This window comes from Passer domesticus, chromosome 2 (genome assembly GCF_036417665.1).
Source record: "Passer domesticus isolate bPasDom1 chromosome 2, bPasDom1.hap1, whole genome shotgun sequence".
NCBI lineage: Eukaryota > Metazoa > Chordata > Aves > Passeriformes > Passeridae > Passer > Passer domesticus.
In genome coordinates this window covers 73,841,724-73,985,902 of record NC_087475.1, presented here as the reverse complement: position 1 = coordinate 73,985,902, position 144,179 = coordinate 73,841,724, and the positions used below count along the sequence as shown (strand labels likewise).

The 144,179-nt window shown below is 43.5% G+C and overlaps 2 protein-coding genes and 1 long non-coding RNA gene across 6 annotated transcripts; 2 read left to right on the top strand and 1 right to left on the bottom strand.

Moving 5' to 3' along the window:
* The first annotated feature begins 3,422 nt into the window (after positions 1-3,422).
* FDX1 (ferredoxin 1) lies at positions 3,423-18,703 on the top strand. The gene is made up of 4 exons (XM_064409322.1): positions 3,423-3,709; positions 9,421-9,545; positions 12,288-12,417; positions 15,618-18,703. The coding sequence occupies exons 1-4, from the start codon at positions 3,540-3,542 to the stop codon at positions 15,730-15,732; spliced, it is 540 nt and encodes a 179-aa protein (XP_064265392.1). The 5' UTR covers positions 3,423-3,539; the 3' UTR covers positions 15,733-18,703.
* A 19,240-nt stretch (positions 18,704-37,943) lies between these two features.
* Positions 37,944-95,808, bottom strand: ARHGAP20 (Rho GTPase activating protein 20). 3 transcript variants are annotated; one of them, XM_064409320.1, is made up of 15 exons: positions 95,605-95,808; positions 85,665-85,750; positions 68,323-68,493; positions 63,102-63,251; positions 61,246-61,287; positions 60,209-60,293; positions 57,507-57,584; positions 53,963-54,029; positions 51,865-52,047; positions 47,532-47,710; positions 44,518-44,679; positions 43,435-43,544; positions 43,012-43,201; positions 42,453-42,564; positions 37,944-40,892 (listed from the first exon to the last, which is right to left on the bottom strand). In XM_064409320.1, the coding sequence occupies exons 1-15, from the start codon at positions 95,701-95,703 to the stop codon at positions 39,802-39,804; spliced, it is 2,805 nt and encodes a 934-aa protein (XP_064265390.1). In that variant the 5' UTR covers positions 95,704-95,808; the 3' UTR covers positions 37,944-39,801. The 3 variants fall into 3 exon arrangements, with proteins under 3 accessions (XP_064265390.1, XP_064265391.1, XP_064265389.1); XM_064409321.1 differs by lacking the exons at positions 85,665-85,750; positions 95,605-95,808 and adding an exon at positions 81,330-81,656; XM_064409319.1 differs by lacking the exons at positions 85,665-85,750; positions 95,605-95,808 and adding an exon at positions 80,970-81,320.
* A 209-nt stretch (positions 95,809-96,017) lies between these two features.
* Positions 96,018-117,596, top strand: LOC135294263 (uncharacterized). Of its 2 annotated transcripts, XR_010356397.1 has the most exons (4): positions 96,018-99,977; positions 101,708-101,804; positions 111,391-111,465; positions 116,593-117,596. It is a non-coding gene; the product is annotated as an uncharacterized LOC135294263 (long non-coding RNA). The 2 variants fall into 2 exon arrangements; XR_010356396.1 differs by having other exon boundaries at positions 96,018-101,804.
* Positions 117,597-144,179: the final 26,583 nt, after the last annotated feature.

The following is a 144,179-nucleotide window of genomic DNA, read 5'->3' as shown; positions in this document are numbered from 1 at the left end:
CATCCTAAATCTTGGAATTCTATGAAAAAAAAAAAAAGAAAAAAAAAAGAAGGATATTTCTTTTTTCTTAGCAGCATAAAGCAGCCCAATCTGGGTCTGGGACTGCTTTTCTCCCAGGATACATCTTGTTCAGTGTGTCTCCAGACTGATTGGTGGAAGTGAAATGCCTGGAAACTGCTTGTTTTTTTCTTTTTGCTTTCTGTTGGGTTTTGGTTTTTTTTTCTTGTTAGTTTCTGCAAAAATCACCTGTATGAATCCACTACATATCTGACTCATGAATCCTACAACAGCAAAAGAGAGGGACAGGCAGGGAGAAGAAGGACCATGCCATCTTCAACCCAGATTTCCCAGGTCCAACTCACAAAGCTGGACAAGAAAAGGAATGATGAAGCTGAGGACAGAAGGTTGTATCAATACCCATGCATTAATTCTCTTCCTGAAACTCTTTGCCATCTAGTGGTTTGTTGGCCTCCTATAATCTTAGAAATAGTAAAGACTTGGAGGATATAATTACAAAAAAAAGTTCCCCAAGAACCTATACAAAACCAAAAAAATTACAAGAAATGATGAAGTGCCTCTTGAAAAGTGTTTACCATTAGAATGAATATCCCATAGAGACAAGGAAAAGAAACTGGCACAAAACTGAGATTCAAAGAGACAATAGGTACCCACGGTTTGTAATTTTCCTATTTTATTTCACTCTGCTACTCTTATTTCATTGAGAAGTCCTGACTTAAATTACTCCACCATTTTCTTAAAGCTTGCCCACCCAGAATTGTACATTATATAGAAATTATGAGGAAATTAGGAGGGCTCTGTGTTTAGGGGTGGTGGATGTCAGGGAGCAGCAAGATTTGGCTGCTTTGTAACAGAAGGTGTGCCAGCAACCAAGCACAATCCCAAGGCAGGTGAAAGCAGTAATCAACATCAACAAGGAGCCAGGATGTAGAGCAGCAACCCAGGGCCAAAATTAGGTCGAGAGACAGCGGTCAGGGTCAGACACAGCCCATATGGTCACCCAGCAGGGCTGCAGTGGCAAGGCAGTCCGAGGCCAAGCCAGGATGCCAAGTGAGCAAGTCTGGATGAGAGCCAGAGCCGTGGAGATGCGAGCTGGTGTGAGCAGAGCTGCTGCACGGCTGCCCTGCGGCACAGGTGAGGGCTGGCACAAGCCACAGGTTAAAAGTGGCTCTCGAGGGACAGACAGGCCCTGCTGCTGGCTTTTATCACAGCTGCTCTTATCAGTGGAGGAGCTGACCTTGGACTCTGCCAACTAAAGTTCTGCAGAGGGGTAACGTGCTCGGGGCCACGGCAGTCACAGGGCTGGAACAGAGCTGTGGAACATACACAACACAGGGGAAGCAGGTTCATGGAATTGGCCTTTTTTGTTAAAATGGAACATGAGTGAAAACCCCACATGAAAGTAGACCGAAGCAAAGTTCAAAGACCTTACTCTGTTCAGTTTGGGCAAGCCAAGGACTCTTGCTGTTAATGAGAAGCAGGAAAGGACATCTGGATTATTAACTAACCACACTGATTTAAAGCTCACTGATTTGAGGCTACTGATTTAATTTGTACATGAAAAAAAAGATCAAACACGATCCTGGGATGTATCAGGGTCATATTATCAGAGACACTCAGACTCATTATCTATTGGGGACACCCTATGAGACCTGAAGTGAATGTGCTAACTACTCACTCATGTTTAACAACGGGGAATTCAAACCAATATATGCACAAATGGCTCAGTGGGATAACCAGGAGAACAGTGAGAGTCTCCTGAATTATGGAAGGAGACTACTAACAACAGTGGCTAAAAAAAGGGGCTGGAGGAGGTACAACAAATGATGGGGTGAACGTCACAAAGAACAGAAAGTGTTTTAATTCGTGAGCAGCCCTGCCTGCAGAAAATTGACATAAATATTCTACACTCAGAATTAAATGAATAAATTATTCAAAAATAGATAAATAATTAAGCTTTCTCCACTTGCAAGGAATGAAATTTTGGGACTATTTTTCAGTGCAATTAATATGAGAAAGGAAACTTTAAGAAATGGATAAATACTTCTTTATTTAGTTGCTTGAGTTGAATGTGACAGCAAAGTTTACATTAAAGTTTACATTAGAATGTACAGAGGGTCCCTTTCAGGCTTATTTCCTGCATTAACCTTTAATTTACAATGAGCAGCCATCTGGTTGAAGTCAAGCTAGATTATGTGATGTGCTCTCTTGGCATTACAATACGAGTTGTTCAGCTGGAACTGTACGTCTTTAGCTGCATACTGGTTTAAGATTATGCTTATACAACCCCATGCTATAGTGGCAGCATTGAAATAAACTGCATTATTCACCTTCTTTTGTGATACAAAAGAGGGAAACCCAATGAAAATGAAATCTGTATGGTTTATGGAGCACTTGGTTTATGGACAGACAGTTTGGAAGGTCTTGAAAATTCCGCAGGACATTTCCACCAGAACCTACTCTTCTTAAAGAAAATACAGAAGTTCAAGTTATATAGTATATTATCTCCCTCTTCAATCTTAGTCTGATGCAACAAAACTATAAGGCATCAAAAATAATCTTTGCAACCTCAAGTGTATCAGAGGTATCATTCCCTCCTCTTTTACCCCATTCATTTCCATTCCCATTTGACAGATCTGTTTCAAAGTAATTGTTATATTTCTTCCTTATTCACTCAGAACTCTCCAGTCAGGGTGTGGTAGAATGAAGGGTATCTACACAACCATCTGATCAAAGCTACCAGAGACAAGTTATGCCTGCATGTGCAGTTTGTGATTGCTCAGGGAGTTTCAAAATTTCCTGTGGCACATATTGGTACTTGAGCCATGCACCGTGAATGTTCACCCCCTGCTAGAACCTCTGACAGCAGCGCTGCCGTCCATTTGCTGATGCCCGTGTTTTAGAGGTTGGATCCCCTGTTGTAAGAAACATAATGAGGAACTGGGAATTTCTCCATAGTCCTGCCTGGACAGCAGAGGCGGCCAGCTCAGACTCCCAGTTGCCAGCTCCATTTCCACATTATTATAAGCTGTTTCAAGGGAGTTCCAAAGAGCACCGACCACTTGCCCAGCCTGGAACTGGAGCCCACTCCCTCATGGGACAGGCCTCCCAAAGGAGCATTTAGGAAATAGCGACGACCCTTTGAGTCCAGCGCGTGTCAGCGCCGACTCCTTGCTGGGACAAGAAATCCCTCGTGGACCCAGCCGGGCAGAGGGTCAGCACGTGTTGGGCTCCACGACTCCGCTCTCCCGGGAAGCGGAGCGCCAGCGCTGGGATCCGGGCCGGGGGCGGTGCGGGGCACCTGAGGGCACCTGAGGGCACCGGGGGCGGGCCCTCGCGCCGGCCCCGCCCCTCCGCGCCCTGCCGCGCACTTTGCGTAACCCCGCTGTCACGCCGGCGGGGGTGGGCCGCGCGCTGCGTAAACGGCTGCGAGAATCGCCGCCGCGCGCGCTGCAGGCGTAAGCGGCGGGACTTTGCCCCCGCCCCGCCGCCGCCGAGCTCAGCGCTGCCGTGCCGCCGCCATGGCCGCCCCGGGGCCGGCGCGGCTCTTCCGGGCCGCCGCCGCTTCCTCCCGCCGCTGGCTCCTCTCCTCCACCTCGCCGGCTGCCGGGCCGAGGCCGGGCTGCGGCGGCGCTGCCGCTGCCGGGAGGGCAGCGCGGCCGTTCGGCCTGTCTGCCCGGGCGGTGCTCAGGTAAGGGGGTCACGGCCGTGAGGCGCCGGGCGGGCTCCCCGGGGCGGCTGCCCGGAGGAGCCGGGCCCGGCCGGGTCTCGGCGCTGCGGGCAGCCGGGGCCAGCGGCTGCCCGCGGCACGGGCCGCCCGAGCCGGGCTGGAGCGGGATGACCTTCCCGCCGTGCCCTGACGGTGCCGGCCCCCCGCGCCCCTCACCGGCTGCTCGGCGGTGGCAGCGAGGCGCTCTGGGCGGCCCCTCCGCCCAGCCGTGCCCCGGAGGGCCGTGCCGGCGCTGCGGGTGGCTCGGCCGAGGGCCCGCACCGGCCCCGGCGCGGTGAGGCTCGGGGTCGGTGTGACCTGGAGGCCCGCTGGCACGGCTTGTAACGTTGTGGAACGCTAAACCAGCATTCCCGGTGCTTAGACTGGCTTTCTGAGAGGTTATGGCCTTACTAAAGTTGCACTCGTTTTTATTGTTTTCTGTTGCTTGGTTTTGTTTTGGTTTTTCTTTTTTTTTTTTTCCTCATTAAAGTCTGGCTGGGCTTGTGGTAGAAGTACAGCACATATGAGAGAGGCATGTGGTAGAAGTACAGCAAATATCAGAGAAGTGTCTTCTGCCTTTGGTATAGTTTTTCTGTACTGAAGAGCACTTTTGCATCTTTCTTCATGGGAGGACAGTATGTGACACTTAGTGCCATGATTTAGGTGACATGGTCATGTCTGTAATAGCTTGGACTTGATGATCTCAGAGGTCTTTTCTGACCTGATTGATTCTGTGGTTCGATGTAAATGTGCAGAGCTCCTCCTCTCCTCGCCAGTATGTAAGAGTAGGTATTTCAGAATGCATTTCAGAATATTACACAGTCCACAGCTGTAGTTTTGATGCTTATTACAGGTAGTCACAGGTTGTTTATGCACTGCCCTCTGGCATGTTGTTTGTATATTCAAAGATGGATCAGGTCTACAGCTAACTTTCAGTATTTAACAAGCAGGAGTTTTAAAAGCCTGGTGTACTTGGTTGCCAGAGAAGTTTCCTAGACTTGGAACAGGACTCACAATCAGCAGCCCAGCATCAGGGGTGTAGCCTGGCCTGTTTCCAGAAGATTGAGATTAGTGCCCTCGACATCAAAGCTGTCTCAATATTCTCCTTCTGAACTCTCTTGTAGGTGATCTTTGCCTTTGTTCCAGCAGATACTTTTAATATGGAGAGAGAGACTTAACTTTTCTAGCCTAGGACTACCATGTGAGATGAGTAAGTCACTGGTCAGATCTGTTCTCTGAGGGATCCTGCTGGTGATCAGTTGATTTTGAGGTCCTTAATTTGCAGTTTTTAATTACAAAAATTAAAGATGTGATGTGTTGACGAGTCTTTTTAAAAGGTATTAAAATAATTGGAAAAAGAATCCTATGAAGGGAAGGCATTTCCTTACCCAATAGTAATGTAAGGCCTGTAATCCCCTCGTGTCTTTCACAAACAGGCTGAATACAGAATGGAATTTATTTACATTCATTTAGCAAGCACACCAACAAAAAAGCTTATGCAAACAAATGTTTCCAATGTTGTTTATATTCTCAGTGTCATAACCAAGCAAGCTGGGAGAAAAGGAAAGTTCTTGTATATTATTGTTTTCTCCATTTATGCTTAAGTTACTTTGTCTGGGCAAAGTATTTGAGACCCAGTTCCTGACCTTTATATAATCCGCCAGTGTTATTTCAGTAAAAGCATACATCATTGTTTGTGTGTGTAAAATTAGCCGTGTTTGTGTCTAGAGGATGAAGACATCACTAGTCAAAACTTTACCTGAGGTGGTTCCTGTGAGCAGAGGTTTCCAAGGGTTTCAGTGGAGCATCAGGCATTATGTTTTCATTTCCATTTCCTCCTTTCTCTTGCTCCTTTTTAATTCCTTATTCTTCCTTTCAATTTCATGGTGAACAGTAGTTATTTCAGAAGTATTTTATACCAATATTGTTATCTGTGGAATGTTTTTCGTGCACAGCATAATAATTGCATGCTTTAAAGATTAGTTCAGATTTACACCTTCTGTTGATTGAGGCCTGTGTAATAGCTTAATTAATGGAACTCCTCAGGCAATTAGGGCTGTTGGATTTGCTGTTTATTAAAAGATCTGAGAATAACAGAGCTGGTCTCACCATGTGCAATACCAGGTTAAAGTTATGTTTGTTTGGAGGAATGTAAGAGGTGATTCTTAACTTGGAATTAATAGCTGAAGATTCGAAAGGATAATTCTTTTAAGGGGGAAGAAGTAGTTCTTGAGACTTTTGCAGTATTTACTATTATTTGCACGAGAGGAACAACAAACAGCATTTACAGCTCTCTGGTGCTCCTCTGTGCCTTTGCAGTTTGCCTGATTTAGGGTAACCCTGTGAAGCTTGATAGAACATGTTGATAGGACTGTGGCAACCGTGTGAAGAAATTAATTGTATTTTACATCTGGTGAAAAGCATTTATCTGAGCATGGATTGGGATATTTATGCTTCGTGCAGATAACACAAAATAAATTGTGCTTTTCCTGCTAATCCTGAGGGTGCTCATACTTGCCTGGACCTGGCTCATGTTTCATGTTAATTGCCTGTGACTGGTTGGCAGCATGCTGGTATTTGGATTGTTTGCATCAAAGTAAACAACTATGTCTGAGTGGACAAACCCCATGTCATTGGAAGTTTATGAAGCCTAAACATTGTTTCATATGGGTGAGATTTTTTTGATATTTTTAATGGTATCCCCCAATCATTGAGAAGATTGGCTCAGTGTGTTTTGAATGTCTGACTAGTCTGATTATTGCATACACACACACTTCTGAAAGTATTTTCACCACATAAAGTACCAGAGATGTTTTAAATACTTTGGCTAAGAGAAGAGTGATAGAAGGTGGCAATAGCAAAAAACCAGATCTACTGAAAGACTTAAGAAGGCTATATCTAACTTTATGCAAATAAGTTTTAGTTTCAATGATAAATCAAGGTGGATTAGGTCCCGTTGAAAGATTAATGATTGTGTCAGTTTTTACCAAAAGTCAGTGGCCTGGTGGTGATCCTTCTGTCTGTCCCCTTGCTGCATGCCACACCACGAGGCAGGCACAGCCACAGTGTAGGTCCCCAGCTGGCTGAAGCAAATATCACATTGCTCCTATCCACAAAGGGATCCCATTGCTGTTTCCTTGTTGTTGTTGTGGGCGGTGGCACTCCTGTCAGTTTTCCTTTCTGGTCCAGTTGAGTCTCCTTTGTTTTTGTGGTTGATTTTCATCCACATTAGCAAAAGGAGTTGACTTGTGGTAATAGTGGTGTAAGGATGATGGCAGGGCGATTGGGAGTAGGGATCACCCGAACGCACATTTTTATACTGAAAAGAGATTGTTTATTTGTGGTTTAATCTGATCATGAAACCCAGATTCTGTCATTGCAGCACGAAGCTGCAGTAACAGAGCCATTCTAAACTGGTGTGAATTTCATCGGAGGGTCAGATCTGACTCTGCCGGTTCTGACATCTGTGGGGTTATTGACCTTGGCTTTCAGCCAGCGCATTCCCAAACGGAGGTTACTGCAGGACAGTGTGGGCGCTGGAGAGACGAGGAACAAAGGAGTGGGGGCGGGACTGTTCCTCTGCTGCCACTGTGGTGTTCTAGCAGATTCGAGTGTAACCACAGGTGAAGACAGTTTCGAGTGTGTTTTGAAAACTGGGAGGGAGTTCACTTGTCATTTACAAAAATTGCAGGGGTCTAATGGATGCCCAGACATCTTACTGTTTGGTCCGTGGTACTTGTGAGTGCCTAATCCTACAATAAAGCATATGTTTAGGATATTGGAATAAATATTTAGTACCTGCCATGTCTATACCTTGGCAGAGCATAGCCAGAAATGCAAGTACATATTGGATTGTGTGTCTTGTCAGCATTGTTTTTGTCATGTTGACAGAAATATTTCAGCAAGGGAGAGTGTACTTTGAGCTCTGGAAGGGCTTTTTGAGGCAGTTTAAAATTACACTGTCAGGCATTAGCTTAGGCTCTCAGAATGTGAATCTGTACCTTTCCAGATGCAGTCTAAACCCATCTGTCTTAAACTCCCAAGGAGGTGGTGGATTTTGTGCTAGTTTAGCTAAGTGGGTGCTTGTTTCCTTGGTTCTGCTGTGGGAGGTGTTAACATAGCTGAGGAACAAAATGAAAAGCAGAGTGCTTTCTTAAACCCCCACAGAATGGTTTGCTGATGTCCCTTGGATATCACAGGTGACTGTGCAACGTGAATCCTATTTTGTAAAGATGGATCTTTAAAATTTTTCAAATTTTTGATAGTACATGCTTTAAGTTCATTCTGCAGGTCAGCAAGGTCAACGCTTCACTATCAGTTATAGTTTTGAAATGAATTTATAGTTAATAGTAGCTTGTGGCTGCCTTCTGGAGAGTGGACTGGGGGATGATAGGAGAAGAATTGAACACGACATCATCGTAAATAATCAGGGAGCACACTGATGCCAGTGGAACTTAAGAGTTGTGGCAAGAGTATGAAGTCCATAGCAACAAACATTTGTTGTTGTTTCATAACAAGCCAGGACTCAGATTGCTAAAAACACATTCTTTTACAGCCAGTTAGAAAAATATTTTGTTCACTGATTTTTCAGCATGGCCACTTTCAAATTTTTGGTTTAATATTCAGATGTATAGGTTAGACTTTTCCAGGGCGTGACTTGATTTTTGACATGTCTTATGACATAAATCACTCAAAGCCCACAGTTAAGAAGAGCATGGGTAATATGAAACATGTGGTTCTTAAACATGGATTTCACATGGAGACATACATTTTTGAATTGGCTTTTTAGTTGTTCTATTTTTATCTGTCATCTCTTGGTAGATTTCTTCACTGTCCATCCAACAAGTTTTTGTTTTGCTCACCTACTCTAGGAAAGAAAATAATCTGTTTAAAATACATACTGTTTGTTATTAGTATATTTAAAGCTTTCCTTTAATTTGTGTGTGAAATAAAATAATGTGGAATGCAGAAAATATCTTTTTTTAATGTTAAAAGCGTTAATCTTAAGGTATTTTTGTGCAGAACGCAAATTTTTTTTTTCTTAAATAGTTGTCTGGAAAGGAAAGCCAAAAAAACCTTCTTTTCTTGAAACCAGTGTAAAAACCTTGTACTTCACTCGAATTAATATTTACAAGATGAACTCCTCAGAGAGTCTGTGCCTAAAAACAGCAGAATGTTATTGGACTATTTCCATATGTGAGAAGAGAGAAGAATTTAATTTTGGAACTAATAAAGCGAAATACCTCAAACTCTAAGCAGAAATGGGAAAATTTAGAATTTATCTTAAATGGTAATTTTGTGAAAGACAGAAAATTCATAAATCCAAAGCAAGGGTTCACAGAAAGGTGGTGAGAGAAATATTTAAAATAAGCTCATTTATTTTAAAAATACAAATATTGTGCCTAAAGTAAACTGTCTTTGGTGAAAGGCAAAACATCTGGGTCCCATATAGCTTGTAGTGACAAAATAGACACCAAGGTTTGTTTTTTTCCTTATTTTTAATGGTCTTTGTTCAATGTACAACAGTAAAAGCCTGTATGTGTTAAAGCTTTTAAAAGCCAATAACTTAGATTTCTCTTTTCTTGGAGTTGATAGTAGTAGTATCAACTATTATTTTAGTAGTATTCAATCAATTCTAAAGTGCTGAAAAATTATAGTGTTCTTTAATTGTATTATGTAATTTTATTTTTCAGCTCAGAAGATAAAATAACTGTTCATTTCATAAACCGTGATGGTGACAAACTAACAGCCAAGGGAAAACCTGGGGATTCACTGTTGGATGTTGTTGTTGACAATAATCTAGACATAGATGGTTTTGGTAAGTAGATTCACTGAATATTTTCTTCAGTGTCTAGAAATTTTCTCTTTATGCATAAATATTTATAGTGTAATTTTGATTGCAAAAGACCCTCAAGATCATTGAGTCCAACTGTAAATGAATATTTTATATGTAAAACCTAGCTGTACTTCACTTGGGTTTTCTCCCCTTTTTGTCCTCTGGCTGGTGCATAGAATATTTTGGTTCAAGTTTTAAAAAAATACTTGGGGTGATCTGGGCTTTAGTGGTAAAGAGGGGAATATGCACAGAGTGCTGTCAAAGTGGCATCTGAAACATGCCACCTGCAGACCTCTTGTGGGCTGAAAAGTTCTGTTCTGGAGGCAGCACAGAGCTGGTGCACTTCTAACAGTGCCTGCTTGCTTCTGTAGTGCCAGACTGTCTCAGTTTATTATCAGGCTTCTTGTAGCACCACCACATCTATAGCAGAGGAGTGCAAAGTGAAAGAAACAACCAAATCCATGTCACTTAGCAGGGAAGAGCAAGGAGTTTAATTCTTATTAAAGAACTGGGGTAAAGGAGACCTTGCGAAATTCTGACTTGGTACGACTTCTGTTTAAAATCAAAACAGGAAGAAGTTACAACTTCTCTCTATTTCTTCAAACTTCTGCACTTTTCATAGTTGGACTCATAGGATGGTTTGGGTTGGAAGGGACCTTGAAGATTGTTCAATTCCAAACCCCTCTGCCATGGGCATCTTCCAGCAGCCTTCATTGCTCAAACCACTAGACCACATTGTTCAAAAGTGTTAGGTATTTGCAATTAAATACCTTGGGAAGGTATTTACATGAACATGAGCTGAAAAATTAATAGAACTAAAGCAGAAAGTGGTAGTACATTTTTCAGAACTGAATGCATAATAGGAAGGAATTGGTGGGGAAAAAAAGCAGCAGAATATTGTAGCACAGTTTGAAATTTGATGTGTATTTTAGTTAAATGCAAAGAAATTTTACCGCTTTTATAAGATTTTAAACCGTATATTTAATATCTGAAACATTTTTTATATTTGGGGAAGAAAAACTGTCTCAAAAGTTTGCGTTGCAACTAGCTTTATGTATCACTTATTAAATTACTCATTTAGGCTTATGGCTGGTCTGCTTGTATTCTGCAGTAAATGTTCTCTTGTCAATGTCAGCTGTGTTAGAGCATTGTGGTAAAGTGGGAAAAAGCAAGGCTGTCAATAAAAGGAAGCCAAACTGAAAATTTGGAATACTGTTACAGTCTTTAATTATAATATATGTTAGTCCCATTTCAATAACTGCTTGCTAATGAAATGTTGCACTAGGGCAGAGAAATAATGTAGTAAAAATGTATGTTCTGTGTTAAGAAAAAAGTAATGAGGGAAAAGTAAAATCTAAATTCTGCTTATTCTATCACTAGGGGGCATCCCATGTGCACTAACAATAATAGAAATATATTTGTGTAAAGGCTTACAGATCTATTGAATGATTCAGCTGCACTCAATTTGTTTTATGGTTGTGGAAAGACCTTCCACTGTTCAAAGAGACTGGTCACTGTTCTTTCCTTCCCCCCTCATCCCTTCCCTCACTTCCCCAACATAAACAATCTTTAAGCTGCTGATAGGACAAATTTTATTTGGCATTTTAATTAAGCTCTGCTTTCTCATGTGTATTTGAAGACATGATATAATTCAAAAATCAAATGTATTACAGTGTTGTGCTCACCTTGAATACATGCTTTTGGTTCTGTAGCAGCATGGGGCTTTCTGCTTGGCTCTCATAGTCTAATGATGAGTTCCACTATTTCTTTTCATAGCAGTGGTTATACATACAACCATGCTTCTCATGTTTCCATGATTACAAAGGTGATGTGGCCACAGTAGTTTTGGTTCTGCTCTCCCTAGACACAAGTAAATAAGTGAAGATTGGTTAATGTGTTATCTGATTCTCTTGTATCAATTTGAATTAGAGCCTGAGGTTTATAATCTCCACAGTGTTTAGCTCTCCTGCTCTTCGTGAAGGTGCATGTTTCTTTTTCAGCACTGTGGAGAACTTGGTGCCAGCCCAAGACACAGCCCAGTACAGTGACAAATTTGTTATGGTTCAGACTTTTACTGGGCTGTAGCAGGCAGGTGGAGTTGGTGCTTGTGCTGCTCTGCTCCAGCAACTTGTTAGGTCCTTGACTTGTACTGGAACACCTCGTAATCCATGCAGGCCATCTCTCTCCAGCCTGATTACCTTTGTTGTTGTCAATTAGTATTCTGTTGAGTGAGAAGAAATAGGTATAAAATCCCTCCTCCCTGTACTTCTAAGGAATTGCTTTTGTTTAGCAGGTGTCTGCTGCTGAACTTCTAGAGAAAACCTTCTCAAAACCTTGGGAAAAAGAGAGATAAGAAGGCTCAGTATTGGAAATAAATGAAGTAGTGTTGATGGACAGCATTGTCTGCTTTTGCATTCTTATACTAGAAAGCTATCCTTTCTTTAAATGGTGGGAAGGGAATTAGTTGAGTATTTCAACTAACTCATGTAGCATTTTTTAGCTAATTACTTAGCATTTGAGTAAATTTTAGTACTATAGTAACTGTAGAAATGCTATTAATAGTTGAATGCAGAGTAGGTATATGAATGTGGGAATATACAGAACATTAATTTTGCTAATCAACTGAGACTTCTTGTATGAAACAAACACACACAGGATTTCTTCTGAAATTCAGCTGCAGTTTGAAACTTGGATTTTCTATTATCTTGATTTATTTTTCTTTAGGTGCATGTGAAGGAACGCTAGCCTGTTCAACTTGTCATTTAATATTTGAAGACCACATATTTGAGAAACTAGATGCAATTACTGATGAAGAGATGGACATGCTGGACCTGGCCTATGGCCTCACAGAAACGTAAGGCAACATAACACTTCCCTACGTTACTTCTTCAAAGAATGGGAAGAAAGGTTTGCAGATGGGGCAGTCCAATATTCTTGGAGCACCTTAATCAGCTTTTAAGGAGTAGCTGGATTCCATTACACGGGACTGCCAAGTTTAAGTGTTGTTTGTCTGAATTAGTATTTAGAAGATGTCAGTATTGTTTTTGTGACTGAAAAATATCAGTACTTGGTCTTCAGAGGGGTCTGGTACAGAAATGTTAGCACTAAAGTATGTCTGGAAACCCAGTTCCATCCACGAAAGCTCTGCCACTGCTGTCCTGTGTGTGGATTTTCTTATTCTTGTTTCTCCTCCCTTCTGTTTCCTTTCCCTTGTTAGTCTATAGCTAGTTAATGTATTTTATGAATGTGTTTATGTCAGTGTTTTAGGTTTTGGTCAGATCTTCTTTTCAGACTCACAGAAGGCTTGAGGTTGGAGGGGACCTCTTGAGGTCAACTGGTCCAGCCCACTGTTCAAGCCGGACCACCTAGCACCATGCCCAGCACCATGTCCAGACAGCTTTTGAATATATCCAAGGGTGGAGACCCCACCTTCTCCAGCCTCTCTGGTATTTATGTACCAAGATCCTTCTTGCAAGCCTTCTCTAGGACAAACAGCGTAGAGATATGTCAGTGTACTTACTTGTTATGCTTTGACTCCTATCACAGATTCCCTTTTGGGAGAAACTGATCCTGAAGTGTGCTCTGACTGCTGATAGGCATTAGGATTAGACTAGTGGTACTCTAAACTAATCCTCTGTTCTGCATCACCCCCACCATCACACATCTTGTAGTTAGGGTGTTAATCCTCATCACAGACCCGTTCCTGGTGGGCCCTTGTACTTGCTGGTGCACAAGTAGCCTTTACCTCAGAACATGCTCACACAAACAGTAGGCAGCTGTGTCTTATGAGGTTTCATAAGCCCATTCCTTCATGTTTCAACAGAACTGCTTGTTGAAGTTTTTGATCATCTTTCCAGTTATGTCAGAGGCTTTAAACCTGGTCTGTATGGCATAGAGTTTGTGTCTCTGCAAAGTACTCTGAATTAACTTGTCTGTCTCCTTATATCAGTAAAAGGAATCCTATACTCACCATTTCTACAAGACACTTTCTCACTTCAGCCAAATTTGAACATTTATATGAGGTTGGAAAGGCAAAGAAGTCAAGCTATGAGAAACATGTAGCTTCTTTTGTTTTATCATTTTTCCTGTCTCGCAAAAACCCATTTTCAGTTTTGAGAAAAAAAACATAGGCCCATTAAGCCTGCCATCTACCATAAGAAAGAGTAGCTTTTAGGCTCAGGGCCAGAATAATTCCCGAATAGCTCTGGAGGCATATGATCTAATAAAAAACCTTTTTTCTTTGGCTACCTTTTACGTAAAGGTTAAAAGCAAGGAGATTTTACTGAAGAATTGGAAAACAGTAGCAAACCAGAGCTCTCTGTTTAAGTGTCTAAGTTCTGTCATAGTTATAAGCATAGCAATTTATTCTTGTCAGTGACTCTGTACTTGGGAAAGCTTCAGCCAGCAGCTGCCATGAAAGCTCATGTTTTTTAAAAGGAAGGATTAATTAGGTTAAAATTAAATTGTTTTGATTAACTACAGAACAGTAGAAAGTAGTACAGTGGGGGAGTGCAAACCCTGGCAAGTTAAAATAATAAAGCAAAAAATAAGATGAGAAACAGCTTGCAAAAGTAGGCAAATGTTTTTGTTTCTAACCTATCAGCAACAGGAAACTTTGTCTACATGCCGAGCCAATGGGTGATGTAGAAGGTGCACATAAAATAGAAAAAGGTACCATAAAAGCCAAGTTTCTTCTGCATTGTTATCTCTAGGGGTTTTATGATCTGTACATGTACTGGAAGGTTTCTTTTCACAGGATGTCCTGGTGTATTCTGTGATCTTCTTTCAAACCAATGTGTCCATAAAAGTAGTATTACTCATGCTAACGAAAAACCTAAAAATTACTTCTTCATCTCAGTGACTTATATGAATAATAGAAAGATCTTGCAGTTCATGCAGTTTACTTAGGTCTAGAAATTGTTTACTAAATTTTGAGGTGCAACAGCATAAGAACAGGGGCCCTGTAAAGGCTAAGTAATTGGTTAAACCCCCCACCCCCATCTTTTAACAAGAAGTATTAAGCTGCCTGGTAAGGGTATGTGATCAACAGCATGATGCAAAAGTGATTTGTGCTAGGTTTTAATTAGTGTCAGCATCCTTGTGAAAGACTTAGGAAAACAGTGAGGAGTAAGATTGTTTATGGTGCTGTGGTAATATCACCTGCCTGTGAAAACATGCAAGAGGATTTTATGACATTTGGAATTAAAAGGCAAATTCATATGGATACATACGTATGGAGACATGGATAAAGGAGTGGGAACTTTGCATTCTTGAAACAGTCTGTCAGCTAGTTAGTGTCTTACCAGGGACTGTTGCTATGGAATGTTGCCCATCCTTGCTGATGTCTTTAGTATTCTATACTTAAATACTGAGACATGGACATTGAATTAAAGTTATCTCAGCAATAAAAGCAGCTTGTCTGCAGAGTTATGTTGTGGTATTAAATCTTCTGGTTTTAATTGCTTATGTGCAACATCTGGTTTTCTTGTGCTGAATGATAGGTGTAGAAATGAAGGATGACATCTCTGGTGCCTTGAGTGTATTATCCTTCACCTTCCTATGTTTGTCTTTTCACTCTTACTTTTCTGGCTTACACCCAATCTTCAGTTTTTTAGTTTGAGAACTCTGGATGGAGGGGCTAGGCTTTGTTTTTTCTGAGGCTTTCATTCAGATTCATTGCCTTTATCTCTTCAGAGGTACCAGATGTCCCTTGGGAGATCAAGCATCACTCCCTGCACTGGTCTGACCCATTAGTGACCCACTGAAAAGGGAAGGGTCACCCACGTCCTGCATTGTCTCAGTGAGCAGGAAGTACTCGGCTGCGGGACTTTCCAGTGTGCTGAGCTCTGTTCTGGCTGTAAATCCTGGCTATTGCCACACAAATCCTTGTGCTGATGCACGTGGCTCACTCTGTGCTGGATTAAGGCCCTGCACAAGAGTGGCTGTTCCTAGTTCATGGTCTGTTTGGGATGGCTGAGTGTTGGAGATGTAAGGGGGTAAATGCTGAGATTGCTGGTGGGCTGGAACTAACAAAAATGTCCTGTTTCCCCACAGATCACGTTTAGGCTGCCAAATCTGCTTGAAGAAATCAATGAATGATATGACTGTTCGAGTACCAGAAGCTGTGGCTGATGTTAGACAATCAGTAGATATGAGTAAAAACTCCTAAAAGAAAATATCCTAGGGGTTTTAAAGAAGCTTAATTATTTTTATAACTTATTTTTAAATGTGTAATTAAATATGGAAACTTACATAATTGTGAGTTATTTTATATGACTATCAATATTAGATTAATGCTATTTTAATTTTCTTTATAGAACCTCTTATATTTTTACGCTTAAAATGCAATAATACTTCTTATAAGTAATCATTGGATTATCAACATGAGCAAGTGTATTACAGATTTCATATAACATTATTCTGCCAAGACATTTAAAAACTGGATCACCTGTACAGGGCTTCTCCTAAAACAAACTCTGAGCACTTCTAGGTGTCAGACCTGAATTAGTAAGAGAAAAGAACTTGTAGGACTGCATGGGGTCTTTTTGAAGTGTTGCCATTAAAGATGGTGTGCTCAGAGCTGGTTAAAATTCTCAGTAAATATGATACTTCCTCAGCAAATAGTAGATTTTCAGGATAGGAATTTTCCAGACTTTGGAATCTTAATGAGATGTGGCAAATGTTGTGTTGTGAAAATACTGCTAAACCCATGAGTTCTAGGAGCTGTGTTACGGTTTAACCCAGCAGGCAGCTAAATGCCACACAGCCATTCACTTGCACCCTACCACTGCCCACCCCCCTTCCAAATGGGATGGGGGGGGAAGACTTGGAGGGAAAAAAAGTGACATTGATATGTTGAGATAAAGACAGTTTAATAGGACAGAAACAGAAAGGAAAACAACAGTAATGATGACAAATAAAATACATAAAACTAGTGAGGCACAACACGATTGCCCACCACCTGATGGCTGATGCCCAGCCAGTTTCTGGGCAGTGACCCCAGGCCAGCTTTTGCCCCAGTTGATCTTTTGAGCATGACACCATACAGTGTGGCACCTCCCATTGGTCACTTGGGGTCAGCAGTCCTGGCTTTGTGCACCCCCACAAGGTGAGGTGAGAATCTGAAAAGGCCTTGACTGAGTTGTATCTAAGCCGTTTTTACATTAAAAAACACCAGTGTGTTATCAACATTATTCTGATTCTAAATCCAAAACAGCACTGTACCAGCTACTGGGAATAAAATCAGCTCTCTCCCAGGTGAAACCAGGACAGGCTGATGCAGGATGTTGGCACCTGCAGCTTAACCCTGGCCCAAATAAGATGTCAGTAAACCTCAATAATATTTACATTTGACTACACCACAAATACTGTGGTAGACCAGGTTTAGAAGAATGAATCCTTGGAGCTTGTAATGGGAGAACATACACAATTTACCCATCACAAACTCTTATTCTCTGAATATGGCTGAGTTGGGATTGAACAGGGCAATGTTTGTCAACATCAGATTTGTTCTGAAATCTTTATTCCTTTTTAGTTTTGAGCTTGTGCAGGAAACAGTCTGACATTAGCTAGGGTGTTCAGCTTGAAGAAATTGGTTGATTCTGGGCCTTGCTCACAGGATCATTTCAGTAATGGTTGATGCGAAATTACCGAGTTTATTTGTTTCAAAAAAATGGTCGAGGTTCCCTGGAAGGTACAGGGACACCCCTGTGGTGAGATGTGTCTGCACTGATGATGAAGAGCTTCCAGCTGAATATTGGTTTAGTCTTTCTGAAGTAACCCAAATAAAAGAATGTTTCTGAGACTACTATTATCTCCAACTTTACAGAAATACTTATGTGAACTGGTTATCACCAGTACTTATTAACTTTCGTTTTTTTGGGCATTTATATAAACCATGTTTTTTGCATTTGGATGATCTAGTGCGTTCATTAATGGTTTGAACTGGTAACAATGCCATCTGGACATCTTTTCTTGTATTGTTGTATGTGTGGAGAAGAGAAAAGTTATTTTTCCAGTGTCAAATATTTGGATTATTTTGAGCTTCATAAAGAGGAAAAAAAAATTCCTCTTTGTTATAAGAATGAATATTTTCTAGAACTGTATTGAAAATAGATATGGATTAGATTCTTTTATTCCCTCTCTTAGTTACCTCATTTCCTTCTGTTACCTTCCAACTTTGTCCTAATGCAAGGTATACTAATTGTAGTCTGCTCAAAACTTAATCATGTAGGGGTTTCAGAATACAATCTGATGTAATCTGATTCAAACTAAAACTTCAGAATTAAAATTTCCAGGCTTTTATGAAGGGCAGAGAGAGGAAGGGTGGGCATAAATTGAAGAAATGTTCTGAAGATGCTGCTGTCTTCTTTTTCTGCTGCTGTGACACTAACCATGACTGAGAGGTTGCCCTCACACAGTCAGACATTAAGGTAAATCTTACCTTGTATTGCCTTTGTCCTGAGCTCATTTATGTAGTTTTTACTACTAAATCTTGAGGTTTAGGGGTTTTTTACATGAGACAGCTCATCAGCTTCCAGGAGAGGGAACTTGAGTCATGACCAGAAGTGTTGTGCATTTGTACATCAGAAAGAAACATGAGGTTTCAGTATACCTGTGAGGTTTAGGGGTAGGTGTTGATATTTACTGAGTTTTGGGCTCTTCTTGGTTTTTTGTTTTAGGCTTATGGGGGTTTTTCCCCTTTTGGGTTATTTGGTTTGGTTTGTTTTGGTTTTTTTTTTTTTTTTGTTTTTTTTTTTTTTTTTTTAATACAGCACCAGGTACTTCTTGTGGGAATCTTGAAGTGCTTTACACTGTGTTAAACAAATGTGGAACAGCGCCCAAGTGAGTTTTCTTTCCAAGCCAAGGTGGTTTTGTTGTGTGTTTCGTGTGACAGCTTCTCCTTACAAAGACTTTGACTCTCCTACAGTGTGCCTGTGGAATGAATTACTCATCACAGCAAGGCAAAAAAGGACACTTCGAAGTTCATTTTGAATTCTAGAGGTATCCCATACTGCATGCAAATGGAAATCTCAGAACACAAAGGAACTGACTTGTAGTCCCCAAAATGCACAGCTCAGAGATACTAGTTTATTGTCAAAATTATTTGCAAATAAATCTTATTTTTAACTTCTTTCTGACACGTTTTGTGGAGTTTTCTTTCCTTCTTCTCTAAGCTATTGAATGTATTTTTGAGTGAAAAATGGACCTTACCCATGAATTTTAACGTGTAAGTATGAATTCTTGTGCAGTGACACACAGTTATGGCATCAAAATTAGTTGAATACATGTTTACTTCCCTGTTAAAATAAAGATTACAGGTAATTTGCTTTCTAAAATAATTTCCTTTCTCTGTTAAAAGATGGGGTCAGTGTGTTTCTTCTGTCTCTTCCCCCCTCAAAAATTAGGAGCAAATCAAAACTGTTTCCTTTGTGTTGTAAACTAAACTTCAGAAATCATGCTCAAAAGTCTGGGGCTGGCACAGACCCTTACTTCACAAGCATTGAGGGAGTGGTGGGTTGTAGTGTCTTCTGTTGCTGGTGGGTAAAAAGGTCTTTTGGATTGGGTTGTGTTTGTGAGAAAGGCCAAAACCATCCCTCTCCCTTCAAGAGTGTGGGGGAACTTGTCTGTGGCTCTAGACTGTCCCTTCCTCTACTGCCCTAAACTGCAGTCAGGCCCAAGCCAGCGGACTCTTGACGTTTTGTGGTTTGTTTGTGTGGTGTCTGAAGGGGAAAGAAGCGTGTGCCTTGCATCGTTCCCACGCCACCACATTTCCATCTGTCAGAAGTTCCCATTTTCTGGACTGCAGGCTCTTGCGAGAGTGAAAAAGGCAAGTTCTGTAGGCAGTTTGTGTCTTCTCAGACAACAACTAAATTTGAAAGTTCATTGGTTTTGGCTATGGGGCTCCAGAGGATTTAAGACAGCTGTGTCCAAAGCCAGTTCACATCCCAGTTGGAGGCAAGTTGAAAAGACCGTGTCCAAAAAAGCTGCAGGGAAGAAGCAGTGCTTGCCCTTCTCATAGGTCCAGGCTGGAGTGTGAAGGAGATTTCCTACAGCCTTTGTTTTGTCCTTGCATGGGACAATAAGGTATACAAAGATAGACTATGGAAAAAAATCCTTATTTCTTGGGAAAAAAAAATCTTTAAAGGCGGAGAGGAGATGTTCAAGCTGAGTCAATGAGTTACCAAATAGCAGAAAGCATTGGGAAGAGTGCAGCTGCTTGAGATGATTTCTCCTTAAGAGAGCTGAAAAGATGTGAGAGTGGGAATTTCCTGCATCATGGCCGGGGCTGTGGTCTCTCAGGGTGGCCGTGTAGCCTCGTGTCCTGCTGCGGGCTGCAGTGCCTCGGTGCCTTCTCCCTGTTGTGCTGCCAGGAGAGTGACAAGAGGCACAGTCCGTCCATAAGCAAACAAGCATTAAAGTATAAAGGATGGCATTAAAAATAACCCTGAGATTGACTTTATAATCCACTGGCCACCACTTGCTTTTTATGGAGTTTGAAGCAGAGGTTTTTGAGGTGAAGTAGTCTACATTTCAAAATGTCTTTAAAAAGTCATTTCTAGCCGGCAGTGGTTTAGCATTTGCAGTTTCAACTCTTCATCAAAAAGCTGTTGGCTTATTGTGCTCGTCTCTGGGGCTGCCCTTCACAGTCCTGGGAGCTCCCTTGACCCCAGCCCAGCCAGGAAAAGGCTGCTCCGTGCATTTACACTGCCCCGTGTGCTCAGGTCCAGCCGGCATCGCGTTCCCTGCGCTTACCCAATTCCACAGCGCGGTGCCTCCCCCCGAGCCGGCACTAGGGATCTGCGAGAGATGAGAGTCTAGCACGGTCTGAGCAGGCTGGGTGCCGCCTTCTTTGGGTCCGCTCCCGTTCGTGGCTCACAGAACCTGTATTCCAGGCATTGCCTCGGCTGGTGCTGACCCCAGGCGGTAAATCCCTGCAGCGCAGCGCTCCAGGGATGAAAACCCGCACACGGGAGCGTGCTGGGGCAGCCCCGCTCGGGCACCGCCGCGGCGGGCGCTGCTCGCTCTGCAGCCGGCTCGGGGTCCGGGCAGCGCCGGGAGCGCGGGGCTGGCGCTGGAAAAGCGCTACTGCTGCTTCAGGCCGGGCTGCAGGGCTTGGCGTGTGTGCCAAATCAGCCGCAGCTGACAGTGACACGCAGATTCACGGACACACAGCCATCGGGCACACGCACACGGAACGCCCCAGCCCCGCAGGCACCCGTGCCGCCCTGATTTTTTAAGATTTTCTAAGCCTTCTGGTGTTTACATTCTTGTAACGAACTTTCTCACACACTTTATGTAAATAGCTTATTGTTTTGCATTCTTTTGTGGAGGAGAAGAAATTTGATGGACTGTTGGTTTGTCCAGTGTCATTGGAGAGGTGGCACTTTCACCCTCCAATCCACTGTCACTTTTGGAAATCTATAAATGTTGAGAGTCAGAAAATAAACTTCCCTTTTACCTTGAAAGTAGCAGCATGTCCGCATCGTGTTATTTCGTGTAACACACCTGCACTTTTGGCCGTGAGCCCTGCCGGTGGCCGTGGGACTGGTGGCTTCCCGGGACAGCCCTGGGAGCAGCCCCATCACTGCTCTGGTGCGGCCATGGGGTTCCCTGCTTGTCACCGTGCGTCTGCTGCCATAGCCTGGTGGCAGTGAGCCATCAATCACACAGCCTAACTGTTCAACGTGGGACATTTGTGCTCCTGGTTTCTCCAGCAAGTGGTCACAACCGGGGATGCTGGTGCCACGTTAAGTGACCTCTTCCAGATACTCCAGGGAAGCCTGCAGGCTCCTGTGCAGCTGTACCTGCTCGCAGCTCTGGCTGATTGGGTTCTCCTGTTGGCAGCAAACTGCCACTGGCAGCTGGGGGCTGAAATCTCTGGGTTTGGAGAAGTCTGCCATCTCGCTGAAGGAAATACCAGGCCACGGAGACCATTCCTCCTTCACGTTGATAAAAAATGCCTCTTCTTAAGGATCCAGTTTTGGATCAAACAAATATCCAGGTAAGTTGGATGTTCTTGCTCCATCCAAGTGCATCTGAGCAGACTCAGGGGCAGGTCAGCAACTCATTTTCATTTAATTCTTCTTCAAGGAGCAGCCCTGCTTTGCATAGGTAAGCTAGCACTAGCTTTTGATATGGTGAGTGCTCACAGGCTTTACTGGGATTGGCTTGGAATTAGAAGGGTATTCCTTTTCTAGAGAACTCTGACTGGAGGGGAGAAAGAGAAGGAAACAGGACACAAGATCCCAGTGATGCAGCTGCAGCTGTTCAGATCCAGGAGAGAGGCCGACATGTCCCACCCAGGGAGCAAGAAATGGGTTTTGGCTGCAGATTAAAGGAGAAGGTGTCATTTCAGAGGAATGTTTAGCAACAGATGAAAATAGCTGTAAAAGAAAACAAATGTTGTCACAGAGATGAGGAATATGGTAGCTCAGAGTGACAGGGAAGCTTGTTCAGGCTGTGGTTCAGTTCCAGGGACTGATGATTGTCAGGAGGGAGCACAGCAGGGGATGGCTGGAGCAGGAGAGTCTCTGCTTCAGATTTCAGCACTTTCTAGTTTTTTCTTCCAGCCTAATTGAGTCATTATGATCATCACAGCTTTTGGAATTGCATCAGAAAATCAGGAAAAACATGTTTTGTCCTGGCATGGAGAAATAAAAGCAATCAATGTCCCTTGTCTTGAAGTTTCCTGCCCTTCTGGGGCTGTCCTTCCAGGAGGAGGGCAGCAACAGGAGTCTCTGAGGCAGAGGTCTGGGGGGAAGAGCAGAGCTGCCCTGAGGGTGATTGTTGTCCTGGCAGGGAAGCTCAGGAATCTGGGATCTCCCTCTGCTGAGTGATGTATACAGAAAATGTTTTTCCAGTTTGAAGAGCCTGTGTCTGAGCATTCAATGTGAGCTTCACATTAAACATTACCTTCATTAAAAACCTCATCACTGGTCTTTGTTCTCTACTGTTTTGCCTTTTATCAAATATTTGGTTTAAAAGGTTGGGAAACACCTAGCTTCTGAGTTGCCTGTTATAGCACTTACTTTTGGAGGTAAAAATGCTTAAAGGGGGCACAAGACATCAGAGATCTTTATAGCAGCAGACAGAAATGAAGGGGGAAAGACAATTACTGGGGAACAGGAGTTAATTCTTAGAGTAAAAGTACAGAGTACCAGATATTTGCTGTGGTGTTTCACTGCTTATATAACTGGTTAATCAGTGCTGCCCACTGCCCAGCACTGGGCTGCTCCTGGTTTACCATAAAGCCACCATATATAATACTCTTAATCCATTTCTACTTCCTTCCAGCTGAAAAGTCTCCATAATGGCTCTAATCACAGGAAATTTGTAACATTAACATTCCCCTGAGGGACAGGTACCAGAAGTTCTTACTCTCTGGCAAAATAATTTCCCCAAATCTTTTAGCTAGTGAGTAAAGAATCAGCTCAGCTTGAGCTGCAGGGTAACCTGTGCAAGTGCAACTGACCCAGGACCTGACGTGCTGCCCAATGCAGGCACGGGCAGCAGTTTGTGTTGTCTGCAATGAGATGCTCTTTACCAGACCAATAGGGATTTTTTTAGCTCCTTAAAATCTGGAGTGCACTCAAAAATACATGGAAAGGTTTTTTTGCTGCAAACTCATGTTCACCTTCAAGGCCAGATGGAGATCCATGTTAATTAAGGAGTTCATTCCTGCCAGAAAATTGGATGGATGCTGCTCTGGCAGCATGTGTGAATCTGTAAACACTTGACCCAAATCCACTGAGGGAAGGAAAAGACCTTTTGCCAATCTTTGCCACTTGCTCCTCACGTCTCCAAAATAAACACGCTGGTATATTTTGGTTTAGCAAAAGTGTTTAAACAAATTGCATTTGACAAAAGTCACAGTACTATTTCAAAAGTGAAAACCACAATATTCTTTCAAGAGCACACTGAATATTTGGATATAAAAAAGCCCACATGGCCAGGCCCCATTGGGGCATGCAGTGAGCTCCCAGCGCTCTCTGCTGTTACTTCCTACACTGATTCTGCAGGAGAGCCTGTGATTTATTGACTGTTCCCTCCCACTGCATTGCCTGCAGCTTCTTGTGACTTCCACTCACTCAGAGGGTACATCTGTTTGTCTTCTGCTCAATTTATGTCCTTTTTATGGTGTTCCTTTGTCAGAGAGACATCAGGTATGCTGCAAAAATTTTCTTTATACCACACAAGTCAATATTTGCATTGAAAGCAAGCTCTGCTCTTTCCAATAATGAAAATCCTCAGCTTTATCTGACTTTCCAAGTAAGAGAACCATGATGCCCGGAATCCCAGTGGGGTAAAGTGCTGGTAGAAATACAAGCTCTGCAGGAGCTGCCAGAGGAAACAGGGAAGGGGTGCAGGAGCAGCTCGTGGCTCCAGTGCCACATCACTGGCTGTGTCCCCTATTCCATGCCCAGGAGCTGCAGGAGGAAGCCAGGGTGTGACCCCAGCATGACACTGCTGCACAGCTCAGCACTGGAGGAGCTGCCCAAAGGAATTTGTGGAGCAGACATTCCCAGAGCCACACAAAGCCAGAAAACCTCAGGTCTCTGCTGCGTGGCTCCTGCCAGAGCTCCTGCTGGAAGTGCTGGAGCTGCCTTGGGTGGCTGAGCAGGGAGCAGGAGACAATTTAATTGGTGACTGCACAAAAAAGCCACATCCAAACAGCTCCATCCAGCCCCATGGCCTCTGTGTGCTGCCTCTGCCAGGCACAGCTCTCTGCTCATGCTGCTGGCTTGGATGTGCTCCTTAGAAATATTACCATCAGTTCTTCTGAAAAGATGAAGCAGCAGAAGTCTCATGGAAAATGTAATTAACTTCTGAATTTTTCGAATTTTTTTCCCTTGTGAAAAAAAAGTGTGAAATCTGAATATTTTTCTTTGTGTATTTCTCTTCACACATGCTCTTCAATGAAGCAGTTAATTTAGAATGTGTGTGCAGGAAATCAATTCTGGTTGGCACATGATGCCATTTAATTGTGCTACACATGTTCATAATGTTTTCCAAGTCTGGTAAATACTGAAATTATCTCTCTATAGCACAGGATCTAACAGGTCTTTTCTAATGTTGCATTATTTCTCAAAATGATGGACAGAAGGGTGTAAACCCCAGCAATCTGCCTGGGGAGTGACACAATCTCAGAACAGTTTGGGCTGGAAGGAATGTTCAGAGATCACCAATTTCAACCCGCAGTGCACTTGATGAGGCAACTGCATAAACTTTGTGCATCTGGTAAGTTTGTTGCATAAAATTTGCGGTGTATCTGTTAAGTTTATTGCTGATCTTGTCCTGATTTTTTTGAGGAAGTTGATTACTGAAATTTGGTGTATTTTTACAGACTTTATTAGTTTAATATATTAAATAATTTGTGGCACATTATAAAGCAGTTCTCATTAACAATTTTTTTTTTTTTTTTTTTTACCCCAGGAGGAGTAAAAAAAAAAAAAATACTCCAGGATATCAGGAGTATTACCCAAGACATTTTCTCAATGGGCCTTAAAAGTGGTTTTACTGCTGATTTTTCATAAATACAAATGCCAAGAATAAGGATTCAGTTGAAGAGCTAGTTCAAAGGTTATTCTTAGTGTAGAGCCTCTGGTGAACCCAATGTGTCCTACTCTGGCAATAGCTGAATAATCACCATGGGGATAAGTGGCTTTAGAAGGCAAAACTGTTCTCCTAGAAAAAAAAATCCAGAGAAAGCTCTTCAGAGATCAAGGCTGAGAAGGAAAAATGATAATTGTTAGGAAACCACTCAGCTGGAAAAATAGCCAAGTCCATGGAGTCCATAATTTTTCATATGTGAAGTAATAATGAATTTCTCATTGATGTTTTACCTTTTGAAAGCAGCTGGATCCCTTGAGAATCAGAAGCTGAGAGCCAGAATTGGAGTGCTGTGAATGCACATCTCTTGTGAGTAACTGGGTTCTTCTGGGTCTTTATCAGCTCTCCCAGTTAGTCAGGTTTGGTGACTAATGGTCACTCAGTTTTTACCCAAATAATTTCTAACCTTATGTATCTTGCTTCTGGTGATGAGATTGGAGTGGGTGGGAGGTGCCTGGAGGGCCAGAGAGGTTGTGGGTAAAAAAAAACCAACACAGGTCTAAGAAAAGTTATTTTTAAGTGTGCTCTTCCAACTAGGTTGTAATTATTTAACATTTTTCACGATATACCCAGAAGGAGGAGAAACCTTTATGATCTTGGGTGGATCTTTTTGTTTTTCTGTCAGTCTGCACAGAATATGTAAATTACTATTACTATGTAAATAGATGCTATCATTTGTCTTGGGAAATTAAGGAACTTAGAGTGGGAGGATTAGAGACATTTTAATCACCCCTGGCTCTGCAACCAAGGAGTTTTTTTGTGATTCATCTTCATCATGGGCAAGGAACTGAGGGCTGTGCCTCAGAAGGTGCAAAGCCTTAGGTCCATTTCCCCCTGCTGAAAGGCTGACTTTTAATCTCTCCATTTGTGGATCTTGGGCTGGTTTAGCATGAAGGGGGTTTGATGTGGTGCACCTCTGCTCCCAGGGCTGTGAGCCCACTCCCTGCACTGTCCTGCCTCCTTGTGGGAGCCTGTGGCTCAGGGACCCTGCTAGGGCACACTCACAGCCTGTGACCACCAAGGCAGAGTCCCTAGCAGTGACACAGGGTAAGGGGTGATCTGAGCACTCTTTATGGCTCATTTCTTTCCCATTAATCTCTGCAGGCAGCTTTTTATTTTGGTTTGGGTTTTTTTTAATTGTTTGGGGAGTTTTGATGAAGGTTGGCAGTCACCTTAGTCTAGCCCAGTGCTTCATGGCTTCTTTCTGCTCACTATGTGTTTGCTGTGCCTGTGTGTGGTTTAGGGTGGGTCTACATTTTGTATTTAATGCAGCTCTATGTTCAAAATATTTGCTAATCCCAGTTTTATCAGGGAGTATGCAACCAAGCTGCTTCATGAATCCTCTCTACCGAATCTTTGTTGTTCAAATGGAATTTGAAGCTCAGATTGACTCCTAAACTCTTTTTTTTTACTGTGTGCATTTCCAATTGATCTCTGAGCTGAGTGTGTGTGTGCTGCTTTCTTGTTTTCCAGGTTAGGACAGTCCCCTTCACAACAGAGTACCTTTCTGTCTTAGGAAATGATCTTTGGAAGTGTCCTGAGAGTGTGTAAGTACAATAGTGTTGGAAACAGAAATGTGGCATTTATTTCTTGGGCCAAATATCAAGAGGCAAGCAGGGAGTTAAAAGGATAGTACAGAAACTGTGTTATTTAAATGTATTTAGTGGGTAATGCTGATGAGTGGTGAGGACATTATTGAAAAGCTTTTGTTACAGGGAAGGATAAAAATAGAATTAATATCTCCCACAGGCAATTACTTTTAAAAATCACAGCTTGTTCCCTGTCTCAGGAGCTCGGTGGGATGATGGAGCTCTTGTATGGGAACAGAAAGGACCAACAGGAGAAAACTCAACTCCTGCTTTGTGCCAGATTTCTCTGTGTGAAAATTCCCTCTCCCCACCACGTCTTGCTCTTGCCTTTGCAAGACCAGGAGAAGGCAGCTTGAGGGGTTCCAAGGGCCCATGCACACACAGCAGCCCTGGGCAGCCCAAAGCAGGGGGCACGTGGGGAATGCTGGCTGCTGCTGCCAGAGGGTGGGATGCAGGGCTTCTGCCAAGGCACCTCTGGCTTCAGGCAGCCTCTGGGATGGGCAGTGCACAAACCCCCTCCCACATCACCCCACCACACTGAGGCCATGTCTAGCAGCTTTGTGACTGCCTGTCAGTGCACTCTAGACACTAAAATAGAGGTAACAATGGCTAGAGCTGGTCCTTCTAAATCCCAACTACAATGGGATTTAACCTAAATTCCACCTAAAGGCACCTAAATCCTAGAGAACCACTTAGGCTCCTGCCGAGACCTGTGTGGCATGACCCCTGTGCCACGTCTCTGTCACGGAGTGACCCCAGGCAGCAGCCAAGCCCCACACAGGCACTCACTCACAGCCCCAGCAGTGGGATCAGGGAGAGAATCACGAGGGTGAGAGGTGGAAAAACTCATGGCTTGAGACAAAGACATTTTAATAGGCAAAGCAAAAGCCATGCACACAAGCAAAGCAAAACAAGGAATTCCCTGCTTCCCATGGGCAGGCTGGTGTTCAGCCATCCCCAGGAGAGCAGGGACCCACCACATGTAATAGCAACTTGGGAAGAAAAAAGCCATCACTGCAAATGTTCTCCTCTTCCTCCTTCCCCCCACTTTATGCACAGAGCATGATGTCAGATGGTCTGGAATGTCCTTTGGTCACTTGGGGTCACCTGTCCTGGCTGTGTCCCCTCCCAACCTCACGAGCACCCCCAGCCCCCTCCCCAGCATGGCAGTACAAAAGCAGAAAAGGCCTTGGCTCTGTGTGAGCCCTGCTCAGCAATAACAAAAACATCTCTGTGTTATCAGCCCTCTGCTCAGCACAAATCTAAAACACAGCCCTGTACCAGCCACTGTGGAGGAAATTAATTCTACCCCACGTCCTGCCCTCTGCCAGGGTGTGTCTCCAGCTTCAGCCTGAGCTGGTTGGTGCAGCACTGTCAGATTGCTGGCAGGTCTGTTCCTTGCTCAGCCACCCCACATCCTTCTCCCAGCAGAATGCTTGGGCTGCAAAGCCCTCAAGATTTCTCAGCAAATAAAAAAAGTAGGGGGAAATCACATGGAATCAAATGGAACCTCTAATTCCATTTGAGACTTAATTTTCTGACTTCCTTTCTTGATGTTTCTAAAAGTATGTCATTCCTTGAAGCAAGATCTGACATAGAATTTTGTTTTGCCTTTTTCATCTAAAATCTCAGAGGAAAATCTGGACTTTCATGGATAAAGAGAACAGGGCTTCAGCACTAAACCAGAAAAAATAATTAAAAAATCAATGTGTATTTATGAAATATTCCAATATAACTTAAACCCTTGTCTTCCAACAGAAAAATATTTTGACCAAGAATCTCCACCCAGCCTTTTGTGTGATCTCTGGCATCACCTGCCAAGAGCACAATGTAACAGAGGAAAACAAGCTCTGTAACCACAAGCTGCCTATCTCCCTTTTTGCTTGCAAGGAGCCGCTCTCTAGTCCCTACTGCAGCAGCAATAATAATTGCCAAGAATTTGCATTTCTACTTATCCTAAAGCTTGGTATTTCAAAGCAGACACTTCAGAGAACTAATTAGCACAGCGGTTCATTAAATCTAAAACATGCTCTGGATGGAGCACCCAGACTCTCAACCCATTTCCCAAAGGCAAACGCCTCCCTGCCTCCTTGTGCTGTGTGAATCCCGAGATGCAGGAGCGTGGGGAATGCCGCTTTGTGTCATCCCCCGGGCTTCTGCAGCCGCCTGGGGGACAAGGGGTGGGGCAGGACCCCCAGCACAGCCCCGCAGAGGGGCAGGGACAGGGGCTCGGCTCCTCCATCCCCTGCCTGTGCTCCTGCACAGGGACAGCGCTGCCAAAACCGCCCTGCGGGGCCAAGCGCAGCCTGCAGCCAGCGTGCGTCTGCGGAGAGGACACCGCGGGGAAAGTGCGGCAGCTCTGTGCTCGCATTCTGCTCGTATTCTTTCTCAGAACCTAAGGAAATGGCTGTGGCTTTGTGTGGAAGTTAATTAATGATAGTAAATAATATTCCTTTGTGCTAGGAGTGAATAGCGCCCTTTATTGGGGGCTCTCAGCGTGCCTAATGCTCTGCATTTAATCCAGCTTCCCAGCTAAAGCTAGCTGAATTATTCATTGCAAATAAATTATCTGAAGAATACCGTCCTGTTTTTCGCTGCCTGCGAGCCCAGCCCGCTTTCTTTGATGCCCTTCTCCACAGCCAGCAGTGTCTTGGCAGCAATTTGGGCAAGAGCCCGGCGCTGGGGCTGGCTCACCGCGTGTGGGGCTCAATCCCTCTGCTGCTCCTGCCCTGAGCCAGCCCCGAGGGGCCGAGGGGCAACAGGCAATGCTGGCCGTGCTCCTCCTCTGCCCGCACACATGAGTGCACGCACATGCATATGCATATGGAGCTTTTCTGGCGCTCACCAAGTGCCCAGACTCCAATTAAGACCAATTTCGTATGGTAAATCGGCAAAAAACGGCATCAGACCGCATCCTTCTGGGCCAATTTTTGGTATAACACTTAATGTTGCATACAGAACGCATCCACTCCCTGATATTCCGGCAAATAAAAACCTTCCCCACGCCCTCAACCAGTGAAAAGCTCTGACTGCTCAAAGATGTGAGCTCCCTTGCTCCAGGAAAGCAGCAGGCTTTGTGACCTGACTGCTCGAGGTCCTGCAAGGTCTGGCAGTACGCAGCTTCAGGCCTGGGCACTTTGGGATGCCAGGGCTTTTTGGGTGCCCTGGGCCTGGGAGAGGGCAGGTTGGAAACTTTGGTTGTGGTTTTAGCCAAGCCTTCACCAGCACTTTATTGCAGGTGCAGGTTTGGAACAAAGCCCCAGAGGACCTTTCCCATGCAGGCAGAGCTCAGCCTTGACTCACTGCTACAGCAAGTCCAAGAGGCCTAAATCTGGTGCGGACCCAAAAGCTTTTTGCACCATTTCCCTGCATGGGAACATGCAGGCATCACCTGAGCAAGGAGGCAAAGCCACCACCACAGCTGGTGCTCCTCTCCCCTGTCCTCAGTGCCTGCCCCCAAGGAGGGAGAAGGGGGCAGAGCCAGTGCTGGCACCAGCCCCAGTGCTGCAGGGAGGCTCTTCCCATGTGGATATCCATCACAACATGGAGCAGATGCATGAGGCAGCCCTGTCCTCATCTTCCCACCTCCAGAAGAAGTTGTTGCTCTGGGCAATTTTGTCAAGAGCATTGGCTACTTTAGTATTTAGCGTGTGTGTGAGTGTTCTTGAGCAATGAACCACCCAGATCTGGTGGCCACTGGGGAGCCCCTCCAGGAGGGCTCCCTGTTAGGAGCTGGGCATGGATATTCCCCAGTCAACAGCTGAAACCAAAGTGTCACCTCTAGGTTAAATATCGTGGTAAATAAATATATGACTGAAAAATATGATTTCCAAGCTTTTAACTTAAAAAGATCTGCTTGCTGATTTTTGTTGTTTTGTCTATTTATTTTAAAAAATGAGCTCACCTTGGTGTGAACTTTTTGGATTTTTCTTTAAAAAGATTGTTCTATGCAAATTCTTTTCCTTTGGGAATAGCTAAGCAAAAAAAAAAAAAAAAGGAAAATAAATCATATTTATTTTTATCAGTTCCTTGTAATCAATAACACCCACCTAAAAAAAGCTGAAATCAGCAAGGGAACAGGCTGAATCTGTAATTGTTGGGTTGATATTTTATAATCATATTTACTGACAGGAAAATAAAGTAATCCTGCCTCAAACCTGATGGGTTATTTTGGGTTTGTGGGGTGGTCCCCCAAAGGCCCTCCAAGCACAGCACGAGGAGAGCACTCAGACACCTGGGCTGTGCTCAGTGGGGAGGTGATGCTCAAGGGATGACAAGAGCAAGGATTCTCCATGCCAGGAATGGGCTTCTCGAATGTGCTCCATTCCTGAATTCCCTTTTCAGTTGATCCATGTAGGATTTTGACTTCTAAATGTATGGAAATCCATGGTGAAACAGCTCCTCCTCCCTCCCCAGGTACTCACCTGCTGGAGCTGAACCCTGACCGGCTGGGTCTGATACATTCCGTGTTGGGGACTTCACTTGTTCCAGTGCCACCTGGAGAGGAGATCAAAGAGACTGGCAGAAACAAAGGAGCTGTGGGCTTGTGACAACAGAATGATGGGGAGTTCTTCCAGTGGAAGTGACAAGTGTGTTACTGGAGCCACTTTGTCACTGGGCATGCAAGGAGCATCAGGATCTGGTGGTTTACACTGCTAACTGATGACTGCAGGTGTGATGGACTCTCCTATGAGCTAAATGAGCCATGTCAAGAGTCATCTTTTCTCTTCAAGGATGGGATCTAAGCATTCCTAAAAGAAAGGGAAGTATGGGGATTGTATAAAGGCCATAAATACCTTGGAACAACCCATGGGACAGTGGGACCTGCTCTGCACCCACATTGTGTGGGTCTCCTCACCCTGAGGCAGGGCTGAGATTTTGTTCACTGAGACCTGTTTTCAGAGTTATGGCTTTTATGGCCTTTTTGAATGTGAGGAAAGTGAAGAATTTACACAGTAAAAATTCTTGGCAAAGTCCAAGCCCTCAGTTTCTGTGTAGTAAACCAATTACTGTGTGTGTTGAATTTACATACTTCAGACAAGTCGACAGTAAATTCATATCCCAAGGTAAAAACATGGAAAAAATTCAGACTTTGGCTTTGCCAAACATTTTATTGGACAAATCCTTTTCTTTTTTTCTTTTTTTTTTAAATTTTATTATTATATCTAGACAGAATGCATAAGTATTGAATACTTTTTATTATTTCTTACACCATAAAAGAATATTTTGGAAGTCTCTACTTTATCAAATAATAGATAGACCTCTGTAATATAAATTAAAATTTTTAATGAAATCTTCATAGGAATAATTTTTTTTCAATAAACCAGGAACATCTGGTATGGTTTCTAATTTATTTAGAAAATAGGCACGGCTCCAGCCCAGTAAGGAATTTAAGTGCATAAGCAATTTTATTGGGCTTCTCTGGGACTATTTACACATAGAAGCTAAGCCCAAGCCCAGGAACTCTGCTGAAGGTAATCTTCCAGACTCCTCATCTATCTCTGGATGAAAAGCATGACATCATTTAGATGCTGCACATTTCTGCAAGTATATGGACATTCAGTAGAGGGATGGCAATGCCATGGAAGTGTTCAGTTGGGCCTGAGCAATGAAGACAATCATTCAATGACAGCCATCTGTGGAGACCAAGTCCTTCTTGGAAAGATGACTTTGGGCCATGAACTTCCTTGTCTGCTTGGTCACCTCAGGTTCCTTGAGTCATGAACATCTGTGGACTCAAGTCATGACACTTGTGGTGTCAGATGTCCCTTTCCTGAGCAGTTGTGCCCACAAAACAATTAAGTTTAGCCCTGCCTCCTTTCTGCCACCTCCACATAGTCAGGCCCCACCTCTGCTAAGGGAACTTCCAATGGTGCTTTCTGTGGTGTTTCAGGTAAAAACCATTTCTTCAGGGAAAACATTTAAGTCATAGTATTAACAGAGCTGCTGTTGCCTTCTCAAGGTCAGGCTGCACATGAGCTGCTCCCTGCAGCAAATGGTGACTGAGCCCTGGGTGACTTTGACTGGATTTGGGGAGGGATTTCATCCCTCTCCTGCACTAGGTCCTTTACAAGCAATTTACACTACATCTGTGCAAGCTGTCCATGGAACACTAGACATTTTAAACCCTCGTTCTTGTTCAAATCTGCTCTCTCTGTTGTGGGGCAGGCACTTGCACACAGGGCTGGCACACACGTGAGCAGCTCACGCGGCTGGCACTGCTCCTTCCAGCTCATCAGGAGTGACATCCGCCAGGCACATATGCACACACACATGGAAAATGGTCTCCCCAGTATCTGGCATTGGCTACTCAGTGTGCCCCAGAGCTGGCCCCAGTTCCCCCAGGTGCTGGCACTGGCACCCTCCAGTCTCTGAGGTTTGTGGTCTCATTCCAGCTGCTGGCACTTGGCTCAGTTGCAGCTGCTCATTTGTCCAGCTTGAAGGTTGGCGCTGCTCTCTCACATGGACTCAGAGTAGAGGGTGTGCTCACACAGAAAGGCAACTGAGAGAATGAAACAGCGATTATTATTAGTAATACATAATTAGTTACATCATTACCTCTGAATATCGAGTAAGAGTAGGGCAGGCTGTGGCGATGAGGTACAGAGCTCGGTCAGAGGGTTGTGTTCGACCAGCCAGCTGTCACCCACACTAGCCCCTTTAATCCCTTTCCCCTCTATTTTTTGTTCTGGTTCCTCCCCTGTCCATCTTAATCCCTCCCTGTCCCTGCCTTTGATCCTTACCCTAAACATCCCACAATAAGCCTGTCACAGTGCTACAGCCCACATGGAACACCTCCTAAGAGGTTGTCCATGCAGCATCCTCAAACACTTTTCCCCCACAGCCCCTCATGTTCCTGCAGGGTCCCACTAATGCCTTGGAGGGGTTCACCCAGGAACCCTGAGCTGACTCCTCTCCTCTGACAGCCCAAGAGAAAGGGATGGAGCTGCCTTGGTGTAGGTGGACTGACTGGGGTCCTACAGCCAGCATTGCCCTTTGATTCCTGTGGGGATCCTCTTGAGTGCAGGCTTCAGTCACCAGTGGGTCACTCTCCACTTTCTTTAAAGACAGGTCACTCTGTCTTTATCAGCCCTCACGGTCAGGTCACTGTCTGAACCCTCAGCTGGGATGGTGTAGCCTCAGCTGTGCACCCTGGCAGCACATTCCTGTCCCTTCCCTCCCTGGCTGGCAGACCACCGAGCCCCCCTACCCATCCCAGCCTCTGGGACAGCTGGGAACCCTGTGGAAACTCTAAAAAGCCAAGAGGAGGAGGAGGATGAGAGCCTTGCCTTCAATGGTCATATCAGAATTATTGCCCAGACTGAGAGCAGATTTGTAGTACATTGACAGAAATGGTTTGTGACATGAGAATCAAGTGCAGAGAAATAATTTCTGTACTGGAAACGCCTCTCCCATGCAGGGTCACAGAATGGCTAAATTCTGAAATATTTAACTTAATGAAACTGGCAGCAGCTACCGAGTACTTGTCCTCGAGGAACTGCTGACATTTGCAGTGAAGCCACAATGAAACCGACAAAACAGGGCCTGGAGCAAACCTACTATCAAGGAAAAATGACAGTCCAGACTGCACTGTGCATATTTATGAAACACAAACGATGTCCTAAACCTTTAGGCCTTGTGTGCCAACCATGCTTTAACAGAAATATCCAACACCTTTAACCAAAGAATCTTCCCCTTTGGACACCGGGGGGTCAATCAGTTTAGCTCGACAGTGGCCTCAATGCAGAGATGTTGGTAACAAATCCTGGGAGCGAGTGAAACCATGCGAGCACGTCTGCGGCAGGGAGAGCTGCCTCCCTTCCCCTGACGCTGGTGTGAGGCTCTGCTCAGCCGGCAGACATCACGCTCCAGTGCCTCTCACACTTGGCAGGAGCGAAGGACTCTTCCACGCGGAAGTGGCCGTGCACAAATGCCAAAAATTTGTTTTTTGCAAACCAGCCCCTTGCTCAGCCTCTTCCCACATCAGGCCCTTCCCACACGGCTTTTCCCAGTGCGGCTGGTGCCTTGGGTCACCCTCCAGATGTGAGTGCTTGAGGATGGCCACAGGTGTCTGGACTGAGGCTATGTCCTTAGGCATGGTCAGGTAGTCCAAACACAGGATATGGAGAAATGCTAGATACTGAGGGAAAAGTATCTTAGTCTCTGCTCCAAATATATGTTTATTGGGACAACCTGAAGACTGGATATAAGACCACAGCCTTTTCTGGTTTCTTAGACCTTTTCTGGGTTATTTAAGACATCACCATCAATACTCTTGGGCACATGATGTGAGAAAAGGCAAGTGGTGCAAAACAGGCAGCAGAGGAGGCGAAGAAGTTTGTCCAATATCATAGAGTAGATAATGAGTAGATCTAGAAATGAGATGTCAACTACCAGGTCTGGGGACCACATATGTCCCCAGAAAAAAACAGGGTGTGAAACGGCAGCTATTAACAGAAGTCCAGTGATTCAGAGTTTTGGATAGAGTGACACCTTCAGTTTAAAGGTCATGCTTCATTTCCTAGATCTATAATTTCTTGAGCTCTACAAGCTCCTTTAGACAAGGATTAGATGGTGCATGTCTTCCCTTCTTCTGAATTGGGCTGTGCTAGAAAGATAAAACTTGCAGGGATGAAGCAATAGCATTTATGCGGTTGAAGAAGAATGGAAGACCCCACAAAAAAAACCCAAAAAATCACCAAACCAAAAAATTGAAAAAACTTTCAAAGCAGGCTGAGAACAAACTGATCTAAATTTACATTATAGTAATCTCTGAAATTACCTGAAAGGAATGATGGCTAGTGCTTGTGAAACAGAGGCAGGATGCTCATTAACAATGAGAACATTAACCCCTGTGGGACAGAAAGTCCAAGTAGTGAGGTAATTTGTCAGTTTGCTTCATTTTCTGTCTTTGATAGCAGTAAATGAGAAGTCACAGCTGCTGTTTCTTCCCTAACTCACTCATCTTTTTGTTTTATGTTTTTTTTTTTTCTGTGAGGTTTTGGTACTTCACCAAAGAAGTAAGCATTTGGGAAACATCTCACCTACCATTTTTCACAAAAACTTGAGCAGCTCCCCCAAAGCAGCCACCCTAGTTTATGGAGACAGGCTTACATGGAGTTTATGGGGACAGGTGACCCACAGTGAACAGGGGGGACACTCAGCTGCAGCCAGGGCAGAAGTGGGGGCTCAGTGCTCGGGGCCACCTCCAGCCCACCACCTTCTCACAGAATGCATTGGATGTGCATGGCAGGGGGCTACAGGAGAATGTGGGTGGGGGTGTGTGTGAAATGCTGTCAGAAGCTTCCCTGTATCCAACAGGGCCAATGCCAGCCTGCTCCAAGATGGTCCTGCTGCTGGTCATGGCTGAAGCCAGCAGCTGGGATAACAGGGTTAAAGAAAGGCAAAAAAATGCACATTGGCACTTGGAGAGAGGAGTGAGAATATGTGAAATGGCGCTGCAGACTCCCAGCTCAGTGCAGAGGAGGGCAGGAGGGGCTCCAGGCACTGAGCTGAGATTCCCCTGCAGCCCTTGGAGCAGCCCATGCTGAGGCAGCTGTGCCCCTGCAGCCCATGGAGATCCATGGGGATGCAGAGATCCACCTGGAGCCTGTGTAGGAGACCCACAGCAGAGCCAGGGGAATGCTTACTGCAGTGCTCAGAGCTGCCTCTGACACTCTAAAAACATTCAGTGTGATCCATGTTGGGTCTTAGCAGCATTTAATTCCCTCACTGTATGCTGCAGCCCAGAGGTGCTGCAGGCAGTGATTTTCCCCATTAGTGCTCTTTTTAGTGATTGTCACAGAACACGCCTTGTGCAGCAGCAGGGTATTAGGTTCCGTTTTGTCGGGCCAGGGTTTTATGAGCCTTCAAAAGGGAACCTAATTCACCCAAGGATAGCTTAGCTATTACCTTTGGAGGCAAATAATGAGCAGGATGGCTTCAGCTGCAGTGTTAGAAACAAAGAGGTTTAATAACAGAAGAAATAACAAACAAAATCCGAGCCAGGTACAGAGGTCTGCCCCTGGTACAAACACCTTCACAAAAGCCTCGTGGCTCTTTTGTTTTCTTCTTTTCTACTTGGTGGGCCAGGTGGGACTTATTGGCTTCTATCCAATTAGGTGACCCTAAGGTTTTAGTGAAGTCTCTGGGGTCCTATAAGGTGGCTTTTCACCTGATCGTTGGGAGAAACTTCTGGGCTTCTTTCCTTTTCTGGGGGACAAAGGCTAGCTTTGCCACTCTGTCATTAGGGGGCATTCTCCTACATTCCTACAGCAGGGTGTGTGTCTTATAAGACACAAGTGCATTTCAAATTGTGCTGGGTCTACATCCAGCTTGTCTGCCATACATTTAAAGCTGAAATCACTCCAGCATTAGCTACTGCTCAAAAGCAGACACATAGCTCCCTTTACATCCAAGCACACTCAGATGTACTCTTTTCAGACAGCAGAGATAAATGACTTGTAGGAGGGTACCACGTGCAGGACAGAAAATTTATGTTGCAGAGACTGGAGATTTTCTAAAGCTTTATTATTGATGCAATGAATCAGTATTTGCTACTCGATGCAATCTTGGCAGCATGGCAATATGCTTTTTACTGTTTTGAATAGAAATGGAAATGCAGAGTAGCTGTTTTATTTCAAAATAGCATCACATCAATCAGTCTTTTCTTTGTTTGTTTTGAAGGAGGTGTATATGTAGGGCTGTTAGATGACAGGTCTCAAAATGCATACCAAGTATTTTACCTTTGCAAGGTGACTGCTACAGATCAGATTCTGCATACCACTGTTGTCATTAAAACAGCTGAATATGAAAAAGAAGAACCTGCTAATATTAAAGAATAAATCTTGCTCTCGTTCATTGGTTTACTCCACTCCTTTCCTTGTTCCCAATCCTAACAGGTATTATCCCATGAGATCTCTCTTTACCTCCATATTGTTGACTCAATCCCATTAGTTGAAAACATCCTCCTACCACTAGATGAAGAGACAAAGAGTGGAATTCTTACTTGAGAATTACTGGAATTTACAAAAATGAATGGGATGATGACGCGCAGTAGGAAGGAAAATGCTTCAGTCCTTTCTCACACAAGATTTGCAGTGGTATCATAGGGAATTCTGCTTCAGCAATAGCTTGTAGAACTGACACATAAAAAAAATTCCACAGAATATAAACTGAATTTATGACATAACAAATAATATTTAATATATAGCATTGAATGCATACACATCAATACCAGTGCCATAACAACAAAACAGAACTTGTAAAATTAGCAGCAGTTTTTTGCAAGTACAAAAATACACATTTTTTTCAGAACATATATAATAGCAAAATTTAACAGGATATATTATACAAACTCAAAGCATTTAGATAATGCATTACTCCAATATATTATATGATGTAGGACACAGACAGTGAGACCGAGTGCACCCTCGGCAGGTTGGCAGGTGACAGGATGCTGAGAGGTGCAGTTGACACAACAGAAGGACGGGATGCCACCCAGAGGGACCTGGACAAACTTGAGAAGTGGGCCCATTAGACCGTCAGGAGGCTCAGCAAGTCTAAGTGCAAGGTGCTGCACCTTGCCCTGGGTCAGGACAAGCCCAGATACAGGTACAGACTGGGAGAAGAACTCACTGAGAGCAGCCCTGCCAAGAAGGATTTGCAGGTGCTGGAGGGTGAGAGGCTGGCCACGAGCTGCCAGTGTGCTCTCACAGCCCAGAGAGCCAAACGTGCCCTGGGCTGCATCCAGTGGTGGGCAGCAGGGCCAGGGAGGGGATTCTGCCCCTCTGCTCTGCTCAGAGCCCACCTGCAGGGCTGCTTCAGCTCTGGGCTCCCAGCACAGGGAGCACAGGGACTGCTGGAGGGAGTTCAGAGAAGGACCATAAAGAACATTAGAGGAAAGGAAAACCTCTTCTGCGAGGAAATGTTGAAAGAGTTGGGATTGTTAAGCCTGGAGAAGAGGAGGCTACAGGAAGACATCACTTAGGCCTTCTACTACCTTAAGGGAGCTTCTAAAAAGAAGGGAGGTGACTTTTTATGAGGTCAGATAGCAGCAGGACAAAGGGCAATGTTTTAAATTAAAAGAGAACAGGATTAGATTAGGAAGAAATTCTACTCAGAGAGTGGTGAAGCACTAGAACAGGTTGCCCAAGAAGTTATGGATGCCCCATCCCTGGAAGTATTCAAGGCTGGGTTGGATGGGACTCTGAGCAACTGAGCGAGATACTCTGAGGTATCCCTGTCTCTATGGCAGGAGGTTGGAACTGGATGATCTTTAAGGTCCTTTCCAAACCAATCCATTCTGTGGTTTTATGTTTTAGATGTTGCATAATAAAATTACACGTGTTCTGCTTGCAATAATACATAATGCCATTTACAGCAATGTTAAGAAACTATTCACAACTTAAACATGAACAGAACAGCCAACAAAGCACAATAAATGAAACACAGAGTTGCAAGGTGTTAGTTACAAGATTCAGCGTTTCCCTTTACATATTTTTGGGTTTACTTTTTTCTTTCTTTTGCAGCGTGAAAGAAATAACTACACCTATCAAACATACTGTATAAACATACAGAAAACAACACACTTACTCCTTGGAGGACAATGAAGGTCATATTTATCAGTTTCAGAACAGTAGTATAATACCACAGTTATGGAAGCTATGCTGACTTTGCACGCTACATCAAAAGCACAAAGGACTGGGACTCACATCTCAAGGCTCAACACTCGAGTGGTCAAGGAGAGAGGCCCAGCAGGCAGCCCGCTGCCCTCGCAGGGTCAGGGAACAGGACACTGGCCTTAGTTACCTCCTGGGTCCCTTCCACATTTTCAGGAGATTTCAGCTTGCTTCTCAGCAATTTTTATTATTCCTGCAATGTTCCCTCAAAGCTTTATATTGGAACATTACTCGGTTTCCTAAAAAAAAGAAAACCTGTGAGTCCAGGGACTGCTCAATTAAATTTGAACAATCTGGATGTTAAACTTAAAATGAACACACATCAACACCAAAGGCATTTTCTTTATGGTGTTTATTTTAAGCATTAAGATTCCTCTGCAAAAAGCTTTGGTCAGTCTCTTCAAACTTTGGATTGCTGTAATGCTTTTCTAGACCATCTCTTTGATCGTGAAGTCCGTCTCTCCCAGTGACTTTCAGAGGCAATGGCCAAAGGTCAGGCTTAATGAAACAGCCCTCGACTCCATCAGTAGGTTTCAGGGGTGCTGACCTGCTGCTGGGCCCCACCAAGCCCCTCTCAGCCCCAGTGTCAGTAGGTTGTGGAGATGGTGGCACTGTGGTAGGTGGCAGGAAACAGTCATCAGCCAGAGCAGCAGCAGCAGCGTCCTCGTGTTTCTTTAGCAACTGGAAAGTGCTATCGAAAGGGGAGGAAGTTTCACTTAAGGTAAACAGAGCCTGGTCTGAAAACTGGGAGAAAGCACTGTCCAGGGAGCAAATTGACGACACAGATGGAGATGTCCCAGAGGAAGACTGGCTAAAAGAGCTAAATCCTGAGCAAGTATTTAATCCCTCTGGCGTTGGAGGCAGGAGACAATGAAACAGGTCTTTCCTCTCAACGTTTTTGTTTGTGCTGTCACTTTTACCAACGTCAATCCCTACAAGCAAGCCCTGATTGCCGAGCTTTTGCCTTTCCAGCTGCAAGGACTGGCGCTGGCAGAGACACTCTTCGTCTCCGTGGGACAGCACAACGTCACAGCTGGCTTTGCGCGCGGCCTTCTCGCGCCCGGCCGCGGCGCGGGCCGAGCTGGAGCTCTGCAGGCCGACTGCGGGCTCGGAGCAGCGCCGCTGCCTCCTCACAGTCTTGGGAGCACCCGAGGTAGCCGCTGAGGGGAAACCGCTGGAGTAGGGAGACTCCTTTGAGTTTTCTTGCAAGGAAAACTTCGGGTGCGCGTCGTCAGAAATTTCCAACTGCTTCAGTTTGGTCTGGCTTTGGATTTCATCCACCTCCGTCTGCTCCGAATCGCCATCGCTCAGAGTGAAGACAGACTCCCTGCTTCTGTAATCCTGATCACGGGTTTTAATCCAGTCACTGGAGGAAGAGTCAGCTTCATCATTCGCCTCATTTTCCAGGCTGTCATAGGAAGAGTCATTCTGATGAAGAGAAGCAACATCTGCAAGGACAAACCAAGTGTTAACACATCAGTGACTGAAGCACCCTCTTTACAAGCTGCTGCTTTTTTTTTTTTTTGCCTTTTTTTTTTTTTCTGGAAAGTATCCTTTACTTTCAGGAGCATTTGCCCTTTAAAGATTCTTCAAGCAAAAGTACTAATAATTTCATTAAAAATTACTCTCTTAATATTGAACTGGAGAAGCTCTAGTGGGTACTAAGCTACTGTTCAGTCAAGAAATACAGGATAATGGCACAAGTAAGAGTTAGGGGGTTTTTGTTGTGATTTTGCTTTGGTTTGTTTTTTTAAAGTAGATAGTAGCTAATCCAGCTGCAAACAATAATTTATATACATAGATATATATATATATGATATACATATATTGATAATGTATTTATTTTTTCTTTTCATTACTGAATATTGAAAGCAACGTTTAATCTTTATATCCTTCTTTTAGACAAATGAAGATAACAGGGTATACTTCTTACCTCTACTTCTTCCAGAAAATACAGTATTTTTAAGAGCAACAGTGTGAAGTTTTAGGCTTAAACAGCCACCTCATTTGCACTGAGCACTGCACACCTGGACCCTATCCTGTACCTGCAATAATTGGAATTACATTAAATTTCTTTTGCTCTGGGTTAGGCTAAGCTGCCTTATCTCACATTTGCAGCAGACACAGTTCATGCCCGGGCAGTCACCACGCCTCAGTGCCTGCTCGTTCAGCTGCTGTGACCTGTCGTGGGTCTCAGCTCTCACTGCCAGCACATCCCAGCACAGCAGATCCCGTGTGCTTCCCTCCTGGGGAGGGGGCAGGCCAAATTTCACCCAATCTCTCTGGAGGCAGAGCATGAGGAGTTTGAAATAGCCACACACAGTCAGTCAGACATGCTGACACAAGTGCTATTACCACTTTCAGTGCAGGCCACCTGTGACAAAATTTATTTTACAAAAAATGCTGCTTTAGAAATACTTCAAGGAGAGACACAAAACTCCAGTGAAAATCAGAGGGTTGGAGAGTAAAAAAGCATTAATGATAATCTGGAAAACTCTGTCAGCTAGTCTGTCAAACACTTTCAGTCCCCAGTTCCATGATTTTTCTGTGCTAGCAGCAAAATCTGGATGTCCCATTGAAACTCTGGAGATCTCTCTCTTTTGATAGTGAACAGACACTTTCAACCCTAATGTAATGGTGTGACAGCTGTATTATGACCATTGTTCATGACTGACCTCCTGATATTTTGGGAAAACACAAGCTAGATTTGAGAGGAAACCTTCACTAGATTTTTCTTTTTTTGTTTTCTTTGTTTCCCCTCCCTCCTTTTTTAACCGTAGTGGTTCAGATGACTGGTATAGGAGCAAGAGTCTTTGTGAAAGCATTTTGTGATATGATCCAGGTCTAGGGTAAGTTGACCAATTCTTTGGGGAATTGAATGGAAAGAGAACAGGAGTACCTGGGAACACCACATGAAGAAGGAACAGCCTTCTTCCATGGAATATACTGATCTTTTGCCTGGCTGAGTTTATCTGTCTTAATAGGATCGAAACATCAATCTGCATTACCTGAGCTGTTCTCTCTCTTGCATGTCATCAGTATTTCTCCAAAGAGGGAGGTAATTTCATCTCCAAAAATCCTGCAGCAATTCTCAATGAGGAACTGTACCAGACTAGAAATCTGCAACAAAGCAATGTGAGAGAGATATCAGATCTTCTATTACTCAACTCAGGACAAGCTCACCATACAGATGAGGAACAGGAGCGAAGTGTCATCTATGAAGGCAGCCAGGAACTATTCTCTCAGTCTCCTGGGCCTGATAAACTGTCCTGGTACACATCCTTGTAAACATATTTTCCATTCTACTCTGTTCTGTTCCAAGATCACCACAACCAGAGATCTTGATGAGAGAAGCATTTTGCTGATACACTGGGCATTGCTTTATGACCTCTCTCCCCTTCTTCCAGGAAGGTTATGAGAATGGATTGATGAATGTTGCTGGAGGCCTGATAAGAGGACAAATCCTGATTTGAGGAAGTACTGAGTGTTCTCATGTTTGCAACCAACAGCCTGGTTGAATGGGATGAAGGTTGGTTTGGTTTGGTGCTACACCGAAGTGTTTCTCACCTTTTTAATAAATTCACTTTCTATATCAGGAGTGGAGGATACAGGAGGCCAGAGCAGGCTAGGTGCAATGCAGACAGCTAGATTAAAGGCATTCATCTGGTTCTCCTCAGATCGCATTTCTATTCCATGCAGTACTCCAAAGATGTAACGCAAGAGAACAACATTAGCTCTGGGGAGATGTTCTAATAACCTGAAAACATATAAAAACAGAATTCTTCACTTTAGTGACCACTTTCCATAGATATACACAAGTCAAAATAATGGAAATGCAGAAACAGGGTAACGTGGTCCACTAATTAAACCAGGGAGGGTGTCAAAGAGATGTTCTTGTTCTTGTTAAAAAATATATAATTGCAAGTTGAATACTTGTGATCCTGGGATATACATTTATAGGAAAAGAATGTAGAGAATATAAATAACTACCTTTGGATGCTTTTTATCTTCTCTTCATTGTTTCCTTGATCCAGCACAGAGACCCACTTATCACACAGCTGGGATGATAAAATACTGCCTGGGATGTTGCGAAGAAAATCCTTATCAAGAGAAAAGAAGAACAAAACACGTGAACAGCTGTTCTGGGGCATGTGAGGGAATAGGAATAAGATACACAGATACAAGAGGATGTATCTTGGACAGCGCTCACTGGCAAGTACATTGTTACACATAACCACATAAAACCAGAAGAAAATAATCTAAGATAGAGGCACTTTAGATTATGCTTAAAGTGATTATTTTCTGGCCTTTATCCACCTTTTCCTGTCAAAATAGAGGTATTTGAATGCTTTATCTGATATTGCTGAACTATAATATCTGCAGTGAGACCAGTTATTTTGACGTTGCATAATGTCTGTCTTACCACTTAACTTCATCTGTAGTCCCTGTTTCTCCTTCTCAGCTGACAAGCTCAAATACCTCCAGATTATAAGCACTCCAAGGCATCACTACCCTTCTTCCCCTAATCAATGGAGTACTCAAACTAGTCATTGATAGTCCTGCTATTCCTCTTTCCTAACACTTCAACCATGAGCATGAAAATTGGTGCAGTTTAGGAAGAGGGGCAAATCCTAGCTTCCCAAAATAGCTAGGGTGATGCTTTTTTTGTACAAGGAACATTGGTTTCGACATACAAGACTGCATAATGCATGGAGAAAATAATCAAAATACTTATGGCAACACTATAAACTCACTGGGATTTGCAGTGTAGGGCAGTACTGATGTGTAAGGTCTGCAAACATGCCTTTTAGTATTTCATATGCAGAGAGTAACAGGACCAGGCTGTAGCACAGACCTCAGGAAAGCCATCAGCAAAACAAGCTGGCTACTCCTCTTCCTCATCTTAAATCAGTGGTAGCCTCCTGTGGAGATCCTCACAAGGTTGATGTGTCACCCCCTTCTTGTTAATTCATTCCTCTTTGGGCCTGTCCCTGGAGAAAAGCTCTCCTCGGCTGAGCACAGGATCTGTGCTGCTCTCACCCAAAAAGAGAGACAGGAACATTCTTCACATACCTTAAACAAAGATGCTGTCACAAATATGGATTCACGGGCCAGGTCCACTTCAGTGCCTGAATCAAGCTTCTCCTTTAGCTCTTTGAATGTTTTTGCACTTCCAGAACGTCTGAAAATACCCTTGGTGGAAGGCCCCTCTTGGTAAAGGAGGGAAAGCATGTCCTAAAAAAATTAAAAAGGCAAAGAGGATTTCCCATAAATATATTTTATTGTCCAGTGCCACTAAAATGCAGTTTTGCCATTTTTGCCACAGCTGAAAACTTTTTAGTCCTAAAAAATATCAGAAATCAAGGCTCACTCTCCAAACCATGCCAAACTGCACAGCAAAGCTGTGATTTAGAGCTCTCACTTTGGAAAACATCCCCGCAGAAATACTGTGCTGCCACTGCTGAGCACTTTCTTCATGACCTTCCAGGACCTGTGCAAGTTTCAGCCAAGTCATTTAAACATATAAACGCTGTGGTGTGGGAAAAGGAGAGTGGTCTATCTAATTCAAAGCTTTGCATTTGACAGTGGCCTCAGCCAGACACTGCTTTGCAGAAAGATATGAGACCCTCACTGCTCATCATTGTAGTTAATATTATCACCAACCACAGATAGAATTCTGTTTCACTGTTGATATCTGAAAAAAGGAGATTTTTATCTAAACTAGAAAGTGCTTTGTTTGTTAAGATATATCTGCACTTCTACAGCTGATCAGTCAGGTTTTTACCCCTTTGCTGCTTGTGAGCAATATCAGACTCTGCAAGCAGCTCAGGGCTTTCAGCAGAACCAACTCTGAGGCAAGGTGCTCCTGCTTGAGAGGTCACTCCAAGAGGGATAAAGCTCAGCTTGTGGCTTCCCTGAAGCCAGCGAGGCTGCATAGCATTAAACAAGTAGACAGCTTATTACAGAGAAGGGAAAACAAGCAGATTTCCCATAAGAGGAAAACAAGGAAAAAAAGAAATGCTGAAACTTCTCCTGAGATAACATGTTCAGGATGTCTGCCAGATGCTTAGTTCTCTACAGTCTCCTGAGGGCCATCTCTCAGACATGCAGGTCAACTCTTGCAGGCCTGCTCCAAGCAATGTAGAGTTTGTCATGGTTATCTCTTGGAAAGGGGAAACACGTGCAGACAGCCTCTGGGATTATGTGCATGCACACAGTGGCCTGAGGACCAAGTTATCAAAAATGATGGCAAGACAAGGGACATGGAGGGGGGGTCCTGGGACACTGGTCCATCATCATTAAACTGAATTAGTGAACAGCAATGGATAAGGAATGGAGTTTGGGGACTTTCCTAGTCTGGGCTGTTAGGTAGGTCTTCCTGCCACACAGCAGAGCAAGTAAGTCTAATGGAAGCTATTACTTTTGCTTTTGTTTTTTCATGTTTCTTTCCCACTCTTGCAGAAGTCCAAGATCAAGAATTAATGGAAGTACAGATGCTTTGGAGGAGCACCTTCATGGCAGCAGGACTCATGTCAGCATTTTCATTCTCTTTGCAGGAATTTAGAGCTCTCCCATCAAAACAGGCTGAGTCCCACAGCAGAGGATGTTAGCACACGAACAAACCCTTTCAAAATACGTTTTGAACAAAATACAAGATAAAAATGGGAAGCCCCTATTAAACTAACAAACCCAGATGAAATTTCATGAATGATGCTATGGTGCAAAACAATTCAGTGTGGCAATGGCTAAAAGAGAGCCCTTCAGCTGTGAAAGCAAGCTGGAAGCTCTGAAGCAGTTATCCAGCATGCCTGCAGCATTCATCCCTGCTATTTATTCTCTTGCAGGTAAATCCCATTCAGTTCCCCAGTATTCTATTCTCCAGAGATGCTAAATGAATTCAGAAGTTCTATTTGTGGTATAAACATAATGTTTAAAATTCAAAGCACGAAGTCTACCAAGCCGTAGATTCCATGCTTAGTAACTTCGGGGATTTTTTTCAAATAAAAATTTACTATTATTTCTGTTTTGGAGAAATTTCTGAAATGCAGCATTGGCTCATCTCTTAAACAGAGAGAAGGAGAGATCAGGTGATCATAGCCATACAGAGTCCATCTCTGGAGGGCTTATTTAAACAACCTAAATAATGAAAATGCACACTCCTTCCAAAGAAAACACGACTAAAAGACCTGGAACATCCTGGTATGATTCACTATTCAGGCAGTGATGAAGCAGCACATCAAGCACCTGTCTTAGGAGACAGAACATCTCTTCTTTTACCCTGGTGTGACCCCACTGATTTCAGTGGGGTTCTGGCAGTTCCTCCCAGCCAGAAGTCAGGCTGTTAGGATCAAGGACCCAATCCTGCAGGGCTCATTCCCACTTTCTAAATACTTCATCTGCTGTACTGACAACAGGGCCTTCTAATGACCAAAAATGCCACATATATGCCTCAATTATGCCTAGGAATGGGCTCTAGGACAACATTTTTATTGGTCCCAGGCTGGTTTTGAGAGCACCCACAGCACCAGAGCTCCCTCAAGACAGGATGAAAAGATGCTACTGTAGTCTCCACATTCCCACCTATTTTTTTGCAGTGGTGCTGTCAGACCAAAAATGAGGACTCAGGAGTGCTTGCCTGCCCTGGAATGACTTCAAGAAAGGCTCAGGAATTGCCTAGTTATGGGCAGGCATTTTTATGCATGCGTGGGCTGCCTATATGGGACAGTAGATGAGACATTTATGGATGTGGGGATTTTACAGGGATCTTGGGAGTGGTTTAAAAAGTATGTGTGAATGTGGCATTTATTTACACTGTGTAAGTGAGGATTAGGGAACCAGCCTTATAGCATGGGCTGTAAAGGAGAAATAGCCCAGAGCAGACGACTGATCACATGCATTTCTCAAGCTGTTATTAACTGGGCCTGACCACAAAGTTCTTGCTGGGAATCACAAATGAGGTTTCCCTATGGAAATCTTTCTTGTTTCTTTCCTTGGGTAATTTCAATGTTCCATTTACAAACATATCTTCATTTACTACACAGAGACATTCCACCACTGTAAGACCCAACCCTGAGCCTGGGACTCACCAAGAGGGGTTTGGGCAGGTTGTCATCCTCACAGATGGTTGTTAGTAAGAGGCCAAAGAGCTTCCCAGGAGCAGCAGATGTTGAGGAGAGGGGTGCATTGTCCAAGTGAGTGCCTGGGCCACGCCAAAAAGCCCAATTTATGATAGATCTTTTCCTTTTAAATGACTTTTGGCTTAAGTCTGGGGAAAGAGAAAGGTGTTTATTATGAGAAATGCATTTCAATTCTAGTTCCAGTATTTGGGTTTTGGTGGTTGCTATGGTTTCAAAGGAAAAAATGTCATGAACTCAACCAACTCCTTGCATCCAGCTAAGCCTAATCCACCAAGTACATACCACTGTGTGTGTGTGTTGAATGTGTTGCCTTACTCATGCCCTGAAGAGCACCACCAGGATCTGCCCTGCACTGCTGGAGCAATGTCAGCACTCTCCACCAAGTGCAGGATGGCAAACCTCAGTCTGCTGACTTCACACAGCTGCACTCTGCTAAATAACTCATCTTCCACCCACGGGAGTAAATCCACTGCCCTCACCTCATCATGCTGTCCAGGGTGATCCTAGGTCTCCTGACAATGTGGGAGACTCTTCCCCACAAATACCACCAGAGAATCAACTAATGGGATGGGGCATTTTCCAACCAAGAAAAGTCACTGCCTTTGCTCTCTTCTCCACAATGTAGGAGCATCATCAGTGTCCTCACTCCAAGCATTTGCTGACCATGGCCCAGGGATGGTGCCTGCCCTTTAATCAGTGCCTTCCAGCTGGCATTGCAGCACACTGATGGGCTCTGCTTGTCTCCATTGCAACAAACCTCATCAGACAGCAAGGCAGGCGTGCTAACTGAAACTCCTGTTTGGAGGCTGGAGAGAAGGAAATACTGCTATTGGGACACAAAAAGGGGGTTTTTATATGACCTTTCTCAACATCAGCCACTGTGAAGTCTTCTTAACAGCATGGGTTACTGCTAAAGGGAAAAGGAGTGCAGACTGTTTATGACAGAAGTGCTAACTGGGAAAAACTTATTCTGATAGAATTTTCCTTTTTGAGATGTTTTCAAAGCTAATCAGCATTGATTTAGTTGCTTGCCTACCCCATACACATTTTAATTAGCTGGTTCTTCCAAACATTTTAATTTCTGCTGTTGTGGAGGCCAGAACCAAGTCTTGCAGAATTAAGGATTGTGGTACAATACCAGATTTTTCTCTCCAATACTTTATTCTCGCCTATACTTTATTAGAATTTGGTTTTTAGCTCAAAGAGTGATTTTCATTATAGATCATTCCATTCCAGATCATGCTCCCTCTGGGAATGGGTGGAAGACTTTTCATTAAATGCTTACAGGATGAAAAGTTACAGTTTAACTCAAAATGTGAACATATGAATGTGAAAGCCTGAAGAAAAATTCTTTTCATAAAAAATAATGAGGATATACATTTTAAACAGTCCAAAGCTTCAAGAAATGTAAGTCTGGCAGTGTCTAGGCTTTACTTGACACATCATATTTTGGGAGACCATAACTGACCTGTAACTTTCAGAATTGTATTTTTTTCCTTCAGATGAGCTAGATATTGACACCTGAATAAGGTTTGCTTCACAAATGAAGGTTTGCCAGCGTTCTAGTGACACAATGGCAAATACATACTGGTGGTTTTTTCTGTACACCCTGTAGGTCTCAGTGGAAGAAAAAATCAAGATGCTATTTTGGAGAACAAGGAATAGCAGAAGTGAAGAAAGAAATGAGTTTTAAAATTAGGAACTCTTCTCAGTGTCTTACTGATTGTTCCTCCCTTAAAAGCCATGTCTCAAACTGAGAATGTGAACAAGGGGTCATTGCAACAAACTGCAGCTCTCTCCTGGGACAGGAAGGAAATCTCAGCCAGTGTTCTTCAGCACACCAGGGCAGAAGCCAAAAACTGCTGTGTGGCAATGAATTGCCCTGTCACTTAAAAATTAACATTCACTGAAAAATAGGAAAACTCATCCTTTTCATACCCCTTTTTTAAGGGTGTTCACAAGTCTTAAGCTGAAAAGGAGATGAGAAGAGGTGGGTGTTCACTTTCTTTCCTTGAACTTGTGCAAAGTTATAATACTAGGAAAAGACCAGACTCCTCTCAGCCAAGACAGATGCCAATTATTGCTCTGCAGAAGTACTTCCACACAAAGACCTCATGGCCTTGCTCTGGTGGATTATTCTAAGCCAGAATCAGAAAAAAAGTAATACCAGTTTGTTGGAAAATTTTGGTCAGAGCTCACAGCAGCCACCTCTTCTTGCTCATATTTTACATGAAGGGAATGTCTAGTCATAGTTAATACCCTAGCCATGGAAATGCCATTTCCTCTCCTTGAAACTAATCAGAAACTTCTATATGAATCTTCAGCTCTATTTAACAATGTGCTCAGGAGCATAATTTAATGGCTATGTTTGACTGGTAGGTGACCATTCCTGTTACATGCTGAAAGGCCACAGCAGAGGCCACAGAAACACTCCATTTCTTCCACACAGAAAACTCTCTTGTACTGTTTTAACCATCCTCCAGGACAGCTGATGCAGTTACACCACCACATTTGATGTCCACAGAGCCACTAACTTGTCATGAGGGCCAGCTGTCAGTCATGCCTGCCTGTCAGCACCTACACTGCTGTCCCACCGTGGTGCACGCTGGTGGAGCTGGGCAGCTGCTCCTTGCTGCCTCCAGCAGGGACAGCACAGTGGTATCCCACTGCAGGGAAGTGATGGCAGGCAGGACAGCACAGCATGTGGCAGTGAAGTGTGGAGTTACAGATGCTGAATTTACTCTGTAAATTCTCCCTGTATGTGGCACTGTGCCCAGTGGGTACCCAACCCACATTTTGGCTTGCTGATTTGGAGTTCAAAAGCCAGACCATAGCCTTGGCTTTCATGCAGATAATTTTTGCCATTTTCCAAACCCAAAACAGTCAGGAAAAGCACAAGGAACAGCACTGTATGTGAGGTAACCTGATTTTCAAGCAGTTACACCTACACATCACTTCAACAGGTTTTGTCTGATGAAAGAAGGAAAGGTGAATGGATTAAAAGCCTTTCTCCAATTTAGTGCAGTCCCTGTGCATGACCTGCAGGCTGCCCCAGGCTTCTGCTGCCCCAAGCCAGGCTCACTCCACTCCTGCAGCTTGCACAGCACTGATGATAACACATCTGCATTACAACTCTACAGGCCTGATTTGCATTTCTATTTTCTTTTGCCAGTCAACATCAGCTGCCAAAGCAGGGCCTGTAAACCTAATTACACCCCTTTGCTAGATTGCCTCATTCTTAAAATATGCCATGAAGTAATATATGATACAAATTACTGGGAGGGGGGTGCATGAATGCATGTGGAAAGGAAATTAATTTATATAAAATATAATCAATTTCCAGAATAATTTGTAGTGGACTCTGGTATAGTTTCACTGTATTTAATTTCTAAAACCATAACAAATGGATTCTATTCCTATTCATATATTGTGGTTGATCTTAAGTATCGGGGAGTGCCCAAGATAACAGTGTGGATGTTATTTTTTCTATGATATAGTTATTAATGGTGAAGTAGGGCAGAGTTCCTAATTGAGCTGAGAATGCTAGTGTGTTGAGAACAACAAAAACACACCATGGGATGTATCCTTGCCCTAAGTCTAATTTCCCAATCCTGTCACTATCTCCTCATTTGGTTTATCATGAGTAGAGCGCAGTCATTGTGTCGCTGACAACAGAGCGCAAAACGGAGAGCAGGTGCTCGTATTTTTACAGCACCAAGGGCAAAGGCAGAAGAAAATATTACTTTCTTTATTTTACTCAAAGAGCACTGAAATAAAGTTCTATTTGCTCACCTCATCTAGGTACCCAAGTACCTGCCTAAACTTTGCCACTTGAGAGTCCCAGTGAGGTAGAGTGTAGTCCTAAGTACCTTATTGAGATGAAGGACGCTGCCAAATGTTGCATGGGAATTCTGTGCCAAAGCCTTGACTCTTGAACCATGAAACCACCCTGCCTTGTCACAGAGCACAGCAAGGGCTGCAGAGAGAAGCTCAGCTAACAGACTCACAAAAATTGCAGGGGAGAGATTCTGTCTTTCTTTTGCTGACTTCAGAACAATCACTTGACAGGCAGCTTGTCAAAATGTAACTTACAAAGATGACACATATACAACAGCATGCTCAGATCGGTGAGAGCTACACTGCAAAACCCCCTGAGCAGCTGGAAGATACACCTGCACGCTCCTCTGAGCTTCCCACTGCGCCCCAGCCCGGCACATTTGCCTTCTGCAGCAGAGCCAGGTGGCCAGGCTGGGGAGGGACGTGGGGTGAGAGGACAACGTACCGTTCAGCTGCTGGCACACAGCCACCTGGCTGGGCTTCAGCACAAACTGGCACTGCAGCTCCTGGGGCAGCTGCTCCGTCGAGAAAGGGCCCTGAAGCTGCCTGGGGCAGGCACAGTGCTTTGATCCGTGGGGCATAGCGTCACGAATGTGGCTCATTGTAATTCCAAAGGGATATTCATGTCCTGTTCAAAGAGAAATCGTAATAATCTCTGTTGGATTCACTGCAGACTTGCAAAACTCCATCTGCCCTGGAGGAAAAGCAGATTTTGCTTGCTGGCCCGCAGCACTTTCTCAGAAATCTAAGAATTGCTGCTTTTCTCCATATTTGCACGGGCATAAATCATACACTGGCAGATAGGGAGTTACCGTGTTTGGTGTAGTTAAACAGACGTAAAAGTAAAATAGGATCTATTACAGATGTATCACATAAAAGCCCGTCAGAAAAAACCAGAAGTGACTATTTCTGAATTCAGTGTTTACTCTTTCTACTGCTTTTATTGTGGCACTGAAAGTTTAGGTACTGCTTGCTCACATCATTATGGAGAGAAATGAGATTTTGGGATGAGTCACGTCAAATTTCTGCTGAGCATGCAAAACCAAAATATTCCAGTGTGGAAGTGATCTTCCCTCCCTCAACATGTTAAGTCCAACAGCCATCAACTCAGTCAAATGAGACACAATTATGGCTCCTGTCTGAGGCTGAAACAGGAAGGAAACATTAATCACAGGGCTGATGCAAATGAGCTATGCTTGGCTTTAACCAGCATCTTTGGGGACTACACAGAGGCAATTCATTTCTGGAGCAGCTTTCATGAATGCCACCGGAAAGATGCGTTTGTGACTTGTCTAAAGACCTGGTGGATTAAATACATGAAATGTGGGTGCAATGCTAAGATGTTTTAGTTAGCTTGCAGTTGGACTTGAGCACTAAGAGAACGGAAGAGGTGTTATTTGAGATTACAGTATGAAGCTATGGCACAGTCAAACTCTGCTTCTGACATGCACCTGTAATAAAAGTTTGCCTTATCTAATAAACCTTTGCATAAGTATCAAGAACAGCATCACTTTCACGTCAGAGTCTTCTTTTCCAAGGATTGCAACTTGAATTTGTAGTGAGAGTCAGTCAATTAGAAAGGCCTTTCCCATTTCTGAATTCTCTGGTTTTATGTTTAAAGACATGGATGTAGTTTGATCTGAAGAAGATACACAGTAATGGTCAGAAACCAAAAGTCTGGTATGTTTCAAAGGCAAAACAGTTTGCACTCTCTATAAGGTGCACAAGTTAGACATTTTATAAATATTAATGTTTTCTGACTCCAGTGAAGCATTTGTAGCTAAGGTTACTTTGAGAAGGAATGCTAAGATTTACTGGGATTAGATTTGCAGGAGAAAAACACAGAAAACCCACAAGTCTTTCTTGTTCTAATCATGTGCAAACTCATGCAGCACAAGTAATGCTGGGCTTCTACAGGGAAATGTTCTCACTAATGGAAAGAGATTTGTTCTTAGCGAATCATGGGCCAAAACCAAACCACCCCATCCAATCACTTCTGACCTGTGTGTTAATTCCTGGTCATGAAATGTTTTGAAAAGCATTTTAGAAAGTTAATAAGCACTAATTTGCTCCTAATCAGAGGGGAGTTGTCAGGCAGGATGAGAAATACAGGACTGGAAAGGATTGAATCAGTTAAATTGAGTTGTGGAAGGAAAGATCATTTCTCAAAATTCTGGTGAGTTTTGCTGAGGAGAGGACAATGCTATGGAGGTGTAGGAAGAAATATGGGAAAGCTGGACAACCTCCAGAAGAGGAGGTGACTGGAAAGGCCAACTCTGCAGAAACACTGGGGCTCATGCAACAAAACTGGGGCAGAAATAAATGAACTTCTTCAACCTCTTAGTGACACAAGCAGACAGTTGCTCTTCAAAACAAAGGATCACCATTTCCCTAACTCCCCAGATAGGCAAACTCATGTGATAGGGAAGTAAGAGAAAAAACAGGAAAAACAAAACAAAAGAGGAAACTGAACTTCAGTCTTCTCTCTATTTCTTGCTTCCACTGAGTGAATATTGAAAAACAAAACAATCCAAACAACTTACCAATAAGAGGGTAAGGAGCATGTTCTCTTCCTGAAATCACCCATAGCTTGTAGTCTTTTTCAGAGCCCTTTAAAACCAAAATTAAGAATCAGCCATGAAGGACAGGTTCTCACATAAAGTTTCTCACAATATAATGATAATCTGCACCTTGCCAGCAGAGTCAAAGGAATCCCCTTTACTTTTGTAGTGCACAAGAGTTCCACCAGCAAAATTCCTGCAGTGTGTCTGTCATGTGCAGTGTGGTTTATGTGACCTGGGTTCAGCTCTGAGGAGTGAGAAGTGCTGGAGCCCATCATTTCTGAAGAAAAAGGGGAGATTTGCCCCCAGTTCTTTCCCTCAGACTGGAGTGCCTCCTGGCAGCAGAGGGATGGATGTCAGAGCCCACTTCACTGCTCTGCTCCATCTCTCCACAGCTTTCCTACATCTCTAAGCAAGAGGAGCTCAGGCTGGTGAGCCAACAGCATCCTGTGACTGACACTGGAGCACAAGGCAGGAGCACCTTCACCTGAGACCTGAGCCCACCCTAAAGATGCCGAGGCAAGAATGGCAGCCCCAGGCTCCTGGCACTCAGTGCTGCCCCAAAATCTTGTTGTAGGGCTGCTGTCAGCCTTTTTGTGCAGCCCTTATGTGTGGAAGGGCTTGGGACTGCTGGATGGTGCTCTAAGACTACTGAGCCCTCTTTAAAGTGTACAGCAGAGAGGATAAATTTACATCAAAAGAGACAAATTTCAAAAGACTGGGGAATGTGAGATTTTTGGGAAAAGCTGTGAAAACCTCTGATTTAAATCAAATCAAATTAAAGAGAATTCTAAATATTGCCTTTAGCATAAATGTACAAAATAAAAAGTGGATAAATACACTGCATTAAAAGTGATCTATTTTACCTTAAATCCCTTTTTGGTGACACTACTAAACCAGGATAGTTAAAAATCTTAAAGTTTTCTGGCTATAAAAAGTGATAAATACCTCATGACAGCATTTACTTAGATCAAAGTTAATTCCTACCTCCTTTTAAACAGACTTGCCTACTATTTTGTATTTTCTGGACCTTCACCCAGTGTTCCTAAGGCTTTTGAGACTCTTCCTACTTGCTGCATGCACCTGATATAATGCTGATACACCCAACAAAGCCTTTGCAGTTTGCTCTCTGACTGACAGAGCTTTCTGGCCCATATTAGCACTGCTGTTAAGTCAGCTAGCAGGGGGCAGAAGGAAAATAAATAGGCTTTGGAGACATCTCTGATGCCTCGGGGCAAGCAGCCAGGAGCAAATAAATACAGCTGAAGAGCACAAGAAAGGGTATTTGCTTTTCCTTTCACAGACATATATGAAAGGGTTCGTTGCTGTGAAGGGGAAGCAGGGAAGGGAAGGGCCAGTAAGCGTGGTTCCAGCAGGCAGACTGCTCATCTCTGACTGCAAATGCTGTCCTTTATGGCTTTATGAGGCCATTTGTCAGGATAGATGTGACTGTTCCAGAAAAGTCAGCAAGTGTACTTACAAAGCTGGGAAACCCAAGGCCCTTCCTTCTGCCCCACTTGATAATTTGGAACAGATGATCAATGCCATTTTGCACGAGCTAGCTGTCATTTTATCAGAGAAACCACAGAGGAAAAAACCCTGATGTGTTAAACCAGAGTGAACTCAGCCAAAGTAATAGCCCCATTAATCACACAATATGTGAAATGTAGTTTTTATAAGTGCCATTGAAAAGTCATGGAGCTCCTTTCAAGTGGTTCTCTGTGGACAGAAATAAAAAACCTTGATACAGCATGTAAGGCAGAGCTTCCTTACAGCCAGAACAATCCTACCAGGGGGCTGGGTGTTTGATTGTTATGCAGGCTACAGCTTAATTTATTTATCTTGTTTGATTTTATTGCTAATCTTATGATACGCCTCTAATGAAAAAAAAAAGGCTTTTTGCTATGAAGAAGCAGTAAAAAATGTAGTGTATTAGCTGGGCAAATAATTCTGCAGGCAAGATTTTACATCTTTCATATGGCTTTCATTCTTTTTCTACTTGAAATAAAAATGTAAAGAGGAGGAAAAGGTTGATTGTGATACATACAAAAGAACACAATGCTGAAACAAAACCAGCTCCTTATCCTGCTAATCACAAAATATTCTCTTTAAATATTACCATTTTCCTGGTTTTTCTGTACACAAAGTGAGGAAGCGCAAATGACACCCATAAAATGGGTGAAAATGAAGCACATCACAATAAAGACTTGCAGTTGTAATAGCACTTAGTCTCCTGATTTTTGGTGCAGAGCAGGGGAGACAATCTGCAATTAAAATCCTAATTTTAATTCACCTTTTATCCTTTTCACCTTGCAATCTCTCTATCGACTCTAGAGATTCCTTAATTAAATGGACTACTGGATTCTGAGCCAGGGCCCCAGCCCTGGTGTAAATGAAATGTCTGAGCAATAACAAGATGGGTAGACACAAATTGCTGTGCCTGGGAAATGCCAAGCTAGCAGAACAGACTCCTGCATTAAAAGCTTGTGTAAATTAGGGATAATGGATGCTGGGGAAGGCAAATTCTGAGGTTACTCCAACTTTTGCTGTGAGTCTCCAGAAGCCCCAGGGAAGCATAACAGTGGCACTTTGCTCATCATATTTGACTCTTCACACTCAGGGCTGTGGTAAGGAAAGACCTGTCAGATTCCATGCAATGAGATCCACATATGCATAATGAGTAAAACATTTTAAAAAATCCTGTTACCCAAACAGCAAGCTGATAGACCAGTTAAAAAGCTGTCATCCTGGAGCTTCTGTATGATCAGTGGTACTGGTTGGAGCCACACTGTGAAACACAGTGAGAAGCCAGAATTCTTGTCCCTGGCACTGATCCTCTACCACACCTGAGGCACTACCTAGTCTGGTTTAGGGCAAAGGAAGCCAGCTGAGGCAGTACTTGATCTATCAGGGATCACTGCATCTATCTGGTACACTACCCTGCATTATCATAAATTCTGTAAAAGCCTTTTTCCAGAATAGTTTCAGGACACTGTTTAAATTGGGTGCATTCAGATTCCATGCAATCACCGAGTTACATTAGTGTATCACATAACTCCAAAGGTCCATGGATATTTAGAGTACCTGACTGGGACACTTGAGAGCAGTGCAGCTGATCATGCATGTCTGCACACTCTGAAACCAACTAACAGGCAGACCAGTAGGCTTCTTGTTCACACTGAAGCATGCAAAAGGAGCTCTATCAAACTCTCACTTCTTGTGTCAAGATATCTCCTCTTGTGTCAAGATATGCCCCTCTCAGCAAAGGAGATTTAAAAGCAACTTGAAACATGACTGATCCCTTACAGGGATGAGAGGCTTACTCAAAACTTTTAAGGCACTCGATAATCTTTGGAGGTCTATATGTTAACAAGGCACTTCTGCTGCATTTCAATAACTCTGGACTACTACGTTAAAATATTTAATTAATGTTCATATCCTAAAACTTGGAAAAAGTGCAAGGGAAGATCTGATTGTTAAAAGTAACTACAAAGAAAGACTCATTAAAACTGGTGCAAGGACTTACATTAATTCCCAGCTGCTGCAGGGCCATCAGAATTACATCATTGGCTGTATCAACATTGGTTACACTTAGGGTTTTTGACTGTGAACAGAAAAAAAAGAGAAGGAGAAAGTCGCATTAAAAGTTTGGATTTGCAAAGAGTATCTGAAGTGCAGTAGCTCTATAGAATCCATTGTTAGAAAAAATGAGAATATCCTGTTGAAATTTTACTTGATAAATAAATTATACTACATAGATAAAGGTCCAGCTGTCTGAGACCAAGGTTTGATTCCTCTGCTTTGCCATATACTTTCCGTATTTGCTTCCTGCTTCCCCAACAGCTCAGTCAGAAGAGAGAGTATTACAATTACTGGGACATGACTTCCACGTTAAAATATGCAAGAAGTCAGAACCACTAACTGCACTTTTAGACACTGCATAAGGGAAACATAATGGTTTGATTAATTTTAAAGCATGGAAGTTTCCTTTAAAAAATGAAACATTTCAGGGTGTTTTTTTCAGTGAAACATCAATTGTTAATTTCTGTCCTTTTCAACTGAAGATCTCCGTGGTAAGAAAGAATTGTACACAGGCTGCTCATCCCCATAACCTTTCCCACATTCTACATGGATTTCTCAAAGCTAGATTTGGCTTAGTACCAGAAGCACTTCCTCTTGGTAATGTTCCATCCAGTTCAAACAGACCTTTCCAGCATCCTCCAGAATCTGCTGATAGGCAGTTTGGAAGAGCACAGAGCAGCAGAGACCCCACTTTGTAACCAGCTACGGTGACCAGCACAGAGTGCCAAGCTTTGTGTCAGCCAAAGTGCCACTTTCCACAGCTGTCTTTCCAGAGGGAGATTTCAGCACCTGCTGCCTGGCAGGAGTGCTCCTGTCCTGCTGGGCAGTGCTCTGTACCTCAGCTCCGTGGGTTGCTCCAATGCTTGCAGTACACACCCACGCTTAGAGGCTGGCTTGGCTCTGCCACCAGCACTACACAGGATTGCAGCTGGGTCATGGCCAGACTAAAGCCTTGGCAGAACCAAGGCAAGCCCACTGCAACAAACCACCCAGGCCCACCTTAAAGAAGAGAAGACAGCAGAGCTGGGATCTAGATGTTTACTGCCAGTCCCAAGACAGTCTGCAATACCCCGACACCTTGTGCAGCACGTCAGTTTTATACTGGCCATAGGATGTTCAGGTGAAACAATCCCCTGACATTTTGCATTTAAAAAAGATCTGAGCTGTACCTTTGTGTAAGACTCTGGCAGTAACAAGCTGCCATGGCAATGAAAGGAAAGTAGTGAGAATACTGTGTATCTTGCTTCAGGATAGATCTGAATGCTCATACCATAAAAAATTTAACATTTGCCTGAAGCAATGACATCTGGCTCTCAGGAGTAGGTCAGCATATTTGCATAAGTTTTGCTCTTGGCTAGAATGTAGTTTGTACCTTGTGTTCAGCCTTCCCTACTGTCCAAAAATGAAATAATTCTTGGGTGTCTCCAGCTGCTGTAGCACAGGAACCACAGCACCATAAGAACTATGTGCATCACAAAATTTCCATCTGTTCCTCTACTGTTTTATTACTGATAATATCTAGACTACAGAGTGTCGTTCCTAGGACTGTCAGTATCAAGAGACCATATATGGCACAAGAGCTAATTATAGCTAAGGAGAAAAGACACTGCAGAAAGCCCCAACAAACCCTGGCACGAGACTGCAACACCTGAGTGCATGTATGATTTATAGGCTTTTACACCTGAGCAGACCTTGATCTGCAGTTCTGCATTTAAACTGTCACAATTATTAGTACTGCTTATTAACTTTTGTCTTAGCAACCTGGCAATTCTGTCATTGTTTACCTTAATAATAATTTTCTGGGGAAAAAAAAAGAATAATGCAGACTCCTTTATGCTTACATTTATGCAAATATAGAATTCTAAGCGGAGAATCATTATTGGGCAAAGACTTACAGTGAAATCTAACTTCTGTGAAAATATCTTACGCCCTTGCCCATGCTCCTTAGGATTCTGAGCTTGAAATACAGATGTCACAAGCACAGTTAGAAAGAAATGACAAAAAGCAGAGGAAGAATGGATGGATTATCACTGAATGCTAGGGTATCTCTATGGAACTGGCTACATCCAAGAATTTAGATTAAATAGGTTAAAAATTATATAGTCAAAAAGTAAAATCACACTATGGATGGCCTTTCTTTACCATCTAGTCTTTGCCTATAAATTCACCAACACCAATTATTAGAGAATTAACATGCTTAAGACAATTTCAGAGTGGTCTTATACACTGATTTACTGACTTAACATTATTATAAACAATAAAACAACTGCAACTTTGCAGAATTTAATGAAGGCTGCTCTGGGATTAGATAAGTTTTACAAACAAAAAAAAGAGGAATGTTGTACTGACATTTCTGAAGATGCTTATGCATAAATTCTACTAGAGGTGTTTCCTGGGACTTCACACTGTACAGTCTTTAGTTCATGTGCCAGAACCAGTATTTCTTACCAAGCACACTGCCCTTGAAACAGAAATTGTGTATTAAAGACAGGCAACAAACCTTTCAGGGCTGCCTATGCCAAGACTTTTCAAGGGGCTGAATCCTTAAAGGAGATTGCAAACCAAAGGAAACCTCTCAATATCCAAAGGATTGGCAGGTGAATAGCCATGTGGATTTAGAGCCCTGTTGAGCTGAAGAACACTTACATATGCACAAGTTCCCACGTCCTTTGCAATTATTGTCAGATGAATGCTTTTAGGATTGTCTTTTTCCTTCTCTTCTCTTATCCGACTGACAAAACAAATAAAAAACAAGTAAATTTTTAATATTGCACACATAAATAGCAAGACGTAGATTTATACAGCAATCAAGCAGTAACTTGGTAAGAAGGAGATCATTTGCAGATGTACTGCAGTAAAAGATCTGTGAGGACAAGGAAGAATCCAGCAGTATCTGGAAGGGAGACTGACTGTGGCTGGCCCCCAGTAATGCCCTCTTGCACTGAAGTTCATTGCAGAAATCAGAGTAAGCAGCCAAGAAAGAAATGGAAACAAAATCAAGCTAAAACTACCCATCATTGTGATGCCTGAGTCTGCACTACAGACTCCTACTGGAATCAGTTCCATCAGTAGAGACTAGTTCAAAGGACTGAACAGGGGAACAGTGAACTGAAAATCATCCCAGCAAGGATGATTTAAACAATCAAGGTACTCTGAAGAATCAGGTAAAGACACAAGCCTCAACCAGAAGAACTGGGCAATCAGAAAAGAGAACCATCACTAGTAGTTTTCTGTCCAAACACTGCACAAAATAAGACAGCTCTATTTATGCAAACCCTTCACCTTACCCTCCAGCATGGGGCATGGTTTTTCAGAACAAAATACAGCCAGCCTTGAGCAGCAGACAGGTTAGAACAGAGGTTTCTGAGCTGGGCTTGCTTGAATGCCACCACCATGGAAAGAACTCCGGGCTCAACTCGAGCCACAGTGGCAGAGGCTCCTGCTGCTGTGTTGGGAAGGAACAATGTGTGATAGGAATTGCTGCAGTTTTCTGCTGACCCTCCTTGCACAGGGATTGTTGCATAAAGCACACAACATCTTCTGAGGGAGAAGACATGAGATTTTTTTTTCTTTAATATTTGAAAGAGCTTATCTATCATGATGGCATAAGCACCACAGCTTGGGAATCACTGGTCTAGACCAGGACTCTTTCCAGTGTCTTTAAAGACCATATAATAAAGTACCTTTGCAAAACAGACAGCCATGTTTCCTTTTGTTCTGCAGACCTGAAAGAATTGAAGGAAAAACAGGACAAATCAGTCATCATCCTAATACCAAAACAAACCTTCTACAAACCACAATGGAATGTACCTTTTTTTAGTTGCAATTTCATAAATACATCCAAAACTTAAAAGGTTTATCCAGATTTGAATGAAAAGTCTGCTTCCCTGCAAAGTCAACTGAAAAGCCTGCCAGGGAGATTAAAAGCCCCAATTACCATTTTTGCCACAGAAGGTAAAGCTTCACCACTGAATTTTGTAGCAAATGTAAAGTAATGTCCAAATAGAAGAGCAGGGCACTTAAAAAAAAAAAAGCTCAATTCAAATTTTAAAGGTATTTCCTCAGGTACACAGATTTCTTTCCACTCAAATTCTTATTTATTGTTTTATCAGCACATCACAAAGTACATAAAAGCCCACTGTACTTAGTAGGGTTTAACTTTGGACATTTTGAGGCTTATCTCATTTATCTTTATCTTATGTGTATACTCGGAAGGATAAAAAGGAGTCCAGTAAAATATAGCTAATAATATGACAGTTCAAGGAATCTAACCTCATTTTGCTTCAACTTTCTTGATTTAAATCCTAGCCCAGATGTAACTGCTATTCCCACTGTTGCTTTTGCAAATCAAGTTTTGCAAATTTACACAGCAGGCATTTAGGGAACTAGAAACCTACTCAATGATGCTGTGAGGGAAATGCACTTTATAAATGGTAAAAACATGATTCTGATTTGGTTGTTTCAGTTCTGCTGGACAGACATCTATGCACTCACACATGGCCCTTTAGATTTTTTACCTCCAGACATCAAATAATTTCACTTCTGTAAAATCTCTAGCTGTTTTTGACTGAAGCTATTGCTTTCCTATTCAACTACTTTCAATTATCTACAAAGGATAAAGACATACTGTCTTTAGAGCAGAGCTCCTGAAATTCTGGCAAGATTTCAATTGAAAATCAACAGAAAATTTCATCTGTTTCAGGACCGTTACATGTAAAAAGCAAACAGCTCAGCCAGCTCAGGAGACTGCAATTTGTAGACAACATTGTCCTTAGGTATGGACAATGGGACATAGAAATTAAGCCAGATACTTCAGCTTTTGCTCTGTGTTGATAAAGAAGGAAATGTGATTCCTAAGACTCAGGCAAAGCAGCTGGGATTTCAGGGGGATGGTGCCCTCCCTCTTCCAAAGTGACGAAAGAGCCCTCCTGCTGAGACTAAAATTATCCTAATCACTGAAATTACCTCTACAGCCCTTATGTGTCTTACAGTCAATGCTGCAAAGACAGCCGAATTTTTTTTCTTTATATTAAAATTCAGAGATTCTGCTTTAAGAGGAATTTTGACATTTTCTCTGGCACAATTAAATCAAAAAAGAGAAATAGGACAAAGGTCATTATTTCACTATAATTTTTCTGCTACTTCCAATACATAGCCCTCAGTTTAAAATTGTCTTACAAGAGTGTCTTTGATCCTTTCATTAGCTTGGCTGTTTAATATTTGTAGTTCATCTTATTAATTAGCCAAGGTGTTTGTTGAGTTATACCAAAAAAAAGGTAATTTCCACTAAGCAAGTTTGCAGTACAGAAAGTGCTTTGCCAAATCATGTATTTTCTCATTTTTTAAAATGATAAGTGAGATGGAAGATTAGGTAATGAAGGGCAACTTGCTCAGAGCCATAGAAGGAATTGGTTTGAGAATCAGCAAGTTCCTGCTCCCCACATTCACCGGTGCTGAAATGAATCTGTGACAGTCTCATGATCTGTCAGCCTAGAAACATTTACATAACTTGTTAAATAAAATATATCTCAATTCTTACCTGAAGTTTGCCACACAGTTTGTGGTGGGCCAGCCCAAAACAAAGGACCGGTCTGGGTCTGTGCTGCCTTCACACACTTCTTCTGTACAAAATGCTGTCCACATCTCACAGAGACGTGCTTGGCACTTCAGTTTGAAATGAGAGTGTGACCTGCAGGTGGAAGTTCACAGGTGTGTCACACACATGAAAACACAGACAGCAGATTAAACAACTAGTTTTTTGCCCTTCAGGCACATGTGAGGTTTGTACTGGAGCTGACACAAGAAGCACTTCTGCTTCAGTTAAAGAAAATGTTTTATTGGGTTGCATATAAAAACATACCAATTTTTTATTTAAATGGGATAAACAAATCTCTTATTTGTGGGATAAACAGATTGCTTCTGGCATCCCTGGACATCCCCCTTCTCGGGGGCAAGCTGTCCATGTCTAGAGTTGCCCTCCAAATTTTGTTATGAGGCAAAGGTTGCCACTTGTATTTGACTCTCCTTTCAGTGACTTTAATGCCATTGAGGAGCTCACAATACAGTTCTATTGCTTAGTCTCAGGGTCAAAAATGATGATGAGTTTAAGTAGTGACAACTAGACCAGGGCAAATGAAGAAAACTTGAAGAAAAAACAAGCAGAAAAAATTGCTATTTATGTTAACTACAGCACAGGTCACCACACAGCCTTCACAAACTTTCTACATGGTAGCTTTAGGAACACATCACTTGGAGAATGAGCCAAGAACTTGCACATTCTCAAAATAGAGACATAATTTTCCCAATTTTTAAAAACTTGGCCCTTCCTATGTTTTATGTTACTAAACAACTGAGTAAAGGTCAAATTTACATAATTTCCCATTTGAACTTCAATTATTTTCTTCCAATAGATTTCTCTTTATAAGCGTCCTTCCTCTGTAGGATTAGCGAGTGCTAGTGCTTTGTGAGAATCAAGTAAAAACTCCCAAAGTCAATCCAGCTCTGCAGCAGTGTAGAGACACTCACTTCAAGCCTTGCAGAATTACCTGAGTATGGTTCTCCTGGGCCAGCAGGCAAAGGCTGGAGGAGAAGTGTCCCCTCCCTGAAACCAAGAGCACATCAGCTCCCCACTGTGTTGCAAATGTGGATGGGGACAGAGCTGGGCGCCAGGGTGATTAGCGCTCTATAAATAAATAAGCCAGGTGAGCAGTTTCTTAGGGCTTTGGCACGCATGGACTACCTTCTCTGAGATTAGCCTCTTACAAGGTATTTGGTTTGGGACAGACTGAACTAACACAGAAACATGAAAGCACTTGAACCTCGTGGCTTTAAAGAGGACATAGATGAACCTGGCTGGTCGGAGTTTTCCAGATGACACTGTGCTACAGGTGTGGTGGGATAGCGCAGCACATTCAGAGGAAGGTCAAGAAAGAATCATCAGTACTTATCAAACCTAAGGCTATGGTGTCTCCTGATCAGCTGAACGTTTCACCTCTTTTTATTACATTTTGCTACCCAATTAAAGAGAAACTTTTAGAACAGAAGCATGTTTCAACACGCTTGTTAGCAAATGAGTTTATGATGCAACAAATAAGGTCTGTCAAGAATGCAAAATAATTGCATTCTGACTGACCACTGAATGAACTGTGAAAACGTAGATTTACAAAAAAATACAATTCTAATGTGGATGTTAATAAATGGATGTCTGGTCTGACTCCACCAAATCAATCTGCTGACCCTCCCTTTCTCTTCAACTTCTTTTTGCCATTACCCAGTACATTGAACACTCTACATGTTGTGTCATTTTTTAATATTTACAGTCCATAAAGCCAGATCTCAACAGTGCCAGTAGCAGGTGTCAGCAGGGTGTTGGTAGAAACACAAGGATGTTCTCCAGTCATGCTTGATGTATATTCTTCCCTGTGTGCCATGCCTAGTCACAGCTTTCAGCTATTATCAGTATTCAAGTGGCCTGGTTTCCAGAGGTGCTGAAACAGTAGCCTCCATTAACATCTGAAGAGCCTGAAGCATAATTTTATCCCTATCTGCCATGTCCTTTTGCAATCCATGGCTTCTTAGCATTTGTGAAACATGTGTCTTCTATTTAAATGCCAAAGCACTACCTTTAGAAATGAACATATTGCTGACTAAGGAATAAGCATGACAGAACATTTAAAAAATGGGTACAGTAACAATCTAATGAGTATTGTATACTTTCTAAGGAAGTCTCCTAAAAAATGTTATTGTGAATATCAGGCAAATTCCAAATCAACTAAAATCAACAGAAAAATCATGAAGACCACTGCTGTAGATACTGGCACACCCCAAGTGATGCCACCTCTGCAGAGTACACAGAGTTCCTTTTGCTTACAATTGGATACCTTGCAGTCGATAACAGATGGGAGATTAATTTCTCCCCAGATTTGCTAATCTCCTTAACTGAATTCTCTGACAAAAGCATTTATGGATCTACTGTGAGACTGCTGATGTAATTCCATGTATGAATTCAGCCATTAATTTCTATGTCCAGCCACTTCAGGAAAATACCCTTAAAAGGCACATATATGTATGCACGTGCACATCACAAAGGAGAAAAAGGAAACCATTTCTCTGTGTCTCCCACAAAAAAATGTACGTGAGACACCTTCATCACTGAACTAACAGATCTTTGAAATTTTTATTCTGCCAAATAAAAACATACACTCTCTGCAAGAAATCGAATCAATCCATAAAGAAGAGTATAACATTTTACGTACTTGACCTTGGTTTAGTTAGAAAAACTCTCTCAATAAATTAATTTGTGACTTAAACCTCATATGAAGGTAGTGAAGGATAGGGCAGTAGAGGAGCACAGCACGTGAGTATCATTCTTATTTTTTTATAAACTAGTATAATGCATCATAGGAAACCATAGGAGTTTATATTTCAGGTATTATTAGAAGGCAGCAAAAAAATGAACCCACAGGCCCCTTGTCCAAAGTCATACATGGACCAGTTAATGAGAGGACTTACTCACCCCTCACAAATTCCTATGGGAGCAATGCCAATTTGTTGCCTTTAAGCAGGAGCTCAGTCCTGTGCAAGCAGTTTACTCTGCAAGCTCAGAGGACACAAGATACTTGCTCTCTTTAGCAAAAACTTGTACCCATTTGCTGGTCACACAAAGTCTGATTGTACATGAGCTCCGTTTGAACAGTGGCTGGTCACCTGCAGCTGAGCTCCCACCTGCACAGGGCCCAGCTGGACTGAAGATACCTTAGGGGTTCATAAGCCCCAAGCTGAAAAACTACTTCAGACAGAATTATTCACAAGGAATAATTCTGAAGTTAAGTCAGATTCAAATGTATCACTAATTCTGTCCTAGTCTTACTGCTTTGACTCTGTACCAGCTGTTGAAAAGTCAATAGCAATCAACAGTCACGGCCACATAGCAATACACACACTTGGGTTTTCCTTCTAGGAATCAGCATTGGCATTTTAGTGTGAGACAGCTTTAAAAATGCTGATTTTTAAGTAGTATTCATTAGTGACAGCTCTGATGCTTTAATTGCTGACAGGGCAGCTGTAGAGAGAACATCCCAATTAGTTCTTCAAAATACATGAAGTAAAATCACTCAAAATACTATTTTTGCCATTTCTAGAAAAGACTTGCTCCCCCCCTTTTTTCACATGCAAAAGCACAAATTGTTCTCTTCCACCTTTTTTAACATTGTTTCTCTTCACCACATTAAATCACATGCTGTAGGAGCTGTTATTACTCCCTGGGGACCAGATTTTTGTGCGGTTACACCAACTAGCGCTTTCCTATGCAAATAGTCCCACTGGGACCCAGCCAAACCTGCAGCAATGTGCAGCTCAGGGGCTCTAATACAGCTTGTGCTCAGCAGGCTGACCAGGGAGGGGGGCTTTATCCCTCCTGACTGTACTCTTCCACAATTAAGGAGCTAAGCTAGTGGACCATGCCCACTGAGTAGCCAGTGGAGAGAGAGAGACTCCCAAGAGCATGACTCCCCTCACTATCAATGCTCTTTCAGCACAGGTGACTTTGCCACAGTAAGGAGCTGGTTTTGCCTCAGTGACTGTAAGAGGAACGCAGAAACGTATGTCATTTGCAAGTATTTCACTTTACAGCTGAAATGAGGTGAGGTGAATCCCACCCTAAACCAGCAGCAAACAAAAATCAATACAGTAACAATGCTGTTGCTGCTGGTGCTGGTAGAACACCAAGACTTCCCCTAAACATCCTTATGTTCTCCACCCACCCATAGCGGAACATGTTTTGTGTAAAATATCCTCTGTGTTGTCACACCACATCAAGTGAGGGAGTTCAGCTGGGGGGCTTATGTTTACTATATGTGATTCAAACAGACACAGCTCAGATTTCTATAGAAAACACAGATTTCTTTTGGCTTTTCCCAGAAGCCCCTGAAACAATTGCTTAAGCAAAATGACACATTGCAAAAGCCCAGGACTCACATTGAGACTGCCCACCCTGTGAAACCACAACACAGTGCCTAACAGACAGTGAAGCTACATCAGGATTTTTTATTATTACCTCTCCATAACCCATAACAACAAGTGAAAGCACCCTCTAAAACTGCCTTAAACCACAAATGCCGCATGAAGCTGGCATGCTCGACACAGCTTGTAAATGTGATTTAATTGTGAATGGTAGAGTGAATAATCAGAGCTCAACAGCAAGCCTGATTACACATGAACACTACCCAGACTGCTCAGCATGGCTCCCCTTCCCCATGCTCCTTCTGGCACAGGACAACCTACAGAGACAGACACTGCTGTGCCGCCTGCAATCTCTATTTTAATACAGCTGCTCATCCCTGGTGTGTATCAAAGCAGCTTCCAGGTAAAGGTTAAAACCTCTAATCCCTCTACAACACAACCACTGATGTTATCCAAACCCCACAGGACTAAAGATGACCTATCTAAAACAAGAAGTTGAAGGTAGCACATTGGACACAGCTGAGTGCCAATGAGTCTTTTGTGACACTGCACTCCCAAAGTACAGAAGATGACAGAAAAGAAATATATCAAAGAATATCTGATACTTCCATAAAATGTTACATCCTGAAATTCCTCTATGGCTATGAGGCTTTCAAAGGTCCCTGAAGAGGTCAAAATAAAATGTTTCCTTATGATTTAGGGAAGATTTGCTATTATAAAAGCATTCTGGAAATCCATGCTATGTTCCACTGAAGAAAAGGTCTGCTCTGCAGGATCAGTGCCTGAGGGGCCTTACTCACTTGGACTTGGCAACAACCAGAAGGTCTGTGAAGAGGAAAAGGTGTCGCTCCTGGGTCTGCAGACTCGTCTTCAGCTGCACGTGGCCGTCCAGGATGAGCATGCGGTTGTGGCATATGAAAGACTGCACAAGGGGCCATGACTCTGGGCTGATGGGGGACAAGCAGCCTTCCCTGCAAAAGGACATCAAATAAACAGAATAAAGGAAAGCAAATCAGCTGCTTGCCTGAGAGCGAGAACCAGGCAGTGACTTCCCATACCTGCTGCCAAAAAGTAATTTATTTGACCACATTTCAGTGAAAGTGAGAGGCACTTACAGGATAATTCAGCAGTCAGATTCTGACACAAAATCTGTTAGGAACTGTCCTCACTGAAGCTTTACAGCCCAAGCTGTAAAAGCTGTAGCATTTAGCATGAGTAGCATTTAGCAAAGGACAATAATATAGACACAGCCCTCCCCATTTTTGCTATTTGTATTTGTTTCCCTTTGTATTGAAGTCTTAGAGAAAATACTTCTTCTCCTGTAGTCTCTCCAAATGGAATAAGGGCACATAATGCACGATGAACAGAGAACTGCACACCCACCTTGATCAGAATAGGACTCATACTCAAGGTTAAAAGCCATCTATAGAAATTATTGAGAAACAATGACAAATATAAGGTGTTACTGAACCCTGCCAAAGACACCACATACTAGATGCAACACGAGAAGGCTGCTCAGCCTTTCTCTCTCCCAGCACACAACCCACAAGCACTGAAGCAAGCTCCTGCTGCAGGGTTTGGTTGTGTGGCTGGAGCACAGCTCTCATCTGAGGCTGCAGGGTAATCCAAACATGAGCTTGTGGGGGAAATACCAGGCTCTCTCCTAGAAGACACTGATCTTTTCTAAGGCAGTATTGAATAAGTTGCAGCAAAGGGTGGATATATGATTCTCTCAAACTCTCCTGATCTAACTGTTCTACATAAAGCAGCTGAATAGTTATTGATGCAGAAATAGATTTTCTCTAGCATGATGGTCAGCCTAGTCACCCAGACAGGATATCCCTATTTTCTGAGCCTTGCCGTAACAAATGACCATTTATATGGAGCCAAACAAATGCATGTGAGGATCTGAGAGGAGGGCATTCCTTCTCTAGGGTTCCCTAGAAGCTTGTAGCAGGTCAGGCTCTCCCTTGGAAAGCCAGAGGCATGGCCTCAAGTTCTAACACTGAGCTGAGAGAACTGAACTGGGATCTCCTATACCCTGGTGTACCTTAAATAATGAATTTCTGGATTAAATACAGGTACCATCAGTATCTTTACTCATGATTTTAAAATCAAAATTTGCAATCATTTGCTTTCCCAAGAGATGCCTCCAAATGAACCATTTCTCTCTGGCAAAACAAATCAGTTCAATTTTTATTCAAATATATTTACTTATGTTTTTCTTGTTAAAAAATTAAGCTAACACTTGGCAGGATCAGCTTGGCAAGGTCAGGCTGAAGTGAACGACTCTGCAATGCCAGTTTATTCCTGGTTCCACTGGAATGGATGACAAACACCTAATGAGTTTTCTGGGAGAAGAAATGGAGCTTATGTGGGGAAAGTCACAAAAAAAATGGGAGAAATGAAAGAAAACAAGAGCAAGCACAGGAAACCTTCAAAGAAGGTCATAAACCTCGTACCTCTCTTAGAACCTGGATGACTCATGACCCTCCTCTCCTTGATACTTGTGGCTGGATTATGCAGAAAGTTATTTAGGAAATCCTGACAGCTGGGAGAGAAAGGATAAGCTCTAAGATTGGCCTACATTAGCAGGACACACTTTCACTGATGTATAAGGACCTGCCAAGGATCCCTACCTGCTGGGAAAGGCCTTGGATTCCCCTTTATGGCTGTGAGTCTTCAGTTTTTAAAAGAATTCCTCAATTTATTTTGTCTTAAACTGTGTCTTAATCTTGTGTTTCATTACCTATCCCATCAGGTAAGAGAGGAAGAAGAGGAATGACTTACAGAATGAAGAATGGAAACCTAAGTTATTTGGTCATTCCTATGCAGAAGGGGTGTCCAGGAGTGTGGGGGTTAAAGCAGAGGCAGGAATTTTGGACCAGCGTAACAGGGATACACACTGTGTAGACAGAAACAGGAGCCAGGAGAACAACAAGCATCTCTCCTTCCCTGCCATCCCCATGGGACTAGAAATTGCCACCTCTCCAGTTCATCAATGAGGGTTAGGTAACTGGGACTCCATCCATTAACTCCTGAGCAGCACTTAGCACAGAAACTCAAGCAGAATTCAGGAATGCTGATGAGTCCACCTACCTGAAAGATGCATGGCCTTTACCTCAAAGATTAAATCAGGAATACACTCACCTGTACTTGAACCCAGTAACAACAGGTGTGAGGAAAAGCCTTTTCATGTTACACTGCTGTAAGCATTCTTACAATCACAAGGTCTGGCTTTTATGTCTCCATACAGGCAATTCTGTTTGATTATTCCTATTTGTATGTTTTCTACATCAAGATCCATAAGCCCAGGAGCCTCTCAAATTAAACTAAGCAAAATCTTTGCCATGTTGGTACACAAATGAAGGTGTAGTAGGTTTAGTAATGCCAGAAGGGTCAAGCAAATTGAACTGTCTTTTGAGCCAGTGTCTTTCAAGCACATCTGTCAGCTGAACTCTAATAAGCAGTCTTACATAGACCTTAGACCTTAGACCTTACCTGATAAACCTTATTTAAAAAAAAGTGCCAATATTTTCTTCAAAGTGGAAAAAAAAATCAAAGCCATTAATTTAGCCAGAATATTCTAATGCCCCAGGAACAAGGAACATGGAGGAAATTAATGTCAGCAGTGACAAAAATGTCTTTTGGAAAGCAGGCTTTTGATCCTCTCAATTAATGTTCCTTTGTTACAAGACATGAATGAAACCCAAGTGTTGTTACATTGAAAATGCAGATCAGCAATATCCTCAGGCATAGGGATTTATGTGAGAGAGGTATTTTTGCAGTTCAGTTTTTAATGGCTCAATGATTTTTCTGGACATTAAATGGGTCTAATTCTGAAAAAGTGCTAAGTATGTAAATACGGATTCTTTGAAAATTCCTTTCAATAAAATTAGACAAAACTCAAGTCAACATAATTTCTGATATAAATAAAAAATGCAAGTCAGTGATGTAGGGCTCTCTCTGCCTTTCCTATGTTTCCCTAAAAATCACTTTATGATTAGCACATGCAAAAACCCACACAGTAACATCTTTCTATTTTGGAAGAAAAAAAAAAAGCTGTCATCCAGGTTTGTTAAGAAGGAACTGTGAACTGATTCCTGAAAGATGGGGTTAGATGGGGACCCTGTAGAGCCAGCAATCAGTCATGTTCCATTTTGTGAGGAAGCAAGGCTGACACTGATGTTTTGATGGCATTGCCATTATAAAACTCTAGTCTTAAGTGGACATTTTTTTCTAAAAGTACTATTTTGAAGGGTCTTAAATTTCCATGTGAGATTTTAATTATGGAGAAAATTTTGTAATTGGAGGATATCTACAGAGATATTCTTTAGCTCTTCAGGAAAAGACTAAAATCACTGTGCTGGATGAAATTAGTAGAAAGATAATTGAAGATTTCTCACTGGATGTTTCCAGAACATAAATTTTTATACCTCTTATTTTTAAAATTAATCAAAATAGCGTTTATTCAAAAGATACTATGATTTAAAAGACCGTTTCAATTTTGCAGGTGAAACATATGAGGGTGAAATTTATGAGGTTAGTCAGCCAAACACTGAAAAGCAAATCCTGGCTACATTCAGTGTGAAACCAAACATCAGAGCTCACTTCATTGATCCAGTATTTACCAGAAACCACAGAAGCACAAAAAATACTTCCTCCCCCTGAAGAGCTTCCTTGGGGTTTCCAATAAAGCTGAATGGCATTACCCACAAAATGTTTATTCTTGGTGTTAATGGAGATGTCAGCTTTATTCTCTGTTTATAGCAAAATAATGAAAGAAAATATGTTTTGAAGGAGAGCTGAACAGTCCATGCAAAGTGGTCACCAAATCCATGATCCAAATGTGATTTATTCCAATAGGAAGCTTTCCCCTGACTTCAGCTGATGATGACTTCAGCCTATCATTGGTTTAGATTAAGCTGTAAGCTGCCTCAGAGGAACAACCTGTTCCAAGGTAGCTAAGCTGGAGTGAGCTGCTGCAGGTATCTCAGCTATATGACATCCTTCTCACAGACTGCTCATGCTGCATCCTAAACCTTACTCCATTGTTTTGGTTATTGTTCTCTGCCAGAACTTTCCTCCACTGATGATCTCTCTGCAGCCACAGAAGTTGATTTGCTCTTACAATGCAGCACCAGTGCTCTCTGCATGACTGATACCTACTGAAATAAAATACCATTTCTCTTTTTAACCTCTAAAGTCCTTCTCAAGATGTAGGTGAGAAATTCACCTTTTCATCAGCAGACCAGTCAAATGATAGCTGTTCAAAAGGCTGAAACATGAACCAGCCCAGCCATATGTGAGATTGCACTTGGTCTGTCTAACACATACGTAATACCTTTCCAAATTCCTCTTATAGCGAACAACTTGGCCTACACTCATTTCACAAATATGTACTGCACGTATAATCCTGCATGCCTCCCCTGGTGCTGAAGCTCAAGTAAGGACCAGAGGCACTTTTCAGTTTTCATACAATCACTCAGAGAAACACAGAATATCCTGAGGTGGAAGGAATCCACGAGAATCATTCAATCACAGAGCCTCAGAATAACCTGGGTTGGAAGGGACATGTAAAGGTCTTCAAGTCCAACACCCCTGCAAACAGCAGGGACAGCTTCCTGTACATCAGAGGCCTGACCAACCTGACCTCGAATCTTTCCAGGCATGGGGTATCTCAACACCCCTCAAAGAAAACCTATCTTGCAGGCCACCTTTAGGTACTGGAAAGCTGCTCTAAGGTCTCCACAGAGCTCTTCTCCAGGCTGAACAGTTCCAATTCTGTCAGCCTTTCCTCTTAGGAGAGGTGTTCCATCCTTCTAGTAATCTTCATGGCTTTCCTCTCCTGACTCCAATAGGTTCATGTTCTTTCTGTGCTGAGGACCCCAGAAGTGGACACAGAACTCCAGGTGGGATCTCATCAGAGTGGAGTAGAGGAGGAGAACCCCCTCCCTCAACCTGCTGCCCACGCTGCTTTTGATGCACCCCAGGAGACACTTGGCCCTCCTGGCTGCCAGGGCACTGCTGACTCATATTCAACTTGTCATTGACCAGGACTCCCAGGCCCCTTTCTCCTGGGCTGCTATCCAGTGTCTCTCTTCTCAATGAGTCCCTACACCCACAGCTGCCCCACCCCAGGTGCAGAATCCAGCGCTTGCCCACATTAAACTTCATGCAGCTGGTGATTGTCCATGTCTCTAATCTGCCTACATCTCCCTGAAGGCCTCTCTGCCTTCCAGGGAGGCAACAGCTCCTCCCAGCTTGGTATCATCAGCAAACTGATGTAAGTGTACCTTCAAGTCCTGTGTCCAAGTCATTTATGAAAACAGTGAAGAGAGTCTGCCTATAGGTGTAGAGCTGGCAGCTTGCAGCATAAATCTAACCTTGCTTTGGCTACAGGCTAGAGAAGCCACCAAGCAGAGCACTGGCTAACCTTCCTCACAGTGTTCAGAGACATCAGACCTACTTTGTATATCTCAAAGGCCAGTTTTGCATGGCTCTAAAGAATAAGCAATTTATCCTTTAGGAATAATAAAGCCAATGAACTTTCAACTTCAGTGTCTCTCAACAAAGCACTTACTTTACCATTGCTGCATCACAGCTTTGGGCTAGAGAAGCCCACTGAGAGAATCAGGAGCTACCCTTTCAAGGCTAGTGAAACAGCAGCTATATATGCACCCTAAGAAATGCCTACAGTTCAGCCCACATTATTTATTTTTGCCAAAATGGATTATCAGTCAGGGAAAACATGTCATTTGTGACCAGCAGAGATACCCCCAAAAGCAAGCAAGATCTAGAAGTTCCCCCACATTATTAATTGAGCTTGTATTGGAAATGAGGAAACAGTACTTGCACTTTTTTTCTGTGCTTCCTACTCCAACCCTTAAGCTCCTAAACAGTCCTGTGAGAAAGAACTTCAACGGGAGCTTAATAGATGGTTTCCTTGTTTTTTTGCTAATGAGGCAGGAACTGCTAACTGGAGTTTGGAAGCCAAAATGGTTTACCCCTGGAAATCAGCTAACGTTACCCATCCTGTGGCTAGAGGGTGTTTTGCATTCAAGATAATTAACTTACTAAGGTAGTGAGAACAATTCTTTAAGTAACCAAAAGCAAATAGTTCCAATTTGGTGTGCAAGAGCTCATCAAATAAGGTGAGATAAGGTGGTACAAAAAACTCAACCAAATCTGTAACTCAGCAGTGGGTACTGACTCACCTTATAGTGCTGCAAACGGCAATGTTAAGGTTTCAGAACTTCAAAACACATTGAATTTAATCATAAATGGCAATCTCGATGTGACTTGAACTGTATTATAGTCAACTTGAAAAAATCATCCCAGACTTTGCCAAAATAATCACACAAACCAGATCATTGTTCTGTATGCTAAAGGAGAGGAGTGAAAAACTAAATGAAACAAGAGTTTTTCTTGTACATTGAAAACAACTGCCTATGCTCAGGCCTGAACACAGGGCAATGGAGATAGTCCTGTTCATGCTCCTGATTAATTTAGTCTCTGTCATGCTGGCAACTTATTAAAGCATATGGCTTGAAGAATCACTCCTCAGGCTAGAACGGCCACGAAGAGAATGGAGGCTACAACTGCACTACACCCATTCACAGACCTACCTCCAAAATCTGTCAGCAAGGGGCTTTGTCTTTGAAAAGTTGAGGAACAAGCAAAGCCCTGTGAAAGTTCTTGATCATTCCCTCAAATGTTCTGCAGATGGAAAGTTCTCAATCATTCCCAGCTGTAGATGGAAAAGGGAAGAAATAGGGAGATACAACACGGTACTCCTCAATAATGCTATCTATCTGGAGATGTCCTTTGGACAGATCTGGCTGGGCACAAACTATCTATAGATGGAGAAAGGAGCTGAAAACAGGGAGGTCAACAGCCATGCCCATTTCCCATGGCTTGCTCAGTCCAGCCTGCTCCATCTCCACTGCCTGTACGACCACTCAAAGCCCTGCTGGTCTCGGGGACGAGCATTCACAGCTCCCATTGCCATGAACGAGGTAGCACAGACAAGGCTCACCCACACAGAGAAATCTGCAGCTCAGAGCCCTACTTAGGCAGATATATATAGAGATAGATATATATAGAGATAGAGATATAAAATCCTCTGCATTTTTAAAGGTGCTAACTGCTCCTTTCTGTCACTGCCTCCAAACCACAACCAGTGCCCTCGGTGATTCACCCACGTGCTCAGGATCTGCCCACTTCAAATCTTCATGACCCTGAATATGCACTTCATCTACATTTGTATGGCACTTGATTGTAATAAATAATAATTAGACTTGGAGGGTGAGAGAAAGCACAAAAAATATGAGCTTGGAGGGTAGGAGTGTTTTCCAGGAAGGTGGTAGGTAAGATGTGGGTGAGCACAAAGCTAGTATGCAGCTGTAAACTTACACGGACTATTTATAGAAGGGACTTTAATAAACAAGCATGAAACTCTCTTAATCACATGGGCTGCCAATCCATTTCTGCAAATCTGCTGTCAATTGATCCCTGCTATGCCAAGGGAGCTTCGTTCTGAGGATGCTGGGCATGTTTGCATGCTGTTATCTTTGGTAAATTTTATGCAGTTGAAGCAGCACTTTGTGAAAACAGTGCACATTCCAGAAATAGCAAGTCTATTTTCTGCAGCGCTCCTTTAAAGTCCCTTAGGCCATCACCGTTACGGGTACAGTAGCTTTTGTACCATGAAAAAAGTGAGATCTGCTTGGTTTTTCAAACAGCATTAGTTGCTAAGTTTCACAGTGTTTGATTCTACTTCACAAGTGTTCTTTACTGGTTGCAGCTTCTTTTTTACAAGTAATGTGTTTGAACAAATATGGGGCAGTCACCCCTCACCCCTGCATTTTCCCTTATGGACTGTGCCCCTGGATCTCACAGGGAGTCCTCTGACCTGGAGCAAGTATCAGCCTCAGTTCACAGCCTCCAGCACAGGGCTGTCCTCATTCTACGCAGGCAAGCAGCTGGACCTCAGAAAATTATACCCAAGATCAAGCAGTGAGTCCCAGCAGGGTCACAAAAACTTCCCACCAAAATGTGCTGCAACCCACTCTCCAGCACTGGCAGGGCAAGCACAAGCCTGGACAGTGGCAGGAAGATATATGTTAATTGAGACTGGGAGCAAGTTTTACTCAGATGAATAGACTAATTTACATTTTAGGGCAGAAATCAAGGTTAAAACTAATATTTATGAAACTGGATATCACTCCTCTGCTTCCAACACCCAGTGTGCACATTTGAATGCAACATATATTGAGAAAATATTCCAACTTAAATTATAACAGGATTCTAAAAATTGTCTTGTATCATCTCTGCATGATGTCAAAATCTTATGAAACATTAAAATTATTATAGAGAATAAGGTGCTTTGCACTAAATGTTTCAGGTGCTGAGGCACGTAACAGACTACTTTTCTGTAGTCTGGCAGTAAAATATCACATAGCTGTAGGGTAAAATGCATCATTAAAACAAAATCCTCACACTTTTCAGGATGGAAGCTTGGCAGCTTAACTGTAAACAAAGCTGCACTTAAGTAATTTTTACATAGCCAAAAGGACACAATTCTCTGCAGAGCAAACATGCACTACAGTGTGGAGGCTGGAGACAGGAAACACGCTTGTGGTTTGGTTTGCTTCCAAGGCTTTTTGTTTTATTTTAATAAAACAGCTGCAAGGTGTTTACTCTGAAAATTTAACACAAGGGTAAAATTTTCTATTGGTATAAATTAGCACCACACGTTTTGGTCATATTTTGCCTATTTCCACCAGAAAACAATTTAGGGCAAGTGATGTAAATCCTATTGAAAAGCTCTTGCAGTGTGGGTGTTCTCCAGTCAGCCAGCAAGTTCAAGGGGTTTTGGTCTATGGCCCCCTGAGCAAGGGAGACATTTGGAAGAGGACACATTCACAGGCAGAAGTCAATAAAAGCTTTTTGGCCTTTGGAAGAATCAATCCTCTGTTCCCCACTGCAGTTCTCCCTCACTTTTACTGACTGACATAGCAGCACCACCTTGAGTTACTCTCTCTTCACAGTTGCACCAGGGAAATGCCATTCCAGGCACTGTCTACCCAAACAGAGATTTCATTGTTCAGAACAAAAAAGAAAAGAAAAGAAAAAAAAGGTCACAGAAAAGTGGCCTTTTGGGGAAAAAAGGATAATAAAGAAAACAAAAAAGGAAAAAAAATAGGATGAACTGAGGCAAAAGAAAAGTCCAAAAGCTAACACCCCAGGTCTACAGTTCTGCACCATGGATGTCTGAGTTTTTGGAACTTCTCATGGCCTACAAGAATCCTGGATGCACAGGCTACCTTTGCTACTACCAACCAAGTTTCTTCCTACCCGTTCTGAGGAGGGATACAGAGAAGCACTCTGGGATCTCAGTCCCACTAAGAGATCCAGTGTTATTTCAGTTGGCTGAAGAGATACAGTTTTTGTCCTACCTTAACTTTTTTGAGAAGCAATAATTGCAATTTCGAGAATTAATCCCACTTAATCACAACTGGAACATTTAATAGCCTGGCTCAACTCCGTTGACTTTGACTTACCTCATGGATGAAACTGACCTTTTATTCAAAAGGTGTTTTCATAGATCTTCTTGTAAAGTGTATTACAAGAGTTCAGCACAGGTCATGTAACAGCCAGGAATTCAGGGTTACCAAAACTAGCTAGGACATTCTGCAGATCTCTACAAAAACAGGTAATTTAAAGCTGATGTGCACAAGAGGTAAAAAGACTGGTGTGGACATCTAGAGATCCCTTCTGGACCATCATGAATGGCTGTCAGAGCCTACATGTTTCTGCTGACCCTAACATCTCCAGCTCTATGGCACACAGGCTGCAGATGGGCAAGAGTAAGGCACTGGTGTGACCATGTCCTTTCAACAGGGAAATGGCATTTTCTAGTTGACTGCCTGAGTTTGGTGCCTGTCAGTCACCCCACTCAATCACTGGATAACACCAGTGGGGCTGCTCATGGAATCTCAGAGTTTCACTACCCAAGAGCCCTTTCCCTTTAGGCTCTGATTTTCCCATTATTGAAGAAGCATTTCAGATTTTGATTAGATCTTAGGGAGAATTCTATACTGTGATTGTGGTTAGGCACTGGCACAGGTTGTCCAGAGAAGTTGCAGACACCCCATCCCTGGCAGCGTTCAAGGCCAGGCTGAACACTGAGCAACCTGGTCTAGTGGAAGGTGTCCCTGTCCATGCCAGGGAGTTTAGAAGCAGATGACCTTCAAGGTCTCTTCCAACACAAGCCATCCTATGAGTCTACAAACTGTGAGACACAGGGGGTGAACTCCACAAAGCCCCACCACAGACATGAAGAGAGGATCTGCTCAGCACCTGTATTGGCTGCAGTTTGTCAGAACCACTTCTCTGAGAGAGACAACCAATATGGGTGCCAACACGGAAGACAGCACTGTCACTTCACCTGTCAAGTTGTAACAGGAACAAATCTGGCTTTGCTTTGCCTCCAGGGCTTTGAATTATATTTGATACTTGTACTACAGCACAGGAATTATCCTATTACAGTGAAGAGATTACTTTATATGCCTGCTGCTGCCAGCTATGGCAAGTGTAGTGACCCAGATTCCTTATGAACATGCATGGAGCCACATGCACCTGTTTGCTCTCCCATAACTCACTGCCCACCTATTTATTCAACGAGTTTTTCATGGAACTACCCAGGCAGATTAGTCAGAGGTTCCTACTCCACTAGTGATCTGAGCTGGGGAAAAAAACTGTTAGAGGATCGCCCACATCTCTGTGCCTTTTGATGATAATTACCTGTTCAGTGCTGGCAACAGTTACGCTGTGCAAAAGCAAAACTCCAGGTGTTTGGTAAGCTGTCTGGTCAGCAAGACAGTGTCTAAACAACAGAGGCACTTGAGAGGTCAGGAAGCCTCTGAGATTACATCTTTCTGTTATGGTTTTAGAGTCTTGCCCCTGAGGTTTATTATCCTTTATTTGATCTAGCCCCCATACTCAAACACTAAAGAGTGGGCACAGAAGATACCTAAATACAGACTGTTACTCCCACAGTGTGATTAAAACCCCTCACCAGCAGCTTTGTGCACCACGAGGATGCAGCTGGGCCAGGAGAAGCAATGCCATGGAGAGTCCATGGGTATTTAATGCTGGCCCTTGTCAAAGGTGGGAGCACCAGAGGCTGCACATCAGCCTGCACATCATTAGAGCCCTTCTGCTTGTTTACACAAGATAAATGATCACAAAGCAGACTGCGCAAGTTGGTCTGTGATTTCCTCAGGTATGCTGTTGCCCAAACTGCTTGGCCAGACTGTCACTTGGCAGAGATTTTGTTGTCTAAAATCAGCAATACACAATGGCTGGACAACAGCTGCGTTCTGCCAGACCTCAAGGCTTAATCCAAAAAGTCCTTTAAAAGGGCTGCAGCCAAAAGCACATGTGGACACTGAGACATCTGGACGAGCAGAGCCCTGCACTCACCCTGATGAGCACTGCCCCTCGCTGTCTTCACACTGCCACAATTCTCTCCAAAAGGGAATCAGCTTAAGGCACTGGTGTTAAACTATTAGTCATTTATTGTAAAATTAATCCCTTATTTAAACTCCAATCTCTACAAAACCCTGCTTCCAAGCCTTCCTTCTTACCTCTAGTCCTTTCCTTTTAATAAAAAAGCAGTATATCTCCAAAAGCCGCAGCTCATTTCGATCTCCAGATGTACAAACATTGCTAAAAGCCAATTTGTAGGTCATAAATGAAGAACTGAGGGGTTTTATCAAAAACAAAACACATGCACACATACACTCACACAAAACAAAACAGAAAAAACACAGCAGAGGGCAGGATTGCCAGTCTCTGAGTTAAAAGGCCATCTGAGGCCTCAGAAAGTTCACCTCGTTAACAGCTAATAAAATTTTATCCTCAGCTATTATTATGTAAAAGTAACTTTTGTGTTCAAACACTTGGTTCAAGGAAGCAGTAGTCCAGTGTTATAATTAGCTTCAATCAAGTATGAATTAGATATACTAGAAACTGACAACTTGTAGAATATAAGTTGAATATACAATCACAAGTTGTTTTAAGTATAATCCATTAAAAAGGAAGAGCATTAAATACAAAATAGCAATTTAAAAACAATTATTATTTTTTCCACAAATTCATGTATGTTTACCTTACGTAGGGAAACATGACATATTGAGGGGAGAAATCCAGGGCAGTTCTCATGTAGAGACTTCTGCCTATTCTGATTAAGCACAAAATATTAAAACATCAAAACTTTTCATGAAATAAAAAAACCTCACAAAAAATCCCGATGAAGTTTCTGGAGGCTGAATTAAATCTAAGAATTCGATCCAGAAGCAAAGTCACCTCCGTTTGCTTTGGTGCCTGAGTCTCTAGGAGTAGGATTTTCCCTCCTTCCAGATGCCTAGCGGGATCGTACCTGTCCATGCCAACTCCCGCTCTCCTCGCTGGCGGCGCGCAGCTGCTCCGGAGGCAAATTCCCACTGACCACACGTGGAAGGCGCACCTGGAAACCGGCAGGCACACACAGCACGGCCTCTGCCCCTCACAGCCCTGCAAGCTCCCGGCTGGGGCGCTGCCAGCCCCGTGCCACCCCAGGGCGAAGCCATGCCCCCACCAGCAGTGGCACCATCGGCCGGCCAGGCCGTGGCGGGCCTGGCCCATGGCACCGCTCCTCTGCCCGGCACGGGCGGCCTCTGCCAGGGAGGTGCCATCCACAGCCCACGCTCCAGCAAACGCTGCCATGGTGCCAAGGGGGCCGTGCAGGAGCGACACCCACCTCCGCACGGGCAGACAGGAGAGCTTCTGCATCAGGGCCTCATCCTGGGCCAGCAGGTAAAAACGGCCGTGGCGCGCGGCCCAGGGGCCTGCGCTCCCCCTCCATGGCCTCGCCAGCCAAACTCGCAAGGCAAGGTTATTCACCAGCATGGAAATGACTGAAGGACGAGCAAAATTATTGCGGCTGAAATATCTATATAACAAGCTGGCTACTCGCAATGAACTTTCATCCCCTTCGTCCCTGCCGTCAGTTTTGCCTGAAACACCAGCTACCCATCTTCCCTGTGAAAAAGAGACAGTTAAGGCCTTCTGGCAATTTACATTTATTAAAAGGCTCTATTTTTGTCTTCTTCTAGTCCCATAGCTTGGATCATCCACATTTCTTCTGACTAAAGCCCTGAAAACACAATGTCCAAGACTCCGGGAACACTGTGTATTTGACTCGCGCCAAGTGGAATGTATTACTAGATTACACATATGATCTTCGTTATCTGGGATATTTAGCCTTTGGCACAGGACCCCTAGAAGATGACATGCCAGAACCACTTACTGTGCACTGGAAGAAGGAAGAACAGCCTCTCTGTGAATGGCATAACATTACTTCTATGTAAACAAGGGGAGGAAACACCTTGGAAACTTGTCGAATCTCCAGTTTTTACCTTCCACTTCTCCAACCATAAAAACCACATAACGAAATTGAGTAGAGGTAATATTTCAGGAACTTCCTCTTCAGGTTCTTTAGGGATTTATTAATAAAACTTTCTAAAAGATATCCTTTGGGATTTTTTTTTAAAACAGCCTGTGCTTCCAGCTTACACCAAAATAATATCATAAACACTCTTCATACAGTAAAAAAGAGTTGTTACATTTTCAGTATTTTAACACCTTTAATGTGTAGAGACACAGATCTATAAATGGTCTTCCAGACCCAGAAATTGTGAGGTTATATTACTTGGTTTCAGCATGTATAAAAATATCACCTTCAAAGATCTGCTGAGGTGTGCAACAGAAAAGGGGAAGCTGCTGGCGACTGCAGCACAGTTTGGCTGTCCCTGTGAAATATCAGAGATGCAAGCAGAAGAACACTAAGGCAGAGCAAAAACTTGGGTTTTGTCACATGTGAAAATTGGTTTGAGCGACAGCAGAACAAAAGCTGAAAAATTTACTTGAAACAAGTTTTTATTATTCTGTATCAATTATTTGGGATGACAATACCCGATGCTTTAAATCCAGGCCTCAGACATTTCTGTTTCAAGCATGTAATTTGTACTGCACTGAACTGCATCATTAAGTCGTGCAGGTTTCACTAAAAGACACCAAGGAAAAGTAAGAGGAAGATTACAACTGTGGAACAAATCTGTGGGCAAATATAACTAACCCAAATCCTTTGCTGATTTCATACACATTAATGGAGTTAACAATCAAATTTATTTTTTCTGCACCTGAATGAATATGAGCCAAGAAAAATACCAAAAGCTTACTTTTCCAATGTATTTCTACAATAACCTTGCTCAAAGTTCTTCTGAAGAGTATGTCTGATGATGTGAAGAGTCTTTACATGGCTATTCATCATAATTTTGTGATGAAAAAGAAGCTGTACGGGGGAAAAAAGGAAGAGAAACAAGAACAATGTGGCAATGATGGTCTGCCTATCTTCATCTCTTGGATGTAAGGGCCCAAATTCCACTATAATACCTGTACTGTTTACTATGTTTCTCTTCTGCCTGCAGGTCCAAATCAAGTGAGGATTACAGCAAGGTTTCCCTTCTGTGTACCACCATGCCATACAGCCATCCCAGAATTCTTCTATAGGCTGAATATCATGTGACTCCTTCTATATGATTAACAAGGCAAGGAAAGATTTGTAATGAAAGCTGAATGTTCATCAAACCCAATGATACAGCAGGAGAAAAAGATGACAAGCTTTTAAGCACACATGACTTTCAGACTTGCTTCTCTTTCAGGACTGGATAAGAGGACAATGGTACAAACAAGCACTGGTTTTTCCAGCTAGATCATCTTGTCTTGCTCACATCCTTGTGTCATCACAGCTACCATAACACTACCATCGAAAACCTTAGTCGTCTGAATGCTAAATAGCCATCTCCAGATGTCACAATGGTTTCTTTGAATAAAAAGCATTAATAAACTTTAAAATGCCCCAGAGTAAGTCTGTCCAAAGTGCCACTACATTTTATGAAAGTGCCCTGTATATAAACCAGGGACACCTGACATATAAAGTGGTATAAAAATACAAACTGACTCGGCTTCTAAGTATTTCCTGCCCTTTTAAACTTTGCACTTGTTCATTAATTTCAACAAATATTGAGGTGAGCCAGCTGCTGAGGTGAGAGTATTCAAATAAATCCCTCACAGATGTTTGTTAACTTCAGATAGGAGCTTTATTATCTACAAATCATTAATCAACCATTAACAAGTAAGTGTTATGGAGTTCCAGTATTAAGGTTCACTGCCAGAGGAGAATGATAGATTTTGCAGACTGGCTGTGTCTATAAGAACTAAGAGCAGAGACAGGTTTGAGGTAAAACATTTGGAGGAGATTAGAAAACATGAGAAGTCGTTTTGTTGCTCTTCAGCTCTGCTTCAGAGAAAGCACTTCACCAGAGTTAAGCATTTACACAACAAACCGAGTGGAAAGATCAAACTCATTCATCAGTTTGGTGATGAAGAGGAATGTGCTTTGCACAGCCAAACAAGGAAGTCAGGCACAGGTGAGAACTGCTGCTCCTGTGAACAATAATAAACACCATCCAAAGTGTCACACTCTAAACTGAAAGACTCTGAAGCTACGAAATCGCCTGCTCTGACTTGAGAGTCCTCAGACTTCACCCAGTACCTCTCAGAAAGGCCACAGACTTCTGCTGAAAATAACAGAAGCAGCTAAATTGCTGCATGCCACAGGCAGAGGACAGACATGACTGAGGCAGCATCCATCAGTTGTGTAGGATAAGCATTCCTTACAGAACAAGGAAATGCATTCCCCTCTTCAGTCCTCTCCACCACACAGCTTCTGCCAACTGGCCTTATGAAAGAACCCTTCACCCACTAGATTTGGAAATAATTCTGATCTGGGCTATACAAGCAAGACACTTAAGAAAGCATAAAATTCTTAGGTGAAAATGTAGTGTACATTACACTCGGTGTCTCTCCAGCTATTTTTGATTTCTGATACTTATGGAGCAGGCAATAAAGTAAATTGAAAAAGTAGAATTGAAGAAAAGTATTGTCTGAATACCAGTGGGTAAGCGAATTTTGACGTTCCTATTTTGCAACTCTGATTTTTTCACAGAATACTTTCTCAGTGGTCTGAAATACTGTGGAATTCTAAATGATGTCAAACCAGATATTAATTAGATCAAAGACAAAAAACTTTCCAAAGCTCAAGTACTGATTACTTAATGCACCACAGAGTAGGAAAAAAATATTCCTTACAAAGCCATACTTTTATTTCCCTCAATAACATTTCTTCATAAAGAGCAATACACAGCTGGAAGCATTAACAGCCGACCAGATGGTTCACTTCTCGATAAACACGTTTTGTAAGTTTAAAGTCTAATGAACTGTAGTGCAGGGAGAAAAAAGTTATGTATGCAGAGTGGTTCAAATGGCAGGTCAGGGCTGGGGCTGGACAGGGGACTAGCTCCACAGAAACTTCCATTTCTGTGGCAGCTTTACATGGGAGGAGGATGGTCAATTCTGGCAGAAGACAAGGACAAAAAAGGCTGAATGCTTAACACCCCAAATTCAGCCCCAAAAGTGCTAATACTGGACAGGGGAAGGTTGTGATCACCAGATTCTGGCCCACAGTGTTGTCCTGAACCAGCAGGTGCTTCCAGAGCCTTGGACAGCCTGTGCCATGCAGCAGGCAATGACAGAAGAAACTTAGCTCAAATTAAACTGTGCAATTCTACAGTGAACAATCCTGAGTTACACCTGACACTGTGGAATTGTCCAAGGCAGCAAGCATTCATCTTCTGCCCATGCCATCTCCACGGGATGCAATCAAAGCCAGTCACAAACTGTTCACAGCTGAGCAGCCCAAATGTCTCATGCCTGGTTACAAACTGCAGAGCAGCCCTGCCCACCCAGCCAGGTATAAACAGCTCAGCGGGGCAGCACTGGGGAAACCCTTCCAGGAGACCACCAGGTGCCTGGGCTGGTTCTGTTACATCTTTCAGCAGCCTTTATAGCCGTGCAGCTACCGAGGAGCCTGAATTGTGTTCAACAACCTGGTGTGGATAATAGTTCGAAAACATTTCAAGTTTTGGGCTGAGAAACTGCAAAACAATACAGCCAGCAAAAGTCACTGACTCACCTTGAGGCCGATCTAGATCTGCTGAGTGCTTTGACAAAGATCAAAGATGGTGCAGACTGGCGTCTTTGGGCCAAACTCTTCATCTTCTGATCGGAAAGAGAAACAAAATGAAATCACAGGTGAGATTTGGAACAGTAACTGCATGCACACAGACTGGGCACAGCCACACTCCAATTTCAGACCTTGGGAAAAAGGCTGTTATTGCCCTCAGCAACCTTGGAGGGGGAAAATATTGCAGGGAAATTCCCCCTGGAGGAGGAAAATATGGTAAGAAAAGCAGGAACATTACCAGAAAGCCAGTGTAAAGAAAAGCTGAAAAGTAGTGTCTATACACAGATACTTGAGGTACCCTAAACACCGAGAGCTGGTCCTCAACCACTTTTTTGTCCCTTAGGAATTTATTGTACTTTAAATTTATCAAATATCCAGGTGGTGGTTTAAATTTCAAATACTTCATACATTTCTGTGTCACATCTGACATCTACAATAAATTAAGGTTTGGATTTCACCTGCCTTACCTTACACATTATATTAGGCTACCCTTTTTTAATAAATCTTTAGAGATTAGAGCATTTTCCTTCCCTACTACTCAATTTGGAGCATATCTTGCCCCTCAGTAGTCAACAATTACATTTTTTTCATTGCTGACTATGTATGAGAAAAATAAAATGGAGAGAGGCAAGACAATTGTTAGCACAGAACTAGGAAGAGAATGAAAAAAAAGGAGACACTCAAAGACAGAGAACACCCCAGGGGAAAAAAAAAGAAAGCACAAGGAAGAGATTAAAATGTCAGTAGCTAACAAGAGAGCTTGGATTTCCAGTCAGTGAAGTTGAACACAACAATAAAAATATCGAGCAAATAAATACCACTGTTTTCCCCAGAGGTAGAAATTTTCAAAAGCACCCACAGAGACAAAAATACACATTTTCCTGAATGCAAATGTATTCACCACAATGCATTCCGTCTCCCTCCTGCAGCCAGAAGCAGGACTGAGTAGTCCTGGCCTAACCCTGGAGGGCTGTCTTGAACTGGTTGTGCAGCCTGCTGCCAAGGTGCATGACCTCTCCTCTCACTGACCCTCCACCAGAAGGGTGACTGTTACCTTATTTAGCTCAAATACTTTTCAGAAAAAACTGGTGAACAAAAGAAGCAGGGTCAAACTCCTCCTGAGACCCTGACAGGAGAATATCCACTGATGCAGTGGTACCTCACAGCCACCACTGAGAGCCCACGAACAGGTGAACCTCTGACAGCCATGAAGGCTCTGTTCTCAGCTAATCACAAAGCATGACTCTCTTCCTTCACACCAGAAATAACCACTGACTACCAGGACAAATAGGTCAGGACGGTCAGAACAACTGATTCTTCTGCCAGTGTGTGTGCTGGATGTGGCAGGCATTCTGTTTGGGCAGGTGCACAGTGTGCTCCCCTCGGAGAAACTGAACTCTGCGTGTTTTACTCGCCTGTGACAAGTGCATCTATTTTACTGACTGCAGTCCATCTGTTATTGTGTCATTTTTTTGGTTCTCTCTTTATTGATGTAGAGCACGCTTGTTTGTTTTGTCACTCAGTTACAGCTATTGTGCAGCAATTGTTATAAATTCAACTGTGTCATTTCAATTCGCCTTTTAAAATTATCCCCTCCTCCCTACTTTATCAAAACATAACCTTCTCAAGACTGATAAATTAAGTCTTAGAACATTTAGCTGTCTCCAATTGGACTATAACTGAAGAATAAAAGATTACTAATAAAAGAGATGCCCATTTTTAATAGTTTTAAAATAAATAAGATAAATTGTTCTAGTGAATTAAATCTGTTTGTCTTACTGCTAGCTAATCTGAAAAGCTGTTAGAGGTTTTAAAAGTAGCATACCTGTAAATACAAAGACAAAAAGAGATCTGTGTAACAATGCAGTGTAACATACTACAGAAGACCAGCCACATATGTCACACTACAGGCAGATTTCAGGAGTTAATATAAAGCATCACCTCCCAGTGGGAAATTTACTGCAATTTACACATTACTGGGCAGGTGGCTTTTCTGGGGGGTAAAACCTGGAGCATCTCAGCTCCTGCAAATGCAGTGGAAGTTTGGTTACACTTTCAAAGAGATCTTCAGGTCTGAAAAGAAAGCCACTGGAGGAAAAAAAGGCAGTATTTTAAAAACTATGGCAATTACACCATAATTTTTCATGCTTGGGTTAGCAGTGCTGAATAGCACCTGTGCCAGTGAGAGTCTAGTCTTGACTCAAACGTCTGAAGACCAAAGTCTAGACTACAGCAGAGCTCAAATAAGCTCAGTCAGAGAGGATCCCAGCAGGTCTGTGAGCCAGCCTCTCTGAACCTGCTGACAGCAAGACCCAACCAAGCAGGACACTCTGGGCCACCTCCACTGCAGGTCTGTGTTACCTCCAAGGATGAGATTCCACAGCCTCTCTGGGCAAACTCTTAGCACAGCTACTAAGCAAATCTTAACAGAAAAAAAAACAGCCTCAAAACATAAAAAGACCACTGATGAGAACAGGAAAATTTTCACAGCACTCAAGTGAGTCAGGTCAGCTGTATGCAAATAAACACATTACACAGAGACATTGATTACAGACAGAAAAGGGTGTTTTATTTTTATTTTGCTACATACAGTTTGGGAAGAGAAAATAAGTGACCATCATGACAATTTGAATTTATTCACTTCGAGAAGGGAGAGGATAAATTCACTTTTCCTTAAGTTGGATCCGGTTTTATTATGTGCAAGGATGGCAATGTGGAGAAGAGGAGATATATCCTGAACAGCTGTTGTGAGAGCAGATGTTTGGGAGGAAAAGGAGATGCACTGACCAATTATCTAAGCATGGGACACAGAGAAGCATTTCTCAACATGTGTCCCACATCATTACCTCCCATTTTTTCATGTAAATATTAGAAAGGTCAACACAGACAGAAATTCTCATACTTGCTGGCTGAGTCACACCCATGTAAAATGTATCACAAAATCAGTATCTATAATGAATGTTTACAGTATGCCAGATGCAAAGATGATAATCTTGTGTCAGTCAGGACAAACTAGAGTTACTTCTGTCTTCCTCACATCTAAAAGCTTGAGTTGCTGCCCCTTCTGCTCCGATTCAGGTTTAACTTCATAGTTTCTGCATTTCTGGTTGTGGTTGTCTTGACTTCTTAACAGAAACAAAAAGGTTTTGCATTTTCAGTTGTTGGACTGGTGGTAGTATTTGGCCAGTTTCTCATGTGGCATAAAAAAGTCATAGGCCTGTAGACTGGAAAAGAATGAATTTACACCAGATATTGATCAGACCTACAATCTGACACACTGTTTTCTAAACTGTAATGGTAGGCGGTTTATGAGCAGGCCAGCCCACCACGCTGAGGACCGAAAGCTTGCAAAAGATCACTGAAAATATGCTGTCTCTCCTCAGGAACCAGAACCCCTATGGATTATAGTAAAACTTGCCCAAGTATCTCCCAAGTCATCAGCTGGAGGAAAAATCTATTCCTGGATGCCAGTATTCAACTAATTCTGCCTTGCAGTTGAAGAGGATGATGGTACTATATGAAATTTATATAAATTAATATATTGCCAAGTTACAATATTGATTTCCACCGTGGAAAAGGTAACATGTGGTAAGATAAAAAAAAATTGGAACAGTTCCTGCACTTTATGTGTATCACTTTACTAGATCACACTTCTAACGAGAGTGGCAGAGTGTGAATTAAATAAAGAACGTATGAAAAAAATTAATGGTACTTACAATTTATTTTGTGATTACAAGTAACTTAAGTAATGCATATAGAGTGTTTATAATATTTTCAAGTGTCTAGAAAAGTTAAACATCTATGCACTAAATGGATACCCTGCTGCAGCTGCTGGCAGGCTAAGACAGGGACAGTGTGCGGTGATTCCCCAGGAACACACTGCCAGGCTGTGCAGCCTGACCCATGCCATGGTCAGACACAGGCAGGAAGATTCCTCTCCCCAGCCTCTGACTCACACACCTGAGCTGTCTGCCCTGTGCTCCTTTTATAGCTGACAGAGAGAAAAGGACAATTTAGGGCACGGCTCGTCTTGTCTGAAGAAGTTTTCCTCTACTGACTGTAAAAGAAAAGTAAGGTGACCAAGAAAATAGAGTTAATCATCATCAATCCTGTTCTTGCTATCTGAGCAAAGGACAGGGAACAGAAAAACGTATATGCTCAGTAATGCAGGGAAGAACCGTCTTCTTGCAGTGGCTGGAGCTTAGGATGAGAAAATGTTACTTGATGTCTGTTTAAGAAAAGACACACTAAACAGTTGAAAAATTTACTTAGCTCCTGAGTGACAGGTAAACACAGCAAAAATGCCTCCTCAGCAATGTGCAGATAACCTTGTTAAAGCCTGCCCTGACACTAAAGGATTTCAGGCTCCTGATTTACAGACTCACTCCAGAAATGGGTCAAGGCTGGGACATCTGCCTGGGTCATTTAACTGGGTGACAGGAACAACCCTCAGATGTGCCAGTGCCTCAAGCTGAGGATTGCTTTCAAGTGGCTAAGCTCTCCCTTTCACTGCTTTATAAAGGAAGTCTGATTTTAACAAATCCTGCTCTCTAAATGTATTTAAGTTAATAACTGCGAGGGATTTCACCCATGCAAACTCTGCTCTTGTTGTCTGAGCAACAAAACACATCTGTGCCACACACTCCTGGTTTAGCTAGATATGAACCAAAGCACTGACAACAAATCCTTGCCAGAAACTGTGAGGCAAAGTTCAGCAAAATGCCTGAAAATCAAAAATATCACCACAACCCTCAGCATATAGCACTTAATTTTGCAGAACAACTGGGCAGCACTCCTCCCCCTGTATCACTGGCCACTTAGGAGAGGCAATAGATTATATTTTCCTACATACTATGATCCAGTATTTGTTAGACTTACAGACTTGAATTGTCAAAAAGCACCAAAAATAACAAGAATTCTTATACTTTGTTAAAGCAAGAAATGGACCTAGGCTGACCTATAACATTCCTGAGCCTCATAATCAGGGTGAGAAGATGACTGCATTTGAACTGCTGGCTCAAGCAGCAGAGATGTAGGTCCCACAGAGAGACCATTTACCATAAAGGCAGAGCAGGTGACAAAGCTATGTGCTTTTGTTTATGCTGGCAGAATACTTTTACTTACAAGGGCCTTCCTAGAAAGCAAGCCATTTTTGGATGGATAATTGTGGAGAAAACAATTGCAGGGGCACAAGAGAAAAGAGCTATCAACACAGTGGAACCAAAAGCACATCATCGTGGAACAGCAGCTGCTAGAGAGCACAGCAAAGACTGAAGGCGATCTCAGAGTAGAAAGAAAAATGGATAAAAGAAGCTAAGAGCAAAACATGTTTCACCATACTTCCCGAAGGATACAAATCTTTGGAAGCACTGATATGGACGTCTTCAAAGGATTCTACTCATCTGCATCACAAGATGAAGATGTGAAAGATCAGTAAATACATCACAGAGGAGGAGAACATTGAGTATGCTGCTTGTGGGTCCTACAGTGAGTCTCAGACCAGTGACTCTGTTCGTGACGGTCTTACTGAAGCCCAAAGTTTCCTTTCAATTTTGCCACAAAGCATGAAGGTTAACAGATGGATAAAATTCTGCCCCAGTTTCTGTACATAAAGACTTTCTCAGGAGCATTTTAGAGATGACAGAGAGAGGAGATTCACCCCACTCCACATCCATGCTTCAAACAACATTAAGTAAAGAAGCAATAATTTGTTATTTGTAGTTCTTGGGTGTTACATCCCACATGACCTATCATGCCTGTCTCTATCCTACTGCCACCAGGAGGGACAAACAAAAACCCAGGAACAGGAAACTCAAGAACTCAAGAATTAGAACACATTGTTTTCTGTATAATTTTCAGTTTCTCTCATGGACAGAGGAATGAAGCATTGCTAACACTAGTTCATAATTAAATCAGCACCAGGAGGCACATCACAACAGGGAATTACCACAAGCCAGGACAGACCATCAAGGTGATTTTAACCTAATGACCCACTTTGTGGGTGATTTCGTTAAAGTAGGAGCTTTTTCAGTCCTCATCAGAGACAAAATAGCTACAGGATATGTCGGCAGGATGATAGGAATTGCTCATCACTCCACTAAACAGTGCCAGAAGCCTTCCCATGTGTCTGAAATTTCCAGCACTATCAGGTGTGATTTTAGAAACAACCCACCAGATCCTCAGCCAGGACCACAGTAAACAGGACAGAATCTTGCAGGAAGAAGAAATCCCTGCTTAAGGAGATTTGTCTTAAAAAAGATAAATTTCTTGGCATGAGATCAAGGTATCATACAATATAATGGCAAATACCTACTTGATTCATCTTTTCAGAGTAAAACAAGGGATGAAGATTATGTATGAATACTCTTCCAATGCCATTAATTTGTTTGAATTTATCCATTTAATGCAGCGTCGAGGAACATTTTCCCTGCCAGTAAACTGTTGCTGCATTTGTGATCAGAATCACAAAGACACACATATTTACAGTGACGGAATTGCCAGTTTTCAAGTTTCAAACCATAAATGCTACTTTGATTAGTATTCAAAATGGTTAATTTTTTGCACACTCTGTAGGTGTAAATAATAAAAATTGCTGAGCCTCCAAAACATTTTAAGCAGTTACTCAAAATGTAAAGGAGGCAGCAAAAATCCTAGGGCTGACTCCTTGTGCTACCAGATATTGCTTTGCGTAAATATTCAGGGTTGGTTGGAATCTAGTCCCTCTGAGAAGAGAGAAGTGAAACACCAGGAACTTATAAATATGGTTAAATGACCCAGCTGCTACTGCTGACACAGTTATATTGGCATAAAAGACATCTCTGCTGCATAGCTTGTTCTGACAAATTTGTAGAAATAAGCTCTCTCAGTATCATCACTTTTACTCGTGCTACTGCAATCCACTTCAGAGTTGCATCAATTTATTGGTATTGGTTTCTAAGCTAAACAGTCAACACAAAACTTCTCTGTAGGTCAATCACACATAGTGACTCCAGTGACTCCAGTAAAGGAGGGAAACTAGCCCAGAATTTTCCAAAAGCATTAACTAAAACACCGCACTTCAATGTCAGCTTTTAGCAGAGTGTTGTGAGCATTTAACAGAGAGAACCTCCCACAGACCGTGAGGTAGGTGAGCAGTGCAAATTATTTTGCATGCCAAGAACAGGCACAGAAACGTTTCCAGGATGTTAGTTTAAATGGCCATATAAAATATATGAAAAAAGCCCTAGACATTTTCTGTCCCTCTTCTGGTTCTGTGGTGTGATCAAGCACGTGATCCCTCAGCTTCGTTTTGACAGCCAAGTGGAAGATGAAGTAGGAGTTCAGAAAACCACAGAACAATGCAGCAAATACCAGCTAATTTGAGAAAACAGTCATGATAATAAAAAGTGAGAAAGGTTCAGTGGTCGCCTAGCATCACATATTTAGGGGTAGCTTTTTCCAGAAAGCAAAACAGTTGATGTTAAATACATATTTGCAACAAAATTGTTTAACTTGACATGCTGTGTCACCAGCATCAAAACTGATTTCTTGCCAACACATTCTTTCATTTCACTATATGCAACCAATACAAACAAGGTAAGCTCCCTGTTACCAAAAAAGACTTTCTGTATTGTGAAAAAATGATGCTTTGGCACTGAGTAGAAGACAACACAGAGTCCAAAGGACTCAAGCAGTAAAAGAAATATTTGAACTGAGATCCAGCTTCAGGAAAAATTAGGAATTCTCCTTTCCTGTACATGGATAAAGGTAGGAATCTTCTTCCCCAGAGAGACATAAAGAGGTGACATGCTCGCAGTCTCAAGGAAGCACCACAACTGTGGACAAGCAGCTGAGCTGCTGGCTGGATGTTGGTGGCTGCCTGTGTTGGCTGTGCATGGGGTACAAAGCTGCCATATGCTGCAGGGCCCAGCCAGGGTCTCAAGCTGCTTCTCCACAGGAGGATCTCCATCTGTACCCCCACTGCATGTGCCTCCACGCTGAGGAATTCCAAAAGGGCTGCCAAGATCCGTAAAAAGTAATATCCCTGCTCTCTTGTCAGCGTTGGCAAAAACAAGGTCTGCATTCCTTCGACTGTGGGCTCTTTGGAACACGAATAGGAAACACAAGTGCTACCATTAATATTTGTCCTCAGAATGCTGAATAATGAAGTAGAACTTGCACGATAAAAACGTTCATCTTCGCAGTACTCAAACATAACTTCTCATTTCAGGTGGGTGCCTAGCATCAGGGCTCTGCCAGGCTGGAAGGTACGTGGTATTCTGTCTTCAGCAAAAATGAAAGAAATGTTTGATAAAAATCAAAGCTGCACCTGTAGCCATCTGAAATTAGATCACAGCACTTGGAAAGGGTGAGTATCTTCATCATTTTGCCCGGCTGGGCAGCAGAAGGTACTCCACCACCTTGTGTAGGTGTATCACACGCCCGGTTCAGAAACCAATCAGGTATTAACTGCAATACTTTAAGTGTAGTGGAAATCTTGGCGAAACTCTCTCCAGACAACCATTCCACCACTGACAGCAGCTATCATAAGAAGAGGTCCCCAGGGCTGCAGTCAGGCTGGAGCACTATGTGGCTTGGTGGAACACAGCACACACAGACACAACCCATGGAAACACACAGCATCACCTCCCAGCCCGAAGAGACACATCAGCACTGCTGTGCCACGGCCAGCAAGATTCCAGGGACTGCTTAGCCACGGGACTGGAAACCAGCTCAGACTTTACTACCATCCTAAATTGTCACCAGGTGGACAGATTTACTAAGGGACACTGAAACCTGGCCAGTCATTCTAATCTTGCCAGCCTATTTGGCAGTCGTCTAAAGTGTACCTCAAAAGACAAGGCAGTGAATAGATTTAAATGTCATTGTGAAGCAAAATCTGCAAGGCACCAAGGTACCAGCTCTAGTTTGGATAGAAAACCACTTCAGCACTTGCTAAACCCAAGAGAAAAAAAGAATTCCTGTTTTATACAGCAGGAAGGATCTGGTTATCACAGCTCGCTTGTTACAGCTAAGTAAAAGGCAGGAACAAGTGCTTGGCTGTATGCAGAAGAGAGCATTTTGCACTTGATTGTGTCAAATGCTGAAAAGCAATCTGAGACATCAAACAGATTTAACCACCAGTTTTGAAGATGGGATGAGGTTCTTCTGCTATCAATTGTATACACTTTGAACAAGGTGCTTCTTCAGGGAGCTTCTTATATTCCTCTTGCACAAAGCACGTGCGAGAGCAGCCACCAAACACCCTATCTCTACCAAACCCTTCCCTCGCTCTCTCCAGGCACACATCCCTCTTCGATCCCCTGGATAACCGCTCTGCAATCCATTCCCCAGCTCCGATACCCACCGAACAAAACCTCCAGAAACCATCCAGCAAAACGTCCTTTAGGCTTCCCCAGGAAATCCATGTAGCAAACCCCCTGATCGGTCCAGCACATGCACGCAGCAAGGCGCTCCGCGCCAGAATTCCCGGGAAATCCCTGCAGCAAAGCCCAGTGACCGCACCGAACAGCTCCGAGCAAACCCTTCCGAGCCGCCGGGACAGCTGGGCAGCGCCGCTGCTCACCTCCCCCGACACGCCGGCAGCAGCCTCCCGGTGCTCCCGGGACACGCGTGCACCCACCCCGAGGTGCCCGGGTTATCCAGCCGCCAGAAGCCCCCGGGCACACCGGGCACGCCGCGCTCCCGGCTCCGCGGGGAGCCCGTGCTCCAACGCTTCCCGCCGACAGCCCCGGCTCCGCCAGCGGCTCCCCGACCCCGGTTCCGAGGGCGGCGTGCAGGACCCGGGCAGACGGCGCGGCGGAGGGCGCGGTGCCCCCCGCGGGAAGCTCCGGGACGCGGACGAGGACCGGGGGGCGCTTTCCCGTGTGGTCTCCGGGGGCGGCCTCACCTTCTTGCTGTCGGCGGCGGCGAAGCCCCTGCTCTCGCCGCTCACCGAGGACGAGCGGGCCGGGCCGAGGTGCTCCTGTTGCGGGGACATCACGTCCATGCAGCCCCGCGCCGCCGCGCTCCCGCCGCGGGGACACGCGCGCCGCCGCCCGCACCATGGACAGGGCGCGCCGCGCCGCGCCACGCCCCCCGCGCGCGGGACACGCCCCCAGGGACACGCCCTTCGAGGGCACGCCCCCTCCGCCGCGCCGGGCCCGCTCCGCGCAGGGGGGGGTCCCGCAGCGGGAGGGCGGCGGCGCGCATGCGCGGCGTCCGCGGGGCGCGGGGGGCCGGGGGCGGCGGGGGGCGGCGGCGCGCGCTCCCGCGTCCCGCGCCTGCGCGCGCTGCGGGGCCGGGGGCGCGCGGGGACGGGCGGGAGCTGCGGGATCCCGGGAATTGGGACGGGTGTGGCAGGGGCAGGGCACCGCGGGGTGCCGCAGGGTCCCAGAAGAGCCGCGGGTGTTGTGGGGACGGAGCGCTGTGGCGGGAGGCGCGGGCTCAGCGCTGTGGGGCGCCGGCAGCGCGGCGGTGTTGCGCTGTGCCCACAGAGCTGTGGCGCCCCGAGTGTCCCTGCAGCAGCCGGCTCCGCGCCGGGCACGGCCTCCCCAGGGCCCTCCCGCCGGGGGTGCCCGTCTGAGGGGCGAGCAGTGGGCTGGGTGCAGGGCTGGTTGGGTCCCTGGTGGGGGACAGAAGCACCAGAGGCTGCCCGTGCGCTGGGGGAGGCCCAGGGGATGCCATGGTGCTCCGGAAAGCCGTGAGCAGTACCGAGGAGGAACCACTAGTTCCACTAATGGATGGTGCTGGCTCAAGAACAAATGGTTGTAAGGTGGCTATAAATAAATCTCAGCTGGAGAAGGGAAGAAAGCGTACTGATCGTACTGATCCCAAGAGGAGGAGGATCCCTGCCAGCCAGGAGCAGAAGGTGTAGCACTCCGAGTGGTCCTGGTTTGGTGCAGCTGTCATGCTGGTACATTATTGTATACCTTCATTAAACGTGGTGTCTTCAACAGCAGGGAGCTACTCCTGATCACCCAGGAGGTTCTTTCTAACCCTTCCTACACTTTCTGGGGGATATTTTTATCTCCAGCCTTTCTAGCTGTTACAGACTCCACATGCATTTTCTCCCACGTTGATCACAAAAGAAAAAGCAGAGAGGCCCTACATCTCGTGTGCAGCTTTTCAAAACCACCGCTTTCCTTCTGCAAGATAAGTTTTTACATCCCTGTGGTGAATTGGATTGGGAAGAGTTTCAGCTTTAACAGGATTCCTTTACATCTGGAGTGCCCAAGCTGGTTCTCCTCCTGGAAGCACAAATGGATGTGCTGCTTCTGCAGCCTTGTGGTGGTGGCTCTTGCCATATATGACTAAAATAGTAGTAAATTATGAATTTGGTTCCATGTTATGTAGCTACCCTGGATGCATTATTTAGGCTCAGCATGTCCATGTAAAAGTGCTTCAGTGATCTCTTTGTTGAGATTGATGTGGGCATCTGCCCTCTCCTTGCACCCTCATTTTTATGACACAGTGGAATCACATAAGGAAAGATTAAATATTTAAGTCTGGAATGCAGTATGAGTTCTTCTGCCTCCTCAGAAGCACTGGGGCTTTGTGGATCTGACCTGACTTTTTCTACCTACTGTATGACTGACCAATAAAAAGAGAATCATAGATACCTGTGACCACCAGGAAACAGATCTCAGAGGACACTGTCTGATTTCAGAAAGCCCAGCAGGCTGCCCCTGATATCTTTGGGAAAGCAGTGGATGGTAGGGCAGAGGTTTTTATACAATGTGTGTGCTAATGTGTCATGAGCTGCACCATTTCCTCTCCATTGCCTGTGTAAGGTCTTTCAGCTGAAGTGTAAAAACCTTGAAATGATGCATTCTTGCTGTCTGCACTAATCTACAGACAGATGGCCATTCATCACTGAGGCAAAGTAGTATATAAAAAAGCCTTCTGAATTTTTAAAGCGTGAGTCTCTGAAAACCATGATGCCAGCTAATTCCTGCCCCTCTGGGCCAGGCCGGCTGTGAGCCCCATCCCCGCACAGTGCAGACCTTGTGCTGGTGCTCTCACAGCTTCTCCCATCCTTCCCGTCCCACCCCTTTGGTCACATCCCTGCTTCTCCTCCTTCATCCTCATCCAGTGCCAGTCCTGCAAGGGGTTGGCAGCCAGGGGACACAGGCAGGGTCAGAGGCTTCCCCTGGCACAGCACCCAGCTCTACAACACAGGGACAAGCACCCAACCCAGCGGGATGCCGTCCCCAGGCAGGCCTTTGAGTTTCTGTGGGAGGGCTAAGAAAAGATTTATCAGGGTAGAAAGGAAACAGTGCAAAATGCCTATTCAAAGCACTGAATATATATATAGCAATTTGGCAACCTCCTTTCCAAAAACATTTGCAAGTGATATTCTCGGTGACATTTTGGAAACAGGGCTGTTCGTATCTGTTTATTTGAAAAGGAAATGTTGCATAAGCTTGCCGAAATGCCTGCACGTGCACAGAGGTGTTCTTTTATCTACTACCATGAGGGCATTTCCTACACTCTTCATTGAGTGCCGACTCTTTCACCTACTCACAGAGGCAAATAGATCAAAATCTTGCTGTTTTGTGACCAAGATGGGGAAGCTTTCTTCTCTTCAAAGCACAACTATGTTTGCATATGCAAACATACAGCCAACATGTTTTTGTTAGCTTCAGTTCTTCTGTGGATCCAATGTTTCCATACCTTTCCTTAATCTCTTCTGACAGAAAAAAGTGGACAGGAGGTTTGGTGCAGGAGGTGTGAACTGGCAGGGGTTACTGGGAGGGAGCAGGGTTTTACAAGCCTCCCTTCCCCTTGCTCGAGCAGAAGTGACCAGGAGGAAGCATGCAGAGTACAGGAGAAATCTACAGGCAGCCTGGAGCACCTTGCCTGGAGTGACACGAGCAGCAAGTGGGTCTCGTGCCTCACAGTGATTAATCTCGAAGGGTAAAAATAAATGAATCTGCTAACAACTGCCAAAAATGGGAAACAGGAAAAATAGGCTTTCCCAAAAGACTGTTCAGAGTTTAACCAACAGTTTATTTCTGGCAGATCAGGACTTTGTTGGTTTTCATTTGGATTTTGAGAGAACTTTGAAAACTGGGGGCGTGATCAAGGCTGGGGACAGGATGCAATTGCAGCCTGTGCAAAATTCCCAGAACTGCCTCTGCCTGATGGTTAACCTGCCTCTGTGCAGAGATTCCCAGTGGGAAAATCACCCAGCTGTCCCTCAGTGTTTGTCCAAGGATGAAGAAAATCCCACATGGGCTGGGGTGAGGCCAGGCATGAGGACAGGGCCGTTGCTGCCTGAGCCACCCCAGTCCCTGCCACCCCACAGCACAAAGCAGGCACACTGTGACATTGCCCAGGCTGTGGGGCACCTACTGGGTGCTGCTTCTCGTGCTATCAGGGTTTTAACATCAGCCTGGGTATTTCTGGCCTGTGTTGGTCTGAACAATGAAAAGACAAGGTGTATAATTGCATCAAATCAGCCTTAAACTGCACCATTATCACCATCAGCTAAAATCCTGCTTGAGCCCTACCCCCCTCAAAAAAGACATAGAAGGCTCAGAAAATAACATGCATGTTCATAAAAAGATTTTCTTTCTGTTGCCTTGACCACAGTGTGGTGTGAAGAAAAATACCAGAGAGATACACGGGGAGAATTGGGACAGAGAAATATATGGGTGTTGTAGGAAAATCACGTTTGCACACAAGACGGGAGAATTATTCATGGGCAAACTCATCCAGGTGGAAATATGACCCCTGTAAATCTGCCACATCAGAGAAACCCACAGTGAACTGTTAGCAAATGCAAGATACACAGGCTGCTGCTACCTCTGGGTTTTATGAGCTTTCCAAGCACATTAGCACTAGCAGACATTCCCTTCCAAGAAAATTATGATATCTGAGGAACAGTGTGAGGCTATAAATGAATGAACAGTATTTAACCTGCACTAAAAACCCATGGTTCTATCAAATCTGCCCCAAAAGGGCACAGTTGCCTGAACACTAATTTTATGAAGCACACCAGTGCCCCATGCAATTAAAGACACAAAGTTGATCTGAATTGGAAACTCCAGGGGCAGTTGTATTTCAATGAGATCTGATGCAATGACTTTCTGTTTTAATATCCCAGTACCTAGAATCTTGTGCTGCGCGTGGATTGTGAACAGCTAAAAATAGGACCATATCCTGGACAGATTGGAGCTACTCCGATGGAGAAAATCTGAGCTGAAATGAAAACTTGGAGAAGAACACAGGATGAATGGAATGGATGCTGGAACTCAGCACAAGAGCTTTTAGAGGCAGGTATTTGCCCTACAGTGCGAATCCTTTGTTGTTCATCTTCATGGTGTTTACTACTGCTCCTTTCCCAAAAAGTTGTGGTAAGCTGAGAGCATCCTCTGTGCTCTGGTCTCAAAGGGTTTGGGTAGAAGGTGGCCCAGGCACCAAGTCCTGCCCTTCTGTTTTGATGGCAAACTGCTAATAAAACTGCTAAATGCTATGTGAGTAGCTGCTAAGTGGAATTCATGAACCTCCTGGGATTCAGGCCACAGCAGTTATTAATGTTTTGTGCAGATAGTATCACGTTAACAGGAAGCACCCCATTCTGTCCCTTCCCAAGCAGTAAAGTTTACGGGGCCTTTTGTGCCAGATGCTCTGCCGAGAAGCTCCTTAAGGGCTGGGAAACACCTCACTTGGGCTGTTCTGCCAAAGCTTGTCAAATAAACAGAGACCTACCCTCTCTCTCTACCCCAGAAGTGCAGGTGATCCTGCGTGAATGTGGAGTCCAAGTTTGCAGCACATGGCGTGTTTCCAGCAGCAGGGATGAGTGTGGAGCTGAATGGGGAGCCCAGCTGACAACTCAGCTGTAGGAACAGGCACAGCACAGTACAGGGAGAATCTGGGTGTTTCACATGGGATCACCACTGTGGCCATCTAGGGCCATCCTCCCATAGCTACACCTAGTGCCCAGATACCGGGAAAGAGTTTTATGTCCCAACCTTATGGATGAACCAGCCAATGATTCTACCAATTCTTAATATTCCCTTCAGCCTTATGCTCTGTGAAATTCAGTCCAGCACATCAAAGGGAAGTTTGCCTTTGAAGGGCTGCATGCTTCCTGCATGCAAACATTGCTCTGATTTAATTAAGTTTGATTTTTTTAATCAGTGTAGTTAAACCAGTACTGTGCTTGTGAGCAAATATGGCTGGCATAAGTATCTCAATGTGTGTGTGGCTCAATATCAACACCTCCCAGAAGCAAGTGACATTTGAATTTTCCTACTATGCACATTTTCCCTGTTTTTCCTCTATCTTCCTTCTCATTTTTTATGCCTTATTTCTTTCATTCACACTAATACGCTCATAAGATTGTTTCTTTTTGGTTTCTCTGCACTGAAGATTTTCTTACTGTCCTTGTCCAGTGTTCAGTCTTTCAATTGCAAATTGGGAGGCCAAGTTGAAAGTCAGTAACGGGATCCACAAGGACCTCAGGAGGAGCTAAGTATCAGACATGAAAGGATAGCATTTCATTTAAGATAAGGCTTAATCTCTTCCCTTTGTGTGCAACATTTCCAAACTTAATCTGAGCACTTGTGCCTGGAGCCATTTAAATTTGCTCTCGGGTAGGTGGGTAGTGGTGGAACACACAGAACCAGAACCCCAGTTTAATCCTGAGTACAAAAGATAGGTGCCATTAAGACAAAGGAGGCTGACCTTAGGAAACATCTATTAAGTGTGCAGCTATGGGCAGAACACACATCTCTTCAGTATAAGCTTGAGCCTTATCGAATCTCAGTGTACATATTACACTACCTGAGTCCTGAAAACCCATGGTCCTCAGCACCCACAGCGATACTCAGCATCAGGGTTTGTTTCTATTCATATTCAACATATTCTTGAGAAAAGACATTCTATCACCTAAACTTTGCTGGGGGAGGTGTTTTCAGATGCTTGTCCCAAAATTACAGTTGAGAAACATGGTTATCAGCATACAGGTCATAAATAACCTGCACTGTTTTTTGTGTTACAGCCAGGTGTTGCAAACAGACTCCCTGGAGCTCCACAAAGCACTGGCCACATAGACAGCCAAATCCCCACTTCAGTGGTTTGAGGCACAGAGTGATAAATTAGGTAACATGAGTCAGGTTGGCATACAAGGGACTGGTGAGAATTATACATTCCTAACAGAAACGTTTATAGCAACTAGAATGGGAAGTTATTGAGGTTGCACTAAGAATAGGGCATCTTTGTTTTATGGCTGATGGGACTTAAATGTATAGCAAGCAGAAAGCGGACTGTTGACATTGGCTCTTTAGGAAACATGAAGGAAGCTCCCATGGACAGGGGGCCCTTTCAAGTGTAACATTCACTCGTCCATAAAAATTGTCATGTTATCTTCCTTGCTCTGTATCCATTTCAGGCATCACTTTCTCTGTCTCTCTAATTCACAACCCAGACAGTTTTTACTGTGAGTGTAAAATACAGCCCTGAGGGCCATATTTTTTGTCAGTTTTTTTAACATGCTGGTGTATTGTATTGTACTTCTGATCCCATCCTGCATTTACTATTTTCCATTCACCACAGAGAACTCCCTTTTCCTAATAGCTTGTGGGACTGTCAAGCTGTGAAGGACAGACATTAAAAGAAAAAAAAAAAGATGGACAAGATTTTTAGGTGTCCTTTCATAACACACTGCAAAATTTTTCACTGCAAGACTAGGATACTTTCAAAAGTGATGCAGATGAATAAAAAATGAACTAGACATCCTCCCACTTACTTGGGATCCAAAAGGAAACAGCTCCATTTTTCTAAAAGTGTGTTGGATTACTCCATATAAGCTGATGTACATATCTTCAGCCTCTGTAAGCCGAGGTGGGAGCCCAGACTTCACTGCATTCCATTGAGCAAGGTCTTGGCTCTCCTGTCTGTCTTGGCCATACAGCACCCCCAGCATTTTAGAGATTAAATGGTCTGTTACATGAGTGGGGGGGGTTGACCCTGGTCGGATGCTAAGTGCTTACAAAGCCACTCCATTACTCTTCTGTGTCACTGATGGGCTCGTCCTTGGGCACTGGTGGGACTGTCTTGGAGCCGGCTGGCATTGGTTCTCTTGGAAATGGGGAAGCTTCTGGCAGGTTCTCACAGAGGCCACCCCTGTAGCCTCCACACACAATACCAAAACCTTGCCACACAAACCAAATACAGTGAGGGCTGAAATTCCTGGATCTTCTGTCTGATATGGACAACAAGGATTGTCGATCTCCAAATGGAGTCTGACTTTTACTGCAGTGTAAGAGGGTGTAATTTCTAGAAAGGGGAGGCCAGCGAGGACAAGGAGTGCTCAAAATCTGTGCCAGGCTCCTACCATAGTCACTCTGCCTCACAACTGCTACTTTGAGCATCCTAATGTTTTAAGAAAAAAAACCCAATGGTTTCGGAGTGTATCCAAGCTGCTCCCAATTCCAACACAGTAATTGTAAGATGCAGGCTTAGAAAGGACTTAAGATCACCTGACCTCATCATCAGGTAGCTTTTCCTCAGTGTTTCCTCAATTACTTGTTCTTAGAAATGAGGGGTGATGGGGATGTGCATCCTCCCTTGTGAGCTTGTCGCTTCCTTGTCACCTCAGCTGGGAACTATTTTCCCTGATGAAACCACCTCCTCCTCAGCTAAGCCTATGATAACATGTCCTAACCCCAGGGGATATGAGCAGAGTTTATTCTTTCCTCCGTAGAGCTACCTTCTACATATTTGGACACTATGTCCCCACAACCCTTATTTCTAGACTAAACAATACCAAATCCTTCAGCTTTCCTTGCAGTCCATGATTCCTGATCCTCCAATCCATCTTGTTTTCTGAATTCTTTCCATTTTGGTACATTTCCTTTCTAAATCATCATTTCCAAAGCAGGATGTGTTTTGTTAGTAAGGATGATGTGCACATGTTTCTCTTCCTTTCACACCCCACTTCCAACCCAAATGTTTCCCTGCTTTTTTATTAACTGAAGACAGGCGTAGCTGTGGGGAGAGGTATGGGGAGATTGGCAGTCAATCCTTAATATTTTACAAAAATATTTGTTATTCTCCATGATATGAAAAGCCATTTAGCAAAGTAAAATACATTCATTTTACATTTCTTAAGTGACATTATATCTGTTGAACTCAGAAAATATCCACAAAGCTATTATAGTTCAAGTTTACATGAGATTCCAGCAGATATTCCCATCACGCTTACTTCTCAATATCAAAGCTGTGACCCAGCATTTCTCCTGAATCAGCAGGATATGGGCCCTGGTTATCAAGCAAAGCTAAATGGTTATTGCTTTTAAATTAACAGAAAGGTTGTCGCTACTGAGGTGCACAGATTTGGGTGGAAAGCTAAGCTGCAGGACAATAGTGGGCTTGAATTATTTTAGGATTCCAGCTTGAGAAAAAAGAAAGGGTTGTTACTGTTATCATAGAACTATAGAATGGTTTGGGTTGGGAGAGACCCTAAAGGTCATTGGGTTTCAATATCTCTGGTATAAATTCCAGATCCTTCAAAACAAGTTTTATAAACTTCGTTAAAGTAGGAAAACCAAAATATGAAAAAATTATTAACACATTTTGGAAGAAAGGTTCCTTCAGATAACTGGAAGAATGAAAATGTTAATTGCCGTTAATGTTAATTGGGCCAGAGTAACAGCAGAGAGGACTGGAAGGGGTGGAAGGAGATGGGAAGGAAGAAGAGGCTCAGGGCTGGCAGCCACAGAGCTGCTGAGTCAAGAAATGGCACATGCAGCCAGAAGGGACATGGAGGCATCAGAGGTGTTGCATTTTCAAATTACTGAAAGCCATGATTTTTCTTAAAGGAGCATGACTTTTTTTCCCCCCATGACTCTTTTTACATGTTGCACTTAGATGATCTAATTCTCCAAGGGGGTTTTCTCTCAAGGGAGCTCTCTGACTTGGGGTTGGGCAGCATCAGCAATACAGCAGTGCCACACATTACAACAGTTTGCACACAACTTCAATACAGAAACACCTCATAATTATTTTAGTGTAACTGGGATATAAGCTAATGTCATTCCTGAGAAATAAAGCATATAGCATAGAAGATCACTGTTAGGTGCTCCTGGACCATCTTCATGCAACGTGGGCAACATGGCAAGCCTGCCAGCTGCACATCTTATGCATTTGCAGTTGTCAAAACATAGTTGCCTGTGGGGATGTGTTCTTGGTCATGAAAATAAAAAATACATTTAAAAAAACAGTTTAAAATTTTTGTCAAGGAGAGTACTGGCACTTATTAAAAAGAAATCTGAAGTAGTTATCATAGGACTATCATTTTGATTCTGCTGCTGTTCAAGGTTCACAGATTAATTTCTGCACTGAAGAGATTTGCTCTTGGCTCAAAGACTTACAGGTCAGTGGAAACTCTTGATCCTGAGAGTCTGTCAAGAAAAATGAGTGATTTATGGGGTTTGGCCGAATCTTGTTCTTACCAGGCCAATTTCAGTAACCAAGGCAGCAAAAAATCCATTTCAATTGAACTGAAATTAAAATGTGTAAAAATGTACACTCTAGGTTTTGCAGGATTTCCAGTATTTTGCGGTATGACAAAATGACACATATTTTTATGTCCCCAGGACAATTCTGCTGGTTTCAAAAGGTTGAGCTGACACTGGTGTCACATGATCCACTTATTCTACAATACATTCTGGCTTTGTGCTTTATTTAATCCTTTGCAATTTTCTTTGGATACCTAAATTTTACAGTTACCTCACTGGACTGGTGAAGAAAAGTAAAAAGCTGCTGGAAGAAGGTTATTTCATCCACAAATTCATCAACATTCCAAGCCTTTTCTAGCTTACCTTTCCTTCTCCTGCACCTGAATTCAAACCCATTAAAAACAATCCAGGAAACCTCCACCTCTGGATTCACACTCAAGATGCTCGTAAATCATATTTCTTTAACAGGGGTTTGTAATTTGATGTTAATGAAACCTCTGGGGTAGCGCCGTGTCTGAGAAGGAGCTGGTGCCAGAAAGGAGGTTGATATGTGGTTGCAAATCATCAGTGCTATCAGTGGAAACCCTTGGAATTACATCAGTGCCAGAGCTCTCCCTTCCTCTTTATTTCAGAAGTTTCCATTAGCAGAAAAAATAAAAGTCCTGCGTCGCACCGCCTGCATAGTTTACACTGCAAATTCTGGAGCCCTGGCTGCTGCACCACGTGGATCCCAAAGCACCACAGCCCTGCTGCTTCCCATCTGCTGCCAGCCCCTCCAGACCACCCCAGCAGTGTGAAAGGCTCCATACCCCCCCCCCCCCACCCCCAGAAAGATGCCTTTCATTTCAGACCCCTTCCAGAGCTGGGGGAGGAGGCCAGCACTCCAATGCAAAGCTGTGCTACAGCCTTGCAGGACTTTGCTGGGAAAAGTGGTGGGTGCTTTGTGAAGTGGTGGGGTGGCACACAGGGCATGGGAGCTGCCCCTGTGCCTCCTAAGTCTGGACCTGAAGGTATAATGTCAGCTCTTGAAGTTGTGACATTTGCAGACTCATTGACCTGACACAGATATTCCAGAATATTGGAGCTGCATCTCTCTTCCTCTTTCAAACCCTCTGAAAACAGAGCACTGTTGGTGCTATTTAACCCCACCAGGCAGCCCTGGCCATCCCCAGTATGCTCCATCCTTGTCTCCTCTTGCATCCATCCCCTCTACTCTGGAATGGCTACCCTGCGTGTTTTCTGCTCTGCCTCCAGCTGCTACTTCCCCAACCCAAAAGAGTATATCTTCAAGCTCCATGTCTTAAAGACAGGAAATAAGGTGAGCTTGACTGTGGCTTTGGCTGCTTTATTGCCTAATGGGCATATATGGATTGAAGTGCAATTGTCATAAGAGTGTTAGGTAATGAGCTATGAGCACGCCAATGGAGATAACAGATGATTTGCTCTTCCAGACAGTCACACCAGAAAACTAACAGTCATCACTGAGAGCTCCTTCTTTTATTCAGGGCTTTGATAACTATAAAATCTGTCAGTAAAATAAATACCATGTTAGGGAATAATAATACCCTGCCGCTAAATTAATATCTAAATGACATTATGGAAGGATTTTCATTATAAAACTTATTTTCTTTCTGGTCTATATATTGATCAGTCTGGAGTGAGTATCATTTTGTCTGCTAGTTGTTGCTGTTCTCAAGTGGGAATTAATCTGAACCAGGAGCTTTCTTGGCCCACAAGCCACTCAGCTCTCTGCATAAAGCACTATAATTTTACACAGTCCCTGTAAACTGGAGCATTATATCAGCTTTGGTCAGCATTTTCATATGATGCTTACCAGTAAAATTGTAATGTTCATTTATGAGTGGGACCATAGAGTTACTGGAGCAAAATACTCACATAATACTGTAGAAAATTGCACAGGATGGTAATAAAAGTAAAATGAGAATTGAAGTGCAGCTCAGACGAGCAATTGTGGATGATAAAAAGTCACTGGTGTCTTAGCTTCCCTGCATGAGGGATGAGAAAGATGGTGGTATCCAAAAACCTCCAGGAACTCTTTTATTTGTCTGATCTCAAAATTTTCTTGCCACAATATCACTTCTCCCCCTTCGCTTTCTACAGTTACCTACAGCAAGGAATATTTTCCCAGGCATAAACCAAAACCAAATTGTTTTCCCTTGTTTCACCCTTATTTGTTGTTTCTTCATCTTTCTGAATAACTGCTAGCATTAGTCATTTGTTCTCAGGGTGCTCACATGCTGCCTGTGTCTGGAGGACTTTGAGGCTAGCTGGCAGCAGAAAGCAGGCTGTAGGCCAGAGACTTTGTTCTGGGCTGTACATCGCCCTGCCCTGCAGGTTGGCTACCGCTGATCCTGGCTGTTAGCCTGTCCTGCTTTTCTGCAAAATGAGTTGAAATTTGGCTGACCATGAGGCTTCTCTACTAAATGTTTTGTTATGCCTCATAGCTCTGTGTTTGTAGCTTTCCAGCCAGATTTTAATCCATGTGACAATGTTCATTTCCAGGCCAGTTTTGATTATTATTCTTTGGTGTGAGATACCCTATCATTTGCTTCCCTAAAATCCCAGAATATTTCCTTTACGTCATTGCTTTTGTCCAGTAATAGTAAAGCGCCATCATAAAATGTAATCAAGACTGTTTGGCAAGATCTTTCATTTAGAAACACATGTGGCTTATTGCAATTCCACTGCTCTGTTGATGTTTCATGATCATAATTGCAATCTTAATGTTGTATTAATGTAGAGGGAAGGGAGGGACACACACACATTTGTTTCATACTTGACCAATCCTTTTTTATGCATTTACACTTCCTATAATGTAGAGCACATATGCAAGGGAGCTATGTTATTTTTCCATGTGGTTTAGGCTGTTTGTTTATTTTGTTATTAGTTCTCAGTGAGAAGGTCATCCTTTCCCCCAGATGTTTATTACTTTCCAAACCAAAAAAAGATTTCTCTCATAACTTGCATTGCAAACCTAATACTTGTAAAATGCATGAACGATGCCAACACAGTAATGGTTTCAAGAACTTTCTATACACAAAGTTGGTTTACCACCATGTCATGGCTCACCACAAGTTAGAAGAGAGTCGTAGCTTTTAATTAGTAAACGAAGTCTTGGCCAATTTGAAAACACAATGCATGGGATATGAGGAGGGGGATGTGTGAGAGATTTGGGAGAGATTTGATGCACTGGTTTCTCCATTTTCCCATTTACTTCCATTCTTTAAGTTATTTTCACATATTCCCTACAAGAAGGAAAAAAGGGTGACAAACAGGAAGCATTTGGATGTTGACACATTGGAAAAGACTAGTCCAAATTTGATAACTACATTTTCAACCTTAACTGTTATGCCTTTCTGGCCCTTCTTAGGTATATTTACATCTCTGAAAATGTAGAATACATAAGCATGGAGATTCCTGAGGTTTAAATATATTGTCTCTACTGAAGCATTTTCTCTTTGCAGATTCTGTGATTACTGTGGGTGTACTGAGCTACCTCTGCATAGGTTATTACTGACTGCAAGGAGAGCAGGCTTCAAAATTAGCTCATATACACATGATAGAGAACTGACAAGGACAAGTTAATACCTTACAGTTTCAGGTTTCTATGAGCCTGAAGGTGTATATGTGTGTACGTTTTTTGCCTTTGGAAATATGACAGATATGTTTCCTTGAGGAAATGAAAGATGTGCATTCAGGATATAATGTAAAAATGAACTTGTTGTTTGGAAGGGGGTGGCTCAAATTTCTGATATGTCTGAAGTTGAATTTCTTCATATAGAGTCTCTATTTTTGCCTTGATAGAATGAGAACACTGGTGGGACTTGCTAGAGAAGTTTATTTTGCTAGCCAAAAGCTGACTAGGCATCTCTGAGCAGCAGGTGGTAAGGACAAGAGATAGGTTGAACTAAATCACCATAGCAAACAGGGTTTGTTTTAACGAGAATGAAATTGTTTTAATGACACCAAATTCCACTTGTGACTTCCTCCTCAGCAGAGGCAAGCTGTAACTACTTTATGTTGAGCAAAATATAAATCTTTTGGTCTGGTATTATAATAGCCAAGATGTCAGAGATAATGTTACTTGATTTAAAGTTTGTGGCATCCACTTGATATGGAAAGGTGAGAGCCATGTTGTAGAGCATCACAACAATAATCATACTAAACGTCAGGACAGAAACAGTGTGTTTCTTTTCCTCATTGTGGGATTTTTGCTACAGACAAGTCCCAAACCAGTATTTTATGTCAGTTGTCCCGAGGGCAAGGTTAGCAACTGCAACCAGCATTATTATCTTATCTGCAATCCAGCATATTTGTAAGTTTGTCCCAGAAGTATTTTTGACTGAGTCTGCTGCACTTTCACAGAAGCCATATGTGACACTGATCACCATGCCACATGCCTGGACAGGCAGACTTTGGGCTTGGCTGGGACGTGCAGTGAGTCACCTGTGAGAGAGATGCGACCTCAGGGATGGAGAAATCAGATCCTGTCTCTAAATTAACTTATCCTCCAGAAAGCTGCTGAATCAGCCTCTAAATCAACTCAATACTATTTTCTGTTCTGAAATCATAGCACTTGGATAAATTAGTTCAGCTCACATGGTACCATCAGAGGCAGCCAAATGGGAAACAGTGGTGCCCACCTGAAAATGGAAGGGGCAATGTCCGGGGTAGGAGAAGTAACTGGGGATAATCAGGCTCAAGTTTGAGAGAAATCTGTCCCACTAAATTCATTATTAAAAATGTAAAAAAATATCTCAAACAAGCCAAGTTTTAAAATGTTTCAGATTCTGAACATTACTTTAAAACTTACTAAAATACAGCCTAATTAATAAAATACAGCTGCATGGGTAGAGGCTGTGAAAATCCATGCACCTTCTGATGCATTGTCTTGGCTAGTATTCAGAAAGAGTCAAGTCATCAAGTATTCTGGTACAGTAATCTCACAAACACTGCAGTAGATGGGAGTCTCCACTGTCCTTTGCACCCATCCAGCAACACTGTGGTCACCATCCCTGGAGACCTGCAGGAACAGCCCAAACTAGGGATGCTGTGGGTCTGCCCCTTCCCAACTTAGTGATGGCTATTGGGGGAAATAATCTCACAAGGTAACAACCAAAAGATATCTCTAGAAACCTGATACTCTAGAAATTTTTTATTAAATAAGACTGTGACTCAAACAACACAAAAAAAGTAAATTCCATGCCCTTCCACAAGTTTACTGCTGCTTAAGCTGTCTTTGGAAATGGTGATTATTATTGACAGTTTAGCTTCTTATGTAAAAACAAAGAATTTTGAGGGAGGGTTTCTTTTCTATCTGTTAAATTGTGTATGAAATTATTTGGAATGCATATGCAAACGTAGAAAAGAAAATAGGCAGTAATTGTGTGGAAAATAGACAGTAATTGTGTGTAAGGCCAATGAAATACATATTTTCCAGTTGTTTATGATTGTTGTCATCCATGGGAAAGGTGATTGCAAATGACATCTCTGTCTGTGCCTGTCTATAGTGAGTTTCCCACTTCCCACCATCAGAAAAGAAAGGAATGCTTCCCTTGTCCTTTCTAGGTGGTGACTGCTCCTTAACACAGTGTGTTCATGCATTGCTTATTTTTCCTCTTTTCATCTGTCAAAATTATCCATACCAGCTCAGGCTTTATGGATCAAAAGAGTGGCAGATAACAAATTTTTACCCTGATCGCCATAAAAAAGTAATAACATGTTTCTTTCCCCCATGACATAATGGGAAGGTCTCCTTTAGAGTAAATCAAAGAAAAGCACTATAATCTGTCCTTGTCCTGGAGGGTTTGCTTCTATGCATTTCTGGCTCTGCACTTTCCTCAGCCACACCTACACACATTCATGTGCACAGACACCTAGATGGATTCATCATTTTCCTTTCCATTGTTTTCCTGCCTGCTCTGGTTTTGTCCTGCAGTTTTCAGCCAAGGACTCTGGCTGCCTGTGAGGCAGCATTGTCCCAGTGTGCAAGGCCTTGCCCTACCCTCTCAGCAAGCCCTTGCATGTTCCTCCTGCTCAGCCTGTCCACAGGCAGCTGCAACAGGAGCCAAGCAGGTGGTCTCTGCTTCCAGCTGGGAAGAGAGCATGTATCCTGCCCTCCTGCAGCTGGAGAGACAGGAGATGTCTGCAGTCATAAAATCCAAAGTGTATGATCTTCATAAACTCACACAACCTTATCTTCACAGGACAGATGAGTCCAGCACATGGGTGGTACAAGCAGGAGAGCAGCTCGACTGGGCAAGAGCTGCTACAGTCCCCAGGTAAGGCTGAGCATCCTGAAGATGACCTGGGACTGTGCTTTTCGTGCTCCACTTGCGAGCTGGATGGATGTTGTTATTTACTGCATTGTTTGTGGTCAGAAAGGGTCCCTGGCATTAATGACCATGACCTCTGCTTTGAAACTGGGTAATTGCCATTTGATCAGAGCACACGGGGTGCTGTACTGCAGTCATAGCAGCTCCAGGGAAGTAGCAAGTCCGCATTACTTTCCAAGAAACTGTTTCAGTCCTGCTGCCCAGAGTTCGGCTTCGCACAGCACATGCAGACAGCTGGTTTGCATGAAGACCCCATAACCTGGGAGCATGCCAAAATCCCTCAAATGCCTCTCCCTGAGCTCAGAGGATTCCTGGGAGGAGAACTCTGTCTCTCACTGCGCCTTTGCTGGCAATAGCAACAGCACAGAACCGGTTCACAACTCTGCTGCATACCGGGTCACGACTGGCAAGGGATTTTGTGGCTTGGCCTCTGAAGTCAGGATTTGTCTGGAGATGTTTCTGAATTATGTGGACAAGATGGAAGCTATAAACTGCTGAAAGTGAAGACATTTGCAAAAGAGGCCAGATAAGGCAAAGCAGTCCTTTTTCTTGTCTCCACTGGCATCCATCCCTGCGTCGGTGTGTCAAGCAGAGATGAACATTTCCGAAGTAAGAAATCATACGTTGATCTGGCTAACAAATTGCCAGAGCCATTCTGTGAAAGTGCCTCAGACACTAAATCTGAAATCAATTCCCTTTTCTCACCCTAAATCCTGCTTTTTTACATCCACAGTTAATCATTCCTACTTTTCACATCATGTGTCATGACATGAGCCCCACCTTGGGAGCATAACTATGTTGCCCCTCACTGTTTCCGTTCCCCTGGGCCTCTCGTATTACCTGCCTCTGGTAAGAGGCTGCCCACACACTGGCACTTTTGCATCCCTGCAAATATACCCTGTATTTCTTGATGAAGCTGTCTGCTGACTCAAAAGGCTGTCTCTTACTTCACACAGCTACTTCTCCATGCAAAGGGTCCAGTTCCTCTGTTGTGCAATCTGTCTATTTGATCTTCTGACAGAAAAAAAAGAGACATTTGCTATTTCTTCAGCACACAAGAGACAATCAGCCCTTCTATGGGGCAATGACTTGACAGAAATAACGTACAGTCCCTTCCCTATTCTTAGAATAAAAGCAGCATGTAATTCACTCTGAAAATTGTCCCTGCACTGCCTGCACATGTACTCCCAGTAGCTTTTTGAGATGCCTACAGTTATAAAAGAGGTGGGAATGGCTTCCCTCTGGAATTGTACTGCTGGGCATCAGCTAATGTTAATAAATCAGAGCAACTAGATGCATGCTGGATGAGTAAAGTAAGGCACCTGGTTTGAAACTGTCCCATTTTACTTCCAGCGAGTCATCTAGTCTGCTGTTTCCTTGCAAGTCAAGTTATTGATACTTTGCCCCTTAAAGTGGTCTCCAATGCTGCCTTTCCAGTTTGTCCTGCCAGGCTGGGCTGGCTCCTGGTGCTGGAAGGCCTGGAGGCGGGGGGCTCTTGCTGCAGTGTCACCAGGGCTCACACGCTGTGTCCCGTGGGTTTTGTGACCGCAGCCAGATCCAGCACTGCAGGGCATGAGCTTTGGTTCACCCAGCCTGTGGTCCAGCCAGCCCATGTGGTATCTTCCAGACAGCCCTCGCACACTTCCTCCCCAGTACTTTTCCACTTGCTCTCTGATGTATCTAACCCTATTTCTGAGGTTTGCTAAACATGCAGCCAGCTTCAAGCAAACCACGGAACCCAAACAAAAGAAAGCTCATTCCTCATTTTCCTGACCAGACCCAAACAACATCTATGACACTTCCCCAGTTTGAACACGTGAGATTTGCCTGCCAGCCACTGGAAAAGAAGACCCCGAATCATCCTCTCTGGGGAACAGTGGTCAAGCTGAGATACAGCACTGCACATCTCCCTGCATCTCATGCCCCTGCCTCCACTCTTGGGTATCCAGACCTTGGGTCAGCCCCTTGCATCCTTGGTTATCCAATGAGGTTCAGCTAAAATCTTTTTGACCTCTTGAGAATGTTTTTCAGCACTGTGCTCTGGATTTGCTACTGATGTGGAGAGCTCTTTCTGGTAGGTCCTGTGGCACTGTGTCATCTTCTTGACACTCTCTCTCTCTGTGAAAGGCACCCACTGTCCTGGTGCACCTGCAGGCCCCTAAGCACTGTCTGCCAGAGAGTTCTTGTCACTTGGGCTCAAAATATAAACCCACTATATACTTTGATTACCTCAGAGGAGTAGGCTTCCTTGCTTTTAGATAGCATATTGTTTTAAAATGGGGTATTCTGCACATAGATTTGCTGCAAGCAAAACAGAAAGCCTTGGAGCAGCAATCCCAGCCAACAGCTCATGAAAGTGAAGTGAGTCTAAATGACTGTGCACAAGGTCACTTTTTTAAGATGTCTGTGGAAATCCACTTCTTCTGTGCAATTTCCTTTTTGTTGCAGTCCTCAGGATAAGATGGACTGGCAAACCATAGGCTGTTTCTATTCTAGGGTAGCCTGTAAGAAATAACTGTGAGGTTCAGCAAAACAACAGCAGCCTCTGGAGACAGAGAACGTCAGCAGCACTGGTCTCCTGTTCCCTTTGCCCTTTCTGTAGGCACTCGGACCCAAAAATGCCACTGGCTTCCCTCATCCTCCATGCAAAACTTTCTTCCTTCTTTCTTCACCCTCACACATTTACCTTCCTCCTCTCTGTTTCCCTCCATGCTGCAGTGCTTTTGCACGGACCAACCTGTCTGGTTTTATTCTCTCATCCTTCTCTCAGGACACTGCTGCTCCAGTGCCTCAGCATCCCTGGCTGTCCCAGAAAGCCACCTTTTCCTTGTCCAACCCTCTGAGAACTCTTCCACTTGCCTTGGAAAGTGCTCATATCCTGCCCAGCTGCTGAGAGTCCCTCAGCCATATTCCACCATATGGCACTGCATCCCCCCACTTTATCTCATGAAAAATATCAAGATAATCAGACCTGCCTCTCTGTGATTCATGTAACCATCTGTCTGGGCTTCCCACTGTTCCAGTGCTCTGATACCCACCCTGCTAGCCAGAATATAAGTGGGCTTTTACTGTCCAAATTTCTTAATCTAAACAAACATGAAAGGCCAAATTCTGCTCTGGGCTCCGTTTCCACAAATCCCATTTGTGACTTTAAATTGGGCTGTTTGAATCAGTGTGAGCATGGAGTTTGGCCCAGAGTTTTCCAGCTGATTTATGGTGTCCATCTGGCTGCTCTTAATCAAGGAGAGCCTGGCCTGAGCACAGTTTTTAAACAACACCATTATGCAGAAAGCTCAGCCATGGCCACAGCCATGCTTGATACCAGGAATGATGACGCAGCTCTGTCCCTCCTGCGTCACTTTTCCTTGTCCCTTGAGCTTTCCTTGTCTCCCTGAGCTGCCTGTCAGCTCAAGGCAGGCTCCGCCTTAAGTAAACCCTCTGAAATGGGGATGATGAACTTTTGAAGAAAGCTTGTCTGTGGCCAGTTCAGCTGCTACTGGGACTGCTTCTGTAAAGCATGGCTTATCACACGTGTCTTCAGCTAGAGGCAAGAAGCTGGCAGATAAACTGGCTGTCTCCCAGCTTCTGCTTAATACTCAAGGTATTGGTTGCAGTTAGCAGGGCCTTGAGCAGACGTGGTCTCCTGAAATGTGTGCTGCAGCATCAGTGCTCCTGACATCCCTTTCCCCAAAGGCACCAGCCATGCAGAGCTTCAGTCAGTTGCCCCAGGAATCAGTGCTGCAGTGGGGTCAGCTCCCACGATGTAGTGCTGCTGGCACTACGTGGTGCCATCTTCCCTGGGGGTCCAGCTCTCCCTAGGATCCATCTCCTGGCCCCATTTGGATAGCTGCTGAGAGACTCCAGCCCTGGCTTGCAGGAGTCAAGAGATGTGGAGTGGAATGGAGGTGGAAACACCCCTTGCACCCAAACAAATGGGAGCCATCCCCGTGTGTATGACAAGCAGTGTCGGGTATAACTGGATCAGACCCCTTCCGGTCATTTTAGGAATGAAGAATTTAAATCTTCCAAGATGCAACCCTTAAAAAATCATGTTGTGTGGCCTGCTTTCCCAACCAGGTTGTCCACCTTGCACCACTGGCCTAGTGAAAGCCCAACACACATCAGTCCAATTTCTGATGGAAATGTCTTAACACTTAAAAGGAAATTTTTTTAAACTGAAATCTGTGTATTTTCTTCATGTTGAAAATAAATAAATACAGCTCCTTATAGCCTTTGTGACATGCCCAGCATCTGCAATATTTTAAGAACACTGTTCTTGAAACCCAGTGAACATCAGAGAATCTCAGCTTTTAAGAATTAAAAAAGCGCCTTTTCCTTGACTTTTCAGAAAAAAAATCCTCATATCGAAACAAAGGAGCCTGCAGTATAGAGGTTACAAAATCAGTCTTAAAGCAAATAGAAGGGATGTGAACCTGTTAATTTTAAAATCTCAAAATTTCTGAATGCCGGGGATTGGTGACACAAAATTTCCATACAGACAATTCGGTGAGTCTTCTAATCAGTCAGCATGATAGAAATTCTTTTGGATGCTACCCACAGGATTTGTTATTTTTATAACTCTTGGCTCGTTTAAGTTATTTTTTAAATTATTCTATCTCATTACAGTTTGATGTTAATTAGCATAGAGCTGAAAAAAAGAAAATGTGTTAAATCTGAAATCCAGGAAGAAGCAGCCTTAAGTTTCCAAAAGCAATGCTATTGCAGCCATGTTTCCTAATCACTTCATGCAGAAATTAATCTAAAAATGGTGTCAAGAACCTACATTTTCACCTTTTGGCCTCAAGCCAAAAAGGTCTCAGAACTTCTCAAAGAGGACTACAGTTCAGGTGTGCTTGAACTGACCCATTGCAACCAATTTTTAAAATACTCTTACAAAGCAGAGAATCTGGAGCTGTGTAGAGTCATTCTGTTCCATGTTCCAGCACTTCAGCACTGCCTGGCCTGGCCATGCAAGTGGCAAAGACCAACTCTTGGGCATCACCGGGAGAAAGACTTATCTGTTTGCTGAATTGAAACCCAGGACTTAAATGTTTATTTTTTTTCAAACAATAGGGGACCTCAGGGAGAAGATGTGAAAGCAAAGGGGGAAAACTCAGTCCTGTTGTGTGTGCAGGCAGGAGCCTGGGTTCCCACAGAAGCAGACTGACTCCTCTGCTCATCAACTTCTGCTTTTGGGTTCAGTCTGAATCTGATGTAAACTGGTACCCAGTTCCTGAGGACAGAAAGGAGAATGCTAGAGGACACCTCAACTCTGCATTTGCATCCTTTGCCATCCTCCCAGGCTAGACCATCCTCCCCCTTCACTGTTTTCCAAGTATCTTCCACAAAAAAACTGGCACAAAAAAAAACCCCAGAGGTGTATGATAATAAAGATAACTGCTTAAAAATTTCCTCATTAATGACTTTGCCTTTTCTCTGCCCTTAAGCCATTTTTTAAATCCTTTTCAACATTTTCTTGCCTATTCTATGCCATGCTTTCTGACCTTGCAAATCAATCTGTTGTGCAATGCAATATTAAATGCACCCCTGACAGCTGGATGAACTGTACTGTTTCCCCCTTGTCCACTAATCCAGTAAGCAAATTCATCAGGTCTGACCCACATCCCTCCTTGGGGAGCAACAGTGAGCCTCTCACAAGGCTGGAAAACAGAACCATGCAAAGCCTCAATGCTTTACTAAGGACAGTAACATTCTTCAGTCATTGTGGCATTCACATTCTCTGAAAAAATCTCTTCGCCCAGGATTTTTCTCCTGGGAAGCTGACAGGCCTCAGAGAAAAGGAAAACAATTCTTATCTCATTTGCTTCTCCTGTGTTGTGCTCATCTGGAATGTGTTTGGAGATTGTTTATCCACAGGACATGGTTTCATTGGTCTCTGGTGTGAGTTGTTTTGACTCATTGGCCAATGAGTGCTAAGCTGTGTTGAGACTCTGAAAAGAGTCACCAGTTTTCATTATTATCTTTTTAGCATTGAGTAAGTATCTTTTCTGTATTCTTTAGTATAATATAGTATTCTTTAATATAATATAGTATAATAAAGTAATAAATTAGCCTTCTGAGAACATGGAGTCAGATTCATCATTCCTGCCTTGTCAGGGGTGCCTTGCAAATACAGTAAGTCATCATCCAAAACCCAGTCTGGCTCTCCAGCATGAAGTGAGAGTAAAATTAATGTCGGTGAGGTGACACGTGAGTGGTTCTGGCAAGGGTGGGAAGGCATTCGGCTCTGCCACTTAAAATGCAAGATTATATTTGCTTTTAATGTTCTTACACCTGGAGAGGCTCCCGTCTTCCCTGTCAGCAAAAGCCTCACAGGGCACAGCTGGTGAGGCAGGGTGCTGCGTGTGGTGCTGGGCCGGCTGCAGCCGTCCAACCGTTCAAAGCAGAAGGTGTGAAAGCACTGGGACATCACACAGTCCAAACCCCACACTGAGACAGGCTGCAAGACATCCAGACTGTTCCTGACGGATGTTTCTCTGACCTTGTCTTGAAAAATTTTTAATTATCCTTCTAATTGGAAAGTTGTAAAATTAAACGTCTCTGGCTGAAAAATATAGCTGGCTACCACTTGTGTGCCAGTCTGATCCCCAGGGAGGTAATGTAACAATGGATAAGAGCAGTTCTGAGATCTCATTGGTATTTTATAGGGGTTCGGGGTCAAAATCCAGGCCAAAGAAAGTATTTCATTACTGCCTTACTAGTGAAACTGTTATTGACACAGTCACATTTTTTGGAGGGCAAGAATAGATGGGAAAACAAATTAGCATCTCAGAGCATGAAGGTGAGCAGTGCTGCTCCACTCATCTCTCCCCATGGGCTCAGGAGAGGAGTGTGCTTTTCTAGTCTGCCCTGGGCATGTCCCTTATGTATTCTGTGCTCATGACTGTTCGATGTGATGTCCCTGTAGAGAAAGAAAAAAATGTAAATTTTAAGTAGAAAAATTCTGCTTTCAATGCATTTTCCTCCAAAACACACAATGACTAAAGTGTTACAAAATACAAAATATTTCCATTTTTTCCATTTGTTTCCCTGAGTTTTCTGACAGTCTCTGCTCTCATTTCTGTCCCTTGCAAACCAGTGAGTTGGCTTGGGAATTTCCCTGCAAGTTCCCTCTCTAACCTCAAAGTATTTCCAAGTTCTCTTTTCTACTTTCTCCCACATTTTTTTCACGTGTGAACACCAAAACTCCCATTCATGCGCAAGAGTAGCTATTGGCCTCTGACCTGAGAGAAGCTCGACCAGAAATTGGTAGTTTCTTCAAGCTCTATTAATGGAAATATTAAATAATATATAAGATGGAGCAGGTTTCAAACTCCTACGAGACACTAACATGGTCTAATGTCTCCTTGGAAACGCTGCAGCGTGGGGGTTTGGCAGAGCGTGTCGGTGATACTACGGATTGTGTAGTGTGGGACTACTATAGCTGCTGGCCACTGCATCCAGTCCTCCAAGGCTTTCTCTACCCTGCCTGCTAAAGGCATCCATGCAGAAACTGATTTCCAAAGCTAAAAATTGTGATCCAAATTTACGGGTTTTTTTAGACTCAAGCAACAAGGGCACAAAAGGCACTTATTCCCAAATTATGCAAGTTTTCAGAAGGGTTTCAGCACATCCTGATGTTTTTCACTAGACATCTATAGAGACAGTCATGGACTGAAAGCTAAGAATGTCTTTTGATGAATTGTGACCCACATTCAATATTGAACTTGAATAAACTGGCTTTCTAGTACCAAAAATGCTTACGGGGAATGTTGTGCTTAGACACTAAAGAAAAGCTTTACTTTCTGGTTGCTTTTGCATGAATAACCCATTTTTATCATATTTCCTTTTTAATTTTAGGTAAAGCCACAGATACATTTTTACACGGCAAAATGAGATAATCTGAGAGAAATATGTCAAGACAGATTGCAAAAAGAGGTGATATTTAGAGTGAAGCAACCCACAATATGAGATGCTGGTAACTTGGGCTGCTATGTACCAGATTACATTAAAAAAAAAAAAGGGACAAAGCAAGTTTTTTTTTCTCCTTCCTTCTGAGGAATCACTTTCAGACAAGCCCCAGAAATTAACCTGTGATCTGTTGTTCCCCCTTCTCACCCCTTCCCCACTTCAGCAAGCAAAGGTTTCTCAGAAAGCTTCCCCAGTTCCAGCTTCTACCCTGCACAGCTCCAGAAACTGCTGAAGCAGGTGGAGCTCCGCAGGCACAATAAAGGTGTACCAGATTGGCCCAGAACAGAGCTTTTTGGAAGCAGGTGAAAGATCTCCTTTGCTGCTGGGGAAGGTACACTCTGGGATGTAGCCATCTCCAGTGGGAGATCAGCTGGGCTGGGCTGTCACTCCTGCAATGCTGCATGCAAGCCCTGCACGGAGGCTCTTGGGGCAGGTTGTTCTCTGTGCAGCAAATCCACACCTGAGGAACTCCACAAGGCTTGCACAGGCTCAGGGTGGCACACAGGGGTTTGGCATCACCATGCAGTGTGCAGCTGTAACATGTCCTGCTGTCTGCCAGCCACAGTCCTGCTTCTGCACAGGTACCTGCATCCTTAATCCCCTCAAAGAATGATAGAATGATTTGGGTTGGAAGGGATCTTAAAAATTGTCTTGTTCCAATGCCCCTGCCATGGTCAGGGACATCTTCAGCTAGACCAGGTTGATCAGAGCCCCATCCAACCCAGCCTTGAACACTTCCAGGGATGGGGCATCCACTTCTCTGGGCAACCTGTGCCTCACCATTCTCATAGTAATGAGAGATTTTCTTCCTCATATCTAATCTAAACCTCATATTCCTCATATCTAATCTAAACCTACTCTCTTTCAGTTTGAAGCAATTTCCTCCTTTCCTGTCACTACATGCCCATGTAAATAACCTCTCTCCATCTTTCTTGTAGGCCCCCTTTAGGTACTGGAAGGCTGCAATGAGTTTTTCCCAAAGCCTTCTCCATTCCAGGCTGAACAGCCCCAATTTTCTCAGCCTTTCCTCACAGGAAAGGTGCTTCATCTCTCTGATCATGTTGGTGGCCTATGCATGATGAGTTATTACCTTGGTTTTGTATGCATGGGATTAATTTGGACATGGTTCTCTGTAGGAATGAGACTTATGTGCCATTATTATTAACATAAACATGTGCTCAGCATCAACATAAAGCTGTTCCAGCCCCAAGCACTGAATTACAGCAATTCTGTCCTCCCTCCTTGCTGGTGTATTTCAGAACAGGTGAAAACAGAAGATAAATCACTCTGCACAGAAGCAGCTAAAACTGGAGAGACTGGGAGAGTTAGCTGTGTGTCACCTTTTCCTGTTTATTGGTCCTGGGGAGGCTAGAGAGCTTATGATACTCATTAGCACAGGTGACAGCAAGGGCACCACAGTCTGTGTGGCAGTATCTTTCTGGTCTAACACACACAGAGGCTATTTATTTCTACACACTATTAACGTGATTTTTCAGAATGAAGGCACTGAAGAATGATAGCTTCTGTTCCTGCAGCATGGAACAGGTCAGTAAAAAGTGAAGACATAAGATCTTGGTGCTAACCATATCCTAAAAAATCCTGTATTTAGGAGTGAAATTCATCCACCCAGGATAGCAGTGCAAACTTCCCCAACCAAAGCATCCTCCAGACCTGCTCAACCCTGACCTGGAGAGTTCCACCTCTGGGCTGAAAAACAGGATGGTATTCTGGTTTTCAACTCCCTTTTGCTGTGGTGAAATATTTCCAGTAAAAATAGGAGCTGTTCAGTGTGTGCCTCAAACATTTGCTGAATGACAGCAGCACTGGGACATTGCAGTTTAGAAAATTCCTTGTTCACCCTTATGCGACGTGTGAGATCATGGAAAGACAGAGCAATTCACCTTCTGCCTGCCAAACACCCGATCACCATTTAAAGATTTTACACCATCCCTTGGTGGATATATATTAGCACCATTTAACTACTTGCAGATATTTTTCAGAGAAAGCAAATCAGAAGTGTGAAAAACAAGAGAGAAACAGGACAGCCATCTTAGCAAGAGGAAGCCACAAAAGGAGGGCAAGCGAGTCTTGGGAAACAATTCTCCTCAAATGGGCGAAGAAGTGATGGGATGCTACCACCACTTAAAGAAACATGAATGTTTTTGGGGCAGTAACAGCAGAGAATGTTTCCCTAGTTAATCTGCATGCTGTCAGGTAAGTCCTCAAGTGTCTCTTGCTGTTGACAACAGGGTCAAACGAGTGCAGCAGAGTCCATCCTTGTGGCTGCCTGAGTCACCAGTCCCAGGAGGAGAAGTTGGCAGAAGTCAGGGGTGGAGAAGCTCTGTGTGGCAGCTTCGTGTGCAGGAGATGACCCCGGGACAATGGAGGAGCTGTGAACACGGCTTGGGAGGTTGGTGGCTCCAGTCCAGCATGGCAGGCTGTGCTGAGGAAGCAGGGAAGTACGGCTGTGATTGTGTGGATCAGCTGGCCAGGCACACGTAAAGCCCGGCACCACGGGCTGGGAAAAGTGCCCACACGCTAATGAGAACAGAGACATGGCAATTAGCTTGTAAGCGCTTTGGATTAGGACCATCTGTGCCATGCTCATGCAAAACCTGCTGCCACGGGCCCTCAGCCCGCCTGGCTGAACCACTCCGGCAGGACAAACACCCGGAGCAAGGAGCTCACACTTTTCCTGGTATCGCTGCATGTCTTCTTAGACAAAGCAGGGAAAACAATTATTTTTCAAAAGAACATTGTGTTATAACAACTCTGAGCGTTATAATCAGTTTGAACTGCTCAGATCAAGTCAGTCCTGAACTCAGCAACACTTTCCAGCCGAAGAGCACAGCAGAAACATATGCCGGTTTTTGGACAGGAAGGGACAAGATGGACTGAAGACAATTCTGTGGAAGATTCAAGTACATTTCCAGGAAAAGATAAATGATTCATCACGCTTCTAATAGCGGTTAAAGCCCTAACTGCAAAAGCAGTAGCACAGCACAACAGGTCAGATTAATTAAGAAGGAGCAGAATGACATCAATTCTGAAAATCAAGGAGAGGAGAAGAGTTCTGGTGAAGTACCTTCGGGGGACATGCTGAAACCTTCCAGCGTACAATCACCAAATAAGGATTTAGAGCTTTAAACCTGCATAAAAGAACAATCAGGAGAGATGTCCTGAAAATCATGAAGGTCCCATCCAGCACTAGGGGAAATGCTCATACCCTTTGTTTCCAAAATTAAATGTTCTATTCATTGTACCTTATAGTCTAACAGTTCATGGTAGAAAATATTAACTTTTTTTTTTTTTTTTGTGTAAATGTTCCTGGGAAAAAATTCATCTACTTGCTTTTTTTTTTGCTTTTTTTTTTTTCTTTTGTAAGACAGCCCACAGTTTATGGAGAAAGGACATGTGCAACTAGTTTTGAATCTGCCAGGAAAAAATGCTATCCACTATCTGCCAAATTTATTTGATCATTCAACCTATCGGTAATGAAATGGCAATGATTTTGAGACAGAATAATAAGACAGGAGTCTGGCAGGGTGTGTGATGCATCTGGGGATACAGATTATAAGGTTAGCTGTGTTAACATGGATGTGCTGCAGGATCAGCAGTGCCACCTGGCATTGTACCATCCTATGCAGGCACTGCAGGATTTTCTCTTCACAAATCCAGATGTGCTTTTAAAATCCAATGTAAATTAAGAAAATCATGCAATTTCTCTATAAGATATATCTAACTATGCTTCAGGATCCTTTTTATGCAGAGATGCTGCTTATTGCTTATCTCATTGGATAAGTCCTTGGTTCCAATGAAATCTTGAATAAAGCTCCTAGAAGCTTCACCGAAGCTAATGGCTAATGCCTTTTCCTACTGAGTTTAAAGTCTCATTTCTGAGCACAGAGCAGAATCCACGAAAGTTCCAATGATTTAGGTCATACCTGAGTCTCCAGTATTTCCCTGCACTCAGTGCCCTACCCTTTGAGAGATTTTTCAGTGTCTTATGATGATACAGGATCTCTGTCCCATTTCTCAAATGAGGATGATGCTTCCTCACCAGAACAGACAGGGGTGTGGAGGATGGCATGGAGGTCAGGCACACAGTGGCAGCAGGACAAAGAACTCTAGGTCCAGGCTAAGCCCAGAAGAGCTCTCAAAGATGATGGACAAAATCCCACATGCATTGAAAGCACTGCAAGCAGAGGGACTGGGCAGCATGACAGAGTGGGTCCTTTCCTGCAGGTTCATCTGAGCTGTAATGAAACAGAGGGAAGGACAGGATGGCAGGAACTCTGCTAGGTTGTCTCCTGCTCCTTTCCAGAGCACGATTCCTTCCACAGTGCACACCTGGCTGAAGAACCTTGTCCAGTCCCCGTAGCAGAGACCCATGTCATCTTAAACAGTGGAATGATGCCAAATAGTGTCAAGGATATCAAAGCCTACAACCAGTGTGTACTGCAATAGCTCAATTCCATCTCCTCACATAGAGATGGTTGGTGTACATGGCTCTCAGCTCACTGTGGGTGCCTTGTTGGTGTCCATGACAGGGAAGCCGTGCCACATTTGGCCAATGTTTCTATCCAGGACTGATCCGTGTTCTGAACTGTGCAGTCTCCCAGTCAGCTGCATATAGGGGTTCAGGCAGATTTTGGTTACCCAAGCAACTCACATGTTATGATTCCCAAACAATTGAGATGTTGGAAGGCTGAGGACACTTGAGGGAAATGATTATGGAAAACAGAAACAGTTTTCCAGCCATACAGTCACACTGTGGTAAGATCTGCATATTGACATGTTTTCAACTCCTCATCATTTTCTGCATGGCCAACAGATTACCAAATATCAGACCAGACATTTTATTTTCCTTTTTTCCCTTAAGAAATGCAGACACCAGCAAAAGAACTTGCCTGGTAGAGCACAAGGGGTGGGCTAGCTGGCCATGTCTGCACACTGCTGTGGCACAATGCCCCTTGGGTGTGCTGCCTGCAGTCAGCCTCTCACTGCTTACAATTGTCTCATTAGGTTCAAGGAGCTGAGATTGTAAAATAGAATAATGAAGATTACTGAAGGTCAGGGCATCATATCTTGATGGAGCACCAGTTAGCATCATTCCAGGGACAAAGACACAGTAGCTCAGTTCACTGGACACCAATGATAACTGTTTGCAGACCAGCCTCATTATGACATTTTTAAATTTTATTTGTTTGCCTGGAAAAACTGTTCTAACTGGCAAAGTGATGTGCTTGGATCTCAAACACCAGGCTGATTTGCAGCCTCTGGTGATGAACAGTTTCCACTGCAAATCAGTGCCTGTAACCCCAATAACCTTCATTTAGTTTCAGAGCTCCTGACCTGAATCAGTCCCTCAGTCATTTAATTTGAGGCTCATGATTAATTAGGTAGGTAGCTCGTGTTAATCAGCCATTTGTTAACTGTCAAAATGCCCCCCACCTCATGCAAGCCTGGGTTCCTCTAGCAGAAGATGTCCTGGCAAGGTGGAGCACGACAAGGAGCTGGTCAGGCAGATCAGTGGCTTTGTGTCAGCTCCTGTCATGTATTTCAGCTTTGGCAAAACTAGTTCAAATTCTCTTTTTTCTCTCTACCTGCCCAGAACTGTGTTTGTAAAGGTTGGCTGGCACTCACAAAATATAGCATTAACAGAAGTGCTGCCAATTTCTTGAGATACCCTATCAAAATATTTTCAAGGCACCTATTTTGCAAGTACGATATGAGTCATGTCTAAAGTCAGCCCCAAAGTAGCAGCCACTGTGATAAGCAGAATAAATCAAACCAGGTTTGACTCACATTTCTTATTCATCAGCTTTGCAGTGATTTGTCTTTTCTGAGAACAGGCTACTTGCCTGTACACCTTTCAGAGGCAAATTCAGAGAGCAGAGGTCTGCAAAGCAGCCCTATGCAGAAGCAAAAGGAGTAAGAGTCACAGGACATAAGAAAATGCCATATGTGTCATAGAGCATAATAAAAATGATCCTACCCAGCTGACCTCTGACCATGGGTGGGTAAAGAAACCATTGTCCTGAGCAGAGACCACTGAGCTCTGACTAGTCAGCCCATTGCTGTGCGCCAGCTGACAAGTTAAACTAAGGGATTGCAAGCCCCTTCGAATAAAAATGTACCATAACACCTTCTGCAGCATTCCCAGATACCTGGTGACCAAAACCCATATAATAAACAAAGCTTTCAGATTCAGACAAATAATCGCAATTTGAAGTGTGACTCTTGGCTTCCAAAAAATACAGATAATTGAATCTGAAAGTTGTAAAGCGCTCAAAGCAGCCAGCTCAAAACAAGCTCATGCCATTTCCCAAGAGTCTTCATCCAGCTCTGGAGCTAAGCAACATACTGATTTTGGAATAGCACAACCCAACTGAGATTTGAAAATTAGCATAACAGCTTAAATTGCTTTTGATTAATTTTTCTTGGTGGTGAATTCATCTTTAACTTAGGATATCAATTCATAATATTCTGCAACATTAACCAAATGACAGGATTTCAAAATTTTTTTTTTTTCCTTGAGTAGTACATTCTGAATTAAAATAGTCACCCCTTTGTGCACCTGGTCCCCTATTCTTGAATGAAGGTCAGTGTTGAAGCTAAATCAAGGGGAAAAGCAAGGACTATAATATTTGTAGTTAATTTAGCATCTCTAAGGAACATTCATACTCTGGAGTTTTAAGTTCACAACTGTTTTGGAAACTGCTCTTTCTAGGCAACATGCCATCACTAAGAGAACTCTTGTGTACCAGGAGTTCCTCATTATTCATTTCACTGATGAGATGTTTTGGGATGAATCATGCATTGCTAGAGTTCATTTTGAGGTTTGTCTTGTACTCATCCCAGTGTGAAACATCCAGTTCTACCATGAAAAATTATTCTGGTGCCCTGAAGCATGGAGGTGACAAGCAGATATATCCCTTGATGATGAAAGAGTGGAAATCTTGTAAGTTGTGAACTTGGCATCATCACTTTTGAGAAGACTTTACACCTGGAAAACACCTGATGAAGCTATTAAACCCCAGGTACACTCTTTTACCCACTGGAATCAGCAGCAATGCACCATTAGACCAATATCTTTTACTTTTAAACCCATTTTTATTAAAAGAAAGCAAGAAAAACTAGCTCATAAACATTCTGTAATTCATAAGAATTGGGTCTGTTAGTATATTAATCTCCAGGAACAGGAAAGGCAAGTTTCTCTTGCTGGCTAACAAATATAACCCATCCCCAAGATCAAGATTTCATTAGCATCTCTTACCTCAAACTAGCATGTTTTTAAATTGTTCTATCTGAAAACAAAAAGACAAATTCCCTCTGTTTCAGGCAGGGATGTCCAAAGAAGGCCTCACTGCATGCTTGTGTCATCCTCTGTGAAAAAACACTTGTGTGACAAACAGACCAGAGAGGTTGTAGATCCTTTGAAAACTTTTCTAAATCCTTGGAAACCTTGAAGGTGAGGTTGGATTAGGCTCTGAATAATCTAATCAACCTCATTGAGGGTGGATTGGACTAGCTGGCCTTAAAAGTTCTTTCCAACCCAAATTATTCTGTGGTTAAAAACATATCTTGAAGCAGGTATGAATAATTTAAGTCTTTGGTAGTGGTAGGTGGGAGCCTTCAAGCCATGACAATTTAACATCACATGTACTTCTAGAGATCTGTGTATTTTTTAAGAACCTAGCAGCAGCTTAGAAAAATAAGGAGTTTATAAGTGAAACTTGCTGACTTTTCCCACTGGTATTAATTGGTTAGGCAGTCCATGGACCAGTATGTAATGGAATAATTTGAGGGGAAAAAGCACATTTTCCATGCTAAGTATGTGTGATGTCATCACTGCCAAAGGGAAATATTACAAGTATTGCAGTAAATTTTGCCACAGACAGAAGTGGACTTTATTTCTACTAGTACCCATCATGCTGTGTTACCAAGATGTGTGTATGCTGAAGTATAAAACCTGTTAATAGCCCAGCAGTTCTTCCTCTTCTGCTCCTCTGTGTTCCTCTCTCTCAAAGCAAGGAACAGACTGCAATTGGGCCAGGAGGCCAGACTGTCCCTCTTGGTACAGGTAGCACTGACTCATCCAGAGCACGAAGCCACAGGCTCTCCCTGTACCTTGATTTTCACAGAGACACCCTCTGTTTCCCTGGAAATAAAGAGCCCCACGAGCAGAGCCTGTTGTGTGTGTGTCTGTATGGAGGGGCAGACTGATGGTGTCCCTTTGCATAGTAATGATGTTTGTACTCAGGATAAGGAATTGCCAACTTCCCCAGGGACAGCGTGCAGACCCCATCCTTCAGTGGGTGCTCACTTTGCTCCAGCAGCAATGTAGGGATGTTTCCCAAGTGCTGGGCCAGCTTCACTCCCCTCATTGCAAGTGGGAGATTTTTTGCAGGTCATCATCCCTGCCTCTCATCTGTGACCCCACGCCTGGGCCAGCTGAGGGCAGGGTTAGCCAGCTCCTGGTGTGAGCTGCCAAGAGGATCATCAGCATTGTGATACTTCTGGATATCACCCACTATCAGAATCAAAGGTGACCCTTGATGAAGGGGAGAGAATGATGCATCCAACTCCATGGATGTCAGAAGGCTAATTAATTACTCCATTACACTATACTATATGCATTACATCTAAACTGAATTTGCCAAGCATTCACTCTGCACACAACTGCACAGCAGTCGTGGCTGTCCCGTGACTCCCAGCCAACAGTCCCAGCACACACTCTTGGCCCTGATAGGCCAAGGAAACAAAACACCATCACTTTGGGTAAACAAGCTCCATATTGTATTCTACTTTGGCTCAACACAGGCACAGCAAGGGAGATAAGCATTGTGTTTTCTTTCTCTGATGTTCAGAGAATGTGAATTTCAGAAATCCTTGGGAAGAATTGTGCCTTGCTTTTCTCTGTGAAGATAAATGTGTTAACAGCCCACAGTCATGTGCGTGCTCCCCTTCCCCAAAAAGCCACATGCCTCAGTAAGATGCTGCAGGAGGCTTCACCCAAAGCTGTCACACAGGAGCAAGGTGTCTGGGGCACGAGTCCTCTCACCGAATGTGCTCCTTTCCCCTGAGCAGAGATGGGCTGAGATGTTCTCAGCTCTAGGCTACAGCAGTTTAACCCTGGTGGTGCTGTGGTTCATCAGCTCCAGTAGCTCAGCAAGGAGGTGGCAGCTTGGGAAGCCCCCATAAATCATACACCCAGCCTGCCTGAACTGAGCAACCCCCAAGTGCCCATGGGCAGGGAAGAGGAGAAAGCCGAGGTCTAAACTGCAGGTAAGCAAATTTGCTTGGGTGGCCTTATGTTCCTAAGCAAGATGTGGCTTAAGAAACAAATGCTGGAAAGTGCTCATGAGAAAGAGTAACAAAAAAAGTAGGTGAACAGAACTGTGGCATAGGATATGTCTTATTGTTTCTTATATTTCTCTGGTTGCTTCTTCTCATCAAGTGCAATCAAAAAAGGCCGTGCTCCTCCCACTTGAGTTAATCAACATTTGCACTGACAGTAAGTAGAACTCAGGATAAGGAGACACTCTAAAATACATCCTTATTAACCTCTGTAATCCTCCCTGTGCTTGTTAAAGGTGATGGCAATTTAATATGTATTATTCTGTTCTATTTAATATTTTTTTACATGCCACTTCAGTTTCAGTTTCTGTCTATTCTACCAGCAGAGAGGGGAAAAGACAGCCATTCTGTCCTTTGCCTTGCAAGGAAAAGGATAGAACCCAGAAGTCTGGGAGAACAGCAAAAAGCCATATTTATTAAAAAGTCACCTCCTTCCTCTTGACTTGTCCTAAATAGATTTATTAGAAATACAAGTGAGTACTCACAAGGGCACTGTCAATTTAAAAATTACTGCATCTCTGCCTGTAAAGTACTTACTGTCCCTTGCCACAAATAAAGCTGCTTTCATTATAAATGAAAGCAAAGAAGAGGTAAAAGACTTTGTTATTTTGCTCCCCCCACCCCAGTTTTTGCATTCACACAGTCCTCTCTATCTTTTTGCAGCAATCTACTGCCTCTTTGTTTCTACAATCATTCTCCATTTTCAGAGGTTTGTTGTACAGCTGCAGAAGAGGAGAAAAGATTTTCAATTTAAAAAAAAGGTATCAGGAAGTGGGACCCTTCCTGCATTTGTAAGCCAACTGAATGTAAATTAAAAAGTAAAACATAAATGAAAAAAGCTTAATTTTTTGTCTTGCTACGATTTCTAGTAGTGAGTTCATTGCTTGTCCTTTGTTGCTGTGAACCTTAATCCTAATTGCTGAATGTTCATTTCTAGAAAGGCAGAGATCCTGTTGGGGTGGGGCAGGAGTATCCACAGGGCCAGGGCTGGTGCAGGCTGCCCTGTGCCCTGCTCCAACCCCAGCTGTCCAAACAGCATGGATCTGCTGTCCAGCCATGGGCTGGCTCTAAATGTCATAAAACTTATGAATAGCAGGTTCTTGTTCCTGCCTTCTGGTGTTTGACCCTCTGCAGGTCACATTTTCCAGATAATCTTTGCACTTGGAAATCTGCTGTTTGTAAGAAGTGAGATGAAAATCGTAATTCTCCTGGCCATGGATGTGCAGGAGATGGCACATCTCACCCAGCGACACCACAGCCAGATCTCATGCTCCCAGTGCTTCTGGCTGAGGGATCTTCTGCTGTGTGCTACAGCCCTTTCTGGAAATTAGCCCCGGGGAAACTTGTTTAGGGATCAGTGCTGGGAGGACTGACCCCACCAAGGCTTCCCCTGCAGCCCCACTGTACAGCTGGGTGCCTGATCTATTTAAGTCTACAGACAAGCACGTGCCTCAGAACCACATAAAGGTCCTGTCTAAGTAGAGTTGGGCTTCATCCAGGAGTCTCCTGCCCACCACTGCAGAATCAGGTACCACCACTCCTTGTCCTATAACAACACAGAGAGACAGCAAAAGTGTCTGCAAAATTCCAGCAAGATCATTCATGATGAAATCAAACATTTTTTTTTGGCATTAAATTTCAGCTCAAACTTCTCCTATCTCCACCCCCATCCGACATCCAAGCTGTTGGAAACACACCACCTACCTGGTGTGAGGATGTTGGGCTGCAGACACTGTGCAACTTTGCTCCTTGGAAAGTTGTTTCTGCCTTTCCCTTTGGAGACAGAACCTTCATGGGAATGCCTTGGCTGTGACAGCTCTGCCAGGTCTCTGCAGTGAGGTCCCCAGCTGCAGCACCCTGCCTCTTACAAAGGACACACACATCTTCTCCATGCCACTCTTTGGAACAACTAGGGGAGCCCTTCCCTTCCACAGCTTGCAGCAGAGGATCAATGGAGATCTGTCAGGAGCAGAGAAAACCCAAAATCATCCTCTCTTCAAGAACTCTGCTTTATTTGTCTCCTCTGAGTTTGGGGGAAAAGTCATCCACAAGTAAAGCATAAAAATCAGGGAACAGTTATTACTTGCAGCATATTGCTTCCAGCCTACAGGTTATATCAAAAATGCTGTTAGAGCCCTGTCATGGCCCTTAGGAGAAATTTTGAAGTGTCTTATAATAAGTATGCTTTCCAAATCCTCTGTAAGCTTAGCTTCCAGTTATGCTGTAAGATTTGTCTGAATTCAAATCATTTTTACATTCAGAAAAAAAGGGCAAATATTTGTTGAACCCATAATAAATTCAGGATGGATGGATACTAGGAGCAGAATAGTCTATTCTTAGAAATATGTAAATTGGATTTAAATAGAGTTTCTTACAAAGGTTGTGCAGGGAGATAATGGGAGGATTACATTTCTAATGTACCAAGCTATTTTGAATTCTGGATGAGTTCTTTCTCTGAAAATTAATTTTTTTTCCAATGCTACCAAAAAAAATCCCATAAAAACTGGTGAATCGTATTTTAATCAAATGCTAAGTTTATTCAGGTTACTTTTAAAATATCTAGAAGCTGCTTTGAAAGGAGGTTGCACTAGGAGCTGATTCAACAAAACCAAACCACAGTTTCCAGCTTGTACAAGAGCTTTCTGGGGTCCTGACAAGGCAAATATGTAGCCCCATTCTCTTCCAGCAAGTACCACAAGCGGCAATTTTTGGGACAATTCCTCTGTGTTCTGAAGGATGCTGTGGGGAAGGGGTAGCAAACAGGTGCTTTCACACACTTCCACATGTACCACCAGGTCAGCAGACTGATGCTGAGCAGCAATGCACTCCTGTGGGATTGGAGCCAAATGACTTCTGTTCCTGCTAATGGCTCCTGGGTCTTTGTCCCCTCCTGTAGTCCTGCACACAGCCATCCCAGTGCTCTGGTGCAAAAAGGTCCCTCTTGCAGCCTCCCAAGCAAATCTGCAAGCACTGTAGAGTCAGCTCCTCATGGGTTATCCAGAATGAGCTGTATGTACACTCCCCATATTGCTTAAAAGCCTTTTATGAAGCAGTGCACCCTGGGGAGCATTTGCTGTCCAGCAATCCACCACTCATTTCTTTTGCCCCACCAGCCTGAATATTTATGAGGTGGCATGTGATTTGATGGTACAAGTTCCACATGTTATGATGATGTCATGTGTTTTAGATTTAAAATGCCAGTTTCATTTTGTAGTGCATAATAATTTGATTCTTTGGCAGTCCATAAAGAATTGCACCAAGTCTTGGCACGCCTGGCTGCAAGGACGTGGAAGGGGAAGCAGGACTTAATGTGCACAAGAGGCTGTACCAAGAGTGGTGCAGTTCATGTTTTCTGCCAAAAACATCATCTGACATCAAGATACATCTATGCATGCCTGGAACACTTGCTCCTCCAAATGCTTTGCCAACAGTGATGAACAAAGCCCTGCAGTATCTGCGCAATGCATGTTTGATATTAAGTCCTACCCAGCAAGGTCTGATGTAAAGATGGGAAAAGGCAAAGCATCCTGCTAGGTTTACAAAACCCATGTGCGAGAGACAATCCCTCTTGCACAACTCTCACAGCTTTATTAAGGCCATCCTTCCTCTCCCAGATACAGGCATCATCAGATTATGGGCATATCTCCCCTAAACACTTCTAACTCTGGTTAGAAGCAGCCCACACCTTCAAGCCTCTATTCAAGTTTTTCCCCCCCTGAAATTAGAGCCCTGGGTGCAATCTAACTATCAAACCTCCTTCCTAGTTTTGAACCAGTTTCCAGTGCAGAACAAGATGGGTACATTTGGCAAACAGATGCTCAAAGAAAGAGACAAGTTGGATAAAGAAAGAGGAAACCAATTTTTATTGGCCTAAAACACTGCTGGACAGAACTTACACCTCCAAGGGAATAGTGGAATAGTGTAGTGCTAGTTCCAACAGGAACCAGCAAGGCATGCAGTACCCACTGCAGTAAATAAAAGTGTTGCCATCAGATGCACACACATGTATGAAGTTTCAGGGGAATTTACATAGAAAACAAAGTCCTTCCAGTAATTTCTGCTGCTCACAGAGGAGTCTGTGCCATGCTGGAGCTTCCCAAAGAGTGGGATGAATGCTGCTTGAAAGGTGATGGGTGCTAACACAGTCCCACGGACATTGCTCCATCACTGCACCAGAGGCAGAATTTCTGAAAGAACTCTAACTTTGTAGTGCTCTAAGCAAATTCATTCAAAGGAGGATCACTCTGGCCAGGACAGTGTAAAGAGCACCCTGCTAGTGCACTGCTAGCAGTATACATGCTGGATCTGCAGCAGGTGGGTCTAGACTCTCTCCTGTCTTCGCTGCCTGTTCTGCCCGGATAAAATAATTCATCCTTGTCCAAGCACACCTGCCTGCAGAGGCTGTGAATGAATTTTCATTACTATCTCAGCTGCATCAGTCTGGGGCAAGACTCTCCTACAAAACTGAGCAGGCAGGGATAAGCTGTGGCTGAAGGTGGCATCTGCTATTTAGTGGCATCTACTTGGCATGGTGGTGTAAGAGTAGTGCACTACACTGCAATATAATGGTGTAATTCATTATTACATTTATGTGAATACAGCTATACCAGGTTACAGCTCCTGCTGATCTCCTAACTCATCCTCGCATTCATGTCTGAATCAGTAAGAAAAACCGTGCAGATAAAGTCTAAGGAAAAGCTGAGAGAGAAAAATTACACACCCTGAAAACTGACAACAAGAAGAGGAATTCTTAAAGGAATTGTTTGCATGACCTGGTTACTGAAATAAGCCCATCTATTACTCAGAGTGCAAGCACCCATGGATGTGGGTGCTTGGTGGGATGGCTCTTGGAGGCATGCAGCCGTCACTGCTGCCTGCAGACACAAGACAGCTTCCTCAGGGACAGCCAGGAGAGGGTGGGCATCCTGAAGCCCACCCTGGGCTGCTCCCCATCCAGGAGCATGTGGGTGCATGGCAGGGTTTGATCTCATGGGACTCTGCTAATACCATCTTTACATGGGTGGACAGAGTTGGAGAAGACAAGCCTGGAGGAAACCAGCACTTTCTTTAGGACTGGCACAGCAAAAAATCCAATACAGGTCCAGAGCAACTACTCTGGGTGCAGTCTGGCTATGCTGATCTGTCAGGCAGCTAGAAAAAAGTGTCTGGGAGAGCAGAAGGTGTCACCAGAGGAAAGATGAGAAGACCCCAGCCCCGTTTCAGCTCCAAGGGAAAAGTGGCCTGTCCACATTTCATAATTTCTCTCTATAGGTCTAATAGAAAATATTGTCTCTTCCAATATAGCCTGCCCTGCACTCTGAGGCTCTCCTGGTAATTATTTTCTCAGCCAGAGCACTCTAATACCAGAGTGTAATAAGCACAGCACACATGCCTTGGCAGGTTGACTAGATAAGGTTATATACAGGATGACAGAGTTTTTAAATTATTACTGACCAGGCCAAAAGCTCAGTAAGAACTGAACATCTTGTTCTTGTGACATATTGAACCTCTTCTCCAGACCAGAGAACTCTGAATAAATTTCAGCAGGCAGCAATCACTTAGATGTACTTCAGACTCTCCACTCTGCCACTGCTCTTTAGAAGAGGCCCAGGGGAATGCATTTGTGAAACAATGACTTCAGATTTTCCCTGTCAGAAATCATTTATCAGAACAGAGAAGTGAAAGATATCTCCATCACCCAACAATGGAGATGTCAAGCTCTCCAGAGGGTGGTCAGGACACAACCAACATGCATGCACACATGTTAGTGAACTGCAAGAAAAAAATCGCAAATAAGATTGCTGTTCAAAGATACTTAAAGAATTAGTATAGAAATTTCAGCATACAGCCTGCTTTGGTTTCCAAGTGATGGGAGGAATTGTCTTATGGCTGTGCTATGTGTTAGTCTTGCTTGAGCTCCTGATATATTTTGCAGAATTTCAGACTTCTATTACTTTAAACTAAATGTCTCCAGCCAGAAGTTAGTCCTTTGGAGAGGAGCCTTGAGTCACTGAAATGCATGTGACCTGCATGTAGACATCTGTGAATCCTGCACAGCCTGGAAAAAACAGCTGTGATTGGTACAACTTCAGAACAAGAAGTAAGGAGAGTATCATTCCAAAAGTGTGGAAAAGAAACATGGTGTCACTGTTGGCAGACAGACTCAAAGAACAATAAATAATATTACTTTTTTTCTTTTTCTGTTAAGAGCATAAATGAGATCCAATACAATTAAAAGGAAGAGTTAAACTGAAGTCACTAAAGCACTTTACATCTCATATCATGTTTCCAATTCTGCAATCCTTAATAAAATCAAACATACTTATTTACTTAAGTAGACATATTTATTACCCCCAGCTGCAATGGCACCAGTGGAGAAGAAAGATATATTAGTGATCTTAGAAACATTGCTTTCTGGATCGCATGAAATATTTTACAGAGATATATTTTCTGGGTATCTGTAGGCTCTGCCTCCTGCTAGCTCATCCCACTTGCCCTGGGAGAGCAGCCACTGCTCCCAATATATTCCTCTGACCTGTTTAGTTCAATACTTCCAGCAGTGCACAGGACAGTGCCTCCCCTGGCAGCCTGCTCCTCTTCTCACTGCCTGTGCCATTAGACACTGGCCCTGCATCTGGAGGCCCAGAGTGCACCCCATGCCTTGCAAGGCATCAGGACTTCTTGTCCTGTCCCTCTGGGTGTGGATGCCCTTCCAGCCTGAGAAGCATCTTTGGAGCAAACCACCATGACATTTCCCAGAACTGAGAGTGAACAGAGGTGCAAGTTTTGATAGGATGTCAGCAATATGCTGTTTCTTCCCACTCCAGTCCCTGGAAAACCAGCCAGTCAACACAGCCTGTTGTGCACAGTGGTGTCACTGCTCTGTCTTGCCCACCACAGCTCCTTCACACAGCCCTGTGCAACAGGGGCGTGCAATGAAGAGTCATCCTGCTCCTCCTTCTCCAGCTGCATCAAACCAGTGGCTGCAAAACCACTGTGACCTCTGTCAGACAATCCCCTCTGTGCCCTTAGGAGCCAGCAGCCATCAGGAGAAGGGGGTGCAGGGCATCATTTTGGGTTTGCTTATGCTCCCAAAGAAAGATGTGAAGGAAGAGAGTTTAAAGAAATATGTGACCTATCCAGACTTAAAAATTAGGTGAACCCCAACTCTGGAAAACTGGTGGATTAGGTTGAATTGAGTCAGTTCTCTGTGTGCCCCAGCAAAACCCATCAGTAAAACTGGCCTCCTGAGCTGGACAAGGGCAGCAGCTCCTTTGCTCTAAATCTGCCTGCAGAGGCTGCCTGCAGCATTTGCCCAGGACAAGCCACTGGTCATCGTGGTTTTATCAACAGCTGGAAATAGTTTGTACACAGGACACTCATCACCCCTTTGCTGTGACAGCGTATCATAAAATGTGAAGTTGAAAGGAATGTAATCTCACATCTCATCAAAGAGGAGAAATTTGTTGTGTGTTGGTTTGGTTTGGTTTGGTTTTTTTTGGGGGGGGTTTTTTTTTTTTTTGGTTTTTTTTTTTTTTTTTTTTGGTTTTTTGGTTTTTTCTTTTTTTCCCAAAGACAAAAAGAAATATTATCTCCTAAAAATTTTCTAACCCGAATCAACCTCAAGTGGGAAAGTCTGATGCTCTGTTTATGGCTCAGTACCTTTGTATGACCAAGCTTAAAACTTTTGCAGTGATTGTTGTCTCAGAGTCTCTCATTCTCAGTTTACTGTAAATATTAACTCTTTAGGGCTTGCAGTATTTTTATCTGAGCTAAACACGTCAAGGGACATTTGTCTCATCTAATGTGAATTGACAAAAGTTAGATTCCTCTTTAGTAAAGGCAACTTCAAGACAATTAATTAATTAATTAATGTGAAGATCATTAACTTAAGTATAAATGTCCAAGACAATGAGGCATTTCCAAAAAGCAAACTCCTCTGTGTTTTGTGTGGGTGGGTTGTGTGGGGGACCTGCAGCACCAGTCCCATTACAGCAGGGCAAGAGGCATGGCATGTGTACTTTGGGTTGCTAAGGATGGGACATCTTCATCAGGCTGAGCCTCTGATGCTTAGGCCCATTTTACATTACCCTTTCATGCAATGTTTTTTGAACACATCACTGCCTCCCCTGCCCCCCACTGCTGTCACAGCTGAGTGTCTTTCATGTGAAATTAAACACGAAATGTGAGCAGACCTCATGGAGTCCTTGACATATCTCCAGGATATGTTTTCTGGATGGGATCCCTCTTTTGGCCATAGTCATTTGCTCTGTCATTATTCTAGAGAGGGATTTTTCTGACAGGGCACTGGAACAATTGGGCACGGGGGTAGGTATGTTTGTTTGGTAAGGAAGGTGTTTCAGCTTTTTCCTAAGGGCAGAAAGACTTTTAATTCACTTAATCCCCTTCTAAAATGTATACTGCAGTCAGATCCCTTAGAATGAAATTGCTGTCTCCTGCTTTACTGGGGGCAGCTGGGCAACCATGCTTGGGATATCTTCCATGTCTAAGGATCTTCATTTCTCATGCTAAGTGAGAGCAATATTATAATCAGGATTTCTTCATGAAAAAACAGCTCTGTTGTCAGCACGGCTGTGCCCTCCCAGATCCAGAAGGCCACAGGGTCCCTCCCCAGGACACTTTCTTTACCACCTGGGTGAGGGTGGAGAGTGCAGGCAGGGCTGCAGGTACATTGTGTGTAGGGACCATGCCAGCCCTGATGAGGGCTGACAAAGCATCACCACTTGTCACTGAATTACCAGCACACGATTTAGTGTGAGTTTAGTGCTGCCCATACTGCTGAAACAAAACCCATGAAAGAGAATTGCAGCTTGAGTCAGTGGCCATAAATCAACCAATCCCCAAACCTCCAGGACGTCAGGGGATGAGAAATGCATGCACTTGTAAGCACTCCTGGACTTACACAGTGGGCTCCTTGGAAAGCAAATCTGCATTTCCTTTGATTTGTCTCATTAATAATGAATACAGTACAGTACATAGTGTATTGTCTCAATTTTTGCTTTGTTAAAAATACCTCCACTCTTTCCCCTATTCCTTGTTTTCTCCTCTCCTATTCATAACACTTATTTTTTAAAATGCTGCTAGCATTTCAGTTTAGTATTAATAGGAAGTAAAATTTAGCCCCCGTTGCAAATTGTCTTCACTTTTATTTCGTTAAAGTGAAATACATGACACTACTCAGACATAGCCACATCAGGAGAGAAATCTCACAAAAGCTGAAAAGAACAATTTTCTCTTATGGATTATACCAGGGAAACTTAAACTTTCATGACTTGGGTGCCAACAATTCAACCCTTAAATTCACACTAATCTCACAGTTCATACCAACATTGCTTACATTGGTTTTCTGGGATGTTTAGTAACAGGCAGCTCAAAAGGAGCTTTTCTGTGTGACACATTCAGATGTTTAAATATGAAATTGGAAGTTTGTGTTTAGGTACCTGTCTTTCCCATGTCAGGCATGTGTCACTGCTAGCTACCAGCAGCATGGGTGGTTGATTCCAAACCAGCAATGGTGCTGGAACTCCAAGTGTATCACACAAAAGTGTATTTCCTTTGTCAGAAATGAAATGTATGTCACCTGTATGACAATGTATGTCACCTCCCTAGTGCTCTCTCACTTTTGTCTTTCATTCAGCTCCTGTCTAAAGATTAACATCCCCTTCCCACTCCTGCAGTGGTGTCCCTGTTTGGGGAGTGGGCTGAGGGCATCCTGCAGACCCAGGTCACTGCCCCAGCCCTGTGAGCTCAAGGCCAGGCTGCTTCTCCCATCCCTTTTATAGACTGGTTGCTCTGGGCATCTCTCTGGGATGCACCCACAGCTCCAGCTGCTGAGTTAAAAATACTCCCCTGTCCCTCATTATTCACCCCTGCAGGTCAAGGCAGGACTTTGATCTGAGCAGAAAGGCATTTCCAGGGATATGGTTACACATAACACATTCTATAAAGGCTCCCTACCGTCAGACTTTATCTTTGCTTAGTAAGTTTAAATGACATGCACATGATGAGGGCACTGTGGGAACAAAGCAAGCCCGTAGTAGGACTCTGTTTGATTCAATAAACCTAAAAACTGTAACCAAAATTGGGCCATTCCTTGGCTGTTTTCTAGTCAGAACACACCTATCTTGGTGTTTGTTTTCACTCAAAGCAATTTACGCTTACCCAGCACAGAAAAAGTGTGTGGTCTGGGACAATATCTCTGCTCCTGGAGTGCTGTGTGCTCCTGGTCATGTTGTAGAACAGAGAAACTGGCTCTTTTACTGTTTGGCATTTTGGCAACCACCTGTCCCCATGGACTCTGGGTGGAGGATTTTGCTGGATCCCCAACTTGTCCTTTGCTCAACATGGAGAACGCGTTTGTGACCAGCTGTGGGTGACTTCATCACCTCCAGCGTGTTTCTGTTTGTCAGTTTGTATTAGACAACAACACAACAGGCTATCCCTCAGTAGTTATTGTATCCGTGAGTTTTTTAACCGACCATGTTCATGAAACAAGGAAAGGGAAGATTTTTAAAAGCTTAGGTAAAGTTTACGCAGTTATTAGAGCTGGAACTTTGTTTCTTTTGGGCAGGTTCCTTAGGGTTTTATGCCACTTGCTTAGGTCAGTTTTGTGTGAGAGTTTTGCCTAAGGTGTTTGGTTTAAAGCCTGCTCTTTCAGTGGTGGCAGCCGTGGGTGTGCCAAAGATCTTGGGTGTTTCTTATTTTGGTTGGGGGGGGCGGAGGGAGGGAAGTGTGCTTGTAGATTTTCCTGCCATTCAGGCAGCTTAGGTTTTATATTTTCTTGATTATTTTTGGAACAGGTTGGGGAATTGAGGAGGTACAATGAGTTTCCATAGGAAAAGTTGCATCAACTGATCCTGCTGGTCATCACCAGCACCAAGCTGTGGTTCATCTCAGCCAGAGGATTTGCTGTACAGACTTCAGTGGCTAGAGCAGATTACACCCAGGGAAGAAGTAAAGACATGCTAGCTGTTCCACCATACAGGGCTGTAAATCTGAATGCTCTCCATGAAAGTCAGCAGTGTCACACAGGTGTGAGAAGTGACTCACTGCAGCCAGCTGTGCCTACCCCGCTGTGATCCCAGCAGCTATTCTTCACATGGTGTCGTTGCTTTGCCCAGTAAAACCTGGGGGTGGATGGAGAGAAGTTTTTTTCCCTGAGAAGGGTGCCAAGGAAGCACAGCTCTGCCTGCTTGCCCCACCCACCCTCGTGTGGCACTGCTCAGTGGCTGCCCTGCATCCTGTGCAGCTTCCTGCAGGCAGCCAATCTATATGAGGCAGTGCTGAGGAAGGAGAGGAATAAAGCACAGGAGGTACAAAAAGGCTGTCAGGAGCCCACCCCCAGCCAAAGCTGCTGTCTGGCCCCAAGCTGCCATCAGGAATTCAATAAAGCAGCCCTGACACACATGTAAGTAGGAGAAAAATTCTTTGAAGCCAAGACCAGCAATTGGGTTCCCAGTGCCCATCTCTTGTCCTGCACTGAGGGGTTGAAGGCCACCAGGGCAGTTGTTCCAGCCTCACTGTTTGTGCTTGCACTGGTCGAGTGCTGCCCACACCAAGAGCAAGCACATCACCCCGGGTCACCCCGAGGGCTCCCTGCCTTACACTGCTCACTCAGCTGTCTACGGGCAGGGCTCAAACCCCTCGGGCTGCAGGGGGTCACTAAATATAGACTGCATATTTTGGAGGAACGTGATGTGCCCTGGGATGCAGGAGGCATAGTGGAATCTTGCCCTCTGATTACAGAAGTCTTAACCGGACAAATATTTTTCCAAGTGGAGTCCTTCAGTGAATTAACTTTATGCTTAATTACAGGATAGTGTGGGGTCATACTTTCTGGCAAATTTACTGTTTGTCAGAACTGTGGTTTTAAAATAACTTATCAACACAATACTGACAGATTGAAAGAAAAAACCCCAGAGTCTGTCACTGACCTGCCACTCTTGACATCCCAAGGGGCAGGACTTTGAGAGAATGAGTTCGTAAAATGCTACAGAAGTCAAGAGGTTTTGATCTGTATCATCAGGCAAATGATGGTATGGTGAGCACACAGCCAGCAGCCCCTTCTCCAGGAGCTGTGTGCCTCCAGCCCACAGGCCCAGGCAGAAGCAAAAGGATGCAGGAATCACGATTGGCACCTTTTTCCCTGAGCCAAAGAAGAGTTGCACATAACAAGGAAATGCAAAAATCAAATGTTACATGGAGCTTCCAAGGCTGATGCCTGTCTCAGAGTCAGGAGATATAAACATCCTCTTATTTCATTGCAGTTTCCACATGCAGAGATAATATGCTTACTGAGGCTGATGTCAACAAAAATTATTTCGGTAATTCCATGGGGCTGTGTGTGAAGAATAGCATCTCTCATCAAGAATAAAAGCATGAGAATCTGCTTCTAAGTTAATGTGCCATGCAAAATGAGCTGGAAATCATCAAGACTGTGGAACGGCCTACCAGTCTGGAGATGGGAGCCCTGACCAGCAAAGACCTACAGACAGCCCAGCTCAGTGCTCCGCTCACAGCTGAAGGCGTACAGGAAAGTGCTGCTTTCTGTTGCTTGTGGGGTTTATTATCAAAATATTCCTTATATCTGCTGGGAAAAGTTAGGTAACTCTGCCCTTGCCCAGAGTCATCTCACCTACATTCAAGCGCTTAATTTGGACCCCTGAAATTAGGTGTTTAATCACTTTAGACTTCTCTACCCATCTTTGACGTTGGTGGGCAGCCAGGGGGGGAACCATTCCTGGGGGTGTCCTAGCAGATCCATGAACACCTTTTCAGATTTTCAGGAAGGTCTATCCTGTATCTCTCCCTCCCTGGAGCACACCAGTGTCTCACAACTTTTAGGACTGAACTGATCCCAGCCATGAGGCTAAGTACTGGCAAGGTCCAGAAAATTCTGTCCCCATCATAAGCTGTTTCCTACCTGTTCCAGTTCATGAAGCAACACCTGAGGGCCATTCCAAATTGGAGTACGTGTTCTTTAAAGGCACCTTTTGCTTCTTATTTTGTCAGCAGCCTGCTATCAGGCTGCCTGCTGAGGATATCTGAAACACAGAGCTGTGGTCCTCAGGTACATGTCATTAGAAGACACGCTGTCCTTGCCTCTAGAGAACACCATGGTAGCTCCTGTGCACTCTGTGCCCGTGTCACAGCGGGACCTGGCACCACAGGACATAAACCACAGCTACTGCAGAGCCTGCATGGATTCCTTACAATATGTGTAATGGAAACAGGTGACATTTAAACAGTACACTTAAGTACTTTTCTAGTTCCCATTAGGGTTTCAGAGCTCTCCTTTATTTAAAGAATAAATTTCTGACACTTAAAAGAAGATAAACAACTGTGTTTGAAAGCTTTAACATAAAGCAGCCTCAACTCTGCTCTTTCTCTTGAGAAAATTGTTCAAATCACTATCAAAATGTCTCTGTTGAGAATATGGAAATGTTTGGATTAATCATTATATTCACTTTCTAAAAATGGATGCAAAGAACAAAATAGAACATGTGGAAAATGCACACAAAAGCAGTCAAGAAACAATGGAGGATGTAACAAATGTTTGGAAATAAGTTCCTATCAGGGTCATCCAGGAAAGAACACCCTCCAAAATACAGAACTTAGGCTACTTTAGCTAATATGGCACTAACACCATAGTGTCGTGCATGTTAACAAACACAAGTGAAATCAAGAGGACTGAAATAGTTATGGATCCCTTGGATCCACTACAGATCCTGAAAAATGTTATAATTTCTTATACCCTTGTTTTGCTAAGTAAGGGGACAGCTCCTGGGTGATTAATAGGGCTGATGATTTGGGACAGAAACCATTTTGCCTGTGTGATTTTCCCTGGTATGTCTGTGTTCCTTACTGTGTGCTTGGAGGCTGCAGGGAGGAGGTGGCTATTCCATCATTTTGTACAAGAGGCATGTGGTGTTAGCAAAGCTGGCTGGCTATTTATCACCCCCTTCTGAAAAGCACTCCAGCCTCATCCTTAGGGCTGCATGCTGGAACATACTGCCTTATGGAACATTATATACTGCCATATGCTGGAACCTGCCTTAGTGTCAAAGATTTACTCAAGAGTAACATCTGCTCTGCCTGTGCCAGTGCACCTCAATCTTTTGGATATAAGCTATACTGACCAGATTTTTAATCTGTTAGCAGTTACTGTTTAATGTCCCTTTCAGTTTATGCTGGACAGAAAATAATTCCTTATCATTACATGGTGCTAAATATCATCTAAATGCAGCCCAGCAGAGTTTATTAACCATGTGCATCCTGTCTGAGTTGTTACCGATCTTGTGTTCCACATGTCCAGCACTGCACTGGGGCATTTTTAAGTTTAAGATGTATCCCTGAGAAGGGATGGATTCCTTCTCAGATGGGAAGGGAGAGCATCCTTCTTGTTATCCTCACTGGACATCAATTTCTCACTGCTCCCTTCTGCTTCTCTTGTTGTTTTCCTCACTGCTTATATCTCCACTTCTATAACTTCCCTACTTAACCATAAAATGTTTTTCCAGTTGTGAGAGCCAGCTGGATGCCCAGCTGAGCCCCCTAATTTGCAGTGAATAGATAAACCCCCTGAAGAAGATGTCTCTGTGTCTCCCCCAGTCAGCAGTGAGAAATAGGTTGATTCAAGGGATGCTTTACTGTTATTTGCCAACAGTCAGGTGTCTAAATTAGGTAGATCAACTTCTATCCTTCTGTGTTTATTCTCTTTCTCCTCTTTTCTACACCACATGGCTTTTTTAACCTACATTTATAGGTTACTAATGTGTTTGTGGTATAATGGTTTTAGGACCACATGGTAATGTGGGTTTTTTTTACCACATGGTAAAGTGGTTTTAACTTCCAAATATTGCTCACATTTATCTGTCACTTTTCCTTACAGTCAATTTTTCTCATAAATATTTTCAGCTTTGGGAAATCCGGCCTTTTCTGAAAGTTGATTGTCCCTTCTGCTTTGGCCAGGGTGCAATAAGAAACCAAGACTGAGTTCAGCTGTGGCTCAAATGAAAGGCTGCATTGGGTTACCTGGTGGTCCAAGTCCAGCCGTGCTCAAGCTGCTGTTCAGCCTGATGGATTAGAGCCTTGCACCATGCACTCAGCACGAATGTCCCCAGGAAATTCACATCTGCAGCAGACAGACTCTTAGACACCCCTGAACATCACAGAGTTAATGCAATCCTTCATCCAGACACTTAATTATTTCCATTCTGCAAGTCGGGCCGCATGTGTTTAGTTTTGGTGATTTGTCAATTTAATTTTGGAGCGCAGGGCAGGAGGCAGGGCGGTGACAGCTGAGA

Coding starts and splice junctions, on each gene's coding strand:
- FDX1 (XM_064409322.1), top strand. CDS start 3,540: ATGGCCGCCCCGGGGCCGGCGCGGCTCTTCCGGGCCGCCGCCGCTTCC. Junction 3,710..9,420: donor TCTGCCCGGGCGGTGCTCAG/GTAAGGGGGTCA, acceptor TTTATTTTTCAG/CTCAGAAGATAAAATAACTG. Junction 9,546..12,287: donor TCTAGACATAGATGGTTTTG/GTAAGTAGATTC, acceptor ATTTTTCTTTAG/GTGCATGTGAAGGAACGCTA.
- ARHGAP20 (XM_064409319.1), bottom strand. CDS start 81,295: ATGGCAGCGTTTGCTGGAGCGTGGGCTGTGGATGGCACCTCCCTGGCA. Junction 60,294..61,245: donor TGGCTGTCTGTTTTGCAAAG/GTACTTTATTAT, acceptor TTGTTTTGTCAG/TCGGATAAGAGAAGAGAAGG. Junction 43,545..44,517: donor TGACAGCATCTTTGTTTAAG/GTATGTGAAGAA, acceptor TCTCTTGATAAG/GATTTTCTTCGCAACATCCC.